Here is a 121,896-nt window from a genome sequence, read left to right on the forward strand (position 1 = left end):
TTCCCGTGGCTGTCATGCGACCGGCTATTGCAGTTAATAATACAACAGCTTCTTGCCATTTTTTGGGTTTCTTTTTATCGCTGTGTAACTGAGTTCAATTGAAAGCCTGCGTGCGCTAGTACCGCTTGCCACAAGTTCCCAGAACCCTTTGCGGTTTTACCCCTGAATGACGTCACATTTTCAATCTTTATCCTGGTGGGCCGGTCTCCAGTCAAAATGCCCGGGCCGATTTTTTGTCCCAGTCCAGCCTTGGGGCTTGTCCAAAGACATATGGACTATCTGTGTTTTCAGACATCAAATATAGAAAATGTTGGGACATTTTCCCGAGTAGTTCTCACTACTGGAAATACTATTTGATTTACACATGGGTGCAGTCATTAGTGGTGTGCGATACTACTTATTTTGGTATCGATCCGATACCAAGTAAATATGGGCCAGTATTGCCGATACCGATACTTTTCAATAATAAGGTGGATGCATCATTGAATTGCTAAATCTCAATAAATTTTCATGACCTTAAGTGTTTTTTATGATGTTTCCTTTTTTATTACTAAATAGTTAAAACCCAGGACATAATTAGGACAAAGTTTATAATTAAATAGAAAATGCTTATAGAAAATTATATTATCCTTTTACTTTTTAGAAAAATCTTAAATAAAAAGTGCACACAAATCAGTAAACAAATGAAAACAAACAAGTACTGTTGAGAAACTATAATACAAAAATTACAATTAAAATTCTTAACATCATTGCAAACAAGAGCAGAACTTAATGTAAAGAATTGATCTCAACAGGCGAGTATCGATCCGATACCAACTTGGTATCGATATAATCAATATTTGGATCGATCCGCCCACCACTAGCAGTCATAGTAGAGCATGCAAGAGGGAAGACAAATGATGCCTACTTGCCAGCTTTGAATCCATCTAACTATTTGAAATTTTGCATTTACCTATGCTTCTCTGACATCTACACAAATAGATTCAGTTAAACAGACAGATTTTGGGAGCTGACAGATAAAGGTTTAGTGCCCAACTGAGACGAATGAATGCACCTTTGCTGGGGAAAGTCCTGAAGTTCAGGGCTTGAATTTTAAGCATATCGGCTAGAGGGCGCTATAATTTATAATAGATATGTCTGAGAATATTATCAATCTTCTAACTTTTAACAAGAAAGTGAAAATGTGATTTACTTGTAAAGCCATTATTTTGAGTCATTTCAAAGACTTAAAAAAGTATTTTTTTTAAATAAAGAATAGAGTTAAATTATCTTTTATTCTATGTCTATAGTAAAAATGCAGTTCTGATCTACAGCATTGTTTTCCTCTACTCTTTAATTCTGCACCCTGATTGGCATCTATCAATGACTCTGCTACTCTTATTGTTGCAGATCACCAAAAACAAACAGATTTATCTTCACCATAAGTACTTCCCACTGCCAGAACAATGTCAACTGATTTAAACTGCCACGGCTTTCCTGTCACCACAGGCAGGGCTAGGGCCACAACTGGATATGCTTGGCTGAATATGAGCAGGACAGATTGCTCATTCACGCAACACAACGACAAAGACAAATCCTTCAAAGTCCCTCACTTGCACATGCACATCCAAATGCACCAACCGGCACGCAAACAAGCACCCTTCACCACTAACGCACACACATAGTCTGCTCGGCATGATAGATGGGAAAAGACACAAAGGTCAGCAGTCAGCAGGGCTTCACTTAGACAGGACTCGGATTCTTTTACATCACCTTGACTTAGGAGATGGAGCTGACCCAAACTGATCTTTTCCACAGTCGTTGCACTGTAATATACAGTACAGGTCAGCAACTGTATTAAAGGGATAGAGCTCTATGGCTTCCTGTATATTGCCAGCTCTTGTTTAAGTTGCATTGTGCAGTCTACTGTCAAAGCCCAAATGTCTCTAATTTTCACCCCCCCCCCTTGCATTTGGAGAGGGAATCCCATGTGGCTGTGAATGGCACATGTATTTAGGCAAGGCAAGGCAAGTTTATTTGTATAGCACAATTCAACAACAAGGTGATTCAAAGTGCTTTACAGAGACATTAGAAACAAAAACAAATAAAAAGCACGATTTAAAATTGATTAAAACAAGCAAACAAACAAACTAATTAACAAACAAACAAAACAGTATATAAAATCAAAACAGATAAAATCAGAACAGTAGATAAAATCAGTAGTTAAATGTAAGTTTTGAAATTTAAGCTTAAAAGTATGGATTTGGTGCTTTATTCAAATGCAGCTGAGAATAGGTGAGTCTTCAACCTGGATTTAAATAAACTGAGTGTTTCAGCTGATCTGAGGCTTTCTGGGAGTTTGTTCCAGATATAAGGAGCATAAAAGCTGAATGCAGCTTCTCCGTGTCTGGTTCTGACTCTGGGAACTGATAAAAGACCGGATCCAGATGACCTGAGGGATCTGGAAGGTTCATACTGGGTCAGGAGGTCACTGATGTATTTTGGTCCTAAACCATTCAGAGCTTTATAGGCCAGCATCAGAACTTTAAAGTCTATCCTCTGACGGACAGGCAGCCAATGTAAAGACCTCAGAGCTGGACTGATGTGGTCCACTTTTTTTTTTACCTCATCCCTGTTTGCTGATCAGCACTCCGGTCACTGTGAAGGTATATGTCCCTGAAAGGTTATCCTGCAGGGGAAGTAATATACTGAACTGCACACACACACACACACACACACACACACACACACACACACACACACACACACACACATATGCAAGACCTTACAAGGACAGTGAGGTGACAGGTTGTCAAACCCAGTGACCCTCAGTCTTTGTGTGCTGTAACATGACTAGAAGAAAATTATTTAAATAAATCAGCAGATATTTGAAAGCTACAGCTTACTAGAAATGTTTGGGGATTGCAAATGCTACTTGGATAACTTTCATATATATATATATATATATATATATATATATATATATATATATATATATCACTATTGACTCACATAAAGTATAAATAGAACCTGTTGCAATGTCTTCAAGCTGCTATTCATTACCTTTGTTCCCTCAGACAACAATCGCATATGCAGTACACTGCTAGAGTCTCATTAAAGCTCATTTAATTGGCCTGACCTTGTTGTGTGGTATCAGGAGATGGGGTTTGGGAAAAGTAAACATGACAATGAGAAAACACTGATGTCCTTAGTGTTGCAACTAAATAGGCTTAGCAGATAAAATAAGAATGGCCTGTTGTGGACACATTCCTTCAAGCTTTGAGGATTTGCCTGAAACTGTCCTGTCAGAGGATTCCAGCTATGCTATGCATCAAAAACACATTTAACAATCAAAGTATTTTGTAATGCTACCTACAGCACTTAGCAAGGGAAGTCATAGACATCATCATCAGTAATATAAGTCCACCCCCATGTATTTACCACAGTTTTTGGAGGAGGGCTAAAAAGAAGAGGAAGTGTCGAAAACTGCTGTGTCGCACATGTCGCATAATTACTAATTTTGGGTAAGTAGGCAGCATCTTATCAACTTATCACCACTGTTGATGCTGCAAAAATACCAGTGATGCAAAAAAATAAAGCCGTAATCAAAGCTCAAATTTTAGAGACATTGTTCCAGTAAACATAAATTCCTTTTTTGATTAAATGGGTCAAGGCAGAATTTGTTCAAGTCAGTGTGGGCTGGAATCTCTATTGTCTTTTGTCTCTCATGCAACTCTCTACTGAACAAAAACAAACATGATTGTCTTTTGAAAAGACGACTGCACTGGCGAGCACACTAACTGCAACATTGCTTCAGCTTGTTTTTGTTAGCTTATCCTTTATCCTGCTTATGGCAAGAGATGAGGTAGCATGACCAAGCGCACGATCAACATGATTAGCCACAACCACACAGGTGCCTCTCTCGAGATATCATTCGTTTTGGGACACATAGTGGGCACTGCAATAGGCTTGGCAGCCTGCAGCCTCAGGTTTGAAAGAAGGCTTAAAGTAACAGGATTAGGGGAGTTTACCATCTAAACATGGGATGGTAAAGTGTATTACAATGTAAATGATCCAAGATCTTTTTTTGTCTGCAGTGGTGCCACCCCATGTCTCCTCAGACATCCTCAACTTGACATGCAACATGTTATGCAACATGGAAAATCAAGCATTTGAATGGACTGCATGACCACTGATTTCAGCATCACATCATTCACATTAACCATACCACACAAGACACTACATCAAATCTAATTATCTATGGTATATGCAGTACATACACATGATAATTAGCATGTCATAATTCCTCTGAAGCCATTTCATTTGCTGGAGTGATGCCAACGGACAACGGATGCTTTCTTGTGGTGCAAGAATTCCCATCATTTTTGTATGCTGCTAAATGTCAACTTAAACACATCAGTTGGGAGCAAGTGCTCATGGAAGTGTTCTTTCCCCAGCTGTGGATTAGCAAAAAAGGGAGCAGAGATCTTCGTGGCCATGACTGTCACTGTGGTGAGATAGACAGTGTAATTAGCGCTTAGTGCCAACATCCAGGCCATATCCACTTACTGGTGGTAGCCCAGTGGGGAAAGAGGAGGATGGTGGCTAAAGGGCCAGAGGCTGATGGAAGAAAGGATGGGAGAGGCAGGAAAAATGGAGGGAGAAAGAAAGAGAGTCCAACAATAATAAGAAGCAGCTCTGGGCTTCTGAGTTTTTCCTTCTTTTTCTTTCTTTTTCCTCCCTTCTTCTTTCTTAGCATTGCATCAAGGCAATGGGCCTCCAGTATTGTGATGTCCCTTTTACTGGATGTAAGTGTCCGTTTTGTCTCCGTGAGGGTACTGCCACTGAAAAACACGCATTGCAAAAGCATGCATTTTCTCATGTATTATGCATGTCCAGTCAGCATATTCATTCCAGTTAATGGGAATGCAGCAAAAGCCTTCTCACAAGGAAGCAATGATTTGCATGTGTAGTCAGTGCAGTTTAAGAGATTATGTTCTGCACAGACAGACACAAGCTAACTATGAATGATTCTAATTCAGCCAAAGAATAACAGATTTTAAAATATTTTTCAGACATGTCAGTGACTAAGTAGAGAAGCATTTTCTGCATCATCAGAAGGATGCATTTGGGAAAATATGTGAAAAAGCAAGGATAAGTTCATTTAATATACTGAAAGTATTTTACAACTTTGAAATGAATTAGAAAGTCTTTACCGGAACATAAAGGTGCAGTGTTTAATGATCCTCTTGGTAGTTACTCCAGGACTGACATGATAATTCAGTATAATTGAAAGGTCAGTGAGACCCTCCCCGTTTTCTGGGAAAACCATGAGAAGCAGTGAATATAGTGCATGCTGTATGGCTGTGAGATACAGTGACAAACAATGCAGACAGAAGTGCATAAGAGATGCAGCTGATGTTTGCACAAATACATGTGCTTGCACCAAGCGTGCATGGTGTGGTCTGGTATGTGCAACATAATGTATAGCTGTTCTTAGGTGTATTGCTGTTGATGCAAAACTCACATTGTTATTAACCTGCAGATGTGCCCAGGGGTAGCCTTCAGCCCCCACATATCCATCACAAGCCTTGGATCTGGATTTACAACGTTAACCTCAGTCTGAGAGTTGGGCTTCCACTGGGCAAGTAGCTCCTGAATTTGGCTATAACTTATGGCTTGTGCTGCTATTTGGTATAAGATTCATGACCGTCCTCGCAGCAGTAGTTCAATACTTAAGACTGATGACAATCTGTGATCAATAAGCAAATAAGAACTGAAAGGGCAGTCAGGATTGTAATTCACTGGTTTGCAAGCCTAGGATGATCCGTGGCATGATGGGATCTGGGTGTCTCATCAATCCTGGCTTATCGCAACCCAACTTGCTTCTATCTGAACTGAAAAGCAGAGCGTGGAGAACAGTTAACACCCAATGAAAGTTGATTGCATCTCACGCAGAACCTATTTTACCATGCATCACAGTTAGTGCTAAACAAAAACACATAAACACTAAAGACCTGCAAAGTTTTGAAATGATTAAGTATATAGATAAAAACAACAACAACAACAACAAAAAAAAAACCCATGGATCAATTGTTTCAGCTTTCAAACTATAAAGTGTTAAACATTTAAACCATTAACCAATAAGAATAAAAAAAGTATGATGTATTAGATCCTGGGGGTTAATACAAGTTTAAAATACAGAAAAAGTTATATTTTCAATAGGATGTTTAGAAAATTACTTTATTAAGAGGAAATTTAAAGTACTCTGAGACTAAAACAACCAAACCATATCAAGGAGCGACTCTTCCCAAAGCCGAGTATTCTAATTGATCACTGTGCTGCTCATCTTGGAAGGGGAAGATCGATTGAATCAACAAATCAAAGCTGATGGAGGACTGCAGGAGTCACAGGTACTAAATCAGCACTGTTGAGGATAATTTAACTATAACTAGACTATAATTTAATTCCTATGGCCCAGAAGTCTGTCAGAGGTCTTGGGAAAAGTCCTCAAAATAAGAAATAATATAATAATAATAATAATAATAATAATAATAATAATAATAAAAGAATTACAATAAGGAGAAGAGAAAACTAATTCAAATTAAAGGTTGATACCATTCAATTCAGTTTTAATGACTGCATAATTATGTTTTTAAAATCTGCAGGATTCACTCTTAAGAAAAATAATTTCACTAAAGATTAAAAAAAGATATATTTACAACTTGTTTAGTTTGTAGATTGTATATATTCCTCTACAAAGCAGATGAAATACATTAGCAGCATATCTATCTAATAAATGTATCCTGATTACATTAGCATAACTTTGTTAGATAGCTTTTCTTTATCAAAAAGTTCACTGTCTACTTTCACTGACAGATTTGACATTGAGTTTTAAATTATACAGGAGATTTTTTTTCTTATTATGCTATTAAATATTAAATTTGGAGCTTTGATGAAAACTACATTAGCAAAATTTGTGTAAGATGGGACATTTATTCCAAAAAATCTGACATTTGTGTAGTAATAGTATATTTTTATATAGTTCTTTTAAGAACAAAAGTCACAAAAGTACAAGGACAATATAATATAGGACAAAAAAACTTAAATAGATTAATTGAAATAAAAGAAAGATTTTAATCTGCTTTTTAAAGGTATCAACAAGAGGTCTGATACTGATACTGACTGATACTGTAGATGTTAAGTCCCATGAAAGTCCTGCAATCTTAGAGCCACAGCCTAAAAAGTACAGTCTCATTTTGTCCTCAACTTGAACTGAGGTATCACTGACTAACACTGATCAGTTGAACTAGTTGTTAATATGGGGAGGAATCTAAGAGGGGCCTTCTTTCCAAATCCCAGTGTCAGACTTTTTGAAACACATTAACTATCTCAACCATCAGACCTACATGGATACAAAGCTATTTGCAGTAGTTGAATAATAACCTGATGTAAAGCATATCATATCATTGTTTTTGTTTTTTCAAATTCTGCTCTGACAGCCACACTGTGCTTCATAACTTTGAAATGCATTAGTTTCTGAAACATTTAGCTTACAATGTCAAGATAAAGGCATGCTGATTAAAACATTTTCTCTGCTACTTATCTTTATGCAATTCCATCCTGAGGATCAAAGTACATAAACAGAGTGAAATAGTCAGTGACAAAAATTATATTTATGTTGCCATACACCAGAGACCTGAGCCGGTCTGGTTACATAGTTCCAAAGCTGTAGTTCTTTTATCCACGTGTGTGAAATTACAAATTAGCAAAGGTAAGGAAGTTCTACATTTTAGACAAATTTGGACAGGTGCAAAAATATGTGCTTCTTACGATACATATAAATAAAAACAATGCTTTCATATAAAATGCCTAAAAAACAGAAGTTCTAGTTAGTCTAATTTACACATGGTGGGAAACTAACGGCAGCTAAAACAAACAGTACAAGATCAAATCCACCACCATGTGGCCATTGGTTAGAGGGGGAATTTGCGCTCGCTCTCTTGGCTCGTTATGGCTATAATTAATTAGTCGCTTCTGGAGATACTACGAAATACACTGAAATTAATCTTTCCTTCACCCCTTCTCTCTTTCCTCAAGGATAAAGCACATTTCTCTCAGGTGATGTCCCACACTTGACCACAAAATATTAATAGGAATGAGCTCAAGTTCACTTTAGTAGCCACAGGACAATTGTTGCCTTAGTTCTCAGTGACAACTCTGCTATTATCACAGCTATCTGAAAGCTCAGGAAACTCTTTTTTTAATACAAAGAGAAAGCCCTCAGAATGACATTAAGTTCTTTACATCAAAGAAAGAGAGTAAATGGTTTCTGAGAGATTTTCTCTGCGGAAAGGGAGGAGAAGAGGCTGATAAAGTATGAACTGAACTGCATCGCCGACACTCAGATTGCAATATCGACCTAATAAAGTACAAAGAGCCTCCTCATGCTCACTGTGCTTCTCTTTTCTGTCTTTCCTTTCACTTCTGACTGCTTCATTTGTGTTCCACTCCCTCTGCCTCCTTTAAGACCTGAGTTAGCACCTCCTAGGAGGCTTGAAAAAAATCTAAAACTACACTAATTTATCCCAGTGAAGGGTTTTCAAACTTAGCTCATCCATTGTGAACTGACACTTTTCAAAGGACAGAAAGAAAAGATTGAGATAGATGGGTCAAAAGTTTATTTTAAAAGAAATAAACAAATTAATTGGTATAAATAAAAGGGAGCAAAGCCAATAAATGCTGGTGACTCATATAGTTCAGTAGAAGAGCAGAGGAAGGACAAGCAGGTGATAAATACAGTAGGATACCACTGCAGTGCCCTGAAAAGCTTTTTTATGCACTTTTACTCATTTCTGCAGAGCTCCAAAGGCCATGAAAACAATAGACTGGCCCAGTGGTGCTATAACAAATGCAAACTCACATCAAAATCAGGCTTTACCTATTGTGCAACTTTCTGCAAAGTCATAAATTAAGAAAAAGGAAAGCATTTTGTTTGCTGTGATATATTTGAATAGACCTAAGGGACTAATATTTCATATATTTCTGATGCCGGATGTTGTACATTAAGGTTATCTTGTTAGTTACAGCTTGCTGGTAGGGTGCGACCTTCTTCGGCCTTTGGGACCGGCTTAATTCTTTGTGCATTATATTCAGTAAAGTGCTGGAAACATTGCTCTGAGATCTTGGTCCGTATTGACACATGATAGCATCACACAGTGCTGCAAATTGGTCAGCTGCATATCCAAAATACAAATTTCCTATTCCTCCATATTCCAAAGGTGCTCTATTGGATTGGGAGTTGTTGACTGTGGAGGCTATTTGAGTACTAATTGACATGTTTAAGAAAAAGGATGATGTTTGGAATGCTCTGGTTTTTGTGACATGATTGTTATTGTGCTCAAAGCAGCCATCAAAAAATGGGTGGTAATAAATGGACACAGTCAGTGACAGTTTAAATGATGGTACTAAAAGATATAAATATTAGAATATCACTCACACATTACACCACCATCAGCAGCCTAAACCACCCGATCAGTGCTTTCATATTGCTCTAGTAAAAATCTGACCTAATGTTGCATCAGAATTTAAAACTCACATGACAAGGAAACAATTTTCCTGTCTTCTTTTTTTACAGTTTTGGTGAGCCAAATTATAGCCTCAGTTTACTGTTCTTATCTGATGGGTGTGGTCTTCCATCACAACAGCAGTAACAGTAACTCTAATAACCACAGCATGTTTTAGTCGTGGTTATTAGAGTTACTGTTGCCTTCATTTTTTCTCTGACCTCTAGCATGAACAGGGCATTTTCACACAGAGAACTTTTCTGGCTATTTCCTCTTTTTGGACCAGTCTTTGTCTATGATTAGATATTTATCTTAACAAGGAATTGAACAGGTATACCTGTGGGTGGCTGCTCGAGTGTATGCTGGATGTGTTTTATGTCCAACATAAAGTGGTTATTTGGAACAAGCATAAAGAGCAGTTACATTTGTGCCATTTGTAATTGCTGATTGTGGAAAAATCAGTTGGTGGTTTGGTAATCAACAACATATCAAACTATGAATTACATAATTGTCCTAATTTTATGTATAGATTACGAGTATATATGTTTAAAGTGTAGCATTTTTCAGTAAACTCTAGATACTTCATGGATACATGTAACATATTAAATATGTGTCCAATAAACAACAGGATGTAATATCCATGTGCCACTTAATTAGTGATTGGTTAGTCCTGTTGTCTCATACAGAAAGGTGAAAGGTACAGCTAATGAGCTTCCCACTCTCACACCAGGAGGCATCCGTGGAATGATCAAAGCTTCCAAACTCGTGTACACTTCATGAAAGGATTGACACAGGAGGATGTGCAGAGTAGACAAGAAGACGAGTGAGAAAAAAGGAAGCAAATTAGACAGTTGCAGACCACCTTAAAGCACCTGGGGTGAATCAATGCTAGGGATTAATGCCATGTTCACGTCATATCGATTAAGTCATAATTACAAACAGTAGAGTGAAAGAATTATTCACTTCTGCCTCTGACTTGTGACTCTGAGTCAGAGGTTTCAGTCATTTCTGACACCGACGATTACAGAAAAGAACTAAAGACATGGCAACAAACTGTCAGCAGACTGGCTGCAAATTTGCCACAGCTGGCAGTTACAGCAAATAAAAATCTAAATCTACAGCGATGCAATCCATTCAGCAAATGCAATGGGACATGATATGTTTGGGTAGCTGTAGAATACGTTAAGTTTCCCTGCATTTCATAGATTACAGTCTAAGGAGCTGAAAGCAAGTCTGTGCTGATTTATTTAGGTCATGAGACTTTTGCATTGCGGGCTCTAATTTTTACAGCTACAGGCATTACTTCCTGTCACACTATGCTTGTTGTTTTTACCGCCCATGTAACACTTCCAAAAGCAAAATGGGTAAGATTTAATCTCTGTTAGCACTGTTCTGAGGATAATTAATCATACAGGTGTTTTTAAATGTTTCTGTTTTTGCTGTGGCATATCTAAATATGGATTTGGTTTGATGATATGTGCTGCCCCTAAAAGTACAGGCCACATCATGCCCGGATACAAAGACAGGTTGCTCTGCTGATATCGGCCTTTTTCCGAGGTTAGAGCATGACAGAACCTGGGAGACTCTCTGCATCCTGGCGATGACATGAAATATTTGCCGTGACACTCTCTTGAGAGGGGGTGGAGCATTCCATAAAAAAATCTGCTGACACAAGCAGATGTCAACTTGTATTACGTAGCAGACATCAGCAACTTCATTTTCCATTGGATAGTGTTCCCGTGTCACCTGTTTTGTTGTTCTACTTGGTTCTTCACTTTCCCTTCTTCCTTTGTTTTCCTTTTATCCAAAAGAAAAAAGTGGAACCCTCATCTGAGAGTTTCAGATTTAGTTAAAAATAAAGAATTTCCATACCTGAGCTTGTCATTTCATTCTTTCATTTTTTTTATGACAAAAGTTTTCTCAAGTTTTCTCATTTTTGACACTGAATGAACATAGACACAAATTACAACAACAAAAGGAGTGCCATATCAGGTATCTAAAATTTCTTGTACACTCATATTTAAGTGCATGATTTAACTCTTGAGTTAGCTAATGTGTATTATTAGTTTTCTGTTGTCATTAGCCATTTATATATATGTAGAAAGAGCTTGAAAAAACCTATTAAGAGGTTTTTAAAATTATAATGAAAAGTAATAAAAACACAATGTTGACATAATACTTTTTCACATGATCAGCTTATATTCGTCTTCTTATGGCAACTAATTATGGACTATTGTAGGCTAAATCTTTCTGCCATATATGACATTATTCAGTGCTTTCTCATAATAAAGGCTGGAAAGTGGGAAATAAGCTCCCTGGTGTTACAGTGGGGCAAAAAAGTATTTAGTCAGCCACCAATTGTGCAAGTTCCCCCACTTAAAATGATGACAGAGGTCAGTAATTTGCACCAGAGGTACACTTCAACTGTGAGAGACAGAATGTGAAAACAAAATCCATGAATCCACATGGTAGGATTTGTAAAGAATTTATTTGTAAATCAGGGTGGAAAATAAGTATTTGGTCAATAACAAAAATACAACTCAATACTTTGTAACATAACCTTTGTTGGCAATAACAGAGGTCAAACGTTTACTATAGGTCTTTACCAGGTTTGCACACACAGTAGCTGGTATTTTGGCCCATTCCTCCATGCAGATCTTCTCGAGAGCAGTGATATTTTGGGGCTGTCGCCGAGCAACACGGACTTTCAACTCCCGCCACAGATTTTCTATGGGGTTGAGGTCTGGAGACTGGCTAGGCCACTCCAGGACTTTCAAATGCTTCTTACGGAGCCACTCCTTTGTTGCCTGGGCGGTGTGTTTTGGATCATTGTCATGTTGGAAGACCCAGCCTCGTTTCATCTTCAAAGTTCTCACTGATGGAAGGAGGTTTTGGCTCAAAATCTCACGATACATGGCCCCATTCATTCTGTCCTTAACACGGATCAGTCGTCCTGTCCCCTTGGCAGAAAAACAGCCCCATAGCATGATGTTTCCACCCCCATGCTTCACAGTAGGTATGGTGTTCTTGGGATGCAACTCAGTATTCTTCTTCCTCCAAACACGACGAGTTGAGTTTATACCAAAAAGTTCTACTTTGGTTTCATCTGACCACATGACATTCTCCCAATCCTCTGCTGTATCATCCATGTGCTCTCTGGCAAACTTCAGACGGGCCTGGACATGCACTGGCTTCAGCAGCGGAACACGTCTGGCACTGCGGGATTTGATTCCCTGCCGTTGTAGTGTGTTACTGATGGTGACCTTTGTTACTTTGGTCCCAGCTCTCTGCAGGTCATTCACCAGGTCCCCCCGTGTGGTTCTGGGATCTTTGCTCACCGTTCTCATGATCATTTTGACCCCACGGGATGAGATCTTGCGTGGAGCCCCAGATCGAGGGAGATTATCAGTGGTCTTGTATGTCTTCCATTTTCTGATGATTGCTCCCACAATTGATTTTTTCACACCAAGCTGCTTGCCTAGTGTAGATTTACTCTTCCCAGTCTGGTGCAGGTCTACAATACTTTTCCTGGTGTCCTTCGAAAGCTCTTTGGTCTTGGCCATGGCGGAGTTTGGAGTCTGACTGTTTGAGGCTGTGGACAGGTGTCTTTTATACAGATGATGAGTTCAAACAGGTGCCATTCATACAGGTAACAAGTGGGGGACAGAAAAGCTTCTTACAGAAGACGTTACAGGTCTGTGAGAGCCAGAGATTTTCCTTGTTTGAGGTGACCAAATACTTATTTTCCACCCTGATTTACGAATAAATTCTTTACAAATCCTACCATGTGGATTCATGGATTTTTTTTTCACATTCTGTGTCTCACAGTTGAAGTGTACCTCTGGTGCAAATTACTGACCTCTGTCATCATTTTAAGTGGGGGAACTTGCACAATCGGTGGCTGACTAAATACTTTTTTGCCCCACTGTATATTTTCTCTTGTCACCGACTATAGCTGCAGAGATGCTCCTAGGACAACATAGTCTTTCTTTTCTGTATGTGCCTTACAGTTTGTATAAAGGGTTAATGGTACTGCAGTAGTTAACTCAAACTCCACTACATTAAAAGCATGATTTTCTATCTGCTTTTGCACAGCAATACTTAAACGCAATATATTCAGTAATCATTCCAGTCAGAATTATGTTATTATTTCAGTTAAATTATTGTATTATACACTTTCTACAGTCTTCACTTGTTGGAGCAGCCTAGAACTTTTAAGGAGTGGTGATGTGGACATTACTTTTATTTTTATTGCACAAAAGGATAAGAGCGTGATGGTAAAGTGCAAAAACTGCATTATTGTGCTAACACAACATCTACTTGTTGCGAAAACTTGCACAGACACCATGCTAACACAAAGCTGGTGAAGAACTCAGAGCGAAACTACTATATGCCGACCTGACCGAGGAGACATAGCCTGATCTTCAACAAGAAATAATGGCAGCAATGTTGTCTGGGTTATAGCACCGTAGCCTCCATTTCTACCTGCACATGTTTGTACTGTAGAATCGGAAACGAGATTGAGTTGAAGGTTCTTTGAGCTTTTCAGCTTCGCTTTGTGTTCATACTTAAACAATAAAAAGTAAGATTACATACATACCCTCATTAAAATGGGAATTTGTGTCAGTGTGTGGGACAGTAGACTGTTTGTATAATTAGGTGATAATGCATTTCAGGACATGTTATGGAGAAATGTGACAGTTATTTAACAAGTAGTATAAAAAGTGCTTTTCTGGGGAGCAAGTAATATAATACATTACTACAAAGTAATGAGTAATGTACTTTACTTTTTCTGAATAATGACTCCAATCTTGCCAGTTCAACTCTTTACCTGAACCCCCACGCTACGATCAAAACCCAGCACTGTTCTTCTGTTTCTAAATGACTTGTTGCACTTGCTAAACTTTCTGCAGGGACAAAAAAGTTGATGTACTTTTACTGCACCACAGGACAGCTTCTACCTTTTGCTTCTGCAAGTGTATACGATGACTGAAAACTGATCATAAATGGAACAGAAAAGCACAATTATAGCATACAGCGTGTTTCCCTGTAGTAATAAAGACTCAATATTTCGTTTATTAAGAGTAGTTTGCTCCTGGATGAAGACAGAAACCCTTTAAAAATGTGAAGCTACCTGCTGTGAATATGAGAGTATTTGAAAACTTAAAACAAAACACTTGACTCATTTAAATATTGCTGGTAAAGATTGCATTCTATTTATTTTTCATAATCTTCCTTTTGTTTTCTGGGTTATTCATATAAAAAAGAATCAAAGAGCAGTGATAAAAACATTTTCGCCCCTTGAGGCAATAAACTGTCAGAATGATTTATTCTTATGCGTAAAAGCCATGAATCAATAATTCAACGATATTCATAACCTTTTCAGACTAACATAACCTTCCTTTAACATCTTATTTACTTCGATAACTAAACTGATCCTCACATCAGTTACTATTAAATGAGTTTACACTTAGATGGTTATGTAAATAAAATATTCATATTAGTATGCTGTCATTGTTTTGGCACTTTGACTACAACCCTACTTCATAAAGCACAGGAAGACATTCTGCTCTACAAGTAGTCTAGTCAGTGTTGACCTTGGATGGTCTCAGTGACTGTTGCTGTCTGAGGAGGTTCCTTTAAACAGAAATTTTAGATTTCTTTTTTGGTTGGGGGGACAGGAAGTGTTACTGCTATCTGTTTTTGCTCCCAAATCCCATTTTGATCATCCCATTTGCATTGCTATCACATAAAGAAGGCTGTGTGGTGAATTATTTGGAATTTCAAAGTGAAAAACAATGTGCATGCACGTGCACAGTTGATCCAGACATGTGCACATACATGCAACAATATGGAAATAGGGCTTTTAAATATAAGGCGACACTCATACTCCCAGCAGGAGCAGCAAGCTTCCAGCTTTGTCCTCTCTCAGCACACATCATTAATAACCTCAGAAGAGGAGAGAACAGCCATTACCCCTTTTGATTTATTGCATGGTCTCGGTACTTAAGAGCGGATCCAGGGGTTCACAACACAGGCCTGACCAGCAGTGGGTAAACCAAAGTCCCCGTAGTGCAAAGTCAAGGTTTGTTTTCAGAGAGGTCATCTCATTCTGGATCAGGAGATGGACAGGGACACAAACAGAAAGTAGAGAGGGGAGAGTGGAGGGGTGCAGCATGACATAACAGCGGCTGTTTTACTTTAGGCTCCTGAAAGGTGTTTGCCCCTCCCTCCCTCCCTCTTCTGTCTCTCTTGGTTCTATTTCTAGAGCACTATGCCTGTGGCTGGATCAATAGATACCCTAAGCAAAATAAAATTACTGAGCATCTACGCCTCCTACTGCAGTGCAGACGGTGGGTGAAAGGTGTGCAAAGTCCAATCTATAGTGTACTGGGACATATTTTTTCAAACTGTTGATGTTTCCATGTTTGGGACAGTGAATCTGGCAGGTGTTTTAATGGTAAATATACAGACTAAGAATTCTGTTTGTTCTCTTCTTACCTGTAAACTTTATTTTATTTCAGAGGGTAAGGGTGATATGCAAGTGACAGGGCTCCCTGAGGAATAAATAAAGATAATGGAGAGGTTTCTTTTTTGACACAGAGCAGTCACAATGCAATCTGAACAGCCGCACTGCTCAGACTCAGGCTCGACATGCATAGGGAGGCGAGAGTAGAGGATATCTGTCATGTTCTCACTGAGAACCTAGATAGCCTGTCAGCTATCTTCCCCCGTATGGGTTTCTGAAGCTTAGATTCAAAAACAGAGGGAGCAAGTCAGATGGACAGATATATAGAGAGATGGAAACAGAGATACAAAAGCAAAGACCGAAGGGTATGAGCAGAACAAAAAAAGGGAACAAAATCATTTTTAAAAAGTTCTGAGTCATGCAAGAATGTGTAGATAAAGCTAGTAAATGTTCAAGCATCAGCACAAGTACAAAGTTACAGTAGAAGTTTTTGTTGAAGCAGCACATTCTCGTTGGGCTTGGGTAGGAAGAAAAGATAACCCCTGATCACATCAGGTTTTGGTGGTTTTGGTAGAATTTAGAGCTGAACAGAAAATCAGATTGAATCCTCTTATCAAACTATATCCTTTATTCGCACATCAATCTGGAAGTTTGAATTAAAAACTGACTTACATTATTATATTCATGACAAGAGACAATCCAATCAGGCTTGGGGAGCCAGTTTTTAATCTTCCACAGTTTTATATTTTCTAGGTCTAGTTTAGGATCAGTAAAAATGTGTTTCATTACCCTGGCTCCTCCAGGGAAAACACCTGCAAACCAGAAACCATTTAATGATTACTAAAACATGATCTACAGACAAGTTTAGCAATTTTGCTGGCATATAATTAGGCTGTAAATAGAAGCTATCCATCTCTCTTAAGCTGCTGACATGAGATTTAGCTGCAAAACAACATAAAAGGCTCATGATTTCAAAGCGTTGCAAAACTGCTGTGATATATTAAAAATATTTAATATAATATTTAATAACTTCATTATAAATCTATCTGCAAATCTTTTTTCTTAGATTTTCTTTTGATTAATTTTTTGTTGTACTTTTAAATTGCAGATTAGTTTATGATATAACCTCACAGCATTTTGGGTTTATTGTAGATTTTTCAAAAAGGTAGGTTGATCAAAATATAGCGCTTCCTACAAATAAACAACTCCACATTTATCTCTTTATATGGTCTTTTGTCTTGTAGGAAAAACTGAAGTACTTGTGGGCCATGGGACACGACTTTTAATAAATGGCGTTTTGTGTTTAGATTTCACCGTGTTTGGTAAGCCGTTCACGTTTAAGTGATCCAATTAAAAGTGATATATTATTTTTAAACGAGCCATGAAGCGCCCCCTTGCTCACATATTCCACTTCAGTTATGAATTTTTTATATTGTAGAAGAAAAAGATAAAGACATAAAAACATTTATGTGCCACTGTGAGTTTAAGAAAGGAAAAGAACGTTATATTTAGAGCAGCTATGATACTACACTATATTACAAATTACAAGGGAATACTTTTTTTCTATCCTTATTAACAGCAGGCTTTATTTTAAAAAGAGTTTAACTGGATCTAAAGCAAAAATCTCTAAAGTCGTATTTAATCCTTGACGTGGTTGCTAAATACTTCCCAATTAACGGAATAACATGCTTCTCATATCACACCAGTGTAAAGTGAAAAATCAATTCTACGTCAGCGTTCTTGTCACATCATACTTTAAAACAAAGTTAGCAGAAATGTCAGCTTTTCTCATTGCCGTGACATTCACTTTTATAGCCACACTGCAGAAATGGACTTAATTCAGTATTTTATCTACACAGACTCATGAATAGATGGGTATGTGAGATAAATAAAAGGAATTAAGACCTTAGCTTTATATCAATCACAAATCATAATTACTGACTAAAGGCTCAGGGTGGATTGAAATAATTGTATGTTGTGTGTTGTTATTAAGCTAAGCTTTAATTGCATGTCTCCTTTAGCATACCTGCTACTTGAAAGCTACAAAAGATTTTACTGAAAGCTTCAAGAAAAAAAAAGAAAACAGAATTTCCTGTAAAACTGAAGGTTTCCCCTAAATGACAGCGCACTGTTGCAGAAATCCACAATTACCACATAATTGGCAACTGATATATTAGCATGTACGGTGTGGCAGGTTTTAAGCATCATTATCCCTCCTTATAGATCCACAGCTTACTTTATAGGTCTTGTTGGCAGAATGCTTTCTATGAGGGTGATTTTTCAAAGGCCTTATCAATATCCAATGACAGCTTAAGCTCTGAGGGCAATGTGGTGAGTGATGAGTGCAGCACTGTCATCATGCAGGGAAAGGCCAATGGAAAAAGAGTCCCGTCGCCTACTCCTGCATTGCATATATGATTACAGATATGCAGTGGGGAAAAGAGGTTATATTAAATGATATTTGATGACAAGAATAGGAATGCTCAGCCTCTAAGGCAGCCTAACAGTAACATAAATACTGCAATTTGTAGCCTGATAGATTTTCATGGATGACGAGTGCATATGAGGTTGAAGGAGTCAAGGATGGGGGTACTGGATAGTAATGTTGAAACGGGCGTAATGAATCTCCAGATGAGTGAGGGGGTGCTGGACAGCCAAGTGTCTATATCATGCTTCTGTATACCAGGGTGTTTCTTGATGGCCCCCAAACCTTCCTCACTCCAGGCCCCTGGGGCCATCCTTCATTCTTATTTATGAGCTTCCACATGGCCACTCAGCTCTGCTCTACCACCTCTGCATCTATCCCTCAAGGTCGACAAGGAGCTAAGCTGCTTCTGGTGAGCTGTATACACAAACAGCTATAAGAGGAGGAATTTGTGCATGTGTGCAGAGACTGGGAGTATTTCTGCTTGTCCTGCTTAGACGCGGGTATACCATTGGGCATCCCAGATGATCTGATGCAGAACCATAGTAGGCCTGGGTTTTCTTATTGGAAACACTGGCAAACCTTGCTAAACCACAAGGAGATGTCTTTGAAGTGTTGTCCAAGAGAGGCAGCACAGTTAATAAACCCAGTAAAACAATGTGCTCCTCTATGGAAAGTGACACAGGGGTAACATCAAAATTAGACGATCCTTTGAAAGTAAATGATGCTGTTGGTAGACTGAATAGCACAAATTCCAGTGCTTTATAGCTCCAGATGCCAGATTTGATATCTAAATCACAGGTAAGATGGGTGCAATTAAGTCAGGTGACATCCTTAAATGAGAGGGTGGTGGAATGTTTATGACGGAAAATTAGTGAGGGAAAAGCCCAACAGCCTTTGCCTATTCTCACTCATGCCTTTCTAAATCTTCCAACTCTATTTTCCAAATGCCAGAACTGCAGCCTCAAGGTTGCTATATCCCTCTGTAGCTGAAATGACTAATATTACGAAACTTGGTGCTTCTGAGCACTTACCACACATTCCCGCCTGGTACATTGTGACTTAGGCAGCAAAGTTTTCAGTTGAGCTGTGAGCAAAAGTCTGCAGAGTCATCGCGCCTCTAATAGAACTTTGTGGCCTTTGTGCATAAGTGAGCTGCTCATGTCAGAGGTTAGCAGGGAGAGCAGCAGGATTCAAACTGGGGGACAATGTCATGATGTATTCAGCTTCAAGCTTCGAGTAAGGGACTTCCTCCGCTCCCCTGAGGGTTGGACAGGCACTGGGTGGGTGAATGACACAGAGCTCATAAACCCCCTGTAGTCTAAGGCGCTTCATTTCACCATCTTACTCATGTTGCTCTGGAGCATCTCCTATGACTGTCAATCTGTGAGTCAACCTGGCAACGTCTCCAGATTTGACTTTCATAAAGAGACATTATTATCTCTTTATTTCTTATACAGCCTCAATTTGAAATAGCTAAAGGTATAGCTGCAATAACACTGTCTTATAATAAGGATTGTTGTGACTGAAAAGATGACGAAAACAGGGTAAATACTTAATGTGCAAAGAATCTCAGTACTGTATATGCCTGACTTTCCTCACTATACACTTACGTGTTCTTAGTATCCTGTAGGATTCATGTTATTTTACTGTAGCCATTTCCCGTTTTTCCCCATGTTGATTTATGATGCTTCTCAGCTGCTGTTGATATTTCAATAGAAAAGTATAAATTTGGCCATTACTCTTCAAGCTTATTTAAACATGCCTGTGTGAAACTGAATTATATTGTGTTGTATAGACACTGCACAGCGTCTAGTTTATCAGTGCCCTCCAATGCTATTCCCTCCTGGTTTGAGCGGCTGTAAAACATCCTGTTTTGGGTGATTTTTGCTAAATGTTTTCTAGTGTGTGTTTAGACCCAAAAGTACAGACCTTTAGCTAAGACTTCCATCATGGCACTGTATGAAAGAAAAACTCAATAAGATGCATGCCATACCAACAACAGAGTTTAGAAAATGGAAGCTTGTAATTACCATCCACATTTTTAAATTTTCATGATCTACTCTACATTTTCCCTCACATATTCACTGATGCAATAACATGACATGTCATGAAGGCTTTTAAAAATGCTTGTGTTGCTCTAATACTGTTGTCATAGTGAGAATATTTAAATGCAGCTAATTTAAGTCATTTCATATAATTGCCTCTCTGTGCACAATATATGAAGTAGAAAAAAAACAGTAAATAGTACCCGAAAAGAATTACAAACAAACACGTGAGTTAAATCATCCAATCTTTGTGCCTGCCACTACAGTGCTAATGGGGTATTGCTAATGATTCTGCTGTTGCTTTAACTCCATTTGCAATGGGGAAACTATCTATCAGGCACACAAGCACAAATACCATTAGGGTATGACTTATGAGACACAACCTATGCAGAAACGGCATAGAATAGCTCTGGCAAGCGAGGAATGTGAATAAAAAAAAACGCGCATGCCATTTCACATTTTATGTGCTTCATTTTGGGAACTGTATCACTGAACACTGTAAACTCTCCATCTCCAGCTGTAAATGGTGGCATAAAGTACGATATATTTATAAAACAACCTAGATGGAGAGAGGTATACAGGTGGTAAATGTAAAAATCCCCAAAATACTGCTAATGACATTGTGGGTCTTTTTGCCTTCAGTTTTGTCCTATGTAACTGAATTGACACTAATGAAAGGGTGTGTTAATTGTAGACTTTGACAATGATACATCTACCTTCTTGAAAATGTTCTTGATGTGGTTAGTTGCTCTTAATAATTTGGGATCATGCACTTTAATTTTTTCTGTGGTCTTTCAGACCTTTTGGTGTTGCTGAACTGATATACAGATATCTGCGATCCAGATATTTGAAAATTGCAAAGATTGTGTCACTGTCCAAAAACTTATGGAACCAAGTGTAGCTTCAAACTGGACTTCAAATAGACTTCAGGTGATATGTATCATTTCCCAGAGCTGCCATTGGTTCAGTGCTTTGTCTTAGGCTGACAAATTAAGACCTTCAGGCGACACATTGTGAAAAACATGACTCCATCCTGTACATTCACATATAATACTGTCCATGCATGCATGTATTCAGTTACCCCGATATCACCTCTCAGCAGTATTTGACCGGATCACAACCAATATTGCCAGCACATTGCATAGTGAAACGGCTAAGCACCAAGCTTGAAAAGAGCTTTGTGAGGGAAATTGAAGAATGCTGAGAATAAATGTTTGCTCTATGGGATGTGTTGCCCACAGTGTGCTGTGTTGGTGAATAAATGATGAAGAGGAAGAAGGCCCTGTCCTGCTGAGCTTGTCAGCTTTGGACAGCTTTGTGTGTATGTGTGTGTATGCAAAACTGACAGGATAGCTGAATCTGGCCCAGTTACATTTGTATACAGGCATGTTTCACTGTCAACATTTTATAAGGATTGAAAAAATTCTTCTTATATTTATAAAGAGCAATAACTTAAACACTAATCAGATTTTACTTTTCTTTAATTTTATTTAGTATTATGTATATCATGTTCACTGCCTCCATTTTTTTATTTGCATATTTTTGCTGTTCCTTTCTATGTTTTTAGTTTCAAAATACCGTATCAATCAAAAGTTTAGCTGTACTTATTTGAGTACAGTTCGTGTGAGAGGGGCATAAACATCCATCCATCCATTTTTTGTAACATATCTAGTGCTTGGTCATCAGGCGGCAGCCTAGCCAGAGAAGCCCAGACTTCCTATTCACCAGCCCCACCTCTTACAGCTCATCTGGGGGAATTTTCAGGTGAGCCAATAGATGTATTCTATCCAGCATGCCCTGGGTCTACCCTGAAGCCTTCTGTTAGCTGCTATCAACACCTCAACCAAGATGTGCCCAGGAGGCATCCTAGTTAGATGCTTGAACCGCCTCAGATTGTTCTATTGTTCAATGTCGAGGAGTAGTGGCTCTCCCATCAGTACCTCTGAAATGAATGAACTCCTCACTGTATCTCTAAGGGAAAGCCCAGCTACCCATTGAAGGGAGCTCATTTCTGCCACTTGTATCCACAGTCTCACTCTTTTGGTCACTACCCAGAGCTCGTGACTATAGGCAAAGGTAGGAACATAGATCTGGATCAGGATCCATATCACTGCAGATGGGTGGGAGATGGACAGCGAGCTCTCCCCTCACTTGTGGCCAAGACCCCACGACACCTACCTCCTTGAAAATGTTCTTGATTTGGTTAGTTGTTGTTCAACTCGTCCCTGACCCCTAATTGATTTGGTTGAGAGTTCTTATTCAGGCTGCTTCACACTTGGTTCTAAATTATTCCAGAGCAAGCTGGTGGCCACCACCTGATGAAGCCAAAAGAACTGTATCATCTGCAAAAAAAACTCAGATGAGATCTTGAGGCTACCAAATTGGAAGTTTTCTACCTCTTTGCTCCACCTCAAAATTCATAGTTTTTAATTCATAAAAACTATAAAGAGAATCAGTGACAAAGGGCAGTCCTAACAAAGTACAACACCCACTGGTAATAATGAATCCAACTTACTGCTGGCAATGAGGACCAAGCTCTCACTGCTGCTGTACAGGAATATAAGGGCTCATAGCAACTGACCAGATACCCCATACTCTCGAAGCGCATCCCACAGAATCCCCAGAGACACGTGGTAGAATGCCTTCTCCAATTTCACAGAAAAACATATAGACTGGTGGGGCAAACTATATGGCAACCAACACCCCAGTAGGCAATCCAGAGGCACCAATCCAGAGATCTCAATGTGATATTTCATAAGTGTTTCAACAAGACAGGCTTACAACATCAAGGGTCCCAAGGAACACAGGTCACCCCAGAAGCCCAGCTGCAAGGAGTTGCTTAACTACCCCAGTGATAGTAATGGGTGAGTTGGATCTCTGTATTAGAAATGCTGGGGATTGTGTCTGTTCTTAGATACTAGAAACAGCTGTATTCTTGATAAATGTGAAACAAAAACAACCAAACTCTGTCTGCTCCTTTCTGTCACAAAATATACACGGTGCATCTTTGGTCACTGGAGAGTGACTTTTGAATTCCAAAAGAGGGTTTCTATTAGTAAATCTGGCCCTCTCTTGTTCCCACTGCAGCACATAAAGCAAAGATACTAGAGGTGAAAAAGCTGCTGTCATTTTTTATGGCACCAGCAAGATGCTATCACAGATTCAAAGGTGACATGCAACAACCAGCAAAAAAGTTCTGAAAACCTTTTGAACAAAAGGGCACAAATCTTTAAAAATATTCGTTGTGAGTTATGTGTCACATGCAGGAGGCGAACTGATTTTTCAAGATGTCTAAGACATGATGCTCCTACAAAGACCTCCACATACACTGACAGCTTGATCCGCTGTATGTGCGTGTGTTTATTCATACTGTGATGAGCCATGGAAGTGTCACCTGCTACTGCATATTGCTGTGTTCCTCTGGTGTTGACAGGCAGAGAGGGGTTATGGGATAGGAGTGGAGACAGCGGTCTTTCAGAATACAGCAGGTGCTGTCAGTCTTTTTTGCTCCATACTTCTCATTTTCTTGGACACTATGCGTGCTGTACTCATAGCTATATCAACAGATGAACAATTAAAAAAAATCAATCATGAAACCCGGCACAGTTGAAGGCATTGATATTTTCAACAACTGGAAGTGGAACATTTATGAGATCAGAATTTTCACTGCATCCAAACCAAAAGAAAAATAATCAATAAATTAGAAAGAAATAAAACATATGTTAGCCTTTTTTCCCAGTGAGAACCATTTCAGTAAATATGACTATACAAAAGGCAAAAAGAACTCTAAATAATATTTATTTAAATACATACTAAATGAAGAGAAAATGTTATTTGTGGTAGAACAATTCTATGAGAAATAATAGCAAACAGTTAAAATTAGGCTGACAGCTGCCAGTCAGTATTTCATGCACCACAAAGGATTAGTTTGCACATTAACAAACACATAATTACCCCCAACTGGATTTTATTCGGATTCTATGAATATTTAATGACACACAGTAATGAAATTGTCCAGAAATAAATGTAGCAGCATGGGGCTAAATAACTATGTTGAGTAAAACTGTAATTATTAAACTACACGGGCCATCGCACAGTGAGACCATTTTAATGTGAATAGTGATTAAAAATTTGAAAAAATAATGTTAGCAATAACAATGCAATGACAGCCATCCACAGTGGCAGTTATATACCTCATAAGGTCAGTGAAGGAGCTTTTGGTGACAAGACAATGGTACATCCTTCCACTAAAAACAGCAAAGCCAATGTGAAACAGCGCTCTTAATCTCAGACACCATCTAAGTATCTTTGGTTTTTTGTGAAACCCTGAGAGCAAAGGCATCAATGGAGTTGTTCCCTGATTTTCAGCTCAGCATTTGCATGCATTGTCCCGGACAGATATTGATCCACTGAGAAACGAAGGGAAAAAATCAATAGCTTTTACATGAATGCCCAACAAGCAGTTTTAACATATGTGACCGCAGTTTAAGCCAAAAAACATGTGCAATTCACATACCCTCAAACATATAATGTATAAATGCATACACTGACAAGACCACAAGCTTGGATAAACACTTGAATAATCACCTATACATGCACATCTATACATGCAACATTTTACACACTGAGGTGGTAAACCTCTAACCTCATCTAACATCCATTACCCCTCTGGGTAAGATGTTGGGACAAGCTAGTCATACTTCTCTGGAGAGATTTAAGAGGTCTCTGGATTAAAGCCAGAGACTTTATTGGAGAATCAGGGCTGACAGAGGCTTAGGTTCCTAGTGACACTCGCATTAAAACCATAAAAATGCATCTCTGTTTCCATCTTTTCCCACCTACTGTCTTCTTTCCTGCTTCCTTCCTGTTAATCTCTCCCTTTCTCCTCCCGGTGAATAGAAAGACATGCAGAGCAGTCATAGTCCTGTGACAGATTGGGCGTAAATGACCTGTCATTAAATTTGACTGATGGCCTATCATAGAAGAACGAGATACAGACAGACAGGCAGACGCCTGAGTGGGCATGCAAGAATTAGTAGCTCTCGATGATGAACTGCAGATTATTTTCTATGCTACAGAACATTAGTAACAATGTCACGGATTACAGGAGGTACATAGATGGTTTAAGATTAATTAAAAGCCGTGATCATTGTGCTACGTTCAGGGTACACAAAACATTCTTCAAGTTTGGTAATGTTGTTGTGAGGGGCAGTCCATCACACCAGCAAATCTTAACAAATCATGTTGTTTTGAAGATGGATCCTATTGATTTCATTGATCTCCTGACTTACTCATTTTAACCTCTGTGAGGTTAAAATGTTTGGTTTTTACTGTAATGTCTAAACAAGGATTGCACAGACTTTTGTGGACTTACAACAATGAATCCAGATGACTTTGTTCATGTGCTACCAAGAGTCTTCCATTGGTAGATTTAGTGGAATAACTGTAATCCTTTAATTTACCATATAACAGTTTTATGAGATTTAAAAAAAAGAACATTATGTAAGCAATATGTAGATTTGTGAATGCCTACATGGGCAAAATAATGGCTTCCCATTATCCTGAGCTACAGTTAGGCTTGATCAGAAAATCAGAGGATGCTCACAAATTAAACAAAGAAGGCAAAAATGATTTTGCTTAGTTCAAAATGCTTCGAAGTACTGCATAAACACAGCCTTACATAGCTGCACAATCTTAATATCTAATTTAATTTGTCAGACAATCAAGCTGCTGCATTTTTTTAAGTTAAAAATATGAAAATGAAGTTACAAATGACCTAATCGGACAGTTTTTTTGTTTGTTTTTTAAATCAGATTGTGCCCGGAGCTCGGTGGCAAAGATTTGTGGTGAAGGCGTGCACACAGCGAGCAAAGTGACACATCAAAAGCTCCTCTGAGTTACAGTAATCACAAGAGAGCTTCAAGTCTGCCAGTGTGATTCAGCGAGTAATTAAGCCTTGCTGGCATGGCAAATGGGTGGACAAACGTTTACTTTTTCCCCCCGATTCCCTCTCTCTTCATCAGTGTAAACAGATCAAAGCACATGTTGGGTGTTTGTGTGTGCTGTCTCATGTGTTTTCTCTCTGTGTGTCTTCATACTACCTTTAGCGTTATTTTAGGAGCATAAAAGTTTTATCATGCGTAAGTTTGTGAAACATGTTAGACAGTCCAGTTATGTTGAGCACAGACAAAACCACATACACACAGCTGTCAGTGTTGGTGTCTTGCAGCTGAAACAGAGGCTGTCATTTGGATCCAGCGTCAAAGCAGAGCTGAAGTCAGAGTTGAACCTTAAGGCACAACGAAAATCAAGCAATCCGCTTGGTTTTCTGTGTCTACACTTCCTTCTTCCTTCTTTTCTTTTGTCACCAAAAAAAACCTGAGATTATTTTGATTTTAATTCAGTTTCGTGCCAGTGTCTTGCCACATAACCATATCAAAAATGCATCCATCTGACAAGGGATGTGACACTGAAAACCAGTGGTAACTGTGTCTGGGGGATTGGAGTTTTTCTTTGGATGACACGTGTCCAGAAACCCATGACCCCACAGCTTAGTGCTTACAGGCACATTGGTCACTATAGGCACACAAAGCCCGCCTTTCCCCTGCTTTGTCAGCTTGGGGAGCTGGATTACGTCACATCTGAATCAGATGATTCTTCTCTGACCTTCTTGCTTAACTAAATCTGATGAACAAAAAGGGCTCAAACAGATACCTCTAAGAGGGATCCAGATTCAGAAATGCATCACCATACGACAACCGCATGTATACTATATACATTTTTATACACTATAGTTTTTATGTTGTTTAATTCAAAACAAACAGGTTAAATAGTCTACCTAGAAAATACAGGGCCCAAAAAACAACCTCAGCACTATAGAAATAAGTACATCTGTGTCAACAGAGGTATAACGTTTAAATAGAGCTAACTGAATGAACAAGATGATAAAGTAATCTGTTAACACCACACCGTGATCTCACCTCTCCTGGGTTGTGTCTAAAACACCACAGCTGCACATGGTAAGAAACTGACTGAACAAATGAAAAATAAAATAACATTTTAGGGCTTAAAATAAAAATGAGAGGCTATTGAGAGTATCCAAGGGAACTGAACCAAAACGGTGGGTAGTAGCTATACCTGCCAACAGCAGGTGCAGTAGTCATTCTTTAAAAAATAATGCCATGAACACTAAAAAATTTATCCATCCATCCATTCTCTTAACCACTTATCCAGTGAGGAACATGAGCTTATCCTAGCTCAGGGGTAGGCAATCTCAGTCCACGAGGGCCGGTGTCCCTGCAGGTTTTAGATCTCACCTTGGGTCAACACACCTGAATCACATGATTAGTTTGTTACCAGGCCTCTGGAGAACTTCAGGACATGTTGAGGAGCTAATTTAGCCATTTAAATCAGCTGTGTTGGTTCGAGGACACATCTAAAACCTGCAGGGACACCGGCCCTCGTGGACTGAGATTGCCCACCCCTGTAGCTGTTATAGGGCAAAAGGCAGGGTGTACAGGTTGGACAGATTGTCAGTCCATCACACAGAGAATCAGACAACACATCACACTCACATCTACATCTATGACCAGTTTAGATTCATGAGTTAACCTGACAACATATCTTTGGGAAGATAGTGGGACCTCCTTAGAGAAGCCACGCAGGCACAGGCTGGCCGGCAGGTTCAAACCCAGGACCTATTTGTTATGAAGAGGAGATGCTAAGTGCTCCACTACTGCCAACAAGAGAAAATTATCCTTTAAAAAATACTTCAGAAAGTTAAAAGTGAATGCATTTTTCTTTTAAGTGGGGAAAAGCTGCACTTAAGTTTAAGACACTGGACTCTTAAGTAGTTCATCCACTCATGAGTTACTACACACTAGTCTACTCTTCAGTAAACCGAAGGTTGTTGATAATGTAAAGTAAATCATACTTGATTAAAAACCCATTAAGTCCATTCATTCCAGGTTTGCAGGTAACACCTACATTGGAATGGCTTCCTGTTACTGTTTGCTCTGCTAGCTCTGAGGGCATGTTTAGAAAACAGATAAAGATATTGTTTTTGACACAGGCTTTTAGATAATTACCTCCTTTTATGTTTTATTATGTTTCAATACGTACTACGTACCTTCTCAATGTGAAACTCTTTTGTGACCTTTGTCTGAGAAAAGTGCCGTACTTAAATCTGCTTAAGTGCTTAAGTGTTTCTACAAAGTGCGTGTTGATAAAAGATTCAGATATTAAAAAAGGGAAAACAACTGAGTGGAGGTAATAATCAGTTTTGTTATAAATGCTAGATTGGTGGGTGAAAATGGCAATGGTTTAAAACACTTTAAAATACTAAGTTTTAAAGTGGAAATCTAAAAGTAGAGGGTCAGAGAGTCCTTGAGCAGGTTAACAATCCTGATCTTAATCCAGACATCTAATGAGGGACAATCAGCTTATACACAAGTCTGCATTACCTGGGCTTACGTACAAAGAACACAGTTTTTAATAATGCAACAACAGCAACACTGGCTCAGCAAGAATGTTTAATGTAACTCATAAACTGTAAACTGTTACTACACTAAGCCAAAGAACTGAACTGGGGTAACTATAGAAACACATTTATACTTCTTTCACACTCACAAGTACGCCTTGCTGATGCCAGTTTAGACCTCTATTGCTATCACAACTGTTATAATTTGTTGTGAGGTTTCCACTTTTTTCAGACCTTTCTCTGTAAACACATGGGATGGTTGTGTGGGAAAATTCCAGACAGCTCCTCTGGCACCAACAGCCATGCTCCGTTTGAACTTCAGTAGGTGGTCTTGACCATGTGATTCATCATGCTGATCAGTTGAACAGGTGTACCTAATACAGTGACTGGTGAGGGTATATCTGCACAAAGCAGCAGTGCAATTGATACATTTTCACGTCAAAGGACAAAACTAAGAATTTAATTAGCAGTCATCACAGGGGCAATTATTTTACCCCCCAAAACTAAACAAACATGACAGTATACTTTTTATGTATATGGTACAAATTCTGGCATCGTATCCATTTGCAAGACAAATCTCTTTTGCAGAAATCTAAGCACTAATTCAAGTGTACGCTGGATTTTAATTATTTGAAGTAATTTATTGAATTTACCTTGAGTCTTGAATACTTGAGTCTAAGCTTACTTTGAAGAGGAAACTCTTGCACATGTTTAATTTAGAACACCTAAATGCAATTTGGAAGTTTAGTGAAATAGGTTCAAACAAACAATTTTTTAAAAAGTTCTTACACTACAGCCATGTTAAAATGATCAGTTTCAACCACTAATCTAGACATTTGTTTAATGTGACAAAGTGATGAAAAAAAGCTTATTTCAGTTAAATTTTTTTGTGATTTCCTGCATTTCCTACATTTTAAAAGTAACCTTCCCAGCACGGTTTGTAAGCACATTAGGACTTAGTAGCGTAGCTCAAATAAGTCATAAGATATAGACCAAAAACAAATATCCATGACAGGAGACATAAATGAATAAGCTGAGGTCTCCGCAAGATAGAGACCACACACAAAAAACATTTTTCAGAACTTCAAAATCTTTTTTTTTCTTTTTTGAAAACTTCTTCCAAGATGAAGTGCTGCTCTTTTTCACAGACAAAGACAAAAACGTATGCCGCAGGTGCAGAGTAAGTCAGCGTCATCACTGTAGCTCGCTTATTATTGGAGGAGCTAAGGGTGTCTCCCCAACAGCTTCTCCCTGTCACACCCACTGAGGCACCTGCTCTGTGGATAGTCCACAGGAGCAAGGATGATGTCCTTGAACGATTATCATAATGATTCACTGGCTGAAGACACTGACCTTATACTACTCCCAGATACATATACTTCACCTGGTGACCTTCCAGGACAAAAGAGTATGTGTTCGTCTTATCTATCCGTGTAAGCACATTAATCTGGACACTCTTACCTACATTATCCTTGTATAACTGTATTCTTTCTCTGCTGGTCCCTCTCCCCCACCTGTACAATCAGTTTGTGTGCTGGGAATCCAACAATCTCTGCTTCTTAGCAGCGTAGTTTTCTCACTTCACTACACCTGCTACTTTGATTAAAGGGACATAGGATGCTCTTCCGTGGCTTATCTATCATGCATGTTTCACACTTTATGTGCCTGGGAGGGTGCCGGATGTACCAGATGAATGTATGGCAGTATGCATTTGCAATTTAAAACATCCGTAGAGAGCGCAGTAGAATCTCACCATTTGTCTTTTTTTCCCCCCTTTTTTGCATGTTTGTTTAATTTATGCATGCAGTATAGTTTTAATGTTCATGAACGAGTTGGAAAGTGCTATTTTACGTAGCACCTACCTCATTTTTCTTAATTAGAAATAAAACATGGGTGTCGTAGTGTGAGGCTCTGGATGTTTCGTGCATAAATTTCACTGAGGAACTTTATGAATTCTGTCTAATAATCCAGGAGAAATACATTTACAATTCCACCTTACCCTGAAGTTTCCTTCTCAGTCTTCCGCACTGCAGCTACCTGGTTTGAGCCTTCATTTGTATTCTTTGCATATCTTTTGCAAAGATATGCAAAGAATATTTACCACCACCACAACTACCAATATTTCCATCTGTGAATATCTTTGCCTTGTTCACCTTGAGAGGTCTTCCATCCTCCCCAACTCACTTCCTCCTGTTTGAGAGAGTATCTGTTTCAGAGCCAGAAACACATAGAAATGCAGCCAGTGAACAGAACTGAAACATCAACACCACCATCCCCCACCATCACCCCACCTGCCTCTCCCTCCATCCCCTTCATCCTCTTCACAGGGATCTATGCTGTCTAGAAAGATGTGAATGAAGGTCATCTTGCCGCTGACTAAGAGCCAAACGTACTGCTAGTCCTTCTCAGCAATTCAAATACGGGCTCTGTTATCTCTGCTTAAGCTATGTGTACAGCTGTGTGGACAAACAACAACAACAACGTGACAAGTGCGTGCAGGTGGGCAAATTTGCATGTAGGTGCATATAATGTAAATATTTACAATGTGCATCAGTGGTGTAAGCTGCAGAAACTTGCCGTTGCATTGGGGCAATTATAATTCGCTGCTTAGAGGTTAAAGCCATCAAAAATGTGCTAGTGGCTAAAGCATAGCACTTCAGTTATTGATCAACAGTGGGGCATGCACATTGGTAAGGTGTCTCACATAGTTCCTATGGGAAAAAAAAAAAGCAAAAACTGAGGAATTAATGAACTAGCACGAAAGTAAAGCTTACCAGCCACAATTTTCCCTTTCAGCAATTACTATAATAGAACTGTATTAAATAAATCTCCAGTTGCTAGTACAGTGAATAATTCTTTCATTCCTATGCATTACAGTTTCTGTATGTCCACCCTCCCATGTTTTAGCTGTTGGACATCTTTGCTTTGGCTACTGGAAATAAAAGTAATGGGGCAAAACAGTCTTAATGAGCCTAAATCCACCAATAAAGAAAATGAGCCTCCAATCAGTCAACCAGACAGGTTTTTATTTCACCCTCTCCTTAATGCTCTCAAGTAATGTAAGAGAGGACCCTAGGGAAGACTTAGCAGATACAGTGCTCATTGTATGTGTTCATTCACTTTCAGAATCAGTCTCATATTTCATATATTTCTACAGAGCATCAAATGGTACATGTGATCCCAACAGGATGCACTGTAACCCTGTTCTGACACTGACTTTCTACATGTTCTCTGGCTTCTCCCAAAGGTCTGAACAATGCAGCCTTGCAAAGTGATTTTCCCTGTCACATTCTGAAAATCGGATACCATCCCACACATTTGTCTTTTGTGTTTTTTTTCCTTCATGGTTTCTTGGTTTATAAAACAAGCATCTGCTGACACATCAAATAGTCACTGGTGCATTGAAACTGATACCACAATAAAAGTAAAGTATCTGCTTGTTTCTAAACACTTATCACTAAGATGCAATATATACTGACTATAATTACTTCAGCTCTGCTCTTTATCCCCATTGCAGCCGTCACTGTTGCTTGAGCACTCTACAGATGTGTATTTTATGGCCGGTTAAATCATTAAATGATAATAACATGGTTGTGTATTGACTTGTATTTCGGTAACAAGGTCACGTATTGATCGGCCTTTGATTATCATGATGGTCATTTATTGATGGCTTCCAACCAAGATCAATCTACGCCCTTTAAACGGTTCAATAGTACATTGCTTCAGCTCTCTGCACCTGTTCAACATAGTTGCTGTACCAAAATCAAAAAAGGGATGGGATGTTTGGTCAAAATGCTTGGGTGGGGAAATCGGTCTAAAATGTTGAGGTGAATTCCATTTTTAGTGTATTTTTTCAAGGAATATAAATGTCCACTAACTGAGTATTAACAGCCTGGGTAACTGTCACTCAACATCAATAACAGAAGTAAATACACCAAAATGATAGTATAATTTTACAATCTGTGGCCCAATAAAAATGATCTGTGTGTGCATGTGTGAGAGAGAGCGAGTGTGCCCTGTATGTCTGCAATGCAGTCTCAGCATCTAGATGAAGTGTCCCTAATAGGATCCCTGTGGGATTCCTCAGCAGCTTTTCACCGCGAACCTGCACACTGTCAGCAGTCAGAGCGGACAGAGCCGGAGCTTAAAACTAAATAAGGGGACATACTAGTCTCTGTCTTTTCCCCTCCTCCCCGTGCATACAAAAGCTTGCATTCAGTGTTACAGAAACACACAAGAATCTGTCATCAAATGCGTTTCAGCTTCCAGATGAGTGCTTTGGAGTGGTGAGCCAGGCAGTCATAATTACTGCGACTTGCCAAAATGTTTACAATTTTGCCTACCCTCCAGAATAATTGGATGTGCCTACCTCCCCGTTTCCCCAGTTGCTGTCTCATTTTTCCTCTGACACAAACATGGGAACAGACAGCTATTTAACAAGCTCTGTAATTCACAACAGCTTGTGTGTATGTGTGTGTCTGTGTTACCTTGACAGGTAACACGCTGTCAGAAGTAGTGAGATTTTCAAAGCAGCGGTGAGGAAAACAGAAAGCCCATAAGTCGCTTAGTATTTGTTATTATTACATGATTGGTATGTGCTAGCTAGCTGTCATGTTTTTACAAGACAGCTGACAAAGATGTTAACCACCTCTTCACTGGAAATGTAATAACACAAAGTAAAATGAAGATAAAGCAGCATTTTCTCTTTGGGCTATACAGTGAAAACAGAAATATTAGCTGAAAAAAAAAACCACCTTCCCAGTATTCAAAACCTCAAAGAAGTGACTGGTGAACTGTATAAAAAGTAATTAACGAGCTCCTCTCTTAAGCTAATTAGTGATTGGAAGTGTGATAGTCATTAACAGCGAACATTTTCTTGTCATGGTGAACCCTTAATGAAGGCATATGCAAAGAGCTAAGAGAAGATGTGAATATAAAGGGGCAAATTTAGAGGATATAATATATGCTGTCTTTCTTCCGAGATGCCTGTCTTAGATAGGCTAGCTTTTTCCAAGCATACATTCAAAACCTGAATAGAAGATATGGGGAAATAACATCTCTGTAAGAGGGACTAGCCATGAAAAAGATCAACTCCCACAAATAAGAAGCAAGTTCGAGGCTGGTTTTTGCAATCCTGAAAACATATAGTGCTCCAGTGTTTTTGTCAGCCACTCTAATATTTCTTAATCACTGAATCAGCGACCTGAATATTTATGTTCGTTTTCTGAAAGCAAAGAGAACTCCCGGGTCGGATTAGAAGCATTTATGCCCGTCTGTGTTGTGAATATTAAATCACAGGACTCTGAGAATCCAGTGCTCCAAACGTACAGATAAGAGACACATCATCTTACTAAAAATTACCTTCTATGAGATAAGTGCTGCCAAGCTAAAATAAGCTGCCACAGCGTTTGGGATGATTTCAATACAGTGTAAATGTTCTACTGAAGACAGGCTGGAGCTGCTTAGAAGTAAATGTTAACACAAGCCTCCTGCTGCTGTCTGTCTTCCTCTCTCTCTCTTCCCTGATTTTATTTTGGTGTTAACACTATTAACTGTGTTTAAAAAAAAAATGAAAAAAGAAAGAAATAAAATCAAAGACTAGAATAAAATAATACAATAAAACCAGACAAGAGAGATTTTGTACCTTAAATACTGGTGAGCCCTTGATAAATCTCAAATTCAAATTTCAAATTTTTTTATTTGTCACGTACACAGTCATACACAGTACGATATGTAGTGAAATGCTTGGACAACTGCTCGTGACCTAAAGAAAACAAAAAAGGAAAAGGCTATGAATAAGATAGGAAATAAATATGAAAAATTAAAAAGGGTAAATTTAACTAGGAAGGAATAAAATATAAATTAAGGTTAAAAATGAAATAACTGTACAACACAAATTAGAATGAAGGGTAAATTTAACTGGGAAGAATAAGATAAAATATATAAATTAAAGTTGAAAATAAAATAACTGTACAACAAAATACACAATATAGAACTATATAAGAATGTATGAAGAAATCTAAATATAAATAAATATATACACAATAACAGCAGCTGTACAAGTATTAACTGGAAATGAAGAATATAGTGACCAGTGTTGTGCAAAACCAAAGTCCAGAATGTCCAGTGTGTGTGTAAGAACCATATGTGTGGGTCAGTACTGTGTGGTGGTGTGATTGAGAGACCGTATCGCCTGCGGGAAGAAGCTCCTCCTCAGTCTCTCTGTGTTGGTCTTCAGGGAGCGGAATCGCTTTCCTGACCTCAACAGAGAGAACAGTCCATTGTTGGGATGGCTGAGGTCCTTCACGATCTTCCTGGCCTTAGTCCAGCACCGCCTGCTGTAGATTGAGTGCAGGTCAGGGAGCTCGGAGCGGATGGTGCGCTCAGCTGACCGCACAACCCTCTGTAGAGCTCGTCTGTCCTGCATCTGACCATATACCCAACAAACAGAGGCTAGTTTGTGAATGAATTACATTTTGTGATTGGCTGTTTGAACCAAAACGTGTCTAAAATAACACGCAGAATGTGTAATATTATTGATTCAATTTGTGGGTCATGCTGGATAATGTAACCTCAGCTTATTGGCATAAAAAATGAAGGAGAAAAAAGCTGAGGACTGAACCCTGAAAAACACTACGTAAGAAGCACTAAATACATCGACAGATGCACAAAAAGTAGGAGCAGAGCTTCACAAAGCATCAGATTTAAGGATGTTCATAAACAATCTGTTGTGGCAGGATTATTTCATCATAAAACCCACTATTTCTACACACAACAAAACAAGACTGCATGATAAAACACATACACGCACACACACACACACACAGACAGAGGGATTACATATCTTAAGAAACTGCACTTCATTAGAAGCATTAAATATGTGTGCACACATATATGATTGCATTAATGATAAAACACAGCAGTGGGAGTGTATAATTTAGCCTAAATTATACACTCCCACTTGTCTGTCTCAATACATGCATATATATATCTATATATCTATATATATATCTATATATATATAGATATATATATGCACATATATTTATATATGAACACTCTGTCTCTGCCTGTCTTTGGTGGTTTACATCAGATGCCTCCTTGATGACAGAATTAATCCTCACACCTTTTTTCGTGACATCCCAGGTCCTTCACTTCTCAGGCTGACTGTGTTTACAGCTCAAGGACATCCATGTGACAAGTGGGCTTCTTGTCATGTGCCTGAATGTATGTGAGCATGTGTGCGTGTGTGTGCACTGAATGCATGAGCATATGTAGTGTGTGCCAGTGCGTGCAATTGTGACATCCTGCTGCTCCTCGCAGCATCAGACACATATCCTCAAGGTCACAAATCAGGCCAGGTGGCCAATGGAAAGATTAAGGACACGTTCCTAAAAAATGGACACATCTGATTTATCATATCTCTGCTATAAAAGGGCATCAGTAAAGGGCTGGGGAGCTAGGCTTTCTGCAGATACCCATGAGGTTTCAGACTAGACCCGCAATCTCTCCTAAACCCTTCTAAATGTTACACCCCACGATGACTGTAATGAAATGGAAGGAGGGCATTTGAGGGAAAACTGGGAGAGGGAAAGGGAAGAAAGCGAGGAAAAAAGGCAGAGTGTAAGCAAGACAGAGAGACATCAAACCCTCACTAGTCCCATATGACAGATGCTAGCTAGGGCGGCATGCCAGGGAGGCGCAGTCTTAAGGTGATAGGCAGTGCCACAGTGAAAAAAAGATAATGCCATATGGCTAGAAGAAGGCAGCTGTGGATTCCAGTCACGAAGCCATGAACGAGGAATAATCCTCCTGCTGCTGTTGTAGGACATGGTTTTACTGCCCTGTAAGACTGGAAGGAGGCAAGAGGAAAAGGGAAGGGGATGAAGGTGGTGGTAACGGAAGGAGGAGGAGGGGCATGCCGCAGGAAAGGCCGCGCTACTCCAACCCACAACCCCCCTCCCACGAGCATCCCTTATGCAAACATACTGCAGAGCAGGAATTTTGGATTTTTTTCTACTTTTTAACATAAGCTCTATAGAAATGCAGACTCACACTTACCTTTTTTTCCCCCACAGGTAAAAAAATGAGGGGGTGGGGTAAGGTGGGCTTATTCTGTGGAAAGAAGCAATTAATTTGGAATGTGCTGCACCGGGAGCGAAGAGTTTAGACTTAAATGGAGCACAGGCGGCAGCAGAGACGAGGCTTAATTGTTTGATTGATTGGTCACGACTGCGAGGCGTATTTCTGAAGCCCCTCTGCGCCGATCAATGAGTCAATGAGCGCCTCGCCAAACCTCACAGCTTCCCGGCCTTGCAATTCAATTACCTGGAAGCCTTGGTGGCCCCTGCCTACAATCATGTTGCAAACACTGGAGACAAACCTCTCCTGCCCCCCGCCTCCTCTTCCCTTCTCATTGAACTAGGAGTTTATTGCGGCAGATACAAGCAAAGGGGGCAGGGTATATAGATAGGAGAATGGGTTGAGAGGAAGGAGCAAAGGGGGTGGGGAGTTTGACTTTATTAGATTGGTAACAGACACTACATACTGCATTGGACACAAATCGAGTTATAGTCCTAATCTGTCATTTAAACAAATTATCTTGGGTGGTGATGCATCAGCAGTATCACTCCTCTCTAGGGGGTTGAGACAAGGGGGAGGAATGGAGAAGGGGAGGGGCAACGATGGAGGGCTGAGTCTGATAGAGACACACCAGAAGCTGATACTACAGGACAGCAGAGGTATGAATTCTTCAACAGTTGAGGATACAAGCTAACATTTTCTAGCTTCACATCAGTTCTGACCAGAACCATTTACAACAACAAAATGAAGATAAGCCATCCTAAATCCTAGAGGTCTAAAACTGTTAGCGATGCACAGGCAATGCAAAAATACTCAAGTGATTATCAAATACACCTACAACATAAAGAACATAGGAAACCAGCTGAGCACAAAGAAAAGAGAGGGACGGAAACATGTGTTGGCTTTTTAAAATGCTGTCAGCTCTGACACGTTTGGTGCAGGTCAGGGTCAAGGCTGAACCTGCCATGACTGAGGATTGACAGATTCATTGAACAGAAGAGAGATAAACAGACCAACAGAGACATTTGTGACACAGGGGCCAAGGTGGATTGTGTTTAGTGTTTTATATTAAATACAAATTACAGCAGCAGAAGTCACCGTTGTGTGTTAAATAAACCAAAATTTTGTAAAAATAAAACCTAACTACCCACGTAAGAAAAATGATGTTCGGAATGCTTTAAAGGGCTCAATGTTTGATACGAATAATACACTGAAAGAAAAGGGGTTTGGTATGAGTGTTGATAGCAGAGATGAAACAAGAGGGAAACCTTTCACCTGGGGTACAACAGCTAAAAAGCAAATCCACTACCCAAAGAACAAATATCACTGTTGGGTTTCAGTGGCTAAATTAATTTTATTAGCTGCTCATCTTCAGATCATATTTGATATGACAATTTTAGACCCCTGCAGCTGGTTAGAGCTGATAGGGCATGAGCGCCGTGCTTGTAGACGAGTAAGGTGTAAATTGGAGCGAGTGGTGTGATGTTATGTAATTTCCTCCTCCTGGTGGCTGATAGGGGTCATAAATTATTCAATGTTCCCAAATACGGTGCCTTCAGAAAATACTAAGACAATACAAACTTGGACATGCCGCTGCTCTCAGGGTAAATGACATTCAAAGAGCAAAAGCACATAATGTCCGATGTTAGTGAATGTAATATTCAGCTTTAACTGTCGTATAATGGTACATTAATGTTGCAAGAGATGGTGCCTTTTGGGTCTACCTTGTAAAAAACTTAATCTGCATTCTTTATCATAACGCTTGGCTCAATATATACAAGAAGTGAAATACATAATGTTTAATAATGGATCTCATCAGACCTGAGGAAAATGTTCTTTCAGCAAATACAAGAAATATGAATGCTTATTAGAAAAGATTAATATAGCTGCCAGGTTTAGTTACTATATATAACAGGCTTTGCAGCTACTGGTTTTAATATTACTGACTGTAGAACATAATGAGCAGGTGTTTAAGATAGTGATCTATGCATCTCAGTATGCAACAGGCGAACAGTGCCGCATAAAATCCGACTCACATGGGGAATGGTTTAAACCTGCAATCCATGTCACAGCCCAGCACGTTGTAATAATGCTAATGTTAAGTCAAACTGCTGACCAGAGGAGCACATGTGTTAAATCCCAAAGTGAGGCAAAAATAAAGCCATGACCAGGAGATCAAAGCAGGTCTCAGAGGCCTGGTGCCTCCCTCTGACCCGCCAACCTATGGAGCTCTGCTTAAAGAGTCCCAGCTCGTCCTGTATATTTTTCCCCTTCAGCTCCCGCTCTATCCAGCAGTGGGATGCTGAGTGCCCACTATTCAGCTTTGCTGACTCAGAGATAGATGCAAAAGGTCAGGGCACAAAGGTCAGCTTTAAATCTCAAACCCCTGCAATTTACATATGACATAAGTTTCTTCTACAGAGTTACTACTAGGTCTACTAGATTTCCATGCCAAATCACCAGCTCCCTGCATTTGTTCTTGTTCTTAGTATAAACTCAGTTTGAGCTGTAAAGTGTATGTGAAGCTGTTATGCTTCCAACCAATCACACATATTAATACATGCAAACAGCTATTAGTTTTTTCTACGGACATTCTACAGAGAATGATTTCACCATCTCTGAATTAAAGCCCCAATTCCACAAAAAGAAAGAAAATATATAAAGACAATAATATAAAACACATCAAATGTTAGAAGTAAGAGATTGTACTATTTCATGAAAAAGATTTGTTCATTTTGAATTTGATGGCAGCAAAATGTCACAAAATTGGATAGAAAAATAAGTAGTACTAGCTGGGGGGGAAATAACCCATTTTTGCAACTAATTAGGTTATTTTGAAACAGGTCAGCAACCTGACTGGGTATAAATAGAGAATCTTAGAGAGGTGGAGTTTCTTAGAAGTAAAGATGTGCAGAGGTCCATCAATCTGCAATAAAAAAATCTACTAATTGGGGAACAATTTTAGAATAAGGTTCCTCAACATAAAACCGTGGAGACTTTGAATATGAAAATCGAATCTGCAGTGCATAATATCACCAAAAGACTCCAAGAATCTGGAGAAATCTCAAGGAACAAGGCTGGAAATGAATGCATGCCCATGATCTTTGGGCCCTCACGCAACTGAAGCCAAGCTATGAACTGTTTTGTAATGAGACGAATCAAAATTTGAAATTCTTGTTGGGTAACGTGGATGCCTCCAGACTAAAGAGGAGAGGAACCACCCATTATTATTAGCACTCAATGCAAAAGTCTGCATCTCTGCATTAGTGCCTATGAAATAGGCAACTTGCACATCTGGAAAGGCACCATCACTGCTAACATATGCAGACGACATCTTTTTCAGACAATACCTTAAATATTTCAGCAAGACAATGCTAAACCACATACTGCACAGAAGAGTCCAGCTGCTGAAGTGGACTTTAGCTCATACAGTACCTTTCACAAATGTAAAACATTTGGAGCATCGTGAAATGAAAACTACAGCAAAGAAGATCCAGGACTGTTGAGCAGCTAGAATCTTGGATGATAAGACTTGGACCGCATTCCTCCTCCAAAACTCCAGGAAGTGTATCTTCATTTCCCAGACTTTTATGTACTGTTGCTAAAGAAGGGATACAACACAGTGGCCCTGTCCCAGCTGTTTCGAGACATGTTGCTATGATACAATTCAAAATGACCTTTCTTGGGGGGTTTTTCAAATGGGAAATTTTCAAATAGGAGTTTGAACGTTTGATATGTTTACTCTGTTTTACAGTGAATAAAGTATAAATACAATACGTTTATGCAATTTGCAAGTCATTGCATAATGTTTTTATGCCCCAACTTCTTTTTAAAATTGGAGTTCTGTAACCACGCTGGAATACATATATCAAGCTACACTACATACACATACAACTTAACATCTGGAGACTGGATCACTCACTTTGCAATGTATGCTGTCAGGCATTACTGGTCATGTATAATGCTTAGGATTAATCTGGCAAGGTTAAATAAAAAGAGTACTCTAAGCTTATCTGATTTATGTAAAAATAAATCCATCACTGTAAATGAGTAGTGTTCAATCATCCACCTTGATACGAGCTAGCATGCAGAGTGTAACGTTCCTCCCTTGATATGTTGAAAAATCTGCGTAAATTGGTAAAGCTTGTTTGAAGGATTTAACATGCAGATCATTTAAACTACTATGTAATCTGCTACATGAAATTTTATATAACTTCACATATGAGTATATAAATGTATATATAATTGCATCCTTTATGTGCCACTAATTAGCTATCAATCACATTTATGCACTTTAATCTGTATGCCTAATGATCACCTATGTTTTTCTCACAAATGTAATTACCTATTTAATTGCTAATATATGAAATCTAAATTATTGTGTAACACTTTCAAATAATAGCTTCTTTATGCACAAACAAATTAACATTTTGCTAATTTGTTTTCACATAAGTTATATATTAAAGTACCAATTTGTATATCCTGTTTATGAGGTTTAAATAGATCTCTAATATGAGGGTCATTCCGGTTAATGTTTATAATTCATAGCAAAATTACTGATTTTTATGCCTCCTCTTTGAAACGAATGTGAGCAATTTCTCTGCATATCAAGTGATATAAATACAAAAAGTTCAGATTAAAGTTTTAACTTAAATAACTTTTATTAAGTATAACCTGGCACTAATAAGTTAATACACGTTTCTGCAAACTCACAAAAACAGAGCAATTATTCTGAAACTTAATTCACAGCAAAATTCTCTGTGCAAATCTACCCAAACTGATGAGTAACAGAGACACACACACTTACAGATGACAGCATGAGTCACAACTCTAGGAGTTTTACTCTGACTAATTTCGAGCAGCACGTGGCTGACGATTAATGAAAGTAACAAGCTGAACATGCTGCATCAACGTAGTGATGTTAATCCCTGCTAACGTTTAGCACGGGAAAAAATGGCATGCGCTCATTTTCTCTTAACTAAAGACAGCCAACAACATAACGCCTCAGTTCACCGATACCAGAGAAAGAAAAACACATTAACAGATTATTTCCTGATTATATTTGACATTTTCAACTTTTTCCCCCCTATTTCTCTCTCTGGCACATCTGAAAATTAATTCACTCCACAGCTACAGCAGCAAACATCAACTGTGCTCACAAATGCAGACATTTCTTCTCCTAATTGCTTTTGTGCACTGAATAAGTTAGTAGTTTTTAAGCACGCAGTGGCGGAGTGCATTTAAATTCTGAATATCACATTAAAAAAAATTTTTCCCTCATCGAGTGGATTAAATACATCTGCGGTGAGCGATGTTGGGGCTCAGTGCACCACATGAAGGCATAATCAGACTCTTGAGTGAAACACCGTGCTTGTGCTTGATGGAGCAGGACCTGTTTTCTAAGTGCTATGGTGAGTATTTATGTGTGTGTGTGTGTGTGTGTGTGTGTGTGTGTGCCTTTCTAAATGAATCCCAGCCCAAGTGGATGTTGAAATATAAATGCACAGTGTAACTGCCCCGCTATCCTGCTTGCAGTGCTTCTACAGTCATAGTCTTATTACACTGAGCTGTGACAAGGGAATTTGGGGGAAATGGGTCTGCTTCAAAAGCCATTCTTACTGCCACTAATTGTCTGTCATCCCAGGTTGACAGGCAGGAGGACACTGACAGACAGTCCTGATCATTCACATGGGACACAAGACATGCTGTTTACATGTACATTCATTATTTTTGTGTGATTTATTGTTCACAGTAGTACTGCAGGTGTCTGATTGAATGCATCAGATTGTACAGGAGTATGATACACTTGGTGTTACAGGGTTAAAAATACGATTATGGTTCCTTTCATTGTTTTTTCCACAAAAAAAAAAAGAAAAAAAAAGACCATACTTTTAAACAAATATATAATTTATACTTTACAATCCTGTAAGAAATCCAAGCAAATTGACACAACAGCCCCCAAGTGCAGCTGATGTGTTATCTCGTGTCTCATGGCAGTTAAATCTGTACAGCTGATTAGCAATAATTATTGGTTTCTAGTTATTCCTGTCCACTGTTTTCACAATCAGGACTGTATACAACATCAGTGAAAGGAAACGGTGAGCTGCATATGGCATTCAAATTAACTCCAAAGCCCCAAAGTCAGTGTTATATTTACACTTGCTGACGCATGGTGAGCACTGGCTGCCACTGAGTCACCTGCTGTGTTGGCGTGGGGCCTGGCTAAGGTGTGACAGCAATACTGAACAAAAGGATAATGCAGAATGGAAAACACCTGTCTGGCTTGCCTACACGGACCGCAGGAGGCTGAGTCGACGTTGAGAGACTCTCGGGTCGGTTTCTGAAAATACTGCATCATGATAATGATAGCAGGTTCTGTGCTGCGTATGAAAAATATGTTATATTTGCCTTTCGTTTCATGACTGTTTCCCTTTGTGAATGCATGGAAGTTGAACTTTAGAGTGGGCTGTGACTATGCTTTCTAACTTTCTCTCTTTTTTTTCTCCATTTTTTTTAAGTCTGTCTTGTTATTTCTCAGTCTCTATCTCTCTGTGTCTGTTTCTTTTATCTCTCCCTCTCTGTAGTGGCATGCCCATGCTGAGACAAGAGCAGCGCGTTTCTCTTCTTCTTCTAGGATCTGTTGGCGAGGCAGGTCAGCCGGCCCAGTCCAATCCAGATCCTGAAAGCAAATGGGCTCTTTAAACCTTTACGCAAGCCGGGATGACAGGCCACCCTCCCTTTTGTCTGATGTGAGAGTAAGACCATTGCTGTTGTTTCAACTGCATTGCAGTCATCCTGAATACGTCCATATTTCACTGGGGAAAAGAAGACAGATCGAAGAAAAGGCAGCTTAGGACAATGTCAGAACTAATGCGAGATGGGGGAAAAAAGATGTACGCAAGGAAGTGTAATAAATATATAATAAAAAGTGACAACAAAGAAAAAAGAAAACTTTTCAGCATGTCTCACACATCCCTGTTTTATTAGCAAGACAAAACTTGTCTGAATTTTCCATTAGACACAGAAGGTCACAGGACAAAGCCACATGTTGCTCCAATCAACTCTAATCAGCCCTCACGAATGAAATCATTTGTGAACAAAAATATCTCTACCACTCACTTATTCACTCTCACATTTGATTAGACTCATCCTGGACACTTCTATTTTACTCTTCGTGTGCAGCACAGATTGCATTCCTGCAGTCTATCAGTTTAGCTGACACCGGACGGTTACTTGCTGTATTTCTGAAAACTGAACTGCAGCAGATATCTCACCCACTGGGAGGGAATTAAATAAGATAGACCTGAAATCGCCAGACGGTTGACCTATAAATCTACAAGTGGGCCGCAGGGGGCAAGGGGAAAGGACAGAGAGACACAGATGAAAGAAGTGTGACTTAGAGAGCTTTGATCAAAAGAGAAGTCCAAAGAGATGGGAGGAAAAAATAGAAAGAGACAGACACACAGGGATATTATGTGCTGTCTCCCTTCAGCCGTCAGGCAGGACAAACAACACAAGGGTGTGTCCTGGTTCTGGTTAGCCTGGCCCTAATCCTCTCTCGGAGACTGACACCATTCCTGTCCCCCTACGCAAACTGGATTTTTTTCCTCCCCCCCCTTTTGTACTTTTACATGATAACAGTTTAAAGGAGGGCGTGTAAAGAAAATGATTTTCCATGCGGATAAAACGCATTCATTTTTTTCACAATAACTGCAGAGATTTGCTGCAGTCAGGAGCCACGGATAGATGAGGCAAAGTGAGGGAGACAAAGTAAAGAGCGGCAGCGTGAGTGCATCATGGAACAAGTGGTATTTTAATGCTGCGATGCTGTGCATTAAAATGGTCCGCAAGATGCAAATAACACTGAGCTTATCAAGCAATGTGATTAAAAAGTGAATGGCAGGGCACACAGTGTTTAACCCACATAACGTATCTCCAGTGATTTCCACTGAGAAAGTCCCTCTTATCTGCTAATAGACCTTGGTAATCCCTCAAACACGCATGTACCGAACACTGACTGCTTCTAATGAATGAGAGAGACTAGTTTGCTAGAAACCAGTAATTCATAGATTCTCCACCACTAAAATTTCTAGATGTGTTCTCAACACTATAGTATACTTCCTGTGCATAATCTTCAGAAAACTATAAAGATGAGCAATTAGCAAACTTGCCTTCCTTGTAATGTGACAAATATCCAAAAATTATTAGATCTATTAAACCCAATTCTGAAAAAACTAAAATACTTACTCATATCTATATTACTGCAAGCCTGAATCTGATTTATTATTATTATTATTATTTATTATTATGAAATCATTATTTTTGTTGCTTGGACTGCCCCTAACAAGTGATCTGACTTGCAAAATAGTGATATTATGAAAGATGAATCATCCAAGCCTTGATGCCAATCATTGAGTTTAAAGTCATGCATAATGCCACCGATATTTAAACAAGCAGCACCCAATATAGCAAACACTAAAAGCTACATAGATTAAATCATTCTATACTGTATTTTTAATGAATGTCTTAAAGCAAGCTGTTGGTAGTTGTTATATTTTGTCAACCTTCACCAAACTGGTGCCAATCTGTTACTTTTTTTATAAGTAATGTAGAGATGGAGTGAGAAAGAGCAGGCTCCAGGGGATTTGGGCACCAAATCTGAGTGGAGAGAGAGATTATACAGAACCAGTGGTGGAGATCAGCAGTGTGACCATATCCAGAAAATTAGATTAACTGAATTAGAGGGATTAGATTGACTACAGCTGGAATGGACCTGATGCCTCTAAGAAAAGAGGACGATAGAGTAAGAACATGACAGGGAAAGCGAACGGGGGGAAAGGAGGATAACCAGAAGAGTGAGATATAAAGAAGTTTCTTCGGGAGTTGGTGGAAAAGTCATATTGCGGTAGAGGAGCGGGAGGAGGAGACAGCTCAGCAGATTTAGGCATCCTCGGTAAGTTTTAGGGGCTGGCACTGAAGTGAGGATCTGACGCTGCCTCGGCTGGTGCGCGCTGCTCAAAGTTCATTCGGGTTCTCGAGCTCCACTGGACTCAACTGAAGCTGCAGTGCCCCTCAGTGGTCGAAGTAGTAGAGACTAGAGATCTTAGTAGAGACGGTCAGGAAAAGAGACACCGGAGCACATCACTATGCTACAAGATGATCATTTTTCCTTTGAAAGGACAAATTGTATTATATTACATGAATGAATAGAAATGTGTGGTAGGCTGAAAAAAAAAAACAATAATTACTTTTCAGAATATGAATAAGGAAACAGCCATTGAACCTCCTTTAGGCTTGACAGTCAGAATTTTGTCACTACTGTCTTCTGTTTACAGGATATGAAGCTTTGAATTCAAGTCATTTCATTAATATGGAGATTTACACACCGTTCTCTTCACCAGCTTATTGTATCTTGATGAGAAGATGATGACACATATCTGAGGATCTCTACATATATTAAACTTGACCTCTATTTGTTCAGAGAGCCAAATGATAAGAAGCCATTATCATCCCATTATTCTGGGCAAAACTAATTTGATTTATGGATAACAGGTTAGGTGAGTGTGCCTCTTCATGTATGTGTGCACGCAGGAGAGAAAGGCGGGGCTCTAACCAGATGAGAGCCTAAATCAGTGTGATTAATTCATGTTAATTGCTGCCCTCTGGCGCTGGTGCCACGGTTGTCGTTACTTTGCTGATATACACGGTTTTGGGCACCGCCCCTTTGTCCACAAGATAAATCTCTTAAGTCGATAAAGAGGAAGACACACGCTTCTGCTGATGCACAACTTCACACTGCAGTCACATGCAAAAAGACACACACAAAACTCTCCGTCGCCTACCCCAGTCCTCCTGTGGAATTTAGTGAATATCAACCAGGTTGTGATGATGGATCATAAACAAACAGAAAATGACAGAATGTTATGAATTCTCCCCTCTGCATATTCCACCATAATTTAGTGGCTTCACGCTGCATGCACTGCCAAACTGTAGGGCGTTGTCTGCATACTGATGTCCTGTTCGTTCTCAAGAGGGGCTCATAGGATGGGACACCTCCCTAGATTGTAATAGGATGGCGATGCTTCACAGAGGAAAACAGAAATGTCAAAAAATCTGTGAAGACTTTGCACTTCTGAAGACATCCTTCAAACAGCAACTAAGCTTGATAACAGAGGATTCAGGCAAATAAAAAGTGAGATGCACGTGCGTGCATTTCAAAGCATACGCAGTGCCTGTGTTACAATCTCTCTGCTCTGATAACAGACGCGTAAACATAATCGAACTGATATGCAAGAGTGATTAATGCCACACGATCCCTCTGTGATTTGTGGTGTGCGTGTTTTGCATGTCATTATTATTCAAAATTGTCATTCAGAACAAGGTTACTTAAAAAAACATGGTACATTTTTAAACAATTTGTATAACATATGCATGATTAAAGTGAGTTAAGAGGTAGTTTAGCATATTTCATTCATTTGAGCAAATCTATGATATTTATCCTGAGTGAATGATATTCATGGTACATACATTTAAACTCAAATCTATCTCAGACTAAGTTTACATTCAAATGCATGGCAAATCTAATTAAGTGAACCTCAAACATGTACACAATTTTCCTGCACATTGTACAGTCTATCTTCCCTGTATTTGAAACACTTCATTTTGATGCTGATTGTATTTAACAGCTGATTCCTTCATGTGATCGCCTCATTCCTATGATGAATCAGGTGACTTCTCCCGAAGCAGGAAAAGATTGCACGTCACCGCTTGTTTAAAGCCAATCCGTTTCTTCAGTCAAATCAATACGGTAACAGCTGGATACACTAGAAAGGAGTGCTGTTGAATCAATATTGATGTCACATACAGTAGTATACTATCAGATCCCTTGTAGGGTTGTTATAAATACATAAACACTAAAGCAACTAATACAAAATACATTATTTGTTGTATATTACATGCACATGGTCACATATTGTCATTTATTTTCTCTTTTTTTATTTCACAAAAACACTAAATATCCTAATGCCATGTGCCTTGCGTAGCAACAATATTCCTGCGTACACTGCATTGTGAATATAAACAGCATGAAAAGGTCCACAAGGAAGTGGGTCACTGCAGATCTTTTTTCCTTCCACTCCCATTTGTCTTTTGAAACTCATTTATTCAGGGGCTTTAGGTGATATTTTTACTCAGAAGGCACGTGTTTCAGTCTATCCATTCAGCTCAAAAATATCCCTTTGAGTTTATTAATAAACACGACAAACTATATTAGGTGTCTTTTGCTAGAGTAATGCAGAATTTGACTTAAGCCGACACAAATCCAAGTATTTGGCAATCCAGGAGACATAAGGAGTAAAGTGAGGACAAACTCGTATGAACAATAAAAGTACTGATCTTTAAAAAGGAAGAAAGGGGTGGTTGAGGTGAATGCATGTCCGCATAATGAATGATGATTCCAGCATAGCTGACATTGCACTCCACAGGAACTCTGAGGCAGAGAGGAGAATTGGGAGGATAGGCTGCTTGATTTAGAGCAAGCAGCTGTTGTGCACTTTACTTCGCTACATATCTGCCAAGTCACTGTGGGCAATCATTGAAGTGACCCAAGCTGCACCGGTCTCTGACGTTTCCTTACATAAAATCCTAATTCTGCCAATTAACATAATCTTTATTCTCCCACTTTTACTCCCCAGTCGAACAGGACACACAGTACTGCAGTTAATTGCATGTGACAAGGAGCACTAATAATTAACGGGTCTGGACAGCAGTAGTGGTGGGACTGTAGCTGTGAACTCCCTCCTCCTCCTCCTCTCCATCAGATGTGCTGACTCGGTGTCTGTGAGATGCAGCTCCTTGTTGGAGACAAGTGACTATGAATATCTCAGCACAGCCAAGGTAAACAGTCTATTCTGACTGACTGCTTCATGGCGTAAGATCATCTTATTTTGCTGCTATTTAACCTTTTGTCTATTTTTAGCTGCTTTGCCGTATGTATCTGTTCTCATATCTTAGTGTTGAAAGTAACTGTATTAAGTGAAACAATTGGTATTTCCTCATCTGTACACTTAAACGGGGCAGAAATCAGTGACAGCAAATGAGGATTAATAATAATGGATTGCATTTATATAGCGCTTTTCGAGACCCTCAAATTCCACTATTCATTCACTCTCACATTCACACACTGGTGGAGGCAAGCTACAGTTGTAGCCACATCTGCCCTGGGGCAGACTGACAGAAGCAAGGCTGCCATATCGCGCCATCGGCCCCTTTATCCAACACCAGTAGGCGGTAGGTGAAGTGTCTTGCCCCAGGACACAACGACCGAGACTGTCCGAGCCGGGACTCGAATCGGCAACCTTCCGATTACAAGACAAACTGCCCACTCTTGAGCCACGATCGCCCACTTAAGTCAGATACAGCATGAAAGGAGGGGCTGGGGTGGAGATGGGTTGCAAAGCAGCTTGCAGCAGCACAGCAACAGCAGGAAAGCTAAGGCAGCTTGAACAGCTGCATTGGTTCCGACAAGGAAGAGCTGAGGGCTGCTCTATTAAGGGTATGGGATAAAATAACAGAGGAAGGCATAAAGCATGTGGTTATGTCAACAGGTCAGAGACAGCAAACAGTTATGCACCATCTACTTCATTACCTAAAATAATGGCAGATGATGATGGTGTTCATCATTAAACTACTACTGCTGCTGCTACTACTATTAGACTACTAGACTTAGACTACTACTAAACTACTGCAATTAAATATTAGCAATACATACTTTAACAATGCACAGTGCATTTTATTTTAATTTACATTGACTGTTTTGAAATACAGACCCTAAAGAACAAGGAACATGACTTATCATCTGGATACCTGGCAGTTGGATTGATGTAAATATTAACTTAAACAACAAACAAAAAATAAGCACTATAGCAAAAAGCCATCATAACACATATGCCAATCAACAGCTAAAAGGCCACTGTAACAGTAGGTTCTGCCATAACAGTATGTCAGATCAATTAACTGGAAATAACTATGGGGGTGCCATGTTCACCAACCAGGTGCAACACAGATTGTCACATCTTGCAGGAGCTTTCCTCTCCTCAGGAGCTGCCTCTGCAGGAGGGGGAGATACAGGAGAGGTGGAGGAAGATCTCAGCCTGGGTGTTTATTGTCTTATGTAGTCTGGAAGATGAGTGGATGGTGGGGTGGGTGCAGTTTTCTCTGTGGTGGGGTTGGGTGGACTGTCCCAGGCTCTGTGGGGCCGGGCGGCGCTGCTGCACTGGGCCCGGTCTGGATGGGCCTGGGCCCCCTTTCCCTGGCGGGTCGCGGAGTATGGGGGTGCCTACTGGGGTCAGCGGGGGAGCTGGCCCCAGGGAGGGGTCACCTGCCCCTCCCTTCCTTCCCTCCCCATCTCCAGCTGCCTCCCTCTTCCCGCTCCACCACAACCACCCACACATGCAGGGCCTTGGAGTAGGGGTATGTCACCAGGGTGCAGAGGAGGCTACCCCCCCTCTGTCCCCTTCTGGCTGCCTCTGCCTCAATTTTATCCCACAACTTAGACATTCACATTACTCACACTCTCATTACACATACATATAGGATCTTGGGGGTGGGCACGATACACGGAGTCCAAAGTACCATCAGGGTGTACACCCCACCCCTGGCATCGTTGCCCACCTCTCAATTTTAAATACACGTAGACATTGAGGGCTAGCAGGAGGGACCATGCGCTTACCTGCTGCTCTCTGGCAGGTAGCTCCATGCCCTCCTGGGTTTTAAATGCACCTTAGAACACACATGCATCAACATTACAATGAACGGGTGGAGGGAGGTTCGGAGTCTTCTCTCACCCCCGTTCTCTGCGACCTGCTGGAGCAGGGGGGCTAGGACTAGGAGGAGGAGTTGGCCGTCCGACTGCGGTCTGGAGTGTGGAGCCTTCCTGCTGCTGCGGAGTCGGGGCAGTCTGCCTCCCCCCACCGCAGGGAAAAGGGAAACACCACCTGGGTCTGGGTGCAGTTCCCCCCTCCAGGGGCGGGGGCACCTAGACCCGGTTTGTAGAGTACGCTTGGGGAGTGTGATCGTGTGTACAACGTCTCTTTATGTCTGTCTCCACGTTGGTTGAGTGTGGAGTAAGTGTATATGAGAGCATGAGGGTGGGAATGGATGTTTGTATCTGTGTGTGCCTGTATGTCTGTGTCTATATGTCAGGTTGGGTGTCAGGCGCCACCTCTCTGGGGACATCTCAGGCCCTCCAAGGTTTGGAGGCCTATCTCCCCCTACCACCACTTCCCCTGCCAGTGGCGGACCCCCTCAGACATCGGTGCGTTGGTGGTTCTTTGTGTCCGGGGATGGGCGTCCAGGTACACACCGGCTCACTCCTTGGCGGCCGCTTATCGGGGCCTGGAGCCTGGGGCTCGCTCGGGCCACTTCGGAGGTGGGGTGCCCCCGGCCTCTCGGCCTGGGGCTCGGTCACTCAGGTGCAGCTGGCTGCCGGCGGAGCTCACGGGCGCGTCACTGCAACTCCCCCTGGCTTCTGCTCCGCGGCTGCTGAGTGAGCCCTCATCTGGGACTCTCCTCAGCTCTTTCCGGGACAGTGGCGCAGCTGCCCCCCTGTTGGTCTTCCTTGGTCTCTTGTGTTCTGGGGGCCTCTGGATGTCTGGAGTTTTGATCTCCTCCACACCTGCTTCACGCCCTGGAGGACGGGGCTGTGGCCCCCCCACACCCTCTAGCAGATTATTACATGAAGGAACCTTTTAAAAAAACAAAAAACAAGCGCTTCCATGCTCACAGGTGTACACACGGGTGATCACACCCACAAACTACACCCTTTTTGGCTCCTACCTCAAAGCACACTGTGTTCTGTTGATCTTATGTGCTGCACAATAATGTTTAACATTTAGTATTTACTGTCATATTCCCATATATCATTGTGATGTTGTTTATTCTATTACTCTTGTTCTCTTCTGCTTGCTTTCTTTTTTCTTTCTCAGCAGGTGACCCAGGTGATTGATATATGCATTTTTTTTTCTCTGCCCGTTCTGTTGGTTTTTGTCTTTTGCCCTTCTCCCCCGTCCCTCTTCTCAGCTGTTTCTCTTTCCCTCTTTCTTTCTCCCCTTCTTTCCCCCAGTCAAGTCTGTCCCGTATTCAGTAAGTGAAAATAAAATAAACAATAAAAGGTGAATCAAATGGACCATTACGGCAAGGCTGGGATGGTCAGTTTGGTAAAGTAAATCCGTTGGGCATCTTTCTTCGCCTTTAGACAACAATTCTGATGGCAAAAGAGCCAAACGGGACAGGCCAAAAAAAAAAAAAAGAAAAAAGATTAATATTAATATATTGGGCTTTGGAGGCCAAAATTGGCTTTCATCCCTCCTCTAAAGATAAAAAGAAAACACAAACTTAAAGTTTAGTTTCAAATAATATTAGCTCATTAGTTTAATGCTACTTCTGTGCTTAATTTTTGTATTTTGTAATAACGGATTTAGAACTCTTCATTATATCTGCGTACATACTGATAAAGTCTGTAGATTATTGTTATTAATCCTGTTAAGTAAACTATAACCAAAAATACATTACAAACTAATTACTCATATTAATTATACTAATTAGGTCAGGAAAGCAATGCAAAAGTTTTTATTGCACTTTTCTTTTGGTGTACTCAGTTGGTAAAAGTCCTTTCCAGACACATGGCTTTGCATCTCACTATCCTGAATACCTTAAAGCTGCAGTTAATGTCAATTTTAAACTTTAACTTTGAGGTAAAATCCTGTCCTGGCTAATGGGTCTACTCAGGAATCGTTGCAGAGATTTGTATGCGATAATGAGAAGTAGAGGTGCAGTCCCAATTCATTCATCCTTCTAACCTCTGGGTGTAACTTGTAATTACTCCAGTGCGGCTATGGGGTGGTTGGCAGATTAAAAAGAAGTTGCCCTGAGGGTGGTTGGCCAGCCAGTTAAAGAGTCAGACAGCCACCAAGGCTCTGCTGAAGTGACACAAATTCCCTGGCTGACAGGAATGTCAATGCAGCTCTCAAGGTGACACCTGACTGCACAAACTCTCCCGTCTTGTGCCAAGATCACTAAAGAAATACATTACTAAAGTGTTACATGCACACCAGTGTTCACTACATGTGAAAAAAAAAAGTTAACTGAGATGAGTCTCAGTTAATATTTTAAAATAAATTCTATGATTTCTTTCATCTACAATATATAAGGAAAATTTAGGATTTTTTAAGAGTCTACAGCCTTTCTAAGTAGCACATGTGTTCACTCTGACCTCAGTTAAACTCTTCAGCATTATATGTATGTATATTAAACATGTAACATACACACAGAGGTTTTATATTTGAGGAAATACACCAAATAAATTAAATAAATGTTACTCATACTTTTACACCTATGCTGTAAACACAATTTTGCAAGGGGGTATTTTTTTATAACGTGGCACTGCAGCATCTACGCATACTTCTACCATTGCTAACAGTCCATTATAACACAGTTTAACATCCTTTGGTCATCTTACTCACCAGCTTGTTTGTTCACTGTACATTTTACACATACTGTATCTCCGTACAGTTTTTTCTATACATATTTCTGTACATCGTTACCTGTATATACAAACCTCAGTTGCTTATGTATAGGACCACTTTGTGTCTTCCTTGTATATCTTGTATTCCCCTTGCTACAGGAGCTGTGTAACACTGAAATTTCTCATCCGTGGGATAATAAAGGTTTATTCTATTCTATTACTGCTTGTAATAAGCAGTTATAATCCATATGCTGTTTTGTAATATTTTTTAATAAAAGAAAAAAGCAAGACAATATTTTACACTACAAACCTCCTACATAATTACATTGATAATGTATCTGTTACTGGAAATGAATCACGACCCATCTTCAGGTTAGTGATTTGCTCTGATTTGTCAGTAACCAGCATTTACAGATACTGAACACGTCTCAGTCATTTCTTCCATCTCACCACCTGATCCCCTTCCAATGCTAACCAATAAGAGTTGATGTTTTTCAACAAGGCTGGCACACCATCTAGTGGTGTACAGAGGAAATTCAGCTGTGCTTGGTGTATTAATCAAACGTAAAATGTCTTCACAATTTCTAAGTATTTGATTTTTTTTCCTGGATTTGACAAAGAGGTAAAAAGAACTAAAAAAAAAAATTCTTTTTCAAAGAGCATAATGCCAATTTTGTAGATATAAAACTTCAACATATAAAAACAACATGTGGAAAAAGTAACAGGGTCCTAATGTTTTGTCAATTAGTATGGAATCCAAAACAGTATTCAAATGAACCGGGTTGTAATCTTAGCTAAAACAGTAGACAATTCCAAGAACTTCACTGTTTCTAGAGCTCAGAGGGAGAGAGAGGAGAGATGGTGGGTTTCAAGACAAAAATCTGGGCTGATGCACAGTGCTGTCAGAGTGAGTAATAGTCCTGTGCACAGATTTCAGTGAGTCTTACACTTACTGCTCTCTCTAAAGCTATAGATCAGGTATTTGTTCTGTCACTAACTGTCATCTGTCCTTCTGCTGTGCATATATCTATCTATCTATCTATCTATCCTTTCCTCTACTCCCACCAAATTTTTTTCCACACCACCTCTATCGCTTCTGTACCTTTAATTTGTTCTCTACCCACATGTTCACCTGTTTTCTCCCCTTTCCATTCCACATCCACCCCCTTACAGTTCTACCTTACATCCATCATCACCACCTGCCTAGTGTAATTCCTTTCTTCCTTTTCGGAGAACCACCTCCACCTGTTTAGCTGAATGTTTCTTTCTGAAGTTCTCATCTCCCTCATGGTTTTATCCTGGAAATGTCCTCCCAAAACTCAAAACTTATTCCCAAACTGCCACCCAAAGAAAAATATATATATGTACTTATTTTTTAAAGGTCATTAAAATATGCTTAGCAGTTCCAATAGGGGGACCTTAGAGTCCAAACAGAACATCAGTAATGCTTAAGAATGCTAAAATAAGAATTATAAAAACTTACTATTAGCAGTTTGCTTGAAAACCACTTGATTAGACCCATGTCAACTGTTTTATGTTAAAATGGCTGCAGTGAAAAATGTCTAAATACATCCTCTGATGTATTTATTAGTGCGGTGCATTTATTTCAATCACATTTTTCTGACCCCATGTTCCAGACTGGGGTCAGTGAATTTTAAAGATTAGTTCTATCAGCCTTAGACTGTCTAGACTTTCTGCCATTATGGTCAACTTACCCTTTGCAACTGGAACAAGAGCAATGAATCAAATGTAAAAATTATATTTATTAGTTTTAAAGTGACGGCAAACACCAATGAATGCCAAAAGTTTCCCTACTCACGGAAGCATCGTCTTCACCTCCAATCAATTATTTTAAACTTTTGGAGCATCACTGCATTTGTTTAAAATTTTAAAATACCTCCTCATGACTTGTAATACAGATTATTTCATTCAGTTGTAATAAAAGCTACAAACATCTTCTTCAGTCACCTTCAAAGGAAGCTACCTAATTGGGAACGTGTAGCAAAACAACCACACAACTCTGTTTCCAAAGAGGTGGGTTGTTACAGAATGCAATAGTTTGACTTAAAGTCTATATTTAAGTAAATATAATGCAAAGACAATATAAAAATATGCATTTTTTTTCTTCAGTGCTTGCAATGTGCTTATAGGGTTTGGAGTTTAACCTCAGCAGACTGAGGTGAGAGACATAAAAAGAGGCCACAAAAGGAAAAAAGGAAGCATTTTACTGTGATTGTGGAGTGGACTTTATTTCATATCTTACAGTATTATAGATGATGAAAGATGAGGTGGAACTGTGAACATCAGCGAAAATGGCATAAAGACCTCTGAGACACTAAACTTTGTAGCAGTGTTCTGTTTATAAGCCGGAAACAACAATGTGAGCTAAATCCAAAACGGTAAACAGCAGTCCATAAAATCATGGACTTTGATTCCACTGTTTGACTGAACTGCTCGAGTTGGCTATAAAAAGGACACAGAATAATATAAATTTGTCTTTATATCTATTTTTTTATTAAAACAAGTAACATCAAAAGTGTTAGAGGAATAAAAGCACACAAGTGTTAGGCAACCGGAACATTTCATTAGTGAACTCTGTGTTCTGCAAGATAAGGTTCGTCAGTGCATTGTAACATCATGAATTACAAAACTGAAAATATAAAAGAATCAAATACATCTCAAGCGTGAGGGCGGTGTCCTGCCATCAAAGAAGCCAACGTTACGAACAGTGAGCGGATTGAACAACAACAACAAAAAAAGAAACAAACGAAAAAGAAAAAACTAAAAGAAGAAAACTACCACACGCCACTGCTGTTATTGAAGACATTTTCTCCTTTATCAGCATACATATTATAATGACCAACCCAAGTTACACAATAAGCACAAGGTATGACTACTGAAGAGTTTAGAGTTGAAATACAGCCAGGATCAGTTTCAAAGCATCCCCATGTTCAGGGACAAATTAGCTCTACAGACACCGAGATAATAGTAGAAGAAGAATTACATGTTGCTTTTTACAGTGCAGAAGCTGGCTTACTGAATTACCCCTGTTAACATAAAGTATTAGACAGAGTAATTCATATACTTTAAAAGCTTATTCTTTAAATGAAATCTTCAAGTACACTTCCCAAAATCTATTCCATGTAGTTTAGGTTGTTTTTCAATGACGGACACATAACAAGAGGGAAAAATATTTCAACATTTTTATATCTTGTCACCCAAACCACTCATCACTCAGTCTCATCAGCAGTTTATGAAATCATATCTTAAACTTTTTTTTAACTAATACTGTTTTGATAGATTTTGAAATTATGATCTGAGTTTAATGTCCAGAAATCAGAGCAGAAAAGGAAACATTAAATGTCAAACAGAAATGTGATCATCCCTTTCATTCGACTTCCCACTCCCACAAATATCTATTAAAATACAACTTAGGCATCAAATCTAGGCTATTTTTACATATGTGTCTTATTTATATGTTATATACTGGCAGCCAATCCAAAGCCGAGCAATCAGAGGGCGCCCTCACTCATAAATTAAGACTTCATAATTACCGCAGCTCTCATAAATAACCAGTATAAATGGGAGCCAAGCTGTTCCTTAGGAGGGAGTAATTGCCGATGATGATTTGGCAACACGTGTACGCTCTCATTTGTGTGTGAGCGAACGAAAAGAGGAAGTGTCTTGAGTGACTGTCATTATCAAGTAGAGTCATAGCTGTGGCTTGTAACTTTTTTTTGGCAAACAGAAGCATGAAACATTCAGTTGACAGTGTCAAGCAGTTTTGTTTACCTCTCTTCGGTCCCCTGCACGATCCGTCTTTAGGAACGAGAAGCACCGGAGTACAGTAACCCAAAACATTAAAATGTTAACATTGTTAACAAATTTTAATCATATTGAAACTTTTACAAAGAATAAAATCTGGAATCCTTCTCCTGTACAGCAACTGGCGATTGCTGACCCTCCCTTAGCCCAGTTGGTTTTGGCAGTGGTCTAACACTTGTGCTTCATGGCAAGCTGTAGAAACATTTGGGTAGGGTTGAAAGACAATAAAGTGAGAGAATGCAAGAAAAGTGTGGAAGACGCACACACAGAAAGACTACAGGTTGGTGCTAAATAATGAGGAGAATTCTACACATCCATCAAGTGGGGGCAGTAAAGTAGCACACAAAAATGAGGGGTTCGGATTAAAGCTGAAGAGTGCAGCTATGTAGCTGTCAACAAGGGATTGCAGAAGTGGACTCAGACGAAGAGTCAAGGTGACCTACTCGCAGCAGTACAGATGCTTAATGTTAAAATGTAGGAAGAAAAAACCCAAATCCTTCACATTCCAGCCAGCCAATCCATTCTCAAAGTCATCCTCAAACAGAATAAGACAAGACTTTTTATCCGTCTCTAAGGTTACCAAAGCGCTTTCAACTGAGGATTTCAGGCAGGCAACGGCATGAATCTTGATAACGTGCAAGACAAATGACAAGTTTGAAACATGTCATATTTCAAACATATTTCATAACACATTTTACTCGATGCTCATGGCATCAAGTGAAATGGGAAACAAAAATGAAAAATTCTTCGTGGGGGTTGTGCAGTCATGCTCTAAAACCACCAAAGCTATTTCCCTGCTTTTCCCCTGTGGTTTTTACAGTTTTTGTAATTTCTCACAGCAGGGAAACACGTCTTTTAGCTGTGAGAGGGCCATGCAATACTCTTCAAATGTCTTTCAATTATCTCACCGTGGCTTACAAGGCGCAATGCATCATTCAACTTCAAAAGGTAGCAGATGGCTTTACTATTAAAGTCAATGATATCCCACTATGGCCAGAAATCATATGCCTGTCAGTGAATGGTGTTGTTGAACAGCAAGCTGCAAACCCGAGGCGTCTGATTTACGATGTTGTTAGATATATGATGATCACAATCAGGTGTGCTCGTTACAAAGCAATACAATATTTGCTCTTGTTTTGAAGTAATAAAAATAAAAGATCATGCACTAACAGCCTCATTAAACAGCATGCAATTAGTTTTCCTGACGACGAAGAGATGTGGGATTGAGGCAGAGTGAGGGAACACCCTATAGAGAACTATGAAATGGAGTCAGTGAAGGGGGGAAAAAATGATTATCTTCACAGAGCAGACATGCTCAGGTTTTGGAAAAGGTTTCATCTTCATCAATAATGACTGGTAATTCTGCAACATCTCAAAGTCAGAATTCCAGCGTAATAGTAATCCCACCTTGCGGTTACATATTGTAATGCATCTTAGTAACAAATGGACTCACCTTGTGTGCAGTGACAGCAAACTGTTCAGCACTGTTCATCATGTCTGCAGTCCTCTCCTCAGCACGGCCTAATCGCTCACCACGCTCGTTCAGAGCCTGGCTGGCCTTCTGTACAGCACTCGTCACACTGTCTGCAGCTGAGTGTAGTATACTGTTACCTGCAGATAAGGGTAGGAGAGAAGAAGCAAGCCAAGACGTAGGCAAGGGAGGAAAAAGACAAGGAAATGCAACAACAACAAAAAAGGAGTGAAAAGACAAGGGGAAAAGAGAAGAAAAAATAATGTAAACAGATTAGCTGTCATGAAAGAACTGGCGACATCAGCTCAGGGCTGTGCAATCAGTGACCCTAAGCCTCAGTGTTAATTGTGGAAGACAAAACCATGAAAAACAAAATGGCTTCAAACAGGTGCAGTGTGGGAAGGTGCCTAATGAATTTTCTTCAAAGCTGATTTACTTCAAGGTAGGATCAAGGGAAATTAACCTTTCCCCAACTTGAAAGAATGCAACTGCAACACAAGTAACTCCGAATGTAATGTTTCCTTCAGGAAAGCGGGTTATTCTTGGGGACATTCAGCACTACTTTTCTTCAATTTGAAACTTTCGTGGACAGCTTTGTGATTGCGCTGCCTTTTTTTTCCCCCCTAAACTACAATATAATAACGAACAGATATGTGCTCGGCGGCATGGGCTACCCCGGAGACCCGTAGTGGATATAAGACACAGAGCACATCTTCAGATAGCTGTGGCAGCCCTGCGGATGTTTCCTCTGACAAGACATTAATCTACCACACATTGGGAGTGCTGCCATTATGCACTACTATAACAACTAGACTGGGAACAGCAATCTTCCTGCTGTTTTCTTTTTGTGGAACAGTTGCACTGCTATATAATTTGTCATTTTATACTGATGTAATTTAAGGGAAATGTCTGCACTTTTTTTTTAACATTTTCACCTCATACTGCTTTGTCCCAATTCTCCTGGAGTTAAAATGGAACTTTCCACTCTGTGGTGAGACAGTCCACTACCAAACATCATTGAACAATAAGAAAATAGGAAACGACAATAAAGGCAGCTTTACTGTAGCATAACATATAACACAACTTTGGATCATTCTGTCTTTTTTCGGCATTGATCTGTTAGCAACCATCAAAAAGGTCAGGTGAGTGAACTTAATTAAAAACAGATATAAAATGATAATATATAATATTAAAAAATATGCATATAATCAGGTTGAGCCAACAGCACAGAGTAAAGCTTGGAAGTACTGAATGTAATTAGGCTCTGATAAGCCTGATTCTATCTTTTTCACAGGAAAGTGCAATATAGGTAGTGTACATCCTCTGGCATCAAGGCAGGTAGTCACCTACTTCAGTGATTATATGAGAGCCCAAAAGCAGACAGTGAGGCCAGCTGGTGCTCCTTCAAAAGAAGTTAACTTGACAGTCAAAGCAATTTATGTAGAGATGTATCAGTACTGCAGCACACAGATGGATGTGAGTATAGATGTTTACACCCATTCGTGTGCACACTAAATGAAATGGAAACACACACAAGTTTTCCCTTCAATTTTCTTTAAATTACAGTAAATGAAGCACAGTCAATGTGGCAAACACATCTGGACCTTGGAAGAAAAGAGCCGCATACCTCTTCTTTTTCTATTTAGTATAATGTCTACATTTTAAATTCTGTCCACTGCCAGAGTGCATTTCTACACTTTGTCATTATCATGCACTCCCCATTTGATTTCCTTTTTTTTTTAAGTTAAAAAAAAACTTTGCTGAAAATATACTTTCTCCTAGGAAATATATTCTCTTCACTAGAAAGGATGAGACCTTTTCACCTTCAGACAGATTCTTCTTAATCCTCTCCTCCTCCAGGGAAGCCCTGGGACTAATACTCCCTTCATCCTCAATATAACCCCAACACTCGCAACCACCCAACACCATGCAGACTCAATAAATATATCTATTTATTTGTCTCCCCACCAATATCACGTCCCTTTTTTTCCTCTGTTCCCAGAGATGTGTTGCAGGCTGCAACACAGGCTGTAGAAAGTACTCAGATAAAAGACAGGGTGGAGACATTCTGGAGGGTTTTTGATAGGAGGTGCAGTATCAGAAGCCAAATGAAATGTGTAGGAGTAGATTATGTTATGTGGTGCCATCGTTGTGCTGCTCTGAGCCTAGTGTCTGCACTTGAAGTGGAAGCTGATCAGCCACTGTTATCAAAAAAGATAACTTATATGGGTTTTAATTCAAGCTGAAGTTTAAAGTATCTCCTATTATGACACTGATGTCGCACTAGTAAATCTTAAAGAGGAGCTTTTTGTAAAGATTTGTCAATCTGTGACAGCGCTGAATCTGCTAAACCCATGACGCGCCTGTCTCGACAATGTCAAAGGCATTTGGTTATTTTACTCACAGAAATCAACATGATCAGCCAGGGTTTCTCAAACAATGGAGGCTAAAAAAGGCAAGCTGTTTGCTGGCAAAATATTCTAGAAAAATAAAAACTACAAGCAAAGGCAAACATAACAAGGAAGTGGGGTGTGGGGTGGTGGGATAATTCAAAGTCAACCCTTCCTTTTCCACTTTGTCTGTAAGCAGCAGATTACAGCCTGTGCTGCTGTGAGGCAAAGAAAATAACCTGATAGTTATCAACAAGAGCATGTCAGATACACTTCACAAGATGCTGACAGCCAAGTCACATTTACTATTACAATACATGGGATTGATAAGATTGGACACAAAAGATCCATGCTGGAGTGCTTTTAATATTTCAGGCTGTCAGTCTGTTAGAATAAAGCTGTAGGGTATAATGTGTGTGCGGGTGATTTAGGGGAGAGAATGTTTTGCAGTCATTTGTTACGCATTAGCGTGCGCATAACAGCTCCAATGAGATATTATGAATGAGGCTGGTGTTATTCATGCAAATATAAAATGTACTGTCAAGGATGTTGGCAAGTGCAGCCAATGCTTAATGCTCAGTTTCACCTCTATCACCAGCATTTTGACTCTGAAGTACAGAATAGCCCATTTTCATCTTGCATAGAGCTTCTTTGCATTTTTCTATTGTGTTAATCACAATTACCAAAACAAAGTAATATGTGAAAAAAAATTTTCACTAATTCAAAGAAAAGTAAAAAGCAGATTAACAAAAACTTAAACAATACTGTGTACTCACAACATTAAAATAAGAATAAAAACAGCAAATACCTTCAGTTTTACTCTGTTAATTTGGTCATGTTTGCATCACACCTGCTTGAAGAAGATCCTTGGCATTAGGGATGTTCATGACTGAATCTTCAAAATGTTTTACATTTGTATTGTAATACAGCATTCATTCTAAACTTCTTAAATTTGCCCAAATCTAAAAATACCACAAAACATTCAAAGTAGCACTGAAACTAAACTAAGGTGAAACATCTTCAAACTGAAATGAGCAAACCCTTTGTAGAAAGTACCTGGAATTAGACTGAGAAAAAAATGAGAACAACTAAAAAATACAAATACAACCTTTTTGATAATACAAAAAACTAACTCCGATACCAATATTATCCTATACTCCTGTTTTTAAAAATTAAAGCAAAAAGGTAAAACAAGGTAAACAAGGATGTGTGTGAAGGATGCTATGAGTATAAAATGCATTTTTCTATTGTAACTGCAATTTTCTGATAATAGTTTATCTTAAACTGAATGTATTAACAATTTTAATGTTTTTGTGATAAAAGGACACCTTTCAATTTATTTTTTTGGATTAAAAAGAGTATTGCGGATGTGTGTGTGTGTGTGTGTGTGTGTGTGTGTGTGTGTGTGTGTGTGTGTGTGTGTGTGTACCAGTGGAGAGAACTAAATCAAAGAGCTAAATACATTATAAAGGCCAAAAGAAGCTTTAAACAGAGTAAGTAAAGCTTCCAAGAAATAGAAAAATGCTCCAAAAATTAAATACTTTACATTCTTCTATATGTGGATCAGTCAAACAATGTCTTAATACCTGTCAATGTTTTCCCCAAAGGTTACATTTGTTGTGTAGAAAATGAGCATGGCAGGTAAAGCCCTCATACCAAATGATTTAGACACAAAAGAATGATGTACAAAATGATGGATTAAAATCATAAAACAGACTTCCTAGGAGCCTAAAGGCACAGCTATGCTGCTCCTACTCCAAGATAACCAACCCCCCCGCTGCAGTTTAATTAATGCAAATCTTGACATTACCCACCGCAACATAATGAAAATATAGCTGAGGTTCAAACAAGAAGGGCACATCCCCTTGGCTCCAGATGTACACTTATTATTTCTCTATAGCCAGTTATCCAGTTTCTTTTTTAATCCAATCACTGTTCCACACATTCATCCTGCACCTTTTCCCCATGGTCAAATTACTTTCTTCTATTAAATTTTCACCCCCAAATCTCCATTTAATCAAGCATACTCACTCCCTCCAGCTCCTTTAAGTATCTGTACCCGACTTCCCACCCACCTCAGGCAGCACTTACTTACAATAAAATACATACTGGATACCCTGCATATCAAATAACATCACTTTATTTCAAGTTCCAAAATTTTCTGCTTTTTATTTATTCTCCAGAATTCAGAACCTTAAGTTGTTTAGAGTCACACAATATTTATTTCAACCTACGTAAACTCAATTACGTTCTCCTAATTTTCAAGTCCATGAGTTTAAAAAATGATCTTATTACCAGTATGTATGCATCCTACAGATGTGTGCATTAATTCTGGGACGTGAACCCTGAATGATGCCACAACTTGTTTTCATGAAGGCAAAGGACAGACCTTTGAACAGTTGGCCTTTAGGTTAGTCACAGTTAAGCTGTTTAAAAAGTCTTCAGCAAAGTACTAAATCCTAAATGTAACACAGAGCTGCGCCAGCACTGACAGAAAAATAGCTACTAGGTATTCATGAACTGCCTACTCGCAGCAGCATTAATCAGCAGATTAATGTTAGCATCACACAATGCATTACCAGCCATAATTTCCATGATTACAGTCTTTACTAAGCTTAAATGCTAATTTGTAATATGCTTCACAGGAGTGGAGACTATACTGAGGAAACAATTAGGGAAGAAGCACTTTGTCATTGTGCTACCTTTGAACCCCAGATTGTTATTTACACTCTTGAAGAAAAGAAATACATCATATGAAAACTGTTGGCTTTTCTGACATTCTCCAACAAAACACTGTAATCTGAGATTTTACATTTTTATCATTTAAGTGATTACAAAAAACAAACGGGAAAATTGACGAAACCACTGCCATTTATCACAACCAAATCCTTCAATCCAAGGGTTTTAAGATTAAGGGCAAAAGATTAGTATCTCAATAGGGACCAACCTAGGGAACATGTCTTATTTCAACCTTTGACATCCAGAGTGTGCTGTTATCTTTGCTACCAACGTGACTGGTGTCATCATACTGTGATCTAAAGGAATCTCTAAGGCAAAAAGGGGCTGTGTATGCCAAAAAACAGACTACTTGTCTCTAAAGAACTCCCAAATTTCATTACGAGATCTGCAAGGGAAAAGTCTTTGTAGTCTAAAACGAAAGTCTGAATAAAATTACAAGTGCAGGCAAGGACCTTTAATTTAAATATACTGGTCACAGCTTGGAGCTGACCAAAGACAACTTTTCAGCAGAACCTCATACCAACTCAAGTATCAGGGTTTGGGATTACTTCACTGAATCAAATTATGGCAGTGAGTTATTAATACATCATTAAGACTATGAAAAGATGAAATGTGTTATAGAATGGCTTACACAAATGCTCAGACTGCAATGTTGTGGGCAGTGTATGCAAGGAACGCTTCAAACATTTCATTATCAGCACTATCAAAGTTTTATCAATTGAAAGTTAAAGAACCCCTTTACCAGAAAACACCTTGCAGGCAATAACACCTGCAAGGCGTTTTCTGGTAAAGGGGCTGAGGCCAGGGGGTCTGCTTTCTTTTTTCATAAAAAATGTTAATATTTTGTTCAACTTCCAAAAGCTCATGTTTTCTATATGCTGTTCAAGTATATCACCTCATCAGTGAGCCCTGTTTCAAAGAAAAACAATTTCAAACAAATTTTAAAAAGCCAACATTTTGTAATGATTTTTTAAATACACATACTGCACCTCTGCACAGATTTCATTAGTGACCATGTACACAGTTTGTTAGAGGGGCCAAGGACAGCGAACATAACTCATATAACCTTTGGATATAAACTCAAAATCCCTTCCAGCAATGTACATCTCCATACAGGGACACATGCCACTGAAAGCAATGTCCTTGTACTCACTTGAAATGTATAAAACATGGCTCTCTGTACGGCTTTCAGGGAAAAAAATAGCAAGTACGAGTTACAAGTTTGTTCATTCCTGTCTGAATGAACAATTTATTGTGGTCAGATTTCAAAGTGTAACTACAGCAGAGGGATGATAAATTACAGAAAAAACTGAATCCTTGACTCTTGAGTTAATTTAGTAGCACTGCTGTGCTTTAAGAAGCAATTTGCTGGCGTGGTTAGGCCCAACTTCCAATAACCCTCCCCTAGGAGGGAATAGTTTTTGCAAATCAACACATCTCTTTCCTGACTGGGTGTGTTTTTTTGTGTTTTTAAATGTAAAACTGTGCGGTTTAATGAGCATGAAAATGTTTTCTATCACATTAATCAATACTTACACTGTACATATGGTAAATTAAAACCACAAGCCTTAAATTGTATCTCCACCATTACAAAAAAATTGGACAGAATTGTAAGACTTGTAAAAACATGCTGAATCACTTTACTCATCTAGTGGTGCAGCACCTTACTAAGAGACTGCGTTGCTGGCTTTTACTTCAATTTGTGCCCATTTGTTCAGTTATTAGCAAGAAAATGAAAACACACTCCTATTGTGTCGACATGAGACCAAGGAGACCAACAGGAGCCTTTATATGGTAAGGTAACGACCCCCTTTTGATCAATCACTTGGCAATGGTGGGAAGGAAAAACTCCCCACTTCATGAAACCTCCTGCTCCTTCCTGAGCAGCCATCAGCCATGACCGGTTGGAAGTGATGGGAGGAAGACAAGATACTGTAGTTCCTCAAGCCTGGTGATAAGTGGAACTCATCACTGATTAATAGAAGATATCTTTTCTGAGGTCTAGGTCATATCTAGAATTGGGTGGAGCAAGTTATTCAACTATAAGGGGGCGGGACTTTTAATTTAGCGCTTACCTCGTCTTAGCAGATGACCTTGATGTGAAACAAATTCTTTCCTCCTTCTGTTCAAAAAGACCTTGCAACGGAAAATGACTGAACCTACATCTTGGCCTTCTGTGACAAGAGAATATCAAAAGTCATGATCAGCTTTGTTAAAACACGCAGGTTGGAATTGGATGAGAGGGACTGGATTATTGTGTTAAGCACACAAGTGTTCAGTTCTTTTTTTAATAAACTAATGCAGTTAGAGTTTGGTTATGTATAAATGGGTCACACAATTAATCCTGTATAAAATGTATTTAGTGTTGAAGAAATAAAGTTTAACGAAAAGGTTTGGAAACACTTTGGAATTACAAATATTTTCAGCACTGATCATTAATGAGCCATAAAATGTGGTCTGATGTTTGTCCAAGTCACAATTATAGACTAACACAAATTTGCCTAAACTAATGACACACAAACATTTGTACTTCATAATTATTAGCAGCCCAAGCTGGAAAAATTCAGTGCCCCCGGCTACAATTAAGGCGTAAAAATTCAAATTACTGTCAGTCTGGTTTTTTCGAGGAAAAACTGTTTGTGTAAATCATGGCTCAGTCATAAAATACTGACACAGGGCAAACAAAAGACAAAGAAACACTGACAGTTTCATGCATCTCTGTGAACAGTTTCAGATGAATGGCTAAAGCTCTTCTGTATGGAACTTGCATGTTCACCCTGTGCAACACAACAGCTCTGACACTGAACCTTTTTATGCATGAATACCTAACACTGTTCGAGTTGCAAAGGTCATGTTAGAGGAAGCATTAGGTTTGAACTCTGCAAATGTTGAAGAAACACTGACGCCGAAACTGCATTAGGCTAACTGCAAAAGATTTCCATTCATTCTCATGAAAATATGCTTGGTTTTTGAGGTGAAAACATTCTTAGAAATTGCACATAATGGCACCAGGTGTTCGTGTCTCTCTAGAAAAGTCTTAACCCATCATTTCTCATTAAGGGAAATCATTAAACATTAAGTGGAAAAACAGGAGAAGCAAAATTAATTCAGAATCAACTCACGAATACATGCCAGTTAGACAGGTGGGAATTGGAGTCCAACATCGTATAACAATGTGGGCAACAGCCCAACTCGGCACTGATAACAACTCAATTAGCACACTGGCTGCTTTTATTTCTGCACTGATTACATGCCTCATCAAGGATCAAAAACATATGCCCATGCATCTGAACCGTAATGTTCTGAGAGAAGGCTTTTAAAAAAGATAGGAAGAAACGAAAAAAGAATATAAAACATCTAACAAAAATATAAATATACATACAGGCTAAGGTTCAAAGTTGCTCAAGATCTAAATAACAAATAAAAAAAATGCAAATGTAAATGAATCATGATATGAAATCTTTAATTCGTCACTACATCATTATCAGACTAAACATCATTTGAAATGATGGTTGTGTTAAAAGGCACTGCATGGATAAGCAGTATTTACATCCGTTTGTTACTTTCAATGAACTTTTGTAGTGTCATGTAATCATCATCAAGAAGATGTTAAACAATGCTCAAATGCAACCTGACATTACCTTTTACATTTGGGGTATGCATGAGAAAACACTTTTTACTGTGCATTAATATCATGCTTTACCTTTGCCATCTTTAATGACAGCACATCACACCATCTGCAGGAATGCAAATCAATATATTTGCATATGCACTGCTTTGGAGCTTGATTGCTACTAACTACTAGCAACACTGGAATTATCTGCCTCACATTTCTACCTTTGTCTTTATAGGACTCTGCCATCTCAGGTATTGCTGTAGTTAGTCTCCCACAGTTATGGTCCCACACCTGAGCAGCGTCATGATTTTTGTTTTGCACTGGTGTGAGACTTAAACTGGAGTGGACAGGACTGGCAGTATCCTCTTTGTTCATTCTGTTATGGTGAAGTTTTTGATCCATCACGCTAAAGCTTCCTCTACAGATGATGGTTACATATCAGATTGCTTCATGGTCAATAGCTTCTTTTACAACTACCAGTTTGGCATGTACAAAACTGTATTTGAAATAAAACTTTATTACAAGTATTTATATCATGAATACTATACTATTTATATCAGAGCTACACTCCTCAGATTTATTAAACTTTGTATGGTAAAATCAATGCTACAGTGCATTGTAATTTTCTAAAACACCGCAGGCATGTATTTGATATACAACATTTGCAGTACATAATGCATCCTACTCTATGAACCCTGGGTTAATGCTCTTTGGTACACCACTACCTTCCCACCTACACATACAAAGTACATCCCAAGTTCATTTGAAGAGAGCTAAATATGAGCATATATTTCAGAGTAGGAGGAAAGTCATGGCAATATAACAATGCTGAGAAGAACTGGCAGGTTTGTCATCAATGAATAGATGATGGGCTCCCACGCACAGTAAGAAAAATGGGAACAATACAAATCTGAAATTAACTACAGTGTCATTATACACATAATTTATATTTCAGTCATTAGTCCCTACATTCTACTATATGTCCGATAACACTTTTTAACTTTTAACCTACAAATTCACAAAACTGGCCCTTTCATATCATGAGGCGACGTACATAAGGAATACCACAAATCACAGGAACTCTCAGTCATTATTATTTATAGATTTTTCATAAGATTCACAATCAAAAAGTCCTGTTTTTCAGAAATATCTATTTCCGGTAGCAGATTTCTTTATGGGTTGTGCAGGAGGACACAACACATGGGTCAGCTGGGGAATGCGTTTTCATAAATATTTCTATGAATAATACAATAGGCTGAGCAGTTCTCAAAGATGAAACTTGGAGGCAAAAACAGATCAATATCTGATTAAGCCACCCAGGATGCTGCATTGTTACCATCACCACAACCCACCTACAGTAAACAAACCTCTTACGGCAGGGAAATTACCAAGTATGGTGAAAACATTTGGCAGCTGATTATGCAATGACTCGTTTGATCAGCACCTCCTTGCTTGTTAGTTGGGCATGAAATACACTTTTTAAAAAAAAAACCAAAAAAAAAAAAAACAGAGGTTAGTGTTCAGTTGAGTGTTTGCTCACTTATTCAATACCAGTGTCAGAGTTATTTTAAAGGGTAAAAATCATTCAAAAACAATGATTCTCATCAGGCACACAGCAAAATGTGTTAAAATAGGAAAAATTATTATTTAGTGTTCTAGTGTGTGTTTATATGTGCTGTATAACCAGCTGATCTGTGCCAGACGCTTTGAGTCACAACTGATATATTTCGTTGGACATCCTCTTTGACCTCACGTCAGCAGAGCGCCCAACAGATGCTGTGTACGAGGAATAAGCATGCATTTTCATACACACCAGGTGCTGTTTGTCATCATACGTAATTAGATTCAGACTGGCTTACAGCACAGCATGATAGCAGCGAGTCTGGCGCTGTAGAGCCAGTGGATTTTGAAAAGTTTTTTTTTTTTTCGTCTTACCCCCTAGCAGTTTGGACTGACAGTTGACAAACTCTGGCTTCCGTGCTGAGCTGTAACGCTGGCAGGTGTGGTGGAGAATCTGGATAAAGGTGCACTTCTCCCCTGATGAACCAGCAACCCACTGATCGAAAGCGGTATCAAACATCAGGTCAAACTCCGGACAGTCCTTGGAACAGCAGTGAAAGGGAGACACCAATAAGAAGTGAGAGTGTGTAGTAAGGGAAAAGGAACAAGAAGTAACTATAAGAAAATTGAGAACGGAGTACATAGCAACATGCTTTGAATTAGCAATACTTGTGTTCACTGGGAAAGGAGAAGGGAAATTACATACTTTGTTGGGGTCAATGCCGTTGACCTGCCGTAGCTGGTCAATTGTCCACTGTGACCTTTTTACAAAGGCAGATGATCCTTGGAACTGCTTCACCTTTGTGATTGAAACATGGGATGGTTTCTTGTTCGTCACTGTAGAAACAAAAGCCAAACAAGAGTAAGGCCTAATGGAGCAATAATTAAAACAACATTAAATTTCAGAGTACGAGGTTTCTGTGTAACCTGTAGACCCCATGCACATGATTCCCAGACAAGTTTTGATTAGGAAAATTGGACAGCTCAGGTCATCACATGTGGAATATTAGTCAAGCAAAAGTCACGAGCTTCCTTTCTGTAGGCGGCAGAAACAAAGGGATCCATTAACAATGATTACTTCGCTTCTAGAGCCAACAGCAACAGAGACCATGATAAACATTTCCTATTAGAAGACACAGCCTAACCCTGAACAGATACGCCCTGTAAACATGGCTTTTTTATTATTCATACCAATCTGTGTGCAGTAATCTTATATACAGTAAACTGCGCTATAAATTTCTGTTGTGCTCTAACAACATAATGCCATATTTTTTACTACACTACTTTGAAAAACATAAAGTCTTGGCTATATTGTTTCTGTCACCAGAAAACAGTGTGGGACACAGCTCCGGTCTCTGCACTGATGTGATGTATTTCTTCTGCACTGCTGACTAAAACTAATTGAAAGACATAATATGAGCTCGGTGGGGGTGGGGTGAGGGGCATTTAAACAACTCGCCAAAAACAAATGAATAAAATATAATCTAAAAGTGCTTATTAGGTGCTGGGGATTTTTTAATCAGTAACTTTAGTATCTACAAATCAGAGTTAATTGCCAGCTGGTTGATAGCATATTCTTTCAGGTATTTTATGTGTAGTTTAGTATATATGACTAAGGCTTCACTCAAACTCCTGTCCTCAGCTTCCCCTCCAGTTATCCAAGCATTGCAGAACATATGTTTATATTGCACTTCTGTGTTTAACTGTAGGTTGGCATTTGAGAATAAGACCACCAGATTTCTGTAGCGCGTCAAGGCTTTTAGTTTGGACAAAATGTTCAAACTAAAAGACTGTATTTTGGAGCTCTGTGTCATTCTCAGGGACAATTGGTCCTGCGCTGCTTTTTTAACCCAGGCAGCAAAGGTCTGCTTCCGCTCTCTCATATCCTCCATTGTGTCATGTCAGAGAGATGGAAGTGTGTGGGTCACTTTCTCTGCATTCTCTCCAGTTTTTTACCCTACACTTCTTTTAAAAAAAACAAAAAACCCCAAGACTATGCTGTTCCATTTTCCCTGTTGTTCTGGTTCACTTTTTGAAAGACTTTCCACACCTGTTTCTGGAAATGGAAAATAAAGGTAGGGCTGAATGTCAGGCCAGTAAGCAAACTCCCATGAGATGAGAGATCTTTGGATACGTTTTGTGTATCCATTTAGACAGCTGCAGTTCATACTTGAGTTGCTGGCCCGGGTGGAACAGACAGATAGATGAAGACAAGCATTTCTTCTTCTTTCCTACAACACCTTCCTCATCTTTTCTTTGAGAATTTCAATCAGATAAAGAATCACAACCATGATTTACAGATGAACAGAATGATCACATCTGTCTTGTGTCACAGTGAAGGCTAATAGGAGCTCTTGAAAGCAGAAAATTTCATAAAGCAGACGACAGGCTCGGTGTAATGAACCAATGTGCTGAAGGGTAGAAATGCAGAACCTAAGGTCATTCACTTCCCAGCGAGAATAATTTATCTTTTACTTACACTGGTGGCAGATGATAGGCTATAATACAGAGCCACTACTCTCCTCAAAATTATCAAGTAGAAATTGTAGAAAATGGCCTACTCGTCATGGCGCAGGAATTAATCCTTATTTTCTATTATCAATGAATGTCATTTTTCCCCCCGAATTAATTCAAATGTCCTTTCTAAAAAAAATGTAATTTCAAATTTATATCCATCTTAAAATGGGGAAAAGTGGGTTATCCTTATCTTTTCAGCATTTTGATTAATACGGTGCAAAAATCTTAAGCCACTCTTCATTTCTCTGTGCTCTGCTGGAAAATGGGAATGGTGCAATGATATATTGAAATGTGAAACATACACTGAAATCCAGTGTATTGGGCAAAGATTCAATGGCAATGAATTTGAAAGTCAGTATTTGGTTTAAATGCCTTCAACGCAGCCTGAACTGTCTTAGGAAAGTGTTCTTTTAATTTCTTCAGGGAGTCTTCAGGAATAGTTCTCCGAACCTCGTGACGGACAAAGCTCCTTTTTGGATGTTGGCTACTTTTTGTTCTGTTCTCTCTCTAGATGATCCCACAATGAGTCGATAATGTTGAAGTCTGGGGAGGTCAACAGGGTCAATGGGGAGGTCAATGCATTACTTAGTGTTCCACTGTGCGTTTTTCTATCCAGGTACTCACTTACTGCATTGGCAGTGTGTTTGGGCTCATTGCCATGATGAAAAATGAAGCCAAGCAGATATTTTACAGATAGCATTGCATAACAATAAAAATCTCTTCTGTGTTTCTAATTTAATCAATTTCGTTATTTCCCCATGTAGCGTCACATGCATCTTCTCAAGTCCTGGGTCAGGTCTTTGTTATATTTTTCTTATTTCTCAAGGGTATGACTTTTAAAATCCTGTTCACCTGCTGTAAATAGTTTTTCAGGCCTGCCACCTCTTCTGTTCTCTTTCATTTCTCTTTCTCTTTTTTTATTTTGTTTAAGGACACAATGCACACCCTGCTGAGACACAGGTCAACAGGTCTTTCAGAATCAATTTGTTAGTGCAGACATTCTTTGTTGTTATTGGCATTTTCAATAGATTTAACCAAAGAAATGTGAACGAATGTGATTTTGCAATAGATACAGTTCAAAATTGGTCAAGTTTTCTGTTATGTGAACACAACACTGGTCCATTTCCCTTGAGTTAGGTGCCTTTTTTATGCTTGAATGGTTCACAGGTCATAGGCTCCAGCGCCCCCCGCGACCCTGAAAAGGAGAAGCGGAAGCGAATGGATGGATGGATGGATGGTTCACAGGTCAGTGTTAAGTGGAGTTACAAGGACTGGACTAAAATTGAGCCAATGTTCAAAAGATTTTTTTATTAAACTTGAATTTTAGATGCAAATACAAAGAAATTAAGGTTGGCTCAAGATTGATAAATTACTAATCTATCAAATGTTAAGCATGATCTGTCTCTTTATTTGGCTGAAGATGCCAAGCTCCACAATGAAATGTGACTAGAAATCCTTTTCACAAAATGTATTCTGACTCAAAGCTGAACAGTCAGTCACAGCAGGAGAATGCAACATGCTGAAAAGACACCAAACACATACACCAACAGTAGCTTTACAATATACTGAAGCAGCCACTGATGTCAAGGCTCATTGATTGTAAATTTCTGCACCCACAGCATACTGTGTAGAACACAAACGATGATAAAAATAAAATCATGTATATGAATGAGTACGACCCCTCAAGCCTGAGCAGCTCTGACTGACACATTCTTGCATATACACTGACAAATCACTGGCTTTTCTAGTCAGGCTGCTTTCAAAGTAATCACACTGACTCCAGGATTAGAATAACGCAGAAAAAAAAATTATATGTCACATGAGAAATGCACACCAAATGCATACTTAATCATCCCTGGTTCACATGAAGAGGGGAGAAAAATTACAGCAAATTTAATTGGGTGGCACTGTTTGCCTAAGTATCTTTTTCACTATACGATGACATTGCAATGTGACTGAACTACTGAAATGTGTGAAAGAGAGCCGCTGTCTCAAGGCCATGGAGCTAAATTGTCAAGGCATCAACACAGAGATCTTAATCAAACTGCCAGACACCTTTGAGCCTCTCAAATCAATTTCATATTCAGCTGTTGACTCCCACCTTGTCTGAGTGGCTCCCTGGAATATTAAAACAATTACTGAAAGTTCGAAGAGCTGGCGTTATTGAAATAGCAATCAAGGACGAGAAAACCTATACTGAAGCTCTTGTAATAAATGAACTTTAAACTGCTCTCATAATAAATATATTCACTTAGACACCAAGTCTGGAGAACAGCACACTTTAGCAAAGTAAAAAAAGTAAGGAATTTATGAAGCATGTTGAACCCATTTTATCAATACTTAATATCCAGTGTCAGTAAGCTTGTCTTTTTGTACAGTATCATGTATCACTGTTCTGCTGATTATAAAACTAAAAAAACGAATTTTTTAGATGAGTGGTTATGTTGGGTTTCTCAATTATTCTGTTCACTGAGTTTGAGTTATTGTGATAATACAAAGATGGATGAATACATTATCCCTTCCTGAACATAAAATGAACAATCTGTAATGTGATCCATTTCTCTCAATTTTACTGCAGGAGTCACACCCTTAAAACATTATTTGTATCACAAGCTGAGACCGAACAAATAACACCTGACTAACTAGTGCAAGTAAAAGCCAAGAGATGACCACAACCACTGAAAAGCAGCCAAACACATTGTTTCTATGTGGGCTGGCTATCAGAGGAAGGCCATGCTGAGGTTCCTGTCTGACTATTTTCTCATGCTCTGATGGTGACATGCTTTCACTTCCTCCAGTGGATCCCTTGTTGTGTTTGGCTATGTGCAAGTAGTGCTGCCTGAAGGGAAACCCGTACTGTACATTTCACCGACTGCAGAGATCAGAGGAAAAATTCCTGGAATCAACTTAACTTCAAGGAAACATGACCCCAGCTGTGGTTGTTAATAGAAATGTGAGCATGAGGTGGTGTTCTGGCACAGGCTGTAAACGACATAACAGATCATGCAATGATTGTGTGCATTACCGATTGCATATTGGCATTGTTGGAAATATCAAATAGAGTACTATGAAAACAAATGTTATCCAGAAATATTTTGGTAAACTAACAACATTATAACAGCTGGAGAAAATGAAAAGAGCAGACAACGAAGTGCCACCCACATAGGCATAAAATTAAAACCTTCCTTCCCTTATAAAAACACAGCATCATCTTCATGTCAACACTGACACTTATCAAAAGCGTGCAGCCAAAGGCAAAGAGCATCAACAGTTTGGCCCAGCACAGCAAAGCTTTGAAAACTAAAAAATCTGAGAATAACAAAAGATCACATCAGATATGGAAGATAATGTGCACAGTCTGGGAAACGCTGTGTTGTAGTCGAGTGTTTCATCACTCACCCACCAAGAAGAATCTAAAGTGTGGCTAGATGAGACACTCAGCTTCGTCCATAAACAAAATTCTGTCTACTTCACTTTGTACTGAGAGGCTGTAGTCATCTTGTTATATAGTTGTTATATCAATGTCATGATGTTTTTAATTATTTCACTTCTTTGTTTCCCTTCTTCAAAGAAACCCATTGCAGCATCCATCTCAAACAGGTCGGCTAAAGACCTCTTGAAAATGAGGCTCTTTCCATCAGCAGTCAATTGTCTATTTACTCCAGCGTTAGGCACATGCAGTTGCCATAGCGATTTACATTTATATGGCAGAAAGAAAGAAAAGACACTCTAGATGTCCATGTGCAAGTTTTTGACACAGTCATTGATACAGTAAGAAAAGCTAATGGATGCTAATTGCTGGACTACAAAGAAATACAGCGCAGCAGTTTGTTTGTCTTGGCTTGGGGCTTTTCTGTTTGTAACAAAAGAGTGCTCTCCAGGGATAGATGATATACTAAACATATGACGCCACATTAGTCATTATTAAACCCCAAGGCAACTAAGAAAAAAAAAAAAACATTGGGAAAAAGTTCAAAACTTGTTTATCACTGTTTAAACGCATAGTTTTCATTTATCTCAGCAATTAACCTTTGGCATTTTTCAGCTGGGTGTTTAGCTCATTTCACCTTTAAACTGTCTATTACAATACACCCTGCTCATTCCCCTCTTCTGCCTTCAGAACTTCGTTAATTCTTCATGGCAGCGATTTAATGAAGTATCTGAAACATTCCCCAAAGATTCTGGAAAAGGTTGACATGACTGCATCATGCAGTTGCTGCAGACTTGTTGGCTGCACATTCATGATGTGAATTTCCAATTCAGACCACATTCTGCTGTTGTTGCCTATCTGCTGCAGAGTTTCATGTGTTGTCTGTTTAGAGATGGTCTTTTGCATACCTTGGTTGTAATGACCAGTTATTTCAGGTATTGCCTATCAGCTTGAAGCTCTCCGACCAAGCTCCTCTCACTTCATTCTCTACACTTTTGGTGTGTACTCATGGTGTGTACTTCAGCAGTCCATCGTGACCATGCAAATTCACCACGTTCCTGCCATGCGATTCGTTTATAAATGCGTTAACAAGCCGTTAATAGTTGTGACTAATAAAGTGACTCATGAGTGTACATGAACTACATATTTCATAACAAGAAGATCTATATTTGCAGATTAGGGGTTTCAAATACTGGACCATCCTCTTTCTTGGTATCAAGAATGAAAGGTAAACATTTAAGCAGTTTGGTCAACAGGTTCAGTTTTGTTGTTTTTTGTTAGAGCTGTCGTCTGAGGGCATGTCTAAGACTTTTTTCTCCATCTGGGTCCGTGATTACAGGTCTATTTTAAAGCTGCCCCCACTTTGCTCGAGTTGGAACACACTGTGATCTTGAGAAAGAAGCTGTCACGCCAGTGAACCACTGCACAGGCTAGACTGGCAACACCAGCCTGAAACAAAGGCCTCTATAGTCTATTCATGGCTTTGAAAACAAAGTCAGTGCTGTTTACAAGTTCTTCTCAGTCATGACGGTGCCATAGCAGTGACAAGGCACCAACAGTAAAAGGGAGACCATATGATGAATATCGGCTATACAGATTAGCTTTCGACTCTTATCAGTGACAAGTTTCTCACACAACAGATACAGACACCATTAGATTAACATCGCACAAACAATAAAGCAGTTCATCCCATGACAATAGTATTACAATAATGCCCTTAATCACAACACAGATTCAGTTTTAAGTGACAAAGCAACTTGTATGACTGAAAATATTTTATTGCTTGGGATGTTACAATAGCAGAAATGCAATAACATGTTAAAAAAAAAAAAAAAAACTCTGAATAGGTATCTGATATGTCTATACCTGCTAGTGTCGGGTCCCTTGCTGTCTAAAACAGCAAACAGGAGACCAGGATTTATATTGGGGAAAAAAATACAACAGCGCACCACTTTCAGGTCTGCTTAAACTGAATGTTAACTAGAGAATGAATGGATAGCATTTATATAAAAATGTGTGCATCCATCATGTTCAAACAATATGTTCGAAATAAAACAAGTGTCCTTGTTAGAAGGAGCTTCTGAAAGTCAACTTGTTCTTTCATTTGAGCTAAGAATTTCAAAGCCAAATGAGCTTTTTAAAAAATGCACATTGTTGTAGATGCTTCTTGCCTGGAGTCGCATCTGTTATCCAGCCAGTTATAACACTTACCCAAGGACAACACATTAAAAGGATTCCGGAGGCTTAACAAATCGTGTGTCAGCTATTCAAACCTCAAACTCTCTTCAGAAGCACCAAAACTTCTTTAGTTCAGTTCAAATCAAAGCCACTGAAGACGTTTTCATGAGTATGGCTGAACTTTAGGCTCCCCTTTTGTTTTGCAAGACTACAGAAATTGATCATCTTCTGTGTGTAATATATGCCAGTTTTTTTCTGTTCACGCAAAGATATACAGGCAGGTGACAAACGAAACAAAAACAAACATTTGACCAGATTGTTTTATGCTTGGCCGGCAGTAGAGCAAAGGCAGTCCATGCATTCATGGACATCCCGCCTACCTGCAGTGTCCTTGCCGTCAATGGAAGCAGCATCAAACATACAAAACCTAGAGTGAAATCAGGAGTTTCCACTGCAGACACTGTCTGTACGTTGCATGTTGTATTTTTAATCTTTGATTTTATTTTTTTTTTTTACCACACTTCTTCCATTCCGGGTGAACTACGCTGTAACCGAGCCATTTGTCAACTGCATGGATGGAGAAAAATGAAAACCGAACGCAGATGAACACATTTTGGGGAAATGATACTTAATAGTGAAGCGATTCAGTGCATTTGCTATGCTGTGAGAGCATTTTGCTGCCATGCCTTGAATGCACTTGTGTCTGCAGATGCTTCAAAATGATCGCAAAAGAGCACCAAAGACCATGAAGACCATGTTGTTCCAGAAGCAATTTCAGGAAAGTAGTACACAGTGTACTTTCTGTGTACTACTTTCCAATAAAGTAACTGCAAAAGAAAAACATTATCAAAAAATATTAAGTAAAAGAAACCCATTTTACTTTCCATAGCGACAGATCAGAGCAGTTGTCTTTTTCATCTTCTCTCCTACTCCTGAACACATCCAGGGAAAAAACCAAAGCCTCTTGTGAGGTCTGTATTCCCTTGAGCTCATCCACCACCCACTGCTCCAAGGACTCCGCTATTCAGGCTAGGCTCCAATCCACATAGCAGACATTCCTCTGGAGCCAGAAACCAGGGATACAAGGAAACATTTTATTACAATGAGGCCTTACCTACAGTGGTGATGTTATGGGATTTAAAAAAAAAATTATTCCACATTATTCCACTTTGCTGAAAAAGTAAGAAGTGCGCAGCGAGAGTGAGGGAGATCATAAAGTAAGGTCGTCAGGTTTTGTAATACATTCTCATATCTCTGTGTAGAAAAAGATAAAACGCATACGAAATGAGTTGCATGTGCCAAACCTTCTGGTGCACATTAATAGGCAAAGACCTCATCGCAACCCAATCTGCATATCGTCACACAATAGCAAGAACTGGTATATCAAACAGTCAAAACAAGGCACATTCCTCCACACTTACTCCTTCAGGATTGCCTAAAATGATTTCCCTGGAAAATATGCGCTCAAAGTAAAAACATCTTGTGTCAAACTTGGGTTCAATAAGATCTGACAAAATTCTTTATTTAGTAATAACCGGGTTGTGAGCCCAGATGAACGGTGCGTTCAGCTGAAATCAAATATGTTGTTTATGATCCTGAGACACCTCTTGAGGAAATGCTGTAAAACCACCAGTTTTATTATGTAAATCGTCCTCTTATAGCAAGTCCAGCTTGCTATAATTTTATCCACTGATTTTAGAAATACTAGAGTATTTATTACTTGTCTGGGTAGTCTGACTTTCTATTCTGTGATTGTCCATCAGCTCCTTAAGTTGCTCACAGCTGAAATGACAGTTTGATTTGGATTAAATATGAGTGAGTCAAGCAAGTGTATTCTACCTTTGGCACTAAAAAGTGAAATCAAATGAATCAAAATAGTGTTTTTCAAGCTTGTTGCCAGATTTCATTTCCCAGCCCATCTGTTCTCTTTCAGACAAGGTTTAGTAAAGCACTGACTGTATGCAACATTGAAAAGCAGGTGTACATATACTGCACTTCCTCCAAATATCCAAGAACCCATACTGTTCACTCTTCGTACACTTTTAAAAAAGCTATAAGGAGAAAAAGGAGAGGAAAAGACAACATTCAAAAGATGATTTTTGTCTGATTTTTTTTTTATTTTTATTTTTTTTATCTAAAGTACAAGTATGCCAAGTACAATGCCACAAGGTTATTTCTTTCTGCTTTGATACACCGTTTACTTGTTATAAGATTAAAGCTAACAAAAAAGGGATTGGCATTTGTTTGATGTTCCCATTTAAAAAGGGTGTGTAAGCTTTTGTTCAAAAGTATAAATCTTATGTACAAGCATATCTACAAGTTGTATGTGAATCCGGATGTGGTGTGACACCTGGATCTGTGTGTGTGTGCATGAATTTATGCGGTTCAATACATCAGGAGTTTAGATTTGGCTTGTACTGATGCAGACAGGATCCTTGCTAATTATGTGGCTACAGGTTTTACAGAGTAAGGTCAGTACATGTCCACAAAGTCGAAAATGTAAATCTACATGTAATATTTTCACTGTCAAATATATTTTAGTGGGGCTTATTATACTGCATGAATACCATAGATGAATTTTGAAAATTGTAGTAACCACAACTGTCATAAACACAGCTAAAGAAACTAAACAATTAGCAAATAATGCACTTTGCGCAGAACAGAAGGCTCCATTATGTATGTACAACAAAGCTCATGAGTTATTAAAATGGCATTTTTAAATTAAGGCAACCTGGAGTAGTAAATATTATTTTAAATAATTTAATTACATTTTTATAATTGTATTTTTTTTATTATGTCACATATTCTTAAAATATTGCTCAATCATGCTTCTTGTTCTCTTTCTTATTCATTAAAGTCAATTTTCATTGTTCCATAATGGTAAAAGTAAGTTTGCCTAATTTATCAGATTTTATTTTCAGTTATGGTTTTGGCCTCCAAGAAGAGAAGAATTCATTTTGTCTTCAGTCACATGCTTTTGGCCCTCTTAAAAGTCCAGACTTACTTACTGTTTAGTTCACCTTATGTGGTGATGAAATGAGATTTATCTAAAGAAAGTCAATAAGTTTAACAAGGTTTCTGTGGGAGCCTAGCTCCATGTCACACTTCCCATGGCTTTCACACTGGTTTCCCATGGCGTGCAAGTCTGCGGCAGCCTCCATTACGCCTTTATGCTCCCATACACCTCAGGTGGTGGACACTGTGACTGACAGGAACTGGTGGTTGCCCTTGTGAGACAAGCTTAATGATCAAAAACTACGCCTTGTCTGTGCCTAACCACCGACTAGACAACCCTGTGCCCCCACCCATGTCCTCCACCTCCACCAATTTTATTGCCCCCGTTTAATATAAAGTTTAAAGATGCTGAAATTTAAGGACAAATAACAAAGAAAAAAAATTGCCATAATCGAGCAGTCCAAAAGAAGCAAATGGATCAAAGCTTCTGTTTTTGTTTTTTTTTTTTGAGTACTAAAAGGAAGTTAGTCTCCAATAAAAAGATATGGCTACAGTCACCACGCAGTTTGTAGTGCTTGGAACATGATATTGTAACACATTCAGTATGTTGATAGTCATTAAAAAATGATTATTAATCTGATAACATATTGTCATTTATAATGAAAAGTTAGGACGGTGGCAACAAAACATCTAATGAGGTTAATTAGTAACACAATTGTGTCCAAAGTGAACATGTTACAGAAGCAGCATTTCAGAAGCAGAGTATAGCAATAACACTTTCCAACATCATATTGCAAAGAACTTTCAATAGCATGGCTCCACTGATAAAGAACCCCTGTGCTAAACTAGTCTCCCAGTCCAGATCCATCATCCTATGAAAACATTTGGTGCATTATGAAAAGAAAAATATGACAAAGGAGGCCCCAGACTGTTGAGCAGCTAAAATTCTGTATCAAGCAAATATGAGAAAGAATTTTTCTGTCAGAACTACAACGGCTTTTCTCAGTTCCCAAATGCTTGCAAAGTACTTTTTTTTTCCACTTAAATATAGGCCCTCACTGCAAGTAATTGCAGACCATTGTTGGAAATGGGCATGCAAAACACAAAAAAACAAATGCTCCTTTCTAATTGACCCAAAATCTGACCACCAAATTGAAAATGGAAATAGACAATTAACTACAGGAGTCTCAAAATGATAAAATAATTCGCCCATTTGTTCGGTAGTTAAAGTCAATTGAAAAGGGAAAGTTTATTCAAATTACATGGGTGAGGAAATTAATTGCTTTTCCCTTCATTCCGTTTAAATTCATCATCCCTGTTCTCAGGAACAAAGGAGGAGTGGAGAAAAAGATTAATAATGCAGGATTCATAACAGAGGTGTCAAGGGAGGAAACAGAGGGTGATCTGGCCACATAAACACATACAACAGTACACTGTGAACATGTGTGCAGTGATACATTAAACCAGGTTTCAGCTTGACACACAGCTCTGTAATACAGTCTAGATCTGTATGAGATATACCCAAAGAATAAATTAGGTGCACAGCTTTACTGGAGAGTGCTGTAAATCTAAAGAAAATGAAAACACCAAGGTAAAAGAGTCTGTACTCTGAGTTATTTAAAAAAAATAATAGTAAATTCAAGTCAAGCAGCATACTGTTTTACCACAAGTGTAATAAAGACATTACAAATCAATCAATCGGAGACCCTTAACAGGGTGAATACTGGGACATTATCAACAACAGCAGACCTGAAATACAAAGTATCCATTAGGCTTGACGACACACGCTGGATATTTATTTTGACTTTCAGTCCAACGTAGAAAACAGCTTTCCTCCAGCTCACAGTCTCAAACCAAACACACATCTAATTGAAACTGATAGTTTTATAGTATGACTCAGGTTGTAAGAGTAAATCGGAGTGTTATGACATTGTACCGCATCTTGAGCTGAAACTCATCTCCAATTGAATAGCAGTTGTAGAGCAAAGGCTGACGCTGCACTCCAGAGCACTGAGTGAAAGGACACAGTGAATATGAACCCTGGGGGGGGAGGAGGGTTTGTCACAAACACCCACACATGTAAATGGTGTTACTGAAGGGCACAGATTGCGTGAGCATGCAGGAAAAAGTTTCATTTGTTTCCGCAGTCAATGGCTTTCCATCTGGTCTTCCCATGAATGATGTTCCATGCAGTAGGAAAACAGCTGGGGGTTGTGAGATTGGTATTAAAGTATGAGATCATTCCTTCCATGTTTAGCATGGAGTCATGCAGGAAAAAAAGAGAGAATCTTATAACCCTAACAACTAAAAAGAAACATGTCTTTAAAGTAACCTCAGGTGTTCTCACATTCTACTTAAGAAACATATGAGAAACCAAACAAATGTGCATTTTCTCCTGTTTGTATGTGTGTGTGCTTGGCATCCCACTACTGACACAGTGTGTATTGATACCGCATTGTCAGGGAGCCTGCAGGGGTGCTATGCCATGCCCTTAATGTGAAATACCACAGTAAAGACCACCCAGGGCTGACAAAGGAAGTCTGAACAGAAGACTGGCATCTCTGGCCTGGTGACAGGACACAAAGTGCCAGTCCATATCCTGTTTAACCTTTGACTCATGACAAGCACTAAACATCAAGTTGTCTAACTGCCAGGTGTTGGCCTTAACACATGCAATGAAAACTTGATGTACAGAAGATATCTCACTATATATTATTAGTATACCAAATCTCTCGTGTTAAAGCAAATACTGTTTTAAATGAAAGTAACATTTATAGATTTAAACAGAAGGCAAATCCAAAGAATGTACAATAGTATTCTCATTACAAGTCATTAACATTATTACATCCATGCATTTTATTATACTTTTCTTTTCATGACAAACATTGATCTTTCCCCTCGCTGGGAAGAAAAAGTCAAATCTGTTTCAATGCAGCCAATATACCAGCTAGTATATCCATTGTTATTTGAATTTTAGTACAATGTTTTTGTTTTGTTTTTTTTGTTTTTTTTTTTTTTTTTTTTGGGGGGGGGGGGGGGGGGGGGGGTATTGGTTTATGAAATAAAATCTTTTGAATTATCTCAATATTGCATGCCCATTGTGTGCATACTAAGGTATTCTTGCCTACTTTTGGATCTGAGAAAACAAAAAATTAGATACAAATTCATCCCAGGAGTTTTTCCATCATATACAGAGAGGATTCTTCCGCCAGAGAAAATAAATGAAAAAAGAAGTCAAGAAAAACAACAACAACAAAAAACCCTCCCACATACTTGGATCCACATCAAAAACGGTGATTATGGCAAGAATGTCAGCACGAGTCTGTATAGTTGGGTTGCGGTCACGTGGTTCTGATGACGTGCGGAGGCAGCGCGATTTTTGAGTGGAGGGCGGAAGTAAACATGGAGGACACTGTGGAGAGTCAGGAGAGCAGCTATTGTGTAACTTTAGACCCCGTTTCTCGGGAGAGATATAAACAGATAGTTAAAAAATATATCGGACGTGATCCGTATTCTTTGAAAATGTCCGAATACACCACAGAAGTAAAGGATTTGCCTACTATCGAGGCTGTGGATATCACCAACTACTTGGTCCTCCAGACTTCTTACTACACTAGGCAGCAAATGAAAGCTTTCAAGAGTCTGGAGGCGTACAATTTTTTTGTCAGCGGGTGGGTCCACAACCTTGGAACAAAACGTCTCCGTGATGGATACAGTTTGGTGTTTGCAAGGGTGAGTGTTTGTTCTTATATTGCTTTATCTTAAACACGCTAACAGTTAGCGGTAGCGGCTTTAACGTCAACAAACATGCCACATCCTTAGGACTTCGTTAGAGTGACAGTTGTTTGTTTCAAGGTAAACCATTCTCAGCGGTCTAACGAGACACCTCTGAAGACTTGGGTAATTGCAAAGGAGGATGGAGAAGTGATTGCAGCTCATTGCAATTGTATGGCAGGGTTAGTAGCCTGTTCTCCACTGTCACTAGGCTCAAATCCGGGCTCTCAGCCGTCTGTTGCATATCCAAAATCGCCTCTGCACATCGATGCTGTTCTGCCTTAAGCTTCATTCTTTTCTCTCGTTTGAGAACGGATTCCGATCTGGGTTTTCGTTCGTAGCCGAGATTGACCGTCGGAGCCCAGTCCTCCGACTCTTCGTCATCCAAAGCACTTGGGCAGCCTATAGTCCCAATCAAGTCAATATTAGACTACTAACTTAAAAGCACTAAGTAAACGAGAATTTAACGACTACCTAATGCTAATAAGTTCGTTTGCAAACATAACATTACCTCTGACGAAGTGGTCGCTGCAGACACGGGCATTGGCAGACTCTGCTCCTCCCGACTGTAAACGTAAATTTAAAATCCATTTTTTCCTACGTTTTTCGGTTAGAATTTTCCATTTTTCTCCTCTTCGTTGGGCTATTTTTGGTACCCTAAAATACCGTTTATCAGTTTCTCTGGTCGACCTACTGGAGCATCCGTAAACACAACAGGACATAGGCATTTTGCGTACTGTCTGTCTGTGATTTTGCGCTTATCTTTTTCACTTCCGACCGCCAGTCAAATTTCGCGCTTTACGTCGACGTCACGTCTACGTCAAATGAAACCTAGCTATTGAGCTCCACCAACATCAATATTAACTTGTTTGTTGCAGGTGTACAATCTGGATTACTCTGAGCTATTTTGATTGTGTTTGCTAGGTACAAATTAAATCCCGAGATCATTTCTGCCACATCTCCTGCAGCTTGATTTCAAGGTGGCGTTTCTTTGATTCATTTCTATTCCTACTTGGCAAAATCTTGATTAAATGGAATGACTGCAACTTTGACTAGGGCAAGCTTTCTAGAGCTTATTTTAGTTCAATTTGTTCTTTGTTTCAATTGATGCAAGTTTGGACAGTAGAGCTCACAATATCACACATATCTCAAAAGGCTCTTGGCTCTATGATTGAATTTCTCAGTGGCAGGCCTGGAAAAGGTGTGAGGTGGTGGGTGGGGAGCATATGGTGTTTTTCGATATCCTGGTGAGGTTCACACTGGGCAGCGACTTCCCTACAGGGAGTACTGTAAATTCAGAGAGCGACTCCAGTTGCTCCTCTAGGTGACCTTCATTATCACAATTAACATGCATGCCACTCACAAGCACACTATACTGCAGTCAAATCTGCACTGTAATCACAGTGAGAGAAGGGATTGCCGAAAGGCCTGACACAGCTGGGCAGTGGAGAGCCAAAAAAAGTTTAAGAAGTGGGTCAATCGAAATGGGAGGAAATCAAAACTGATAAAAAGATCTTTAAAAAAAAAAACAAAGAAACCTTTGGAACAAGATGACATGCCTGTTCCATATACTGTACATAAAAGATGGACATTGTGGACTGTGAAGTCAACCCAAAGTAGATTTGAGACAGATGCTGTAATTCAGATTATTTTGTACCATGCTCTTTTATTTGCTTGTTTCTGCTCTAAAGTTGGGCGTTTCTTCTTGGAAGGATAAAGAATTTTCAGTGTTCAGGTAGAATAGAAAAGCGTGTTTCGAACAATTTCTACTTCTGTAGTTGTTTTTTAAGATGTTACATAAAGAACTTTATATACAATAAACATCATATTGAACACCTTTTTGTGTTTGAACTTAAAATACATTGCAAATCATTCTTTCTGTAAGCATATACAAGTAGTTTTAGCAGGTTCCACAGAGGCCATCTCAAAAATGTAAATGTAAATGTGTTTGCTTTACTGAATTACTAAGAAAAACACAGAACACAATCAAAAAGCATTTTCATGAAATGGGAACTAATACTACATTATACTGTATTTATTCAAACAATTGAAACTGTGGTATCATTCAGTGCTTAACATTATTTGGTTATACCCTGTGTATTCCTTAGATTATATTATGGTAATGAGCCACAGTGCAAATGGAAACTGTATAATAGATCAGGCTCATCTCCCATTAATCTTTAAGAGAGTGAACTATATTGTCAAATTAGATACTTGAGCTTTCAGGGTAAGTGTGTCATTAGTTTTATTAAGATCTCTCACCGGTGTTCTGCTGCATAAACTTTGAAATCCCAAGAAGACAAAACTGTATTGTCTCTTTAAGCGTTATTGCAATATTTATTTCCACAATAAAACACTGCAAAAGACAATCATATAAATGAAAGCATTCATAAAGCTGGAGTCCCCCTCCAGCTGCTGAATTAGAGATGCAATGAAGTCCAACAATCTTACTAATTTAGCCGTCACTGACAAACAAGCAATACCTTTCTTTATATCAGTGAAATCAAGACAAAATGAGCAGCATTTAAATATAGGCTGTTACAAGCTTAACTTTATAATGAAGCTACTGACATAAAATGTTTTATTTTATGTCACATACACAAAATAAAAAATTTGTGCTGATCGGGAATTTCCACTGTTTTTCAAGTCAGCTCATTTTTACTTGACATAACTGTAGTCTACATCACCTTTTAAGCTGCATATTTTCTAGATGTAAAAACTGGGTGGATAACAGGAAAAAATGCTACACCAGTATTCAAATAACAGATAAATAATCTATATTATTTGAATATATGCCATTATCAGACATATGAAACAACAAAACAAACAGATTTTCCTAACATTTGTTATGTATAATAAATGTCTTTACTCATTTACAGCCTGTCTGATTATACTTGGGTCAACTAGTTGTTGCATCTGTGGCTTTCCAAACACGAGCTGCAAACATTGGAAGTGCACTAGGTAACGTCAGCACTTATAACATAGTTCAAGGGTGGTTCTCTCATCTCTTACTTTTTGAATTCTCATTTTATGGCCATTATAAACATTGATAAAAACAGATGAAAACTGCTGATAAAATCAGGCTACCAATAAATATGGTGGGATTCAACAACAATGCTATTAATCAAATTCATCCTTAATGTTTGTGAATGAAAAATATCTTTCTGAGAATAATAAAGTTGTGTCTGGTGAATCTTCTTAAAGGTTAAGATTGCAAGGTGGTGCAGGTCTTATATTGCCTATCACTGCCTATGTGTATCACTCAAAACCACTCAGTCTATATTAGTCATTAAAATAAATGAATAATGAACTATATTTATGGAGCTGCAAAACCATTATACATATGCACTGATTTTTCTGGCATTGGCTTTAACGTCTTGATGCAAATCTGCCATCATCATTCTGTGTCTAGAGCTGAAGGTCATCTGAGAGTGCTACAATCTTATTTACAAATCATTTTGGTTGTTGTCAAAAATCCTGGATGTTAAAAAAATCAATTTGAGAAAACAGTCAGCTTATTGCACAACAGCTAACGGGCACTTTATTCAGGAACTTTTGTTTGTTATTCTAAAGCTAATCGATCAAAGCAAAGTGAAAACAGAGACCATTACCTTCCAATTTTCACTGCCTTCTCAACAGACTTGTTCATTTACATGCCTCATCAGCTCTCATGTTCCAGGGAAAAGGCAAACAAAAACAAAGCTTAATTGGTCAGTGATAGTGTCACATTTCTAATGATACAAGAACAGAGCAATGCTAGGCTCCTTTGTTGTTGCAGCAGCCAACTTCTCACGTGTATTGATTTGGCCAGCTAACTCTTAAGACATTATAAAGGGGCAATTTTAGGACTGGCTCTGTAAGTGGTCACCACACAATCACACGACAAAGTTTGCTTTTCTTCACATCAGCGTTGGTCGATCGGGTGATTTGATGAAGCCAGGCTTTTCCCAGTACAGCACTGTTGTTTTGGACATGAGAAACACATTTTCTATCACTCAGTCTGAGCTCACCTTCTCAGTAATGGTGCCGCTTCTTCGCAATGTGTTTGTAAACCAACTCCAAGTTGAACTGTGCTAGTGTCATGGTCACTGCTGCTGTTGAGTTATCAGTGTGCGTGGGCTTAATGTTGCCAAACTTTTTATTCACATGCTGCTCCTAAATACGTTTGTATTGCATGTCTGGTTTTAGTCACAAATGTGGCTTGCGTTTCCATGGCGAGCAATGTTTTAAAAGCAAGCATTTGTGTTGCAAATCTTTTAGAGTCAAATTACTTGAATTGTTGCAGCCCTACATTGTATACACTGTATATTTTCACATACTTTCGTACTGAAAAAATTGCTTATTTACAGGATACTGTTTCAGTGTCAGTTTGTTTAAAGCTGGCTTGCAATAAGTAGCAGCACAAGGTCAGATGCCAAACAAATCTCTGGTTTACATTAACTGTCTCCACACTAGACCTATAAGCTTTCATTGACATGCAACTGGCTGCTAGTTCATGTATAACAGACACATGAACTAGCACCTCAGGTGAAACCAACATTTAGGCATCAATCATAAATCCTGAAGATCAAGAAAGCTTGCACACAAAATAACTTTTGATGTGAAATACTTAAAATTTTAAGCATTTCTGAAGCTGGTCGGTAGTTTTGCTTCTATTTTGTTAGCAGAATGTGTAATTGGAGTAAGGCCAGTGTTCAGTATTAGTATAGTTAGATAAGAAAAACAGGTGGCACCAAGCTCTGAGCCTGTATTAACCAAGTCACTCCAACTTTGGGATGAGCATGTCTCAGATTTTTCCCTACAGCAGACCATCACTATATAGAAATGCAAGGAATTTTCACAGCTTTACGCTAAGGTTTTAATAAACCTGTGACTGGTAAGCAGAACCAGGCACAGAGAAACTTTTTCCTTCTTTATCCTGTTGTGACAGAAATGTATATTTTTTGGCTGTAGAAATCAATTATTCAGCTTTCCACATTAGCAGCAGAGCATGCTATTATTTTCTTCTGTTTTTGTTATTCTGGCAGTGTCTGCTAATGTCAGGAGCTATACACATACCAAGCTGGATTCAATGTCTCATTAGAATGGAAAACCAATATCATGGTGGAAGTCGTTGTATTGCTTTGGTCATGAGGCTCTGTTCCTCAGTAGTAGTTATTCAGTTGATACAGTTTTACACCAAGAAATCATACAAATATAGGCAAGTGTGCACTGGTAGATTCTGAGTCTCTCATCATTTCAACATATAATAAATTAATATCATGTGCATACCAGCTTTTGTTTACAATAAGAAACACAAGACAAAGAGAGAGCTCACAGGGTTCACTGTCGCCAGTTTATTTAACTAGGAGCTAAGAAACAGAGCTGTTTTCACCCATAACCAACTGGCTGAAGTGGAGATGCAATTTCAGTCAAATAACCTTCAACATTACACTGGACTTGGAAGCTTGTTACCTTTAAAAAAAAAAAAAAAAAAAACCCTATTAGCTTACTGAGTACCTTGTATATACTGTTACACCTAAAATATGCTCATTGCTACAACTTCATAGGCTAGTCGTTGCTCAGAGGATGCTGTGTGTACCCAACTTACTGCACTTTAGTTAGAAGAGCACCGTCCTTTCAAGATTCATTTTAAAAAACTTGTAAATCTCTCCAGAAATCAAGATGCAGTTAGAGTACTGCAAGAGTTCTCCGTATCATTTAATAGCTATTCTTCAACTAGTGGTGTAAGGGTGTACTACAGCAAATCTACAATAGCTTTCTGACAGTTACTTTGCATGCCCTATAACCTCTGCATCTTCAGTAATGACTTCAGCAATTTAAATGTATTATAACCCCTTCTATTAATCATTGACTAATCACGAGACAATTAAACCATTTCATAAAGTGAATTCAAGTGTTAAACATGTTATAATCATTCATCTGTGATTCATCAAAAGTTAACGGGTGGTCTAACTGTGCTTCTAAGGGAAGCCTGTTTTTGCTTTACATCAAAAGACTTGTCATTTTCCTCAGTAACACAGTGAGAAAGTTCTGAATGAAGGATAAACGAGAGATGAAGGCCAACAGATGTTGAATACAAGAAGGTGGTCAAAGATAAAAAAAAAAATTAAAAAAAAAGATGTCAGGGTATGGGTGGGGAGAGTAAAGAAGACGATCAAAGAGCCATCACAGAAAAGGAAAACTCAATATGACATGATCAAAGACACGACGAGGGTTAGCTATCTCCTTTTACCCCCGCTTGTTCAGTTAGAGTATGAGCACGACAGCTCAGTTAGAAAGAAACCATCACAGTTTCTTGGAAATAAAACTGTTATAATCGTCATGTACAAAAAACAGAAAACCAGCTTTGTGTCATAATGTCCCAGAGGTGTTCTGCCTTTTTGTTACATATAATCGCAGAAAAGAAAACTAACAGCCTAGTTTCGATTATATTTTCCATTTCATTTTGCAACTCTGATAAGTTCAGGAGACAAGGCCAAATTCCAATTCCATGCTTTTCTCTGGCATTTCAGTCATTTCACAACCACCACGAAATGCCTTGATTATAGAGCATTCTTGTTCAAAAGTAGCAAGGTAAAAATGAGCATGTTAGACACAGTAAAGCGTGCTAGTTATTAGGAGGAGAGAGCATAAAAAAGGTGTTTTCCTTTATATGCTTCAAGTTTGTAACCCCAACTTCATATAGATTATGCTAACACTTTTTAAAAGCTTATTTTCAAACTTTCAAATGTAATTAGAATTCGCCAATTAAATAAAAACTCAGCGTTCCAGATGCAACAGAGTGGATTAAAACATTATGGGGCTAATATTGGAAGTCAGAATTAGAAAAGGAAATTGTGGCTAAACAGATGGGTCTAAGAAACTGCAACTGTGCACCCACCACAATTATTCTGACACTAATATACAGTAATAAGGTTTCTGAAACCTTTTGCATATTTTCTGCTTTTGACTTTGCCTCTGCATAATGAAGAGACACATTCAGAGCAATACTACATGGAACAATACATACACAAACCTAGCTCTCTTCTATGTTAAATAGTTAGTTAATTACTTCCCAGTAAATACTGACCTATCCATTATGATGGAGGTGAGTGGAATATATAATACAAAGCCGAGCTGTAGAAGTAATCACATTTTAATCTTGATCAAAATTTTGGTTTCCCACAATTAGATTAACACGTTTGAGTGATACTGAAAATAAAAGCAAAAGTGATTCAAGCACTTCCAGAATCACCACCAAACAACACGCCTGCATGAGTCAATCCCAGCGGCTTCCTTCACCATGACGCTTCACCAAGTTTCCTGGACTGGCTTGGACAAGTAATACTGTATTAAAAAGCAGACAAAACTCAAATGTGCAGCAGAGCAGAAGCCACAGAGATAGGTCCTCAAAGTGGAGAATGTTCTGTTGTTTGGAAATACAGCAGATTTAGCAGAAGGGACATTAACCAGGAAGAAATCAGCGCCACAAAAGAAACACAGCTAACTTAATTCAACTACCTGAAAACACAGCACAAATTGCAGTATAATTAATGAATAAAGACTTGAATCGCCTAACATCAACTCAAATGTCCACAAAACTGAGCCTGCACACTGTATAGAGCTGCACAGCTCACAAAAATGCACTGAAATAACCAACCGTTCGCATTCCATCTGGATTCACGTGGATGTGAGAGCAATGTAATGTTTGTGTAACTTTTTTACCATCAAATCACTGAATAATCACAATCGCATTTATTTTGGCCATAATTGTGCAGCCCTTGTATAAAAATTCTACAATTACAAAATGTTTAAATAAATTGAAAGTTAGTGGAGGAACTTGACTATGCCCTGCTCACCTTCTGTGACAACATGGCACTCCCTAAGCATGTATCAAAGCAATCTCAATGACCTTGACATCTCTGTGTCTTCTGCAATTGCAAAAAGTGCTTGTCCAAAAAAGCCATTATTCTAATCTCAAAAGATTAGCCTTTTGTCAGATAACCGTTACAAAGAGTGATATTATGGGAAGCAGTTCATTTACATGTGTGATTGTGCTGTAATGAGTGTGTGCATTTTCCAGAAGTGGGTCTGATGTTCCCCACAAGGTCCAATTACTCAAGCTTAGTAGATTCAGTGCTGTCTATTTGCATCAAAGCTGATCCACATCTAATGGGCTGACTGCAATGAACTCACAAGGATAGACTCATAAACAAGCAAATAAACATAGTACCAACGCCCAAATACTCCAGCATTAGAAACATTAGAAAAGGAGCACAGTGGATATATGTGCACAAAACCTCCGGCGACCTGCAGTACTTCAGAATCCCATGCTCTTGCGCTGCTTGAATCTAGCATAGCATGACTGCTCTATAACGTCACTCATTCTCTCCAGCATTTGTTCCTGCTTACACTCTCTCACTCAGTCTGCAGCTCATTTGTGGCCTTCGAGAGTTAAAGGATTAGAAAGACTAAGGACTAAGTTAGAATTTCTAGGAGACTGTTTTGGATACTGTCCCAATCACCGCCATAAGCACTGCACACTGTTAAGAGCTAAAGCTGGCTCACGTAGAATTAGCCTTAAGCACATATTACTCAGGGAGTACAAATCATTCTCCATGTTAACCTCCCTAGCAAAGCATGTTCAAAATAAATTTTGTTGATTGAAATAGTGCATCGTTATTGTAAATATAAAGTGGTGCAATTCCTTGTTACATACAGAAAATTTGCAGCAAGGGCTAAAAATACATAACACCACACAGTTCCAAATTCAACCTTGCATCTTCTCAAAGACTGTAGCTACAATCGGACGTGCTTAAAAGGCAAAATTCTTTTCTATTTTGGGGCCAAAGATAAATCCATTCTCCCTTTAAAGAGATTGATAGAGTTAACTCTAAATGTACTGGCTCAGCAATTCCACGTGCCTCACTTCAAAATCAATACTTAGCAGCTTTAAAATTATGTAAGAAACATCAGGCTCAGCAAGCATAGGACCATGGAATCAAATTCGCCTCCGAATTCATTACATCTGATGGTATCAACCGTGCTATGCATTATTCCAGCTTTTCACAGAGAAGCTTTCCCTTCTATAGGTTTTTAAACCTTCTTTGCTCCTTCTAAGACAGCTATGGCTCACCACATGCTGAGCATATCAAAGTACGGGATAAAAAATAATAATTAGAATACATCAAAAGACAAGTAGAATAATGAGTAGAGTTGTCGTAGAGATATGTGGATTATCATTCCATCCATCCACAATTTGTAACATATCACTATATTTCTGCATGTACTGTGTTAAACTATTCCCACTCCCTTTAAATTTTGCATGCACTGAGGAGATATTAAAAGGAGCACAAAGTAAGAGTATGGAGACGCAGCAGCAGCATATCTGCAGAGATACAGCTTTGTAAGGTTGTAGCAGAGTGCAACCTACAAAAGAATACAAGATGATGTACATTAATATTGGAGTTCTTAATTTCTGAATTATCAGGGAATCCCCCCCCCAAACAAAAGAAGAAAAAAAAGAAAGGAAATTGAAAGGTAAAACTTGAGACAATGATTACAGTTCACAGAGATGGAATGAATAGCTCAGCAGTTCTACTTAAGTCTATTTATTTATGTGTAGAGGCAGTGACGGAGACCGAATGTTAAATATTTGCTTTGCCACAGCATTATTCAGCATATGCTGTATGCATTGTTCTCTAAACTCAGGGCTGGCTGGAGAGAGCCAACCAAATATTTACTGTGAGAGCTGAAAGGGCTTTTCTGCAAAAGGAACTAATCAATAATTTTCAGTCCCAGCCTCAATCACTTACAGAAGGTTAACAAGCCAATTCTTCTCCATGAGCAATGAGAACATATTTTTACAGCCGACAGTTTGGGGGAAAAAAAGAAGAAGACGCTGATAGCAGCATTTTATTTTTTCATAGGTATAGTGGGTAACGCATTTGCCTAACATAGATTTAACACAGAAGTATAAATCCAAAGTCTTAGGTAAAGCAAACCCTTCTGAGACCCTGATTGCGGGTGTCAGGTCAAGGCTCCAAAAGTCCAAAGGCGATATAAGGGTGGAGGCTCACAACAGTTTTTGTTTGCTACATGGATCATTTTAGTTCAGCTGGGTGTCTTTCCTTTTGTTATATTTCTTTAAGAGTTCAAAATGTGTTAATTACATAAATAAAATGTAATTTTCTCTGTAGCACTTCATGGTTTTCATAAGCAACACACCTTAGTTGTTCACAAAAAGGTAAAAAACAATATATACAGTGTTATCTTCATTTTAGATGTCAAAAAGTATTTGCGGCTCCCATTTTCTGGCTACTTTTTCACTGCAGTTTTTGTATGTCTCAAAGTCTCAATATCAGTCAGAGATTCACAGATGTCAGCAAATTCCTGGCCGAAACTACCAGAATGGATATGAGGGAATGTACAAAGAAATGGAACATCTAATATAAGATAAACATATTGGCCTCTCGGAAAAAAAGAAAAGATACAACAAAGTGTGAAAAAAAAGAAGTCCCAGGATTTTACTTGTTTCTCTAGAGGCTGATACATTAAAGACCAGGCAGTGATCACAAGGTCATTAAAAGGGCTGCAACAACTTGCCACCATAAGAGATATCGTCAACTATGAAAATTCATCAACGCAGAATTTTATTGTCGACACATCCTATTCTAAAACCCCGGAAATGTGCTTTTGTAACTATAGGAAGCTATGGGGAGAGTATTGCCTACATTGTCTGCCAAGACTTCACTCAATACTAATGAAGAAGAAAAATAGCGCAAACGACAAAACAGGAGGATGGCAGAAAATGGAGAAAGAGACTTTAAAAAATGTGAAAGCATTTCACAGAATAAAACAGTTATCTGCAGACTGTGTAAAGTGGAGCTTTCCTTCCACGACAACAACTACTGTAGTGCACAAACAGTTTTAGAGAGTTAAGTTAGCTTGCCTGTCAGAAACTTCTCATGGATCATGCAAGATCTTTTTCAGAGCCTCTGCTGTGTTCTGTTGAACTAGTATTAGGCACCAGCATATAGATGAGTTTGTCCTGTAAAGAGGCTCATGCAGCATTAAAATTTTTCCTGGTCATCATTTTCATTTGACGAGAAACAGGGTGATATTTACAGATGGGCAGACTTGAGCAGGTGAGGCACTGGAGCCTAGAACTGGAGGTTTTCCCCATAGGAAGTGGACATAAGAGTTATTGAAATAATCATCAACTAATCGATGAAAAATGGGCAGACTACAAAAAATAGAATAATAGTTAGTTGCAGTCCTAGTAATTAAAACATTTGGTACCATGCACAAAACATTAACAACCTTTTGCACTTTTGTCAGTTAAGAAAACAGGCAAAGAAAACAAAGAAAAAGCTTGTAGAGTGATTTAGTTCTTAGGCTGCACATTATGCTTCTTGGTTAGATGCCACTAACCTAACTAAAGTCAGCATATGGCTTGTTAAGGTTAATGATTCAACAGCTGATCTCTTGAGACTGAATATGAAATAATCCCATTTGGACAAACTTTGTGTTACTACTTTTGTCTGCAGTCGTTGTGTGTGAAGGAGCTGCATGAGTTGCACCAACAGGGAAAGTCCAGCACAGAAGCAGTAGGACTAAAAACAATACAAAGAGATGTGTGGATGTTACAGTGTACTATGACATCTGCCCAGTTATACAGAGTTAGCTGTGGGCTATTAAAACATTGTCTTATATGAAAGATGGAAAGTTAATGAGATCAACAGCACTTCTTGTGGTCATTAAGTTTAAATTTCTAGAAAAGCTATATATCCAGTATAGGGTTTAAAATATTCATATCATGCATAAAAATGGGGTCAGCAGTACATCTGGGACTCATCTTGTAATTGCATTAATTTGGGAATAACAGCCAAAAAAATATATAACTATTGGCTGTATTTACCGTTTTTAAATAACAGTAGACGTTTTTACATCACATACGTTAATGTCTTAGTTTTGAGTGAGGTGAGCTGTATTTTCAAACATGATCTAAACTGGAAACACAACAGTATTATTATATAATAAAAATATCTTTGCTTGCCAGACGCTTCATTCTAATGTCTCATTGATAAGCCAGTTTCATTTATTTTTCAGAAATCCTACACTTAGCTAATTTCTTACACAATTTAAATACACACACACACACACACACACACACAAGCTACTATACAGTAAAGACATTTAAACAAAAGATAATTGGACAGCTCCAGAGAAAGGGCCTGCTGAAGCAGAAAAGAAATATCATGCTTCTTGTTAAGGTTTTTCAGCCAGGCAGACGAGTCCCCCGGGGTTATCGCATGGCAATTTCATTCTTACAGCTCTTTATGTGTGTGTATTTGTCTGTAATGCTAGCTCGAATACAGCATGCTTTTGGCTTTATTAACTCCCCATCCACTTAAAAGGTTATGTAAAGATGACAACAGATGTCTCAGAAATGGAATAGTAAAAGTCGAATATAAAGAAAATTGTATATCCTATACTGTGTAAATATAACTAAATTAAAAAATGTACTAAGAACTTTTTCATGATGTTGCCTCATTATCTGTCTCTGGAGCAAGTTTACAAACTGGTGGTGGAATTAAAAGAAAATACTGGACACCCTGAAGATTGGATGCATTTCGTTGTGTGTGCACACAAGGTTAAAGTACAAGTGGACATCCACAAATTGTTCAGCCCATTTGGCACAGACAGATGTTTTATTTATGCAATTATTCTGACCATCAAAGGAATTGTAAATGAAGGGAAGACATACATGAGCAGCACGAGGAAGTAGAACAAACGAGTCTCTTAACTGCCACAAAACCAGGACTCCACAGATAACAATATTCTGGAGGAAACATCCAATTTCAGATAATACACTTCAATTTATATGACCTTAAGTATGCAAAGATATCACCAGCTTATTGAAGTCTTAAGTCAGACAAAGTGAAACAATCACAAAGAATCCTACAAGCACAACTCAAGGATCAACTGTGGCAAGGAAATAATTAAGCCATCTGCAATTAGATCCAAAAGTCTCCGGGCAGTTACGAGTACAAGTACAATTACAAGTTTTACCATTTTGTCTCTGTGAACCACTATAGTGGAGTTTAAATTAAACAATCAGGTTTTGATTGAACACTTTAACTTGAGGGATTTAATGAAAGTATTACATCGACTGTTTGGTAATTACGGTTGATTTTATCCATAGTCCCAAATTTTCAATACTCCAAAGTAACACAACAACTGACTCAAAAGCAGGTTCATGGCAGGGTGAGGCCTCTTCACACTGGATTACATCACAAATTAAGCAAATAAAAGATCTACAGTTTATTCCAAGTGCTTAACTTGATTTTGTATCCTTAAGTGAAACTTTCAATATGAGAGCCAAAGAGATATCAGCACAAGAGAGGGAAGTCATCATTAGGCTGAAACAAAACAAACCTTATGCAGAGATAACAAAAACTTCAGAAGTGGCCAAATCAACAATCTTTAAAGGAAGGAATGCACTGGCCAGCTCAGCAACAGTGAAAGGCCGGAAAGACCACAGAAGACAACTAAAGTGGACGATTGCATAGTTGGTTTAAAAGAGGAAAGAAGAAGGGAAAAAACAAACAAACAAAAAAAGACACCTTCCCAACATCTATCAAGTCGAGAATGTTAGGCATGTGATTATCAAAGTATACAATCAAGAGATCCTTGCCTTCATGAATGTAAACACAGTTAACAACAAGGTCTAAACCACTGTCTGCACCCAGAAACAGGAAAACCAGATTACACTTGGGCAGGGAAACACCAATTAGGGGATGTAGAGTCTAGGGGGAAAAAGACCTAACTCTTTGGACGGATCCAAACCATACCACATCCTCTGTCTAAAATGATCGAGCCAATAATATAGCATGGGAATGTATGACTAGTAGAACTGAGCCACTAGTGTTTATTGATAGTGTGACGGCTGCTGCAAAACTGACGCCACTTCACAGTGCAAATGGATAAAGATGCAGGACACACTGCAAAAGCAAAGTAAAAGTTTCTCTAGATAAAGAACTTATATTCAACAGCCAAGTCGGTCACCTGATCTCAACCTAGCAGAGCATCTTTGTTTTTGTTTTTTGCAGATACTGAAGCCATAGAGACCCCCCCCCCCCCAAAAAAAAAAAAAAAAAAAACCTCATATAAAAAAAGTTCATAGCTCAAGTTCTTAACAACAGTAACAACTTTCCAGCTTTTACTTTCCATTTCAAACCCTCATTCTTTCCAGTAAACACTATCAGAGATCAGGACCCCTGAGATCTTTCACTCCCTTTTTCTCCCTATCATCTGTGCCTCACTATCCATTGCTCTCCCTGGTCTGCTCCTCTCCCAGTCTAAGCTGAAGCCCTAAATACTCCTCCTTTTCTTATTATTAATAATAATGACATGCATCTCAGGCAGGCAAGTGTTAATTTGCATTAACACTTCAAACACAGAAAAAAAATACATAAGACATATTTTGGATAAAATAGAACAATATGCTTCATTTAAAAAAGGATGATCAATGACTAATTTTGAAAATGTATCGAAGAACATCACTGAACTCGTAAAAGCAGCTTAACTACACCCACAGTTCTAAAATATGCCATCTGGCAGCATTATGTGCATATGTTTTTATACGACTGGATACTTTTTGCAGATGTGCCAAAGTTTGCAGCCAAACACATGATAAACTTTAGAGAAGGCACAAAGCCAGGATAATAGTGTAGCATTCAGCCAACAGTGACCTTAGTACGTCCATATATGATGACTTTTATCCAACAAAGAACAGGTGGAACTGTACAGAATCAAGCAACCAGGGATTTAACAGCAGAGATCCCCTGCAGAGAAGTGTGTGGTGCATTGACCTGTTCTTGTTATATACAAATGAGTCCCTGAAGATAAAACCACAAAGTTCTTTACAAAAATGATCTGTTAATTCAAGGCCTTCTTGGCAATTACAGTGACTCTGGTTTAACATTCAGCCACTACATATCTGTTTATCACCTCAAAGTAAACATGAAGTAAACTAAAGAGAAGTCAATAAGTGAAGTCGTTCATGTTAATTACACACGTGTACAATAAATATATACCATGACAAGCCTGTCTATAGAATAAGGTTATATAAATCCATCCACAGTACTCATTGTGATGGCTTCCATTACAGTAGGACTCAAAAGGTGAAAAAAATACTAGTCTATAACTGTCAAGGCTATAGTAACAATCTCCTGTTTGGTCCATAGTGCTTGAAGAATAGACTATTCCTGAACTGAAAAGCAATCTTCTTGAAGGACATGTCACGATGCAATTCTGAATTTTTTTTACACATTCGATTATAGAAAAGAAAAGATTTTCCTCTACTTCAATTTCATGTCAATGATGATATACTGTGCAGGCTGACACCAATGTAACGGCAATGAACTGATGTGGACCTGGCAGATTTATTGGTCAGGCTTTATTAAAAACAAAACGGGAGCAGCTTATTTCCTGGTTGCCTTCTCTTATTCTAAACCCGATTACATGACAGATTGTAATGCATTACATTACACGTCTTTAGTCGGGGCAGATTTTAAAGAATCATGAACTGATCCGTCTATGAAAAGGGTTTTGTTTTTTTAAATAAATAACACATTTCCATAAGATCAATTATTCTCATCACTGACAGTGCTTGGCTTCTTTTTCATTTGATCTGGCAACTCCTTACCCCAAAGGGGGGTTGTTATTACCTACAAATTGGTGTGACAGATTGAGAAACACAGCTTTGTGAAATGTCCGGAATCATAACGCACTGGCAGACTTTTTAGTGATCAAAGAGTGTCGGTACGCTGTGTAATGAAAATGAATTGTACTGAAACGACCCTTATTATTCAGACCAGATACAGGCCGTAAAAGTATTTTTCTCCCTTTGAGCATTTCTATTTTCAGTATCTTCAGATGGAGGTTTTGGCCACATAAACTTGTTGAAAAGTCAATTTCATTCAGTAACTAAAGTTGATTATTAATACCTGTGAAAGCTCAGATTTTAACAAAAACAGCACATCAGCTAATTATACGGATGGTTGACTTTTATGAGGGCAAGCTCACTCCTGTGCTACAGCTCTTCTTTTTTCCTCCGTTCTGCATTTCTCCCTTCATTTCACACTGTACAGATGAGAGGAAGGATGTGGGGTACAAGCTTTGTTGGCACAAAACAAAAGCTGAGAACACCATGAAGATTACTTTTTCCATGTACACAGGAAATTGCACTGACATCTTTGCTGTGTTAGAGAGCTAATACATATGGTCAGGGCACACGATGCCAAAAACATGTGTTGTGTGGTTCTCTACACAAATAATTACCTGCCACATCATTGCCACATCACCTCATCTCTGGCGTATTTGGGCCACCAACACTTCCACAACATTCAGAAACAGCAAAAATAAACTGCAGCAGTCAAATGTATTGTCTAAGCTTGCAAGGTACAGTGAACCTCCCTCCTCAAAAAGAAAAAAAAAAACCTGCACAGTGCCTCGTTTCCCATCTCCTATCTGCTTTACGTGTTAGCACACTCTGTCCTAAACAAAGAGCCCTAAACATAGCAGAGTTTCACAAGCAGCAGCCAAAGAGAGAAGAGTTACAGGGAGCTGAAGGGAGTCTTCCAAGCCAGCTACACACTGCCTCCACCACAGAAATCATCAGATTCCTGTGAAAAAAAAAGCACCCTACTGTTTTCTGTTGGGGGAAAAAAAAAGCGACACACACACACACACACACACACACACAGGACTACCACTTATGAAGAATAAATGGATGATAAACTGAACGAACATGAAATAAAATGTATCTTGGATAAAAGAAGCTGCTGGATGATGAAATCCTCATAAACAGTTTAGTTACAGAAAAGTACAACAAATACAGCTTTCAGAACTTCAGCAGTATGTGCTGGTTAAAAAAAGATGTACACCCAACCCATGCTTATTATGTTCCTATTTTTCTTGGACCAAACAGGCTGGCCATCTCTGCAGGGGATGGCTTTGTATGCACAACACCAAACACAGCACAGTCAACCTGCAGAGCACCTAAGCCTTTCATCTATCAGCTACACCTGCTGCATCCATGTGTATGTCCTGTATGAGTGAGAAGATGTATTAGACAACAAAACATAAGGATGCTGCATTATGGGTATGCGTGATTATGTCCCTGTGTTTCTATCAGAAATATTTAGTTTAAAAAGTAATAACTTCAACAAGTGTAACAATAAATCAGGATGCAAGGGGTTGAATCCCATACCAGCTGACATAGGGCAAGAGGGAGGACACACCCTAAAGAGGTGTGGAGAGGATTGGAACACAGGACCTTTTTGCTGTAAGGTTGCTGAGCTAACCACCACATCACTAGAAGATGGATACCAAAAAAATGAAGTTGATTAAAGCCATTTTATCCAAATACTCTGGCCCCCAAAAAAGAAAAGAAATCAGTTGGGATATCAGGATTTGTGTTTAGGTCACAGAAGAGGACAAAGACTTCCCAAATCACACTCACTCCATGGCTGGATGCTCAACTTGCACTGGAGACTCATCAGTCTGGATGACAACCCCAGGTCTGCTAGCAATCGAGCATCAAGGTCAAGTGAGTTTTAGCCATCCCAATAAATTCTGTTTTTCTGCATGAGCAAAACTGTTATCCAGCAATTCTTTACAGACCATCTGACCGAACCATTTTTTTTTCAGATCAACAACAACAACAACAAAAAAAAGGAAATAGTGTGCATGCATACTTATGCACACTATTCCACAAAATATTGCCATTTCATCTCCTTAATCTTTTTACCTCATCTACCTATCACTTCTTTTGCTTATTACCTTCAGCTCAGGACACTTGAGGACCAGAACTTTTCATAAAACTTTTAAAAGCCTTCATCAAGGGCCTAGGGGAGATAAGAGGCAAAGAAATAAGGGGGAAGCTGACATTAAAAAGGGTGCAAAGTGAAAGGTGAAGTCAGTTCATGTTTAAGAAAGTAGTCAACCTACCATGAAATGAGCTGAACTACAAGAACCTAATTAGTCTAGATAAGCCCACAATAGCACACTGACACAAAGAGGCTCTAGTATGGATGACACACACACACACAAATGGATGAACATAACCACACAGATTCCTTACAGGGATTGTGTTATTAGTGCCATGCTGATGTATCTACTGTTGTGCGTGAGTGGGCTGTATGTCTCTGCTCTCAGTAAATACTGGGAGACTAGCATCAGTCACTGCTGCTCCACTGGCAACCCACAGAGGTAACAATCTTCAGAATAGCACCCAGGTCATCCAGACACCCACGTCTGGCTGAACCTCGTTAAAAAACATTTGTCCAGACTCCCCAAGATGTTTAAAGAAGTTATATCAGTCAGATACAGCAGGAATGCTACAGCAAACTAGAAAACTCTGTAAAGTACACTGAACTGAACTTTGCACCATCCCCAGAGGCACAATTTTCTGTCTTCTTGTCTTAAAAGTATAAGTAGGAATGGCTTATTTTCAGCTAGAAATGACTTTGTTTTTAAAGTTAAAATGAACAAAGTAGTATCTCGGTTATTTTTTTCTACGAACGGACAGGTAAAGCACAGCAGTGCATTTTTTTTTCTTCTGTTTGATTTCAGTTGTGCTGTCTGAAGAGCTCTTCTCGTACGCCCTTTTTCCTCAGACATGTGCTTCTGTGGGAGTCCTCCAGCTAGTCTATGTTGAAAGACATGTCAAGCGACTTGTAGGTGTTTGCTGATTCTGCAGAACGACATTAAGGCCACAACAGTTTCAATATACTATTGATTTTTTTTCCCTTTTTGGTCTCAAAAACATGTTTCAGCAGTTAACATGGTTACTTTCCCCTCTGTCATTTATACATAACATACTTGATGGGAGAGATCAATTTGCTTTTTTTTTTTTTTAAATAAATAAAACCAAATCTATTCCAAAATATCTTAAAATCAGGTCATAAATACTGCATGTTTTGTACATTGTCTAACACTGCCTCAGTTATAGGCTTCAGATTTAACAGTGGTCAAATTTCAACTGACCTGAAGTAGTCCTTCAAACGTGATACAGTCAAACTACATTTTCCTTTGAGGACTGAATAATTGTAAACAATTGACACATTTAATTTGAAATGAGTCTTTATGGGGGAACTGCTGAATGTTTTTCCATTTTAGTAATCCTAGTAATCCGGTTTCTGTGATTTCTGTGGGGAAAGGTTAAACCAATAGGAGGTAGGACTCGAGGGACACCTTTAAAGGTGCAATTAAATATAACAAAATATCATGGGTATGTGCAGTCTTGTTGTCGCATTTTAATGTTGTTGGTCTGTTTTATAGGCCGCGGCAAACATTTTTAAAAAAGTGAACAAAGGCATTGCTGGAAATCAGCTGACTAATTTATTAGGGATAGTATTCATTTCTTATCCTAAGCTATCCCCTTCCGGCTAAAGTTAGAGAAACCCTGGCAAATAGAGACAGAAACTAAGGTGTATGTATATGAAAAGAGAATTTCAGACTTCTATGTCTCTGGACCAGGTAACCAAGGTCATACCTGATCTGATTTTTTAGCTGGTCTGAGCAGCTTAATGTACCACTGCGCTACACAATCCACTCGCCCCATCTCACCAGTGAATCAATAATCACAAGGGCACTGATGATGAATGGAGTCAAGCTGAAAGTGCACAAATGCAATACGCAAGAAAGTGTGGTAACTGAGAGTTTTGATCATTTTTAACACCACAAGGATGCAAGACAGATGACAGCAACATTAATGTATAAACACACTTGTCGTAAGTCACTGGCTCCAATTAACAGTATTCAAAGTAAATGATCCCTGTGTGTTACAACATTAACTAGAGTGTTACTGCATTACATTATTCAACATTTAATTAAGTTGGTGTGATGAAAAAGAAGCTTAAACTTTAAAAACAATCACCACAAACAGGAGACCAGCATTAGCCTCAGCACATGTGTAAGAGCCAGCCAACATATGAAATTAAACATGTAATCCAACCCACAAAATAAGATGCCTGCATAAATGCAATTCATGAATACAACCATGCCATTGAATGTCTTAATGGAAATTCATGTAAAGCTCCCAAGTGCACAAAGGATGTGTCAGAGACTCTGATAGCTGGTTGGGCTTCATCAGTGATTAAAGACAAAAAGTTACCAACCAACTTGGTCAATGTTAAGGTTCTGCAATCGTTCCAGCAAACATGTTCTCCTGAAAACTTTAATATGCACAAAAAAACAAAACAAAAAACAGGCTACAAATATACATCACCCAGTTTGTCCCTTTTCAGCCACCAAACAGTGTTTTCTCTTTGGATAAACTCCAACAGAATGACTTACTGTTTTGGGATTTCATGGGAAATGAAATTACAGAGAAAAGCAACAAGAACTTTTTTATCAAGCTTTACATATTCAGGGATAGAGCAGTCAAGACTATTTTTGTGATTTTCCATAAAAACTTTTTAAAAAGTAAGCCATTTTCTGATGGAGATCTTATCAAAGACTTTTTGGTGGACTCTGCCATGCTAATATGCCATGAGGAAGAAGAAAATGAACACGAGTGAATGTACTCTACTCTTCTTCAGAAGAACTGTACCAAGACAGATCGAGCAGACTGTTTTTTTCCTTTTTATCCTTGGCTCTGAACAAAAGCTGTGATGTCCGCAACACAAGCCAGTTATTCATCTTTGTACGTGGGATAATGAAAGAGTTTGAGATTATGGAGGCGCTGACAGCAATGCACTCAGTGAAAGGGACTACGACAGGGAGTGATTTGTTCACGAAGGTAAGTGCTTTGATGGGCTTGGGCTGAAATGGGACACACTCGTGGGCGTTTTACCCGATGGTTGTCCAAATGTGACAGGGAAAAATGTTGGACTTTTGAATCAGATGCAAGATGAAAAGACTGAAACGAACCCAGAAACTGGTATTTTTACACTGTATTATACTCCAGGTGATCTAAGTCAGTGCTAAAAATTAACCATGTTGTTAATGAATAGTTAACTTGGTCAAGGCAAGAGCGCTGAATCACAGATAGTCTGTTCGCAGTTTCGGAGGAGCACGAGACTAAACGTTGTGACAGAGGCTACCACACAGCTGTCAGGTGGCTCAGCCTGGGCAAACTGTTAAAAAGAATATGGGACTCAAAAGCATATATACTTAAGAGTTTTGTGAGAAGAAATGCAAGAACACTCTAGAGCCCTCAAATGCATTTGCTGTTGATGTGACTGCACTAATGAACTAAATACCAAACTGCAGGACAAAGGCCTATCTGCAGATGAAATGCAGTTTCTTTCAAGCCAGCCTGAGAGCAACAGTCTTACTCGCATGCCAACAGTAAAGATGTTGGTTCTCTTTGGATCCACCGTTCTACGAGAACAAATATCCACAGTTTAACAAATCCAGTTACAGATCCATTCTCAATGACAATCACCTCTCTCTCTCTCCTCTCCTCTGTCTTTTGGATTTTCCACACAGACTTTGACCCAGACTCTTGTGCAGTTGTAGTCTGTTTTGGGTTTTAACATTTTTCTCTCTGAACAAGAAAAGGGGAACTGAAAAACTGAAGATGAAGCAATTGGACTACAAGCAAAATGCCAACAGTACTGATAAAAGTCTGAAATTTTGCAAAACTTAAATTATAAATTGTTGCCATTTTACTATTCCCACTGCATATATTCATGGCCTAATTATAAAAACTATAAAAGTGGAATTTTATGAAGAGATAAAAATCAGTATTGAGCAGAACTGAGTTCATCATATTAATGGAGCTTTCCACAACACACCTTGTTCTCATTCAGGCCCTTATGAAAGTTAATGATCCACCAGTGACTTAAACTGTGATGACACTGTGGTTTGGCATGTGAACAGGGATCAATCACAATGCACTGACCCCAACAGTGCTTGAAAGAGCTAGGAAATTAAATAGTGAGAAAGAATAGAAATTATGCAACCTCACATTAAGTTGAATAACAACTAGCATAGGCAGTAATATGAATAACAGATATCACTGGTTTAGTTTTACATTGTGTATATACACATACTAAATCTAGACTGTGATTGAAACAGAAAAAAAAATGCAGAGAACTACATCAAACAAATTAGGAGAGAAAGATGATCATGCACACCAAAAAGTCAAGTGTTTTTTGAGAGCTCTCTGCTAGACCTTGTGGGCAAAAAAAACCCCTCCTCTAGTGGAAATCAGTTTATTGCTGCAGGGAATTTAAGATTATTATCAGTCTTCTTTGCTAACATAAGATTAATTTACAAGCTTTCACTCTAAAGTCAAACAACAGCCAGCTAAGTGAGCTAAACTAGTTTCGTTTTTCCTCCAGCAACATGTAATTTGTAGTAAGCGGCACTGCTCACCAACTGGCAGGTGTCCAGGCTTTTTTGTTCCATTAATAAATGTAGCTCTCTACCTAAGACAAACAGCCATGTGCTCAACAAACACACAAGTCAAAGACTTGAGTGGTTAGTGATTTATTACAAAAACATCTTGATTGTTGACGTATTCAGATACTCCTCTTTTGACAACACAAAAGCATATGATCCTGGAGTGAGTGCAGAAGTCATGTGGTTTCATTCTGCTACCTTACTCAGTTTGAGAGTGAATCTCTTGTGGCTGTCTCTACAGTACAGCTTCTGGTACTTTAGGCTTCCTTTAACCGTGACATCCCACAGATTACATAACTCTGCCACTGCTTGGCCCCCAGGCTTCAAGTATATGCTACTGTCGCCATGAGACTGTCAACAAGCACCATCCCCCACCCTTATACACACACACACACACACAGTACTTTTACAGTTACACACATCCTGAACACGTAAGCAACACAAGCTGCCCTCTGTTTAAAATGCCCTGGGAGCCATGAGCTGACTAGTTTCAAACTTGTGGTGTTATTGTGCAGCACATTCATAGGAAAACGCACATAAAATCTAGAACAATGCTGTGCTGGCTTAAAAGCCACATGACTTGTGGAAACAGAAGTAGTGAAGGCACTACTTCTGTTCCCACATGTGATACAAAACATCAGCCGAGTCAGGAGACCACTAATGCAGACAGTCAGAGTGTCTAGGGGAAGATAAATGGGTGCAATGGTGGTGATAGCAGAATTCTCAGACAGTGTATTCTCTGGATTTCTTTTGGTACAACATGCATTCCTACATACAAGAAAATGATGATAGCATGTGAAACGTTTCTTATGTCCACATAAATTTTGTGTAAACCAATGCAAAAACCTACCAAAAAATAATAAAAGAAGTGGGAATGCAACAGTTCACAGTCCTTTTACTCATACTCAACAACAGCATTCCTATCCATCCTTAGACCAAGGTTGGAGCCAATGACTGTAGAAAATCTCTATAAAAGTACAGTTAGGGGCAAAGGCAGTCGAATAAGGGCAGATTTTGTAAATATTTATCTCAGTACATCTCTGCAGTGCATTTCAAATCAAACCAGAGTGAAGTGCATACTTTCTGGTGTAATTCAAGAGGTTTTAACAAAATGACTGCATTGAGTGTTTTGTACTTGCAACCATTTTTATACGCAGCCCAATTTCAGTTCTGAATTAACAAACTACCAGCTTTACGTATAAGAACTGGTTTTAATATTGGGAGTAAAAGTCCTTCGCCACAGACATTGCCTTGAGATGCTCTGCCAGGTCTTTACTGCAACCATCTTCAGTTGGTCTCTGCATTCAGTTTTGTCTTCAGTAACTACAAGTCATGCTCCACTTGGCTGGAATAGGGAGTACGACTTGGCCATTTAATAACATCCCATTTCTTTGCCTCGAGAAACTCTTGGGTTGCTTTTGCAAAATGCCTGGATGGCCCATTTGGACTGAATTAATCCTGCTACTTCTATCAGTTTTCACATCATCAATAATGCTACTTCCACTGGCAGCCAGACATGACCATGTATGTGTGCCTCTGCCATGTTTGACAGATGATATGGTATGCTTTTCTTTTCCACAGATTTCTATTGCAATCACTGTGGCACAAATTAATCTTGGGTTTATAAATCCAAAGTATTTTCTTCCCCCAGTCCTGGACACATGCATGCAAAACCACCAAACTTTTGCAATAACAACAGGCAGACTGTCCACTAATAAATCACTTGAGGATGTTTAAAAATGCTAAAATAAGTCACCAAATACACTTTGACTACCATTACTTAGGAGGTCCATGTGGGTAAAGATTATGTTTGGAACACCGAGTTGAGAATCTGAGAATAATGCTCAGCTAATGAATAAAAAAAATATCCAGTAATCAAATTTTGGAGGTATTTTTTGTTTAATTAACTATGTGCCCGTCATCTATGGATATGATGGTCAGTGAATTGACCAATTACTCAACTGCCCCGATTGCAACTGTTGTAAAATGTGTAGTAGTGGGCATTTTTTGGCTTAGATAAAGTAGTAGCAACACAATGATGGCAACAAATGAATGCAGAAAAAGATAATGAGGAGAAATATCCAGTCAAACTTAAAATTATTTACCAAGCAGAAAGGACAAACAACTGCAGCAATTCCAGCAAATCAAATGGAAGCCAACTAATGACACCAAGCATGTTTTTTCTTAGACAACAACACAGTATCGGAGGTGTGGAGTCATTAGAAAACATGTCAGCAAGAGGCTTTGATGCTTACACACGGATGTTCACCACCTAAATCAAATGTCTCTACAAACGCGTGGACTCCCTTGGCCCATGGTGACATGCATTTCTTTTTTATTTTGCTCTTGTGAAACAAGTAGAGCAGACACAAGGAGTATCAAAGTCAGTGAGGATTAAGACATAGAAAATACAATATAGATAGATTAAAACACACGACATTAGGTCAGGCAAAGGAACAACATAGATACCCAATTTTCAGATACAAAGTAATTTTGAATTTAACAAAAAGCTACAACATCGGATAATTACCACATTTTTCTGCCATGCAAAATAAGCAATTAGGACATCAAGTGATTTTAATATATTTCACAGTGGCCAAGCTCAAATGAGATACAAAGGTGAACGCTGCTGCAAGGGACGTGACGAGACTGGCATTACAAGAAGTGAATATCAAGCAATACTTATTTCCACATGAAAGGCGAAATGACTCATTATAAACCCTTTAGAAAAACAGTGTCCACTCTCTGACAATTTGTGGCTTGCGCTCGCTACAGTTGCCTTTCATGTACATGTATCTGAGGGTGTAAATAAAGAGGCTGACTGTTGAGTAACTTGCCTGCTGCAAGGCAACCTTGAATTTGAATCCAACATAGACAGAGCTTTACTGGCTTTGAGCTGCTTGGTTATACTTTAAATTCCTCATAATCATCCTTAAGTTAACTATAACCCTCAGTCATGTAATCTACTGCTGCCAGAGCAGCGTTCAAGACAGAAAATGAAAAATGTATCAGATTTTCACAAGCAGTTTTTCTGGCACGAGAATTAAGGAGGATCTAGATATTCTCCTCATGAACAATTTGCCTGGGTAATTCAATTAACAAGTAATACATCAGCTAATGTTCCAACAATAAGGGAGAAAAACCCCAAACTGAAACAACTGAAACCTGAATTTCTGGTGAAGCAATTAATCAATTTCAGCTTAAATCTAATCTATTTAAAAAGATTGACATGAAGCCCTGCAGCAAATTGATTTAGTGTGTCATTCTGTTGGCAGGGGAAAACGTAAACATGCTCATCAGTGTGAACATTAGTGGAAGAATTATGGGAGACATGCGGAAATGTGACTGTGGGTTGCAAAGGCGCAACTGGTGCGCTCTCGCAAATAGAAAGGCAAAAAGCATAAAATGCATTTAAACATAAGCAAACAAAAGGAGGTTTTTAATTTGTCCTGACCTGAGACGCAGATGAATGTCATGTAATCTCCTTGACCACCGGTGGCCAGGAAGGGGATCTTTTTCTTTGTCCTCCGCTTCACCTGTACAGCAGCAAGCATCTTCTCATCGTGAGGTATGAACACCTCCTTGTTGATTACAGATTTGGCACTCATCTCTGATTTAGGCAGACGTAAACAGCTGGTCACCAGTTAAAGTGGAGCAATCCAGGCTTCACTGAAGAAGAGAAGAGAGTGAAGAAAACCAGCTAATTAAATTAAGTAGGACCAACTAGACTGTGCTTAGAAAAAGCAAAGATCTCACATATCCTGAAACACACATTTTTCATTTAGCAAGTACATTAAGGGCATTTCCCATTCTTCTTTTCTAATAAATAACACGGATCCTAATTTGAAGTGTGAATCTACTGAAACAAGGTGCAAGCAGCATTGTGTAATGGCAGTGAGAGGGCAATATACAGCACAAGTCAAATGTACACACGAAAGGAACCCAGGTAGTTTTTTTCCCTAAAAACTGAAAGTATAAAATAACTGCTAAACATTTTAGTTTTACATTACCTAAAGTAACTTTTTATAAGCGCTCTTTAAATATTGGAACTCTTATCTTTTGTGCTATACACAAAATTCTAATGGTTTCGGAAAGAAGAGGAGACACTTCCTTGTACCATGGTAGCACAAAGCTGAGGTACTTAATTGCAGATTTGTTTAGATCTTTTGTCCATGCACAAACCTAGTCTTGGACCAGTTAATCTTGTTTTCCAGCAGAGAAAAATCCACACAAGACTACCTGAATTTGCTCACAATGCACAGCTCATTAGGTTATTTCCAAAATCCTCTATAGCTGCATTTCCCTTGCAGTCAGTCTTAGCATTGCATATCTCTAAATGTTTTGGCAATATTCTCCTTGGAAGTATTGCCACTCACAAAGATGAAATGACTTCAGCTGAAGCTGTTAAGAGTACTGCTAGTCTCACAGATACAGAACAGCAATCATATTTCCATTACAACAAGCCAACTTCTACTAGTCAATCTCTTTCTGGAGGACGGCGACTAGACCACAGTAAACACAACATTACGTGTGATGGTGTCAAAGGAGGGTGTGCTTAGTTGCCCTAACCGTGAGTGAGCACAAGAAACAGTCATAAAGAAGTAGGTTAATTAGGCCCAAACCCCCTCATGAGGACTGAAACGTAATCATTTTCTCAGCCACACACATTCATTTCAGACACAGACCACTTACAACCGCATACATCACAGGCCAGCACAGGCCACCCTGCTGCTTATGAACTAATCTGTCAGCCTCAAGTAGCGCTTGAATTACTCTACAGCGAGGCAAAGACTGCAAAACACCATTTTCATCAAACTGACTTGCTTATAAAAACAACTGCCCACAAAGTAAAGTCTTTTGTAACAATGCAACAAGCTTTGAAATTAGTGCTCAGCAGCTTAGTGGAAGTACAGTTTGGTGTTTTGACTGATTAGCACAAAAGCAAACCTGCAGAAGGACAAACTTTACCAAGCACCCTCAGTGTTCTCTGGTCTAAGCGTTAAAGCAGGATTACATCATACCAAAAGAAATACTTCAAAACAAGTGGAACTTAAAAGCCTTAGACACAACAGCATTGTTACAATATAAGATAATCTAATAAATAGTCATGGAGGAAGGAGCCCATCATCACACTCCAAGTGATTTCTAATATATCCTTTTATGTTGGTTTCATTTGAATTACATCACACACAGAAGATCTATAAAATGAGATGAATCATCTCCCTGTCACAGGCACCTCACCCACAAAAATGCAACACGTTCAGCATAGATATAATGTATTCCAAGGTCACCATATTCTCCTCCCACAAAAATCTGAAGATGGTAATATGGCCTTGACTTTTTTTCTTTGAAAAAATTAAAACTACAAATTAAAATTAAAATGTCAACGTCAATCACCATGTGCTGACAATGTTTTTTATTTTAGGTAAACATACTACTTTCATCACAGAAGATTAGAAAGCTTAAGTAACAATCGAGCAGTAGTAGTGATTCTACATTTCCAACTTAATCTTTCACAGCCAGCACTTATTAAACATTCTCTCTTTCTATCCATCTTCTTGTGTGCTCTTTCAGCAATGCAAATCTTAAAAGTAAACAAAAACTTCAGCCAGGAGAGTAATTAAAGAGGCTAATAAATGTGTCTCTCTTTGGAACTGGAGATGTCCAACAACCGCAGACTTTGGCTAAGAGACAGCACAGTTTCCCATCAAAATATGCACAGGACTATTTTGCATTCAACATAAGACAGCTCCTTCAATTTAGACCTTTCATGCACAGTATACTGCCATTCTGAGCTCCGGCACCGACTGAAAAACTTGCAGCCTTATTTATAAAGAATTAGCTAGAGCTTAGTCTTCAGATTATTCCTGACAATGTGCAGACCTTTGATTCATTAAGGAGCACTAACTATTACTTTACATACCTGTTAACTCTAAATCTCATATCACATAAAATGTACATATTTAATAAAATTTCTGACTTGCAAATTCTCCTAATAAAGGATTTATGATCCTGCCCATTTGCATAGGTCTTGGCTGGGTAAAGGATTATGGGTATGCAATAAGGGAGAGGTGTTTGTGTGCACCCAATCAATTCCAACTGGGAGTATTTGAACAGCTGTGATGCTGTGTGTAGGTAGAACACTGACTGGTTGAAAAGACATCTTTTAAAGAAAACAGAGCAAGACAAATTGAACAAGAGGGGAAAAAAGGAAAAGAAAAACAACAACAACAGGAGTAACACACATTAACAGTTGTTCCTCATGGATTTGACACTGTCCCCAGTGACGGTTTACTGTTACATATGCAGACAGCACATCCATAGCCTGTTTGTTCATTCATTATGTCCCATTTGAAATTCGGAAAGTCTTTGATCTGCCAATTAATTCATAAAATCATTAACTGATAATTCTTACTATACTGCTAATACAGCTTTTAGAGCAATAAAATCAGAACCAGACCAGAGCTGTTTTATGGCCTCTGCATTTTTGCATGTTGCATGTTCATCTCTCAAAGTCAGGAGTGACCACATTTTGATGAAAGGATGAAATGCTAAGTTATCATTCAAGATAGCATTAGCAACCTTGGTTATATCTATGGCACAGACGAGATACCAAAACAAGTTAGTGCAAGTTACCACACAGAAAATAATGTTTGCCAGATAACTGCAATATGATTCCAACATCCTTTTAGACTGACCTGCTTTGAGAGCTAGCCTCGAGGCCATTAGCAGGAATTCCAGAGTAGTTGCCACGGTTTAGCCTCCCCCCCCCCCCCCCCCCCCCTTTGAATACACTGACCCAATCTTCACAAAATTAATTTCATTAACTGACAGAAGCCCCACTTCAATGTGCACAAACTGTACAGCTCTCCAGAGTTATGCATCAAATCCTCCCAATATAACAAGCTTTTTCAATATATTGATGCGGTATTTCTATTTTTAGCATGTGCATGTTTAGCTAACAATACTGGGGGTATATCACAGCTTTTCTTTAAATTCCACATGCACCACTCTAAATTAGTTCAACCTTTTCAGTTGCTCACAATTATTTTATTTTCTTGTTGTTTAACTAGATAGCACACTGCAAAGCAAATACAGAAAATATGCATCAACTGTTTGGTCTCGTTGCTACCTAGTAGCAAATCAGTGCAGTGGACTTTTTTTTTTTAGTGCAGTGGACTTGTTCACTTTCAAAGCCCTATTCCACAGCACCGCTCCCTCTTCTACACTATCTTCTAGCTATAAAGGAAGGCTGCCCACATCACCCCTCAAGCTGTCACCAGCACATAGCCCCCCTCAGGTGGTCCGCTGAAGCATGACGGGAAGGGGGGGATAAGTAGATGGGGGATGCAAGGAAGAGAATAAGGAACAGAAATAGGAGAAGGAAGCAAACATGAGCCTCAAGGCAGCGAAATGTAGCCAGCTCCAGTGCACAGCTTATGGTCTGACTTTGAGCAGTCTTATGCAATTCTGAGCTGTGCGAGCAGTCACAGCCAAGGAGCTGTTGTAGCAGTGAAAATGACGGACATATACTTTACGGCTGCTTATCACCCCATTTTCAAGCAAAACCTTTCAAAAACACTTCATTAACTGTGGTTGTGTATTGCCAAGGAGTAAAAGGACCAGCCCTGTTCCTGCTCATTCCCTTGCTCCCCTCTTGTGTTAATGTGAAATGTGTTCAGTCAATGCTCAGTGCTCTCCTGGGACCTCATTGGAGTGCGGTCTTTGAGCTAGCCTGCACAATGCACATCTTCTTCTTTAAGCATCAACACGGTCCTCCCGCTTTCCAGTCTGTGCTCACAAGCACACAGGAACCGCAACTTCTTTCCACCGCAACAGAAACAGCAGGAGCTGAGAAAATGGGCCCAAAAGACAGGTGGATGATACAGGCTTTGTCAAGCTAAACTAAAGGTGTGTCTTTAGTTTCCTTTGGAGAGGCATAAAAGCTCAAAGCCAGATCAGCAGGTGGCACAGGCTAAAAAAAAGATTATTAATTAAAAAAATACATCAACCAAGTCCATCTGAAATCCATCTATTACTAAATATATTTACTCTGCTGTATGTGTAATTAAAAAGTTTAGTAAATTATCTATCACTGATATAAAGCAGTATAGTCTGGATGTATATCCAACTCTTAAGACTTTTCTTTTTAGACTGACAGCTTTAATAATCTAAGCATATAGTCTGGTGCCGTATTTGGGAATCTAGGTTAATTAACGTTGGGGAATTTACTCAGCTTTATGGAAAGTTGTAATCCACAACTAATATCCAGAAAAAGATTCCAAACATTTTTACACAGTGTACAGTTTGTTAAACAAGTCCCTTGTGCCATATTTGAGAATTAAACATACAGGTGCACTGCAGTGGCGTGCCAACAATCTTTTTTCTTTTTTTATTCCTGATAAGCCAACAATACGAAATGCAGTGCAGACTGAACCTCAGCTGAACTGATATGAAATAAGTACAGCTGGGAATATCGCATATATTGATCTGACACACTAATAAGTCCACCTTCAAAAGAAGTACATATCTACTCCTCCCACTCACATTTGACTGGCTTTGGAAATGTTCAGAAACAAAATAGTTTCTTTCATTCCACACTCCACTGTGGGAGATATCTCAAAGACATAAAAACACGCTCCCTCATCTGCAGTCTTTCATGCACATCTTTCACATCGACTCGCGGTTCTTTTCAGGGCCTCGATTTAACAGGAAAAAAAGAAACCTTCCATAGCGCACCTACGTTCACAGATTAGATCTTTAGAGAGTGATGTCATTCACCCGTGTCACTGACTGAGCGATATCCAACACTGCCACGCGAACAGATGGTGAATGTTACTTCTCATAAAATAACTGAGAGATTACGACATCGATCCTGCTGTTTTTGAGGTGTTACTACCAGCCTGCGTTGTATTAATGCAGCACTACACCACAAATACAAAAAATAAAATCAGTTTCGCATACACAATATATCAAAAACATGTACAGTCATTTGAAAGCGAAAGATTTTTCTCAGAACTCCATCCAGTCCAGTAAAAAAAACCCAAAAAAAACCAAGTAGACCCCATGATTCAGTACCTTGTAGAACAACTTCAAGTAACTTAAAGCAATTATTTTCTATTTGACTTTCATCCATCTTCTCTTCATCCAAAGGGATATTAGCCTAATCTTCTTTACAAATGCTAATATATTCTTCTTAGAGAGACGAGACTTTCGCCTGGCAACGCTTCATAACACGCCATACTTGTTTAGTCCTTTCCTAATTGTACAATCATGAACTTTAACATTTAACATGCTAGCTGAGGCCTGTAGAGTTTTTTTGCCTTTTTTTGCTAATTCTATGTCCTTGGAGTGAATTTGTTGGGATCGGAACATCATGGTATTGTGTTATTATGACCCACCTCAATGTTCCAGTGCCTAAACTTCTGTTTGATTATTAGCACCTAGCTGTTACCTAGACAAGCAAATGAAAGAGGGTCAGTGATCCTAGAATGGACTCATTTTATAGCTTGGAGAATCCAATAGTTTGCTCTCTATAGTAGTGCCACTTTGAAAATAGATTTTAAAATATCAAATCTTTTTTTTCTCTCTTCAAAAAGTTTCATTTAAAGCCAAATAAAAACCAAGTCCAATAGCAATGGGGTTTGTTTAAGTGGTGCAAGATAAGACACTTTAGATATAATCTATTTAGTCAAATGTACTTTACATGGAAAAAACAATAGTACTGTTGAGAAGGAATCAAAAGTATGACACTAAACAATATCCACCAGGCTTTGAAAGCTTTGTCAGACTTTCCCAGTAAAAATAAAAGCCAATCTGCATCCAGCACATTGGGCTCTGAACTGCCATATCTTCTCTTCTGAGGTATCACTTTTTTGTTTGTTTTGTTTTTGACGCAGCAAAATTTCCAAATTCCTTATAACCAAATCCAAATGAAGAGCTGTCACATGTAAGACTCGAGGAATGCAAACCTAAACAACCGTTTACTGCGTGGGTAACAATGCCAGCAAGGCAAGAAATTATATTACACACATTCTAGATTTTTATAGTTGAGAAGCTCATGCTCAGCAGAGGCATCGCACAGATTTTGAGAAAATAAACAGAGACATCCGTGTCTGCATACATAATCTAAGAGAAGCTCAAACTGTAGGCTCTTACTCAGGTAAGGAACATCTTTTGCATAAGGATCTTTTTTTAAATTCTGTTGTTAATTCAATGAGTTGTAAACTTTTTCTCGTCACAATACACATGGCGCGCATATGTGTATATAGCAATGTACGCGAGAACGAATAGTGCACATGCCATTTAATGGCCATTTTGTGTTAAAAGGGAGCACCATAGATCAACCAGACTGAATAGGATGTTATTTTCTCCCCTTAAAACAGAAAGATATGGAAGGTCCCATCCATTTTCCTGTGAAAGTCAGCTGTTAGTGAAGGTTATATATTGCCAGGGCAGCATGGGCTAACCATGAATCAATGAATGACATGCCAGGCCCCCAAATGAGCTCATTCTTTAGAGCCCAGTGCCCTCTAGCAATAAAACATTTGAGAAGGGGGCTGGGAAAACAGAAGAAAAGCAGATAGAGAGCACTTAATGAGAGATTTCTCAAACACTGCAGAGATCACGAGCATAATGACTGTTAGAGGACCAATGGCATGACACATTGCATAACAGTACAGACGTAAATATACATCAAGGTAAAAAGACAAAAATGCCACTCCATACAGCCAAAATACTGAATAAGAGCAACAATCCCTCAATGCAAAATTCGGATTTTTTTTTTTTTTTTTTAACGCAGCGCCTGCCCTTCAACATCATCTTGCAAAAGCCAAAGTTAGATATAATGGCTGTGCTGTGATTTTTGTCTGCGTTTACAAGTAAAATGATGACTGAGAGAAACAGATGCAACTTGATGGGTTTTTTTTCCTCTCATAAGCTGCACAGCTGTCTGTCACTAGCTGAAACCTTGTTGTTCGGTGTCACTCGCTGAACAGAGCAGATGGTGAAAAAACTGCGCCAGCAGCGGGAGAACAAGAGCGTTCGCGAAGGAGTACCGCCTGAAGTTTTTTTTGGGCGGGGGTGTTTCGTTTTGAGTACTTTTTTTTTTTTGCAGGATGCTGAAAAAACAAAAAAAAATCTAGTGACAAAGTCACTAAGTTGGCAACAATGAGTTGAAGTGAACTGTGATGGGCCGAGAGAGATGTTAGGCATGAAATTCTACATCCACAAACGTTGATTCTGTTCATCTGGACATAGCATTTTCAGTGGGAGAAACATTTCGTCACTCACCCAAGTGACTTCTTCAGTCTCAGCTGACTGCAGGTGTCCCCAGTCTTATAAACAGTATCACTTAAACTAGTACCACTGAAGGAACAATGGGCTGTGAGGTCAGTTCCTTGAAACGTTTCTCCCACTGAAAACGCTACGTCCAGATGAACTGAATCAAATTTTGTGGATTTACCTACCTGGATGATTGAGCATGCATCAAGACGAAATTTCTGAATTTAAAGAAACTAAAAATCTGAAGGCGAGCCAAAAAACATCAGGTTCTCTTCTGAAAATAATTGAGTTGGTTGTCATGACAAAGAATATCACGTAATGTGTTGGAATTAACTCACTCTAGCTGACATTTCTTTAAGTAGTATTTTTCACATTAATACAGCGTTAGTTCTAGATGTCATCTAGTGCAGATAAGGCTCACTGTTGTTTAGTCATTCAAGATTTGCAGAAGTAGGATGTGGCAGCTGGTCAGTAGGATTGTCACGCCCTTCCTCTGCTGTCTGCTAACTGGACTGGGGAAAGTGACAGGGACGACAGCCAGTATTTTACCCAAATTTTAGCAGGTTAACAATTGGCAATGGGGGGGGAGGCACTTAAAGGACACACCCCTATATCTTTCTTGTGTCTTCCTTTCATTACCTTTCCATTAAGTATATTAAAACACAGCATAGAGCAGAGCAATTCAGGGAAAGCCTTAGACTCCAGACTTCAATGTCATTTTACCAGAAACCCTGGCAGCAGAGTGTATTTGTTCACTATATGAGATGCACCGCAGAAACAAGGATCTTTATCTCTTTATGTCTGCCTTCGAGGATATTTGCTGTCTAGCAGAAGAAGAAGCCAGGGAGGGAGCCGGCTCAACAGTTTACATCATGACTGTAATTGGACACTGAATTATGGGGAAAGGTATAAGCTTATCTTTTATGGCATGCCAGAGCAAATTAAACCCTGAACTCAGGCAGCAAGAAGCAATATTTTAATGTAAGTGGGTTAGTTAATGCCACCAGGAGCATAGGGGCAGTATAAGGAGCCTCACAGCTAATCCCAACTAAACATTCTTCAAGGTCTGCAGCATGTCCTGGAGATACAAAAGTGGGAATTGCTTTGGGATTTGGTATAGTAGTATTTAAATACAAGCATGTGTTGGACTTTGTAAAGAGCCACCCCTGAGATTTTTTAAGATATATTTAAAGCCAAAGCATATGTCTTTTTTCCCTTTAAAACGGCCATTTGGTTGATACACATTTTAAGTAAAAACACTATTTCATCATTCCCTTTTTAAAAGCTCTGAGGTGGCCCCTGGGGCTCTAAACAGTTTCCATACACATTTGGACTGTTTTGTTTTAGCACAAAGATGCCAAAAACCTGGTTTTGGATATTGCACAAATTATCCAAATATTAACACTGAACGCTTTAGATTTAAGAGGTGAACATATTTAGCCTTCAAACATCTTGCTCTGTACGGTTCACTGGAAGGAATTCAAACTATAACCCTTTGCAGCTTTAACATGTGTGCATTAGCATGTGGATAATATCTGGAGGCTTTTATACTCTAACTTGCCACTGTGACATGAAGACGAGCAAACAAACAGATGACAGAGAAGCACACCCTGCAATCATAATACTCGTGCTGGACAACTCCCCACATTCACGTTGGGCTCAAAGGAATTTCACTGGAATATTTGTATATGCTGGGCTGGCGCTCAAATATTAAACGTTTGGCAGAAACTATGTGAGCTATTTAATTTTAATTTACAACACAGGCATCAAACGTACACTTTAAAGCACAAAAACGTGACCGTGGATACAAATATATATATATTTTCTAACAGCAAAACAATTCAAATAATAACAATGTTGACAAAGAAATCCGTTCAGAAAGCCCGAGAGAATGATACATAATAATAATTTAAAAAATACACAAGTTGTTTTTTTAAGTAAGTCACACCGTCGCGTGCGCTAGTTAATGATTAACAAGCGCGCGCGCACGCTTATATTGATTGTACCGCAAAGTGGCTGAAAGGTTGTTGGCGCAGTCTTCCAGTCGTTCATCAATAACAAGAAACTCCCCCCGTACGCCTGTGTAAAATATCTGCCCAACTTTTGATTGTTTGCGGGAAGTAAGCGGGACGCAGAGACTACTCACCGATGCGTCTGAGCGAGCAGTTTCCACGTGCAGTCAACAAATCCTTGGGTTAAATGTCTCCAGCTGTCACACTTCACCTACTTTTAAACAGCTTCTTCCCTATTGTTAGCCTTCCTCTCAAAATAAAAGAGAGCATTTCGAGGTTAACATCGCGTCGACTTCACTTCTGCGATAGTTGCTGGTTTCTGAGCCGCGAGAGGAGAGTTTTTTTCCCCCTGCTGTCGGTTTTGGAGAGCCAGTCTGTCTGACCGTGGCTCTCTCTTTCTCTCTGTGTGTGAGTGTGTATGGATGGGAGACCAGTAGCAGGTTCCCAGACACACAAACCAAACCCACCCGCCCGCCAATCACGTACAGTATCACACCACCACGTCGTGAGCTCCTCGAGTCTGTACGCTTCGCGAGACGGAGAAAATTCCCAGGCTGAATGGAGGCGGTGGCTGGATGTTTATTGCCTCTTGAAAAGTCATAATATGTATAATATTCAAACACAAAAGTGAAAGCAAAAGGATACTTCATAGAAATGTGTCAAACTATGATCATTCGGTACAACAAGCACTTACCAGGATTAACCTTGACCCTAACACATACCAAGCACCAACAGATTTTACATTTTTACATTTATAATACATAAGAATCGACTTAATTCTAAGGTGAGATTAAACTAAAATTAAGTTAAAATCAAGTTAATCTGTAGTTAGTCAATTTGTTGTAGACACCTATTCAATTCAGTTCAATTATATTTATATGGAATTCACAACAACAGGAAGTGCTCTATGTTGCAAGGTAAAGCCTCCACAATATTAGAAAGAAAGCCCAAAAAATACACAATCCCCTGTGAGCAAGCACTTGGCAACAGTGGGAAGGAAAAACTCCCTTTTAACAGGAAGAAACCTCTGGCAGGACCAGGCTCGGGGAAGGAGAGACATCTGCTGCAACCAGGTGGGGGTGAGGGGAAAGAGAAGAGGGTAAAAAGAGACAAAAGGTAAGCTAGAGGAGAGAGAGCTTCTGAAGTTGGTGGCCTGTGTCAAAATTGTCCCGAAATGTACTGTGAATGAATGAAACACTAATAGTTTATAGGGGTTAAAAAAAACAGAAAGTAGCTTCTCTTCAGTGATTCGGACTTCCCCAAGTTACAACTTTAAATAAATATGGCACTACCAAGGTTGCTGAGCTCATAAAAAAAGAGCTTTCTGGCTTCTGAGGATATTGTGAGTGTAGTGGTGGAGAAATTATATATATTGTTTTTTGTTTTTTTCTATGTCTCAAACACTGAAGAAGACTGATTATCATATTTAGCCTACAAAATATCTTCTACAACTAATTTAGCCTGGTCTTAGCCTGGACAGGATTACAGTGCCTGGTGAGGTAAACCTCACAGTCCCTCTGATGATATACTGGCAGTTATGACACCAATAGGTTTTATTGCATAGTCTGTATGACTCAGACTTTAAGTACAGTATGTGATATCTCCCTGTAAGAGTTCATGAACAGTAACTGTTTAAGAAGTCTTGTAAAGGAAGTTCTCTTTAAAAAAAAAAGAAAAAGAAAAAGAAAAGCTTATCCACCTTTACACATTTGTTTGGACATGTCTCCCCTCCTGAAACAGGTTACTAGAGTTCTAATAGCATCACCTCATGAGAAAACAACAGCATATAATGGTGTTATACAACAATTCTCATCACGCTGCCTGTGGCGCAGACATTACAGACTTGTGGTTATACGGCAGTTTCCCACATTATGACTGCTAACTAGGGCATTTCCCAAGATCATCTAAAAAAGAAGCTCAAGTTCTTTGAATTAGTCGTTTAGACAGGCCTACTCTACCTGAACACTTTCCAATAACGCCCCGCCGGACGTGTGGGAGGTGTCAGTGTTCAGGACCATCATCTTTTGTTTTTCTACAACCTTGCCAACAGAAATCTGCTCCATGGGAATTCACAAACACACAAACACACACACACAAACAGTGGATGGTTTTGTCTGGTTGTGAGTCATCCATGTTCCCCACAGATCCCTAATTCCTCTCCTGATAGATCTG

The 121,896-nt window shown here is 38.9% G+C and overlaps 1 protein-coding gene across 1 annotated transcript; it reads right to left on the reverse strand.

Moving 5' to 3' along the window:
- Nucleotides 1–56,061: 56,061 nt before the first annotated feature.
- Nucleotides 56,062–120,248, reverse strand: stxbp6 (syntaxin binding protein 6 (amisyn)). Its single transcript, XM_082516216.1, has 6 exons — nt 119,859–120,248; nt 109,884–110,098; nt 69,878–70,008; nt 69,547–69,712; nt 58,849–59,006; nt 56,062–57,587 (listed from the first exon to the last, which is right to left on the reverse strand). Exons 2-6 carry the CDS (start codon nt 110,035–110,037, stop codon nt 57,564–57,566), a joined length of 633 nt encoding a protein of 210 aa, XP_082372342.1. The 5' UTR covers nt 110,038–110,098; nt 119,859–120,248; the 3' UTR covers nt 56,062–57,563.
- Between the last annotated feature and the right edge of the window lie 1,648 nt (nt 120,249–121,896).

This window comes from Aulonocara stuartgranti (assembly GCF_965226115.1).
Source record: "Aulonocara stuartgranti genome assembly, chromosome: 19".
In the NCBI taxonomy this organism is placed as follows: domain Eukaryota; kingdom Metazoa; phylum Chordata; class Actinopteri; order Cichliformes; family Cichlidae; genus Aulonocara; species Aulonocara stuartgranti.

What these genes read in the sequence shown, in the direction of transcription:
- stxbp6 (XM_082516216.1), bottom strand. Translation starts at nt 110,037, where the DNA reads ATGAGTGCCAAATCTGTAATCAACAAGGAGGTGTTCATACCTCACGAT. An exon ending in TCAGTCCAAACTGCTAGGGG is followed by an intron (nt 59,007 to 69,546) that starts GTAAGACGAAAA and finishes CCTTATCTGCAG; the next exon opens with GTAACAGTATACTACACTCA. An exon ending in TTGCTGTCACTGCACACAAG is followed by an intron (nt 57,588 to 58,848) that starts GTGAGTCCATTT and finishes ATGTTTCTACAG; the next exon opens with CTTGCCATGAAGCACAAGTG.